We start from the raw sequence: 144,179 nt of genomic DNA, 5'->3' as shown, positions 1-144,179 counted from the left end.
ATTTCGGAGCCCTCCACTAGGGCATCTTTTCCTTCTTTTCTTCTCTCACTCCCTCCTTCATCTCTTCCCTTACGGCGCAGTTTAGGTGTCCATCGAGATGTGAGACAGACACTGCGCCATTTTCATTTCAGCCTCGAGTTAAACTGCAGCACACTCGCGATGTGCATTGCAAGTCTTTGTATTCATCAAATTCCATCTGTGCGCAAGTCACGAAAGGAAACGCTATTTCAATCGCTATTTGAGTTACGGGGCGTTGTTTTCCACCTGCAAAAACCTGCTTGCGCACACCATTTCGTGGTAAGCAATGCTAAACCACAAGCAGTTTTTTCGAGCGTGAAGCCCAAAGGCTAGTCCACACCTGCTATTCGCTTAGTAACGGCGAACACGGAGCCCGTTTCGGTCTTTACGTCATGTTCTTGAATTGAATGGCACGAAAATCTTTAAATATATTTCTCGCAGCACCTAATGCGCCTTGTGCAGTAGGACGAACATCAACTCACGGGCAGAAAAAAACTCAATCAACTTTTTACTGACTACAAAAATAGTGTGGTGTTATTCTCAGTGTCAATTTATTATTGCCCCGGCACACTACGCATTAAGACGTGGACGGCCACATGTACTAGATAAGTCTCGTGGTACTCAGCAAGAGCCCTCCTCCTGTCGTCTGCCTCAGCCTTCATTGGCGGGAGTCATTGATGCTAGTCGCTGCGAGAAGACAGCCACGGTTATGGGAGGAAAGCGAATTGCATTCTAATTAGATTGTCTCCATCGACCGAGCTTCCCGGAACGGCCCCGGGGAATCCTGTACCAGCCTCTGGTCAACTAATTCTCGAGAACTTTTCCTTAGGTGTGCAAGGAAAACTAAAGTGGGGTCCGCACTTCACTAGTTCGTTTCCATAAAAGTTCTGTGCAAACTTCACCACTTACTGGGACGTGCTATTCGCGTGTGATCGAAACTACAGTCAATACCGTGGATAAACAGTGAAGTCGTGGACGCTGCCTGCCAAGTCGAAGCCCGTGTCTTGGATCGCGCGCGTGGGCAACCTTCGTCCCCACAAAGGACCAGTTCTGTGCGCCATATTACTTGGAGCAAGTTGGGCGTTAAGCCGGATTTCGTTCCAACTGGACCTACACGCTGCTTGTCCAAACACGCCAAAAAGCTGTCCGCTGTTGTGATTTTCGTGCCATTCGCAAAAGCTTGCATTGGCGATGAACTCCACAGGCAGAAATTTTATAACCACAATTGCATTGCATAACCGCATGCATAACCGCATGCATAACCACAAAAAAACTGATTTGGACAGTCCTTCGCCGCCGTGGCAAGAAAATAAAGTTTGTCGATTTTCTCTTTGCCACCGACACCAAGAAGAATATTCTTTAACCGTGTACTCTGAGCTCTTCATGCAGTAAAATAAGATGTCGCCATAGCGATAACACGCATCAGACGGCAGCGCGCTCTTAAACTGGCTTTCATATCCGAGACTTGTAAAAGTACGACCGCTTTCACCTTGTTGTGACATCATGTGCCTGTTTGAAAGCAGTAACCCTCGTAGTTTGTCTGTATAAAATTATTTCTTCTCAGAAGCGACATTTCCACGCTGTTAGCTGATTTAGCCTCCGCTCTCAAGACCATGCACTCACGGGATGATAGCATAGATAAAGACTCAACGCGGCGGCTCGCGTTTCTACGTTAGCGGCTGCTATCTTCGGTGCATCAGAAACAGTAGATAGTATCAAAAATTGATTAAAAAAGCACAAAGATTTTTGCTCTAATGAGTAGATTTCATTGTCTTTGCCGATGCAATTGTTTGGTTAAGAATACCGCCTACCATCAGAGACTGGCATTCTTAGTGCAAAAGTCATAGCTTCTTTTTAGCCTGCATAGAAAAGCGCTGCTATGAAGAAAACTGCCGAAATTGGCTTGGTAAAATTTTTTCGCGTTTCTCTTCTTGAATTCACATTTCCCTCGGTCATCCTGACTCTCTATCTTTGTGTTTCTATATTTTCCTTTTGACTATTCATATCTCGCCACTGTTCTCGTTGCCGCCGCTTTCCCCACTTTGCAGTTTCCATTTCATACTACAAATCCCACCCGGCTTATTAGCAAAAGACCTCGGACTGCACGTGTGCCCATTTCCTTTGTGCGCCCTCTTTTGCTGATCCCGTATTGCGCCCATCCCCCGGTGATATTAAATCTGGATGTCGACAGAGCAGCGAGAGCCAAGGACGGGGAGGTAAATGAAATTCAGCCGAGCCGCAGATTTCTTAGCGCAGCGGCGAAACTGCCGCCCTGCACAACTTCCAAGGCCCTCTTAGGGTTCCTTCGATATGCGCCAAAGGAAACAAAGATTTTTCGGTGGTGCAAAACGCAAAGAGCATTATCTGCGTATAACTGAGAAGCCCCACGTTTAATTTGCGTTCGAGGCTGGCGTTCTAATTCCAGTATAAAAGACATTTTCACAGGGTAGTGATAACGCCGTGGGCGATCGACGAGCCGACTGAAGCGGTTCCTAAATAAACTCTTTACTGGTCTCACTTGCGGCCACAAACAACTGAACAAATCGGCGGTGATTATAGCAGTGAGCCTGCTTGGCGTTCGTCGAGTAACAGAATACTTGCCGCGCTAAATTTAAATCTTGCAAGGAAACTTCGAGACACGGTACCGAATGCAGCTACAACAATCTGGAGCTATGTGCAAACAGTTGCGCGTGGCAGTGATCAATCGGAATAAATCTGACGCCGTATTCCATACTGTCCATTGTCCATTTGCTCATTTCGTCCTCAGTCATTGGTCACTCAGATATGCACGCTATATACAGCCAATGGTGAGCTCCGGTAGCCAAATGGTCGGGTCGCTTCCCCCAGACGCTTAAAAGCCGCGTGGATATCTCAGTGACCAATGACCAGTGATTCACTGTCGGAGGCTCAGCGAGCTCGTCTAGCCGCGTCGTAATTACGACGCTTATAGAGACATTTACAACGCTTCTTCGGTCTCTTCGGCACGCTGTCTCCTCCTAGTTTCGTTCTGATGCCGAAGTCTGGCTTCTTTCAGCCTAGCCGGCTCATCGATCTCCATAACGGCTCGCCTCCCCCTACGCCGAACCGTATATATATATATATATATATATATATATATATATATATATATATATATATATATATATATATATATATATATATATATATATATATATATATATATATATATATATATATATATATATATAGCGAAGTATACGCTTCGTTAAAGGAAACATATTTATTAAACTCGACGTTTCGATCGGAAGACCGATCTTCTTCAGGAGTGATTTTACATTGTGAATGCATCCCCTTTTATAGGGGCGGGCACAGGACAGGTAAGTGGGAAACACAAAGCTTTGTTTTTCCTTTTTGTTTTGTGTTTCCCACTTACCTGTCCTGTGCCCGCCCCTATAAAAGGGGATGCATTCACAATGTAAAATCACTCCTGAAGAAGATCGGTCTTCCGATCGAAACGTCGAGTTTAATAAATATGTTTCCTTTAACGAAGCGTATACTTCGCTATATATTCTTATAAGCAGTCTAGTACTTCACGCTTTCGCAACCTATATATATATATATATATATATATATATATATATAAATATATATATATATATATATATATATATATATATATATATATATATATATATATATATATATACACACTGCGACACCCCCTCTCCCTCTACTAAGCATGCGCACAACTGGCGAGGCGAGCGGCGTCCGCTCCATGACGAGCGCAACGGCGGAGTGACGTCATGCCAGACGGCGCGCCGAGCGGCGACGCCCGCAACTGCGGTGGTTGCTAGGCAACGGCTCAAGTTCGGTGCGACCACGGCCGAGACGCAACCACGGCGAAAGTGCGACCATGCTGAAGAGACGAAGCGGGTGGCGTAGTGTAGCTCTCGCTACAAATGGATAAAGCCGCGTGCCAGAGGCTTTGAGCGTGGACAAAGAGTACACAGCCTCGCGACTGTATTGTGAAAGCGTTCTTTTTAACAGCGAAAGCCGTAATAACTTTGCAGAAGTCATTTAGTGAAAGCGTTTTATGTGGTACAACGGCAGCAACGTAACGCGTTAAGCGGACACACTAACCCAGGGAGCCAATTATGCGCCGTTCCTTTCCCCAAACGAACGAATGGTTTAAACTGCGAACAAAACACTGGGAACTTGACTGTTTGCTTCGTTCAAGCGGACCTTGGAGTCCGTGAACTGTGCCGAGAACGCGATCGAGCTGAAGACCGCAATCGGCAGAAGGCCGACTGTGAGACGTCCAACCGGGCATTCGCCTGTGAAGCGTCAAAATGGGCCTGCGCTCCAGACCTGTCGGCCTATAATGCAAATCGGCTTTCCCGCTACAATCAACGTACGCAAAACCAGTAAGCTTAGCTGCAATAATTTTTCTCGGATTTCCCTTTTTTTTTAATGAAATGACTGTAAGAAGATGGCAGCTAGGATTTGGTGACACTGCCTTTCTGTGCAGTACAAGGCATAAACAGCTGGCGCGTCTCTGGAAGAGTGGAAAGTTAGGAAACTTGGCTCCAGTGCATAGCTGAAAAAACCGCCTGTCCTTCGTCCGTGTGTTCACTTTTGCGCTTCTTTCAGGTAAGCGTTTCCTAGATCACCGGTGGTCTTCACGACACATTAAAGACAGGCCAGCGCAGTCAGTCTGTTGCAATTTTCAACGGACAATTTTTTTCAAAGTATTCATAAGGCATTTCATTGTGAAAGAACAACATCCAATCGAAAATCTCTGTCAGAATATTGCTTCACTGAAACCGCCTTTATGCGCAGGTTTCATCCTTTTCATACACTTAAGGGAACTCGCTAAAGGTGCTGCCAATACACTTAAACGCTTGAGTAGATGCGCGAAATGTAGAGCTGCGGTCACTGCTTGAGCATCTTCCCTCCCGTTCTTATCATGATTATCGCACTAGTTTGTTTGAACTCCGAGGTGAGTAAGCAATATTTCTAATAGCACTCATGCAGAGCATTTCTCAGCTGCATCACGCAGTCAACCATGTCGCCGTCTTCTTGCTGCAATCCTTTTTTCTGTTTTCTCTCCTTGCGAACGCAGGTCATTCGGTTTACGCGTTCGGCACTCAGGCTAATGCAAGCCCACACCTCCCTCTGCGTGAATGGTTTTGTGCCGCCAATAAAGTTGCTTCTTTTACAGCCTCGGTATGTAATATTAGTGCCCTACTCACGCCTGTCTTTGGTGGGACAGTTTCAGGACTTTGAAAGGGGAAAATTCAATAGCAGAAAGAAATGCAGGGAGTGGAAAACTTTACATCCACCAACAAAACCGTGCTTTGTATCTGTAAGTAAATACCGCGATCAGCAGAAACGTATTCGCGCACTTCCTCGTTTTTTTTTTTTTTTCATTTTCTGTACATACAGCTCTGTCTTCAGCCGAAGCAAATGGAAAGGATTCGGCTGACTACAGAGCAGAAGCCTCCGCCTTTGCTCTTTGGGTGTGTACAGCTATGGCTGTACAATTATGAACTAAGCCGAAATTTACTCATGCACTTCCTTGCCTTTGCCCTTTGCGCGTGTTATGGCCTCAGTCGAATAGTACTCGCGCACTTCCCTGCCTTTGCCCTTTGGGTGTGTAAAGCTATGACTACTATTATGGCCTCAGCCGAATAGTACTCGTGCAATTCCTTGCCTTCGCCCTTTGGGTGTGTACAGCTATGACTACTATTATGGCCCCAGCCGAAATGCACTCACGCACTTCCCTGCCATTGTCCTTTGGGTGTGTACAGCTATGACTACTATTATGGCCTCAGCAGAAATGTACTCGCCCACTTGCTTGCCTGTCTCCTTTTTGTGTGCTGCTATCACTGCAATCTTTTGCTCAGGAGACGTAGTCGCACTCTTCAGTGCCTTTCTTGTTTGGGTGTGTGGTGGTGGTGGCGAAAAACTTTATTTAGAAAGGGTGACTTGTGGCCGGTCCTCGTGGATGGGGTCCTAAGTACAGGGTTTCGATAGTTTCTACTGCCCTGCGGGCCCGCGCGATCAGCGGCTGCTGATCGCGCAGGCTAGAGCTGGATAGCGCAGCTTCGTATGAGGAGGCAGTAGGCTGGGGTATATGTGGATACCGTGAGGGTTTAGGGCACTCCCACGTAGAGTGGTATAGAGTGAGTTGGGCGCTGTTTCATGAAGGGCAGTGAGAGGTGTATTGTGACGGACAAAAGGTGTGTTCGTGGTCGAGGTTGAGAAGTTGAGAAAAGAGTTGTCTGCAGCTGGCGCCACGCCGTGGCGGCCGCTCCCTATAGGGATGATGGAAGTGTTATTCGTTCGAGTCTCGTATTCGAAGGTGTGCGAGTATGTGAGTGACTCTGCCGGTAGGGCGTCGTCGAAGTGTGACCGCCCGTTGCATGGCGCCCGCAAGCGCGTGTGCGCGCTCGTTGCCAGGAAGGGACGCGTGGCTTGGAGCCCAGACGATGCACCCTGGGAAGGGAACTAGGATAAGGGAGATTCTTAAGTATGCGTTGCGTACGGCGAGTGAGCCGTCCGGTGCAGCTACGAATACATTTCCTTGTTCAGCCGAAATGTACTCGCGCGTTTCCTTGCATTTCTCTTTGCTTGCATTTCTCGTTGCTTGCCTGTCTCTACGACCGCAATTCTGCGCTCATTCAAGATGCACTCACGCAATTCCGGTCCTTTGCCTTTCGGATTTCTAGAGCAAATTATTTTGCCTAATGATGTGACTATTTATTACTTTTAATTTCTCTTTAGCAGTGCTTGTAACGGTGCCTTCAGCAGAGATGTCAGCACCGCCCACCTATTGTGTTCAAAATATGCTTCCGTAATGGTCACCACCTTGTTTAACTGCAGGATTACCGACTCAAGAAGAGTGCCTGCCAGTCAACGGGCGAACACACAGTGCTGAAAACCCTGTACAGAAGGGATAACGGCACGGGCGTCCTTTCCCAGCGCTGTGCATTCGACCACGGCGCTGAGTTTTTCTGCATAGTACACCAGGGACATACACTGCACAGAAAGCGCATCCTTGCTACGGCGTACTGGTTCTGGTTCACACATCTGTGGTTTACAGGATTTGCTCGCGTCACTGATTGCGCGTTTAGAACCGGGTGTGGCGCGAGGGTTTGCTTTTACATTTGCATTTCTTTGTGCACGCAGTAAACTGATTATTCTTCCGGTTAACCTCCCTGCCTTTCCTCTTATTCCTCCTCGAGCGATGACCCTGCCCAATACATGAGCCCTGCTTTCTCTGCGCTACTGCTGTCGACGACTTGAAGCACCTTGTTTCAGCTTGATGAGAAAACGACTAGTTTGCGGCATCTAGGGCTGCCAACCTCTCCTTTGAAGAAACATTTAAATTTACAACAAGAAAAGAGAAGCTATGTTAAGGCGCAAGTGTCTATTGGGCGACGCTCCAAAGAACACAATCCTCGTCCCGGCCTTTCGTGTGCCTTAGCTGTGCGAGAGGAAATGGGGAGCCTGAACGGGAGTGTTTTCTTTCGGCCGCCGTCCGGTCGGCTCGCCGCCTGCGTGTCTTGTTATTCTTGAACTCCGGTCCCGACGATTGGTCGGCGCTTGTGTCGCTTTCTTTGCTCCCCTGAACGCTGCGGTGGGCGCACATCACGTTTTTTTATTTTTTTTTTTCGCGGCGCGCTTCCTGTAGCGCTGAGTCACTCGCGCGAACGCCCGTGTGCGACCTTCTGTGCAAAATAGTAAGCTTGTTACTGGAACGAGCGAGACACCGCCACGGGCCTAGCAAAAGCAAATTGCTGCTTGCTGCCTGCTGATAGAAAGCGCACGGGGCCTGAGAAGGTGCAGCTGGGTCTCTCTGCACGCGATTGCTTTCCGTTTAAGGGCACAAAATAAAACTAGAAATAACGGCGCAGTGGGCTGCGCGTGTCAGCTTTTTGCTGAACGCCACTTAACTGTGGGTAACGAGGTAATCATAGGTGCACTGCTGTTTGCCGAGCTTGAGAACGGTTATTAAAGTCACTTGTTTTGATCCGACGGTGTAATGTACTGAATACGCAGCGTTCACGCCTCTATGAGTCGCAAATCGTACCTTTGATCCCGTTTGGACAAATAGGAATTCGCCAGCGCAATTATTTCGGAGTTGTAACTAATGCTAGGGTTCCGTGCAAGCACTCTTAATGCATGTACCAGCAGTCGTCGCTATTTCTGCGGCGCGAAGTATTTTCGCCCGAACCCATGGTTTAATTGCCTGATGTAAGCGTTATCTCTCTATAGTATTTCTCCGAAATTTGACTGAGTGAGTCTTTCGGTTTAGTTAACCGTCATATTTGCTAGGCGGCTGCAATACATGTATATAATTAAGTATTTCTCAAAACACTTGGATGGAGTAGACATCCTAAAGAGCGCGTTAGATAAAAGCTTGACACATCAAGGAACTATCTATGCAGTGATCGTCAAAGACCAGAGTTGTTTGAAGAGGAATGCCAACATTTGTAAGATCGAGGATTGTCAACCATCGTTGAGGCACACGCAATCACGCACGCACGCACGCACGCACGCACACACGCACGCACGCACGCACGCACGCACGCACGCGCGCACACACACACACACACACACACACACACACACACACACACACACACACACACACACACATACACACACGCGCGCGCGCGCGCGCGCGCACGCACGCAAAAAAAAAACACCACCTGATGGTAAATCCTTTGCAACGACGGTAACCCTGTTTGAGCAAAGCAGTTTGCTTTATTTACGACCTCTCAAAATCCACGCCACGGCCAGGGCTTAGCACCAGGTAATGATCAGCAATTTTAAACGCGCGACGGTAGACGCAGCAGACACCCTTCCCCAAAAGTACACTGTCCAATGCTATCAGTGCCATCGCGACCCTCTGTAGCGCGGGTGGTGGGGGAAGCGAGCGGGCGAGAGCGCACTACATATGCAAATTCGAGGGCTTCATTCCGAGGCTCGTAGTAGCGCCGTAGTGTAGTTAGAGGGTGCTAGTCGAGATGAAGAGAGGACGGCGACAAGCTGCCTTATAATTAGCGGCGACTCGTTAGAGTAAGGACAGACTTGACGCTTTGCGAGCGACATTAACGGCTGGTTTTAACATTTCCTCCTAAGGACTTGTGTTGACTTGGAAGATGTCTGGAAAGAATCTTTCGGGTAACAAGCACTTGGGGCCAGCATCACCAGAGTTTCAGTCGTCCAGAGTCGCGCCTTATAGTGGTCTGTCACCAGCCGTTGGATGGAAAAAAAAAATTACCCCTGAATTGCCTTTTGTATAGAAAAGGAACACAGGCCACACACGCAGTCACAGTGCCCGAACTTATCCTTGAGCAACTCTCGAAATTTATTACCGCCCAGCACACGCTCATCAAAAGTGAAGCAAAAACACGTCACCACGGTTGTATACCATCGACACAGCAGATATACTGAGGAAATTATTAGTCCAGCATTGTGTGCTCGAGATTGTTTTCCTTCCAACGGTATCAGCACTCTGCCTGCTTCTCGCTCATTCCAACTTAGGCTGGTGCGCCGCATTCCCAACCTCTTAGCATGCAATGGCCCTCCAGAGGGCGTTAGCTTCGGTTGCAGGCGACTTGTTACTCTGCAGTCAACACTGACTAAAGCGCTGTTTGCATGCCTACTGCAAGTGCCTTCTATTTTCTAAGCGAACAAAATATGGATGTGAGGAAAGGAAAAACGTATTCAGAGTGTTTTCAGAACGGTTTACAAGTGCGCGCAAACTTGCCATTTGTTCAAGAGTCGAAACTTAAATCGCAATCGAAGTTTCGTCAAAGTGCGCTCACACTGCACTGCGCACAGGCGTTTCAAACAAGTATCAAGCGCTGCCACGACAGTGAGTGGACGATTTCCAGTGTGCATTTGGGATCCTACTTTTCATCGACGCCGCGTTGCCTCCTTTTAAAGAAATGTATAACGATTTGCTGGCTTCTTGTGCGTGCCATAAGGAAACGTTTTTCTTTTGCAGTTCTTACTCTTTCATGCGCATGCTTCCTGTAACAGCGAAGGCTGTAGTGACATAGCTCAAGCCAAACACAAGTTAGGGGGCGGTGTTCTTAGCCGCGTTGGGTTTGATGGGAGAGGCTAGTCGCTGCTTCACCTCACCTGGCATGCGCGTTTGTTGCGCATTTAAATGGAGAGAGAGAGAGCTTTATTTCAAAGTTAACAACCTCTCCCGGAGGGCTGCTCAGTCCAAGAGCCTCTGACCTCCCCTCCAGCCTGACATGGTCGATCAGCTTAAAATAACAGCCAGCTCGTGTGGACAGAAGGGCTGTGTCCCAGGAGGCTGCGGCGGGGAGGTGAAACGCAAAAAAGGCCCTGCGCCGTGCGATATCAACGCAAATTAAAGAACGCCAGGTGGTCAAAATTGATCCGGCTTTTTTTCTTCCTTCTTCCTCTCATGACGTGGTTTAAGTGTCCACCGAGACAGGCCAACAACAGATCAAGAGCCTTAAAGTTACAGGAAAGAGATTTTGGTATGAAAAAATGTAAAAGAATTTCTTTCACATGGTTGGACAAAAGTAAACGTCAAACATCAACTGCAACGCCCGCGTGCTATAGACAATGAATGTCATCTACGAAGCCTTATTGTGTCTTTTTCATGGAGCGATGAGACGACCCTTTTACGGCGAGACTGGTTTATAGCCTAAATCACTACAGACTTTTCGGTTGGGTCTGAACACGTACCTACGCCACTTAGGGTACAAAATAGATTGTTTTTTTTTTCGCGCACCTACACTTTTTTGTAGGCAGGGCCGTGAAGGGTCAAGATAGGAGCCACTTGTGTCCGTTTTAGGAGTATAGGAGTCAGAGGTACAGACAATGCGCTCAGCGGAGCCGACTGTATGGAACGCATCGCTATACGTCATGATATGTGCTTAAAAGGGAGAAAAGCGGTGACGTGTTCAAGGCTGTCGCCGTCCCTCGTAAAAGCCGGGACACATGTTACGGGGTATGGGGACACAGGTGAGGGGAGAAACAGGGCGTGAAGTGAGAGGTCACTGTGTCGAATGCATTTCGGACCAGAATCCAGAGCCCTGAGTCTGACGCGCCGTAAAGCGGCACGTTGGGACCACGTGAAAAACCAGCTGGTCGATTGACACACGCTCCCTAGCACTGACCAAAACTATTTTCTATATTCCTAGTTATCTTTTAACACAATAGTAACCCGCCTCGGTGGCTCCGTCGTTCGGCGCTTAGCTGCTCAGCCCACGGATGCGGGTTCAATCCCGGTCACAGCGGCCGCGTTTGGATGGAGGCAAAGTGCAACAAGTCTGTGTACTGTACGATGTGTGTGCACGGTGAGAGCCTCAACTGGTTGAAATTAATTCCCAGCCTTCATTTCTGGCTTTCCCCATAGCCCATGTGTCGCTTTATAATAATAATAATAATAATAATAATAATAATAATAATAATAATAATAATAATAATAATAATAATAATAATAATAATAATAATAATAATAATAATAATGTTTATTTTTACCATGATGTCAATGATGATACCGGGGTACCGAAGCAAAAGCTGTCTCTGGACAGCTTGACAAAGCAACGGGCTCTCCTTTTGGCAACAGCAAGCAAAGTAATGTAAAACGGACAATCCACTCAGAGACTACACGCGATGATTACATTGCACTACAGTGCCTTATAAAGACGTAATATAAAAGCCACACTTAGCACATATCTTTGAACAAAGAGAATAGAGCCATTACACATGGCTGAACATAAAAGTGATTTCGGTCATTTGCACATTCAGAGACATGACAAAGGTACTGTAATCGAAGACATAGAAATAACATTCAGTAATACATCACCATTCCGCAAAGCGATTGGTCTTTGGCTGCATAAGAAATAAGAAAAGCTCAAGAAAGAAGGCAAGCTAGCAGTGTGCTAAATGTGGCATGTCGGAGTCTCAGTAGGTCGTGGCTTACGTGGAAATCACGTAAACATGCAGCATATACCAGTACAATTAACACAACAGTAGCAGACGATGCCCACCTGGGCGCTCTACTCTGGCACCCCTGCCTGTCCACTTTTCAGCGCCCTGACAAGCAGTGTTCACCGTGAGGCCCCACCTGCTGAGCGCTCTTCCAGGTTGTCGCAACTGGCACGCAGCCCTGACGCCCAAGCGGGGTGAACCAAGGGGAGGTCTCGTGAGACTGCGGCGACCCCGTAGTTGACATTGTGCTATTTAGGTTCCGAGAAAATTCATTATTACGAAAAACTTAAACACCGAAACATCAGATTTGTTCCATTTCGATTCCCGGACCTGCGCTCTTCAGATTTCGCCACGGCACGGTAAGCTGGTAGCAGGGACTTTGGTCAAGGCAGCCAAGTTAGCGGTGTAGGACGAATGTGGCGGTGCTGATGGTTACAATGAAAGGGGGTTTCTGCACAAATGGTACAGGGTGTGGTCTTCACGGCGGGCGACGCAAAACGGCGAGCAGAACGGCGGGCCGCGCAAAAGACGGCCAGTCCAACCCAAGCGATCTCGTGCAGCGCGGCGGCACTATCGTCTTTCATCGACGCTTCGTCGTCGTCGGCGCTCTACAGGCGCGGCCGTCGTGGTTCGCTACAATTGCCCCGGGACCGAAGAGGAGCCACCCTGGCGACTTATGGCGAGGGCAAGAGGAGCGGGTCGTAGTAAGTCTTCAGGCGGCTGACGTGGACGGTTTCTCGGCCGCGATGGCGAGGGTCCGAAGAGGGGTTGAGCGGCTCCACGACGTAATTGACCGGCAACGTTTGCTGGACGACGCGATAAGGCCCGTGGTATACCGTGCGAAATTTTGATGACAGTCCTGGTGGTGTGCCAGGAACCCATAGCCAAACTAGGGATCCAACCGGAAGAACGGGTTGCCTGTTAACGTTATCGTGGCAATGCTTTTGGCGGCCTTGGGATTCGGAGGTAAAAGAGCGCGCCAACTGGCGGCAGTCTTCTGCATGCTTTGCGACTTCGGAGAGAGGCGTCCACTCGCAGGCGTCAGGAGTATAAAGGAATATGGTGTCCATCGTGGACGACGGCTTGCGCCCATACAGAAGGAAGAGAGGGTTAAAGCCGGTGGTTGACTGCGTGGCGGTGTTGTACGCGCATGTCACGAAAGGGATAACGGCATCCCAGTTGGTCTGATCTGCTGCGACGTACATCGTGAGCATGTCTCCGAGAGTACGGTTGAAGCGCTCGGTCAGCCTGTTAGTTTGAGGATGGTAGGCAGTGGTGGTCCGATGTACGATGCGACATTCGGCGATCAGGGCTTCAATGACGTGGGAAAGGAGGGCGCGGCCTCTGTCACTTAGCAGCTCGCGCGGCGCGCCGTGGCGAAGGAAAAAATGGTGCAGCAGGAACATAGTAACTTCGCGGCTAGTTGCAGCAGGAAGGGCGGCTGTCTCGGCATACCGGGTGAGGTGGTCGACACCGACGAAAATCCAACGATTCCCAGAGACCGTACAGGAAAGCGGTCCGTAAAGGTCAACGCCAACGCGATCGAAAGGACGTGCTGGGCATGGGAGTGGTTGCAAGGGGCCGGTCACACGGGGAGTGGAAGTCTTCCGCCGCTGAGAGGCGATGCAAGATCGGACGTATTTTCGAACATAGGCGTACATGCCGCGCCAATAGTAACGCTGAGAAATTCGGTTGAATGTTTTCAGCACACCAGCGTGCGCACACTGAGGGTCAGCGTGGTAAGATGCGCAAATTTCGGATCGTAAATGGCAGGGGATCGCGAGGAGCCACCGCCGACCATCAGGCATGTAGTTGCGGCGGTATAGGAGGCCGTCCCGGAGGGCAAAGTGCGGAGCTTGACGCCGTAAAGTTCTAGAAGGCGCAACGTTTTGTGATGAAGACACGGCGTCTATGAGGGACGCAAGCCACGGGTCTTTCCGCTGCTCCGCAGGCATATCAGCGATGGTAAGAGACGAAAGTACGGGATCGGTCGCCGAGGAGCAGGCCGCGTAGCTGGGTAGAGGAGACCGAGACAAAGCATCGGTGTCCATGTGCTTACGGCTGGAACGGTAGATGACGCGGATGTCAAACTTTTGAAGGCGAAGAGCTCGTTTAAATTCGTTTAGACGTTCCTGCCGATGCTGGATAATCTAAGGATTCGAGCTAATATGGCATTCTTGGAAACCCTAGAATGCAACATGTCCTTTCACATTATTTTTCGCCTGATGCTAGAGACTTGTTTCACAAGCTCTAAGAATAATTAGGAATTTTTTTCCTATCCGTTTTCAAAGAGACTGCTATATTCCAAAATTCCATATGCAGGGCAATGATTCCTACACTTCTAACATAGCAGAGAAAGTCGGTGCAATTTTTGTAAAGAAGGCTAGCAGAAGCGCATTTAGCGGCGATGGGCAGAGGCCACTACTGCGCATGCGCCGTTACCATGACAACCAGAACCAATGCAACCGTGGCGCCGCAGCCGTTGCGCCTTACTGCGCACGCGCAGAGTCTCGTGCCGCGCAGCTGGGATATAAGGCGGAAGCGATCCGCTCGCTCCTCAGACGCGCACCACGGAAGAAGGAGAGCGGTCGTGCTCGTCGTGGCAGCAGTACAGGCTGCGTGAAATTGAGTCTTCCGATCCAGAAGTCGCGCTGTAGATATAGAACATCGTTATCAACTCGCCCAGCAACTTTCCTTGTCGAAGGTACAAGGCCGGCCGACAGCGTGCAAACGAGGCGAGAAAGGCCAAGCGGGCAACCGAGACGCCCGAAGAACGAGAGGACCATCTCGCGAAGAGACGCCGCCAAGCTGCTGAACAACAACGACAGCGTGTATGCTACCAAAATGTCAGTAGACCAAACTGCTTTCGCTACTCATGGCCGGGTGCAGCTGAACTAAGCCACTGCCATTTTTTTTAACACCTAGACAGTTATCTACCCTGGAAATTTCAAGTAAATATGCTTTACAATCGCAGAGAAAAAAATTCTTGAAGACCGTCTTTTTTGAGACGCGAGATTTTCGAAATATTTCATAGGAAGCAGTAGATTTCTCACAATGGTATAAATAAGCCTGACAAATTGTCTCTGATTACTACTTTTACCACGCAAAATGTTTATTTCTATCATGGCTTGTTTTCTCGGTTCTTACGTCATTGAAAAGTTGCGCAATAGCAGTGTGCGCGAACGCTGCCTCTGCCGCGACGTGGTTCATAATTTTTTCTCCCGAAATTCACAAAACGAGACTTACGGTTGCCCTAATGAATAATATATGCATAATATAGGACACAATCGAGAAAATTTCAAATTTTAAATATTTAGTTTGATCTCTCGTGGAATCACCCCAATGACTGTAGGTGTGCGGTGAATATTTCAGTGCCTAACTCCTTCTGCCCTTCAGGTAAGTTGAGGCTGGGCTCTACTCGGTCTGCGGGACGAGCTCTAATTTTGCTATCGGTTCGGTGTGCGAGAGGGCAAAAAAATTCAGTCACCCAGGAATTACCAATTACAGTGCAGTAATTCTTCCCTCAAACAAAGCTCATTTCGTGCACCCTGCCGGCGATGCAGTCTGACGCTGGCGCATGATTTAAAAGCGATTCGCATAGTTCCTTCGACATCACTAGAAACATTCTGCGACCACTTTTTCACCAACTACACCATGGCTTTGCTTCAGGCAAGCGGTGCAGTAGTCGTAGCCTGGGCCATGGCCCGACTGGTTATCCGCCTTCCCCTCCCACATCCTGCTACATGGCATCAGCGTGGCGGTTACTGGGAACAGTGCGGCCGATAATTACGAAAAAAACGAATGGCAGGCTTACTTGGTTAATACACCTACGGGTTTATTTCCTATCAGAAGAAGAAGCAAAATGGGGCCATGCTTTTGTTCGAAAAAAAAAAAAAAAAAAGTCCTGTTGGAAGACACGAACTCCGCGAATGTTTCTTGACATTAATGAAGGTCTATATTTACTCTGTAATAATTAGTAAGAAAAATAAACTGGCTAGAAATGCAAGCGTTGTGGAGGAATCCTAAGACACTTGCGGCATACGAATGCCCAGCCAACAAATAATTCGAAGTGAAAAATCAAGCTTGTTTTGGAAACTATACATTTGAAACTGCAAATCCCGAATGAGAAGCACAGCGTCACCTTCGGGTTGACCTTCCCATGGTGTCTATGGTCTACGTACGGAAGGCAAGATGCAGCCCTCGAGATAAGGGACCCGTGATTCTCGTGCACGCAATCGCACGAGTTTGCCTAGACACCCGAAAAAGGCTTAGCTGCAGAAAAAAAAGGAAATGGAACCGTCCCCGATATTTCGTTTCTTACGGACCATGCTACATTTTTTTAGCCTCAGTGTCAACTTGCAGCCCCATAAAGGACTTCCTTGCTTGATCAACGTTGTGCGCGCGGGCGTCGCAGTATACCGAGCGCAGGAATTACAGCGGTGTCGTTGAAAGCATGGCAGCAGTGATGTGCACGACTTCTTCCTACCTACTTCCATTTCCCTGAGCACCACCGAAAACACTAGGCGTTCCCCGCAGCTTGTGGGCTCCTAGGTTTGTTTGGAGGCCGCGCGCGTCCACCGAGAAGTGTCTTTCATGCGCTCCCCATTTCTTCGGTGTGCTTGTCGACACAAAAGAATGAAAAAAAATAGCGATGTCATGAATGTTTCAACCTGCCTCGTTCCCCTGCTTCGGGCCATTTTGGTACGGATGCAACACACCACAAAGACGGTTCCTGATGACCTCACGCCCCTGCGCCGGACTACAACCGTAGATGCGCCACTCAATCAGGGAACTTGCGCATCACGAGCAGTGTAAGCATGAAGACTGCCGCGTCTCCCAAAACTGGGGCTATTGTACCGAGCCATTTTGGTTCTGTTCCTATATTCATTCTGATTCAAATTTGCTTCTCAGGTTGCGCGAAAAATATAGGTTTAGTTCCTGTTTTTCACTAGGTGGTGCGCTCGGGCCAATTTCCGGGCTGTAGAAAAATTTCCTACTCTTCTGTGGAACCGGAGAAACTTTCAGACATAAAGGAATCAAGGAGGCGGTACATGCTGGAACACTAGCAGCGTCAAATAGGAGTGAGAAGGCGTAAGCCCGCCCGCTCACTTCGTGAACGCTATCGCCGTGCGCTGCGGCAAGATGTAACCTGAAGCCACGCAGCTAACAATTCTACCTCTGCATGGCTCTACGTATCCGCCGGCCAGAACGCCGCTGTACCCCTTTTGGTCCGCGTGCTAGCTTTGTGAAGGCAGTCGCCGCCCTACCGCGGCACGCGCCCCCCTATCCCACCAGCGGCCACATCAGGTTGCATTCGGATGCGCCGACTTTCTGCATGAGGTAATTCTCAACTTTATATTCATAGACCCCTGGGACTCCTCGTACCACTCCTGGTGCAGTGGTGCAGCTGTTAAGTGTGGGCTACTGCGAGCAATCATTAATTTAACCGCCACCTGCCTGGTCGTATCTTCTTTTGTGGGTGCCATTGACACGCACACACGCACACTCTCTCACACACACACATCACACACACTCACACACACTCACACACACGCACACTCACACATACACACGCACACTCTCTCACACACACACATCACACACACTCACACACACTCACACACACGCACACTCACACATACACACGCACACACTCGCACACACGCACACACACGCGCGCGCACACACGCACACACGCACACGCACACACACACACACACTCACACGCACACACACACACACACACACACACGCACACGCACACACACACGCGCACACGGGTTTTCGCTCAATGGGGCAAGTAAAGCTTACGGCTTAATAATTAACTGCTCTACCAGGGCTCTTTCTTGTTAGTGATGAATATTATTTTCTAAGCGGTCCCGGGTAAAATATGAGACAAGTTCGCAAATAAGAAAGGTGGCTATTTAGAAACATCGTCTCTACTCTGCGCCAATTCTTGCTGTTTGTTTAAAGTGACACATGCCGTCAGTAGTACTGTCAGAAAGCGTTCTTCTCGAAAAAAAGTGTGGACACAGCAGCAAGAAGTGCGCAGTGCCTAGCTCTACGAGTTCGCATACCAGCCATTCTCAAACCTTTGAGTCCGGGAGGGATCAATTGGATTGATCGTGTCCTTCCAGTACTCCGCGGCTCAGCCACAAGAATCTGACTTCTACGCTGCTCCTTTCTTCGCATCGCATTCCTTCATTTGTGTCACGCGGAATTCATTCGATTCGATTCGCACTTCTAGTTGCGTTCCTTCGTGCAGCGGCAGCTATAAGGGGCTCGCATCATCTGATTTCCTATGAATGGAAACAAATAATGCATCTATGGCCCAAAAACCTCACTGTGAAAGCAAGCTCATAATAGCCATTATAACACGCTCTAATACCCAATGGACGGAGAAAATCAACATCGTGATAATACTGAAGTTTCGATCCATTCCACACACTGATGACATTTCATTCCGTTTGAGAACGTCGAAGTATTTTTGAAAACTTTGGATATCGCTTCATGATGATGCTGTCTTGAAATGAGTCCGGAAGACATTGAAAAAATCGCATTCTTTACCTCAAGCTCACATTATAAACGACTTATCATGCTTTCTGGATTGAAGAATTGAAAGTAATAAGGGAGCAATCACTTATTAGCATCCACTCAAGCGCATTCAAGAGCGTCTTCTGTGAATTGGGGCAGTGGCGGGTGCCATTAGGCTCTTATTTCTTTATTTTACTTTCTTGTTAGAACTTTTCCTTTAGTAGTACTTTTATGGAATTTATCCATGCAAATAAAAATTCCAATAGCGTTTAGCTCTTCCGAACTTGACTCCTGAAGCTCTCTCCGGTCTTTAAGACGCCAGTCTTTAAACCGTATTTTACTGACGTCCACCACGGACGCACTCGATTCAGCTTGCTGGCCTAGAACTCCAGTGCCTAAGAGGTGATAACCTTGCCGGCGTTGACATCTAGGTGAATAGTACGATATTCTCGGAAGCCCTGCATCGAGATTTGCGCGCGTTCGGCGATTTGCGAAGCACAAGAACAGGGCCGCATCCCCTGCGAAACGAGCTCCCTCAAAGGTAACGCTCACCGAGAACCAGCGTTAGTGAGAGAGGAGCAAACACGCCATCTGTTGTCGGCCGTTCACGAACAATCCGGCTGAAAGCAAACGGGCATTATATCGTGCCCACAAATTATCTTCTTACGTTTTTTTTTTTTTTTGGTGGCGTAGTAGCAGCTTTTTTGAACGCTGCAAGGAAGCCGCCGCGGTGGTTCAGTGGTTATGGCGCTCGGCTGCTGACCCGAAAGACGCGGTTTCGATACCGGCCGCGGCGGTCGAATTTCGATGGAGGCGAAATTCTAGAGGCCCGTGTACTGTGCGATGTCAGTGCACGTTAAAAAACTCCAGGTGGTCAAAATTTCTGGAGCGGCGTCTCTCATAGCGCTTTGGGAAGTTAAACCCAATAAACGAAACCAAACCTGAACACCGCAAGGAGTGATCGTCTCCCCGATACTCTTTAAGATCGCTCTGCTGGCGCTGACAAAAAAGCTGCGGAAGATCTTGGGCCTGGGGTAATGCTCTGTATGCCGACGACAACACGCTCTGGGCCACCAAGGGCTCCGTCGAGCAAAAAGAGGCGGCCTTTCAGGATGTCGCGACGGCCGTGGAGAGGTTTGCGGCCGCGATCGCGATGCGTTGTGCGTCCGAGAAGTCCGAGGTGATCCGAGTGCACGGAGGAAGAATCGTCAAGTCTCCCAGTCCCATAGACCTCTATCTATAGGCCCAGCAGATCCCAGAGGGAAAGACCAGGATTATGGGTTTCTGGGTCCAGAGCAACCTGAAAGCCTCTCACGCCATCCAAACCCTGTCCGCCACGAAGCACATCTCGCGGATGTTTGAAAGAATAACAAGAAGACGCAACGGCATTGGAGAAGAGGACACGCACCGCCTCGTCCAGGCTCTGATGATCAGCAGAGTCACGTGCGCCACGCCGTATCACTACCACTCGCTAAACACACGAGACCAAGAAGTCGAGAACGTTATCAGAGACGCATACAAAACGGCGCTGGGTCTCCCCGTCACGAGAAGTAAGTGGCTCTCGGGATCCGAAACACCTTCGCCAAGCTGTAGGACGCAGTTCTTGCTTCGAAAAAGGCCAGGCTGCAGCGCACGGCGGCGGGCAGAGCAATCCTCCATCGGGCCGGAACGGTAACGGAGCTACTCGTTCTCGATTAGCAGCGGTCACTCCCGCCCGAGTTCAGAAGCAGGAGGCTAGCCCCATCCCGAACCACGTGAACCACGAACCCCACGAAGGTCGGCGCAAGGCTCGCGTTGACCGACAGCGGAGACAATTCAAGGGCGACTCGCACGTAACGTACGTGGACGTGGCGGCGAACGGGGTCTCTTTGCGGTTGTCGCCGTAAACGGAAGAAACATCTCTTTCATATTCGTGGCCTCTATCAGGGCAGACAGCCCAGCTGCTGAAACCATAGCCGCAGCGCTAGTGATGAAGCACCACTATAGGGTGGACACATCGTCACTGACTCTCCGCAGGCCTGCCGGAACTTAACCAACTGGTGAACACCGCTGCTGGGGGCTCAGATTCTGGGCCCGAAGCTGGAAGAATACCATCAAATTACATGGACGCTGGGCTACTCGGGACTGGTGGGGAACGAAAGGGTGAAGAATGCCTTAGCTCGAGAGCTATCCAATCAAGCGGGGCAAAACCAATCGTCCGATCAATCCCCACACCTCACCTTCGTGCACGTGCCATTCAATTATGGCGAACGCCTCGTGACACAGCTGCTTAACCGCAGGATTTAACCTCCCCCTCCCAAAAAGCTACGCACTGAGAATGCCGTTTGAGAGCTTATTTAATTTCGTTTATTTTCAACATATCTTTGGGTCCTCAGACAAAACAGCTGTTGAGAAACAGCTTGAAAGTGCCTGGGGCCCGTACAAGCATCAGCGTACAGAGTACCATAGTGTAAATAGAAGGTTACTTGCAAAAAATAGTAACAATTTAGTACAGGTTCCAGGCAATTTACATTGCACACGCAAAAATAGTCCTGAACTGCTGTGTTTTGTGCTTTCGGCGAAGTTTTCTGCTTTTTTTAACATAATGTCAGAATCGAAAGCAAAGTGAACAGAGGATGACAAATAGCACTGGTCGAAAATATAAACGGAGAATAATTTTTCAAAAACATTCCCAAACCTACAGAGTGTTGGAGACAGAGGTGGCCTTAGGTTGTCTGACTCGTTCAGCTCCGTAGGTCCCGGCTCCGAAGGACGGTGTTGAACTCCGTTATAGAGGAAACTGTTTTCAGTGTGTTTATTTGTACATATTTGCACTCGAGATAGGAGTGTCTCGGTAACAAACCAACATCCCGTTCAATACCCTTCGTATTCCCCAGATCCCTGACTGGGGAATAAGGTTCGGAAAACCATGTCCAATCAAGTGAGCAGTTGTAGGCACTGGTGATACCGCCCACGGCAGGGAGTTGTGCGAATGCTCTCTCGCCGCTCGGTCGATGGAAATGGCAAAAGACAGTTCTCTAACATCGTCGTGTCGATTTCCCCACTGCGGTATGTTCGGTGCCTCCGTGGGAAAGGAATGGCACACTGTTTCCCAGCAGGTGAATGAACGGCCTTGTACTCCTCCGCCTGATGTCCGAAAAACGAAACCTCTCTCGAGGACACAGCCGTCTTTCAATTAACAGCATCAGCTTGACCTTTTACAACATCACTCCGTCCGGCAACCCGAGGGCAGACTGAGCCACTTGACGCCGCTGCTGCCACCGTCGCCAGTCCTCGCCACATATTTGCTTCATGATCACTCATGCCTGTTAGGAATTCTTCTCAGGTCCGCGTTCGCCGATCTTAACCCTAGATACAGCAATAGGTACCCACTAACATAACGAGGCGTCTGCCCCTGGTGCACCGACACAAGTCCCACACTCGTCCACATCTCGTGGGGGTGCGGGTGCAATACCCTGGCCTGACAAGAAGCTCACCTCCAGAAAGCTCGTCGAGCAGTCATGGCCAGTAGAGTCATGGAGTGAGGAAGCCACCCAGTCGTCCACTCGATCGAGATCAATAATCTCGCTGGTTCTAATTAATGTTTCTCCTCCTCCCTAAACAGCAGTTGCATGTAGCAGTTCTTTCATGTAGCTAATAAATAAATAAATTTCAGCATTGATATCCCCTTCTGTTGCTTACTCGATCAGTAATTTCTTTCTAACACAGCAGAAACTGTTTTAGGGACATGACGGACCTACTTGACTCTTAATCCGTGCAATGAAAACCACAGGTGTTTCTTTTTTTACCCATAAAACTTACTCTTCCAAACTTCACCCTGCCATTTCCAAGACGCCGTCCTCGGCCAGTCTCTCAGGGTTTCTTTCTTACACATAATAAACATCACCTCTGACACGCGCGCCTGAAGGGTGATCCCTTCGGGAAGAGATCGTTTCTTTCAATCACCTTCTTCATTTCAAGAACATCTGAACTTTCCCATTTGCCGTTTTTCGCTGGGCTATACTACCGAACAACGCAAGGCAGGCGGTCGGAATACGTATGCACGTTGCCTTGGCACTCTATTTAAAACAGTAAGCACGTGAATGTGTCCTTAAAGTGGTGAAGGTAACATTGCGACGTTAATAAGTAAAAAATAATGTTGAGCGGAACCCACGGAAGTGTCAAAAAAATGGTAGGGTTTTAATCTAGTTAAACAGAGTAGACGTTCCAAAGCATGTGTAGGCTGATCAGCTCATGGTTTTTCTTTCCTGGGTCGTCGGAACGTCTGGCGACGATATTAGACTCAGGTTAAGTTCTGATCGAGGTTAAGATGATCTAATCTGTGTGCGCCGCAGGTGGAAGTTTTTGAAAACGACGACGTGCACAGTACACAGCACGAGAGAGTGTTGCAGTTTAAAAAGAGTGTGATCGTCTTCCTCTTTCTCTTTACTCTGATCTTTGAACTCTCCTCTATCTGCACGTGGCAGCGGTGGTGGCTCGGCTGGACCCAGTTGGCAGACCCGTGCAATTTCCTTTTCATCCTTCTCTCAGTAACAACAACAACAACAACGGCAAGACCACAGTGCTCTCGTGCAGTGGCCAGCGAAGATAACCTGTTGGCGCCTCCGCGGGTTCGAATCTCAGTCTCGGCAATAATTATTTATTTATTCAAGATGGAGGTCAAGGCTTCAGCAATTGCCTAGTTTCTGCAGATTTAACCGTAAAGCAGAGCTACGCTGGGCAAGCAAGAATGTGTTCTCACCAATAAAGGTGTGCTCAAGTCGGAATATACGAGCATTCCATCAACATTCCATCCGCCCCTCCCCTCCGCAATGTACGCTTGTACCCTGAGGCTGTAATAAATTAACTCAAATCAATGATTCCTTAAGAAATGATCGTAGGCACATGCCTGGTTTCGTCGTCAATGAATGAATGCATGCGATATGTTTCTAGAGCACGTCTGAAATTTTTATTCTGGGAATGCATTTAAGCAGGAACTTTATAATCCATTTTTCAGATGCAGCTCTTGATCTTTCGTTAATATCGGAGCGGACTCAGTCTTTGAGAAATCGTCTGTAATTTATCAACTGCGCCGAGGAAAGCGTGATGCTTCCCTGGAAATCCTCTTTTGGCTGTTCATCTAAGTGCTGTTTCTGAAAGATTAACGGAATTAATTGAAATTCAAAGTCCTTGAAGAGACAGACTCTCCTTGTACTGCGTGTGTTCACCCACCCCCTGTGCGCACGCTTGCTTTAATACTCCGTTACCAAACCATACGTTCTTCTAAAGAGCCGTGCTCTCGGAATTAACTCTGACGTTACCTCTTTGTATCTTTAATCCTGACATCGCAATCTTTGCTTGTCTGTAGATTCGTAAACATTTCAAATTTACTAAAACTTTCAAAAAAAAAGTATTCAAACACTCAAAATCCTTCTTTTGTAAAAACATTGAAGTGAGTTCCACATATAGCTGTAATTTTCATTTATCCTTTAGAAGCCAGACACTGCTATAAACTGGTTTTCCGAAGATTATATTTAAGGCACACCTTTCAGGCGTTCTCGTCAATGCCTCCGCCTTTCGAAAAGGGGCAGCCTTTCTGTGCGTATATTTCGATACGCAATCTGTTTTCTGTGTTTTCGATAGTTCTTCTCTATCGCGTCGTTTCAAGAGCCATCGTTCGCCCCACGTGCGACGACCCTTCGCAACTGCGTCGCCGTGTTTCCGCGATGATTGCGTTCGTTAAGGACCCTCAGGTTCGATGTCCACCGATCCTAGATTATCCTTGCGTTCCCCAGGGGCCTCTTTTATTTTATAAATGCCACGAGTATCACCGTGGCCCGCCAAATCGATCACCGGTCGGGTACATTTTTATCCTCCGCCCGCAAAAAGCCCGAGTTCTTCTCAAAGAAAACAGGCGCCTCGACAAACGGAGTGGACGAACGTCCATCAGCGAGAAACGAGGTGTACGCCACCTGCCACGACTGTGGTCGTCCATTTCACTCGAGATTCTGTCGTCTCTCCGAATTTTCTTTTCCTTCTTTTTTTTTTTTTGCTCAACCGCTGCTCAGAGTAAGACGCACAGGAAATCCACGCCTCCATGAGCAAAATTTGAACACGCCTTGCTTCGTTTGGTGTCCTTTCTTTTCTGTCAGGAACGTTGCTGCGAGTTTTTCGCGCACGAACGCAGTCGCCTCTTGCTTTCGCCAACCTCTTCTCCGCGTCGCCTTCGTTCTTCTTCGTACACTTCTTGTTCGCTCCATTTTTTCGGGGCGCTTGTGCCCGGCGCGTTTTCTCTCCTCCGACACAACGCTTTCCGAGATGTCGGCTATGTTTCCAGTCCCTCTGCCGCTTTAGCAGCGAAGCTGCTGCAGTTCTGAGAACGAGGAAAGTGCGGCGGCCTGAGTATAACTGCTTGCAGCCGCTTTGGGGATGTACTTGGGACCGCGTTCAACATGAGGCACGTTTACGTGAGCTGCTACTGCCTTGGTAAAAATAGTTCTTGAATGCTATGCTTGTATGTTTGTCTTTCAGCCGTCAGTTTTGCTCAGTTCTTTCGTTCACTGCCATCTTCCCTTTCCCAGCAAAGAGTGACTGAGAAGTCCTCACCCTCAGTGTGATCCTTTTGTCCTTGAGCCGAGGCTCTTCTTACCGTCTAGTGTACACCAACAGATGTGAAATTCTAAACAATTTTGCCGAAGCGTTTTTCCCAGCCAAAGATAGCGCCGTGTGATATTGGCCGAGTCGCGTAAATCGTCTCAAACCAGCCCCGGTGTTTACGGTTTCTTAAGTTATCGCTTTCGACTTAAAACCAGGATTTTAAGCTTATTGTTGTTTCAGGTTTAAGAAATGTAACGTGTGAATATGCAGCTTCTTTTCTTTATAATGAGGAACGATTTGGTGGTGTATGCGAAGGTGTTCGTGGCTGCTTGGATGTTGAGGCGACCAAGAGTTCTTTAAAATCAAGTTGCGTGGATCGCCGGTCAGTCGGCAGATAAAGGAGGTTCCGGAAATAAAAAGCGGTCTTCTTTTCGACCATCTGGCAACTTCATGTATAACGCGCATTGCCTGTCGGCGGAGTTCACCGAAACACTTTTGTCGTGGCTGAGCAATGCACCCGGAAATACCCACTTCAAAAATATTTGGGCAATAAAATTTTAAAAAGAAACGATACAGTAGACGCGACTTTTAATTCAACCAATACTATCCCAAAAAGACAGAAGCTGTTCAGCTAGCGTCCCGCTGCATCTACCATCTAGCGCTTTTAGATGGAGACTATGAGCCTAATTCCATCTCTTGCGCTGTTCTTGCTTTTATTTAGAAGTAATTTACATATTCTCTGAGAACACATCAAGCCTGCACGATTTCTTTTACACGCCCTGGTGCTCTCTCGGCCACCATCCAGATCGACCTACGACAGCGGCTCAGACTCGAGCCGCTTGGGCAAAGTATTTCTCTCGGTCTGTTCCCTAATCCTCATTTGCGCCAGTTCCTCGCGTTCAATGAATCGAGGATTCTGGAATAAGAAACCATTTATACCACGACTACGGCGCCTTTTCGAAGCTAGGCATTCTGCCAAATGTCACTTGCGCTGCGCGGCGTAATATCCCCACCGTGGCCTTCCCCGCAGTGCGCAGCCCGGACGAGTAAACACAGCCGGCAGCTTCAGTTGATCCTGCACTGCCCCGCTATTTAAAAAGCGCCGGATAAAAGTTATGAAGAATAAATGATCAATTTGTGATGAAAAGTGTGCCTACCAGATAATAAAAGTCAGCTGATTTTGACGATTTCGGAATGTCTCGGGACAATAAAAATTATTATCATTGCGCAGGTTCTTAATATATATCGAGAAAAGTTTAAAACGGCGCAACCTTCTGCCAATGCCGCATTTCGCCCACGTATATTCTATTCTGCTCTGCCATTAGAGTTACCTAGGGCATGAATATATCTTTCACCAGCAGTCCTGCCTCTCTGCCAACTGATAGTACGTTGGAGCAGAGTGTTCGTTCAAGTATATTTTAAATTTATGCAGTTCTTCGAGTAGAAATGAAATTTATTTGCATTTACACCGTGTATAACAGGGTTCCACGTGACACTACTGGTAGTACTCCTGGTAGTACTACATCCGGCGCTATAGATGAGGGTGGCGCTGGTGGACACGACACGGGTCCACCTGGGTGAGGGTGGACACGGTCATTATTAGGCTACACGCAGTATGAATACCACCGAAAGCATAAGATTGGGCCGCCGCCGCCGTTGCTCAGTGGGTAGAGCACCGGACGCGAAATTCGGAGGTCGTGACTTTGGCGCGTGGTTATTTTTTCTTCCACTTGGTAATCAGCTGTCTTTCAGCGATAAAATAATTACTGCATTAATTTCCAATTTATCAACACCCCAAATGAAAAAAAAAAGATAAATATTCGCGTATGCTGCTTGGTTTCGGTGACTGCTGGCTTCTAATACGAAGCGATCCTGGACAAAAGCATTTTTAAACGGGAAAGAGTTTATGAATGCAACTTTTTTATATATTGTAAAATGTCACTATAACGTCAATATACCCGCAGAACTCCCGTTGGCAGGTGTGCATTCTTTGCTGTTAAAGTATTTGCTGTCGTCAAAAACGTCGCCTATTGGCTTTCTACGGAAGTCTTAACTGCTCGGTGAGAGCGATGAAAAATCTTTAAAGTAAAGATTTGACATATATCGATGAATGGACCATTACCTTCAAGATTTCCACAGGAGTACCTTACAATATTTCATTATACAAAATTTTTGTCAAAGAGTCCTGGGCTTGTCATATGTGGTTGATTCGAGGAGTATCACTAGGCTATGAACATCTTAGTCACAGACGCGAATTAGGTGCGCATATGAAATTGGTTACCTGCACTAGAGATCAAGCGCAGCTAAGTGACACAAAAGGTATATTGGCAGAACTTTGCTGCTTCGAGTTCTCTGGAGAAGTACGAGTTGCTTTCAGTGAAATTCGAAATCAGTCAACCAGTTGCACAGTGTAAACAATTTGTCACGTGGAAAGCTTGCAAGTTTCTAACGCTTTTGACTTCCATTTTCGGCCATCATGATTGACATCTGCAAATCGCAATACAGTATGGCGCCAAGCGAAGCTCCGTTTTTGATGGCTGACGTTAGCTCATAAATCCGTGAATCTCGTACCACGGATCGCTTGCACGCAGCTACGTTAAGGTCTACTCGCAAATCACTGCCTTATTGTACTGCGTGTCGCCGCAGGGCGACCGGCCGACCGTAATCATCCACTGTACCGGCTTCCACCAATGATGGAGCAGTCTTAACAAGAGCTCTGATAATGGGACCCCCGATTTGAGAGGCCTAGAGGAGTTGTACCAGCAACGAGCGCTTACTCGCTCGCAATAGAGAACTTTAGAATAGCACATGCATACTTAAGTACGTTATACGCAAGTATCTTACGGCACCTTGCTCTGTATGTCACCTCCACACTTTTCGTTAAACGTGCACAACGCTTGACCCAACCACAAGACAGCGGCGTGGTTTTGATTTTGCAATGCAAGCCACTTGTGTCAACAGACTGACTCTATAGCCACCGCATCGACTGTTCTCGTTCCGCCTAGGAGCGGCAAAATCATCAAACAAAATAAAAATGGAGTGAATTCACAGGCTTCTCGATTTTGTTATTAGCGATATGAAACGAAGCGAAACTCCGGTGTTTCGTTTACAGTCAACAAACGTAGTGGAAAGCGTACAAGCTAGTGGCGTACGCAAGTTCCACTCGTGCTAAACTCATAAAATTGCGTGCACAACGCGAGTGTACGCTTGGTTCAGAGTTTTTTCACGCATGCTTCTCCACAGCGTACGCTGCCGTTTTGCTCATGACTGCATACGCTATACCAAAACAGCCCTATGTCACACGTGGAGACTCCTGGAGCAAAGAGCAATAAGTCTTGCTGTTAATGTAACTCGGTGCGTCGGCAGAGTGCGGGAGCGCCTTTACACAACCACGCTAAAGGGTGAGGGAGAAGTTTATGCTATTGGTCAGGTAACTCAGCAGAGCGCGTGCGTTCGCGTGCATACATGCGGGACTTAACGAAGAAACACGAGTTGGGACAGAGAGCACAAGAAAAGTAGCTTTGAGGAACGAAAAAGCGCAGCAACCGGCTCACTCTCAGTGGACACATGAAGCACTCCGTGAGGCAAGGCAGGAAGGAGGGAGTGCGGGGTTCAGCAATAATATGGACCATCTGTAAAGCGCGCTCACATATCACTGCACAAGGGCGCTGCGCCGATACGAGGACGCCGAGGCCGGGATTTCAACCGGCGTCCTCGCGCTCAGCGAACGAACGTTACAGGGGACGCTGGGATAGCGGTAGCGGGTTGGCATTTCACGTGTTTAGCGCTGACCCCTACTGTTTTGAGTGTCTTCAGAAACAGTCAACGGACTCACGGCCACGGTCAATCAGACTGTGCGGCTAATCAGACGGACCTCCAGCAAAAGACGAGGCATGAAAGAGAAAGATCTATGTCGATTTGTGCAGGCTTTCGTGCTGAGCAGGATCGTCTACTCCCTCCCTTACCTGCAACTGCAGCTTGCGGAAAGGAACAAGGTTGAAGCTACAATCGGGCAGGCCCACAAGGCGGCCCTCGGGCTCCCCGCACAGTACGTCCATGGAAAGGTTTCTGGCCCTTGGGGTTCACAACACACTCTCCGAGCTGCGCGAGCTCTGCGAGGCGCACCTTGTTTCCCAGTTAGGACGACTCACTCGTACGAGCGCGGGAAGGGCCATCCTATAGAGACTAAAGATGTGCGAACAGCTCCCAGAGAAGGAAGCGAAAACACAGTTACCCACGCACACCAGGAAAGCTCTTTTGATCAAACCCCTACCCAAGAACATGCAGCCCACGCACCACGAAGGCCGACGCACAGCGAGAGCTCGCGTCCTACACACAAAATACGGCCGGTACGACAACATGGCGCACGTGGACGCAGCGGAATACCTACAAACCCTGAGAAAAGTGTTTGCACTGGTCGCGGTGAACGGGAACGGCACCCCGTTGGCGTCCCCGTCGATAGAAACCAGCTCCTCCGAGACTGCGGAGGAAGCGGTGATAGCCTTAGCTATAGCGAACACGCGTGCTGATATTATATTCAGCGACTCCAAAACAGCCATTCGCAATTTCGCAAGGGACCGTATCACATCTACCTCACTCCGCATCCTTCAAAACAACCCCCTTCTGATTAGAGAAGTTGAATTGATCTGGGTCCCGGCCCACTCGTCTAATCCGGGGAACGAGGCGGCTCACGCGCGAGTCCGAGGTTTCGTCGACCGGACAGTGAGCGCGGCCTCCGACCTGAATTTCACGAAGGACGGGTTGATCTCATTTCATGACATCACCCATCCCTTTAGGCTGGAGAGGCGCGGGTACCCCCTCCCCAAAAATCGTTAACAAAAGCGCAGGAAGTTACCTGGCGCCGACTGCAAACACGCTCCCTTTTGAATCCGGCAGTGCTTGCCCTCATGTACCCCGGCCAATACGACCCAAACTGCCATAAATGTGGCGAAAGGGCCACATACGACCACATTCTCTGGAACTGCGCAAATGATCCGCCTCCGGCAGAGTTGATACAGCTCCCTTCTCCCGAGCGGTGGGAGGCCATGCTGGTCAGCTCGGACCCCAAGGTTCAAGTACGGGCGATCGAGCGGGCCAATGATGTCGCCGCCAGCCATTGGCTAGCTCCTGCAACCTGCTCTCGACACAATAAATGTTTTCCAATCCAATCCAATCCAATCCAATCCAATCCGGTTAACCTACCTACCTTTCCTCTTCTACCTCCTCCTCCTCCTAGCGCTGACCCAAAACCAATCACGATCACTTGCAAAGATTTGGACTTTGTGCTAGGAAAGACCCTTCGTAAGGCTGACTGTCTAAATTTAGCGACACGCCTCAGTTGTCACGAGCCAGTTGTGTGTGTTGTGCAGAAATAAATTTCAAATGGTGTGGAGGATATGTTCTGGCAGTGCGACTTTCTGTAGTCTGCTTGCAACACCTCGCCTGTCCCCGCTGTTCTGCGGCTAAGAACTGAGAATTTTTGGTTGTTTTTGTTCATTTCCTCAGTGCATGAAGGAGATATGGTCGATGGCTCGAAGGTTTCTACTTAAAAAGCGACATTATGCAAAGGTGCCATAAAATATGCATAGGGCGGAGAACAGAGTCCTTCACAATACAGGTGTTCAAATACTAAAGAGGAAAGAGGCACAGAATATCGCCGCTGCTATTCACCGCGTGTTTACAGCGTGCAGTAAGAAGGCCTGGCTGTAAAGAGTCGGGAATAAAATTTGAACGAGAGTGATTTACTGATGGCATTGACTGGCTAAGAAACCTAGGGGAAGAATTACGGTGTATGATTTCGGACGTAAACTGTGAAGTCAAAATGCCGGTAAATTATCATCATCAAAAATTATCATCATGGAAACAAGACTAGTATTTAACAGCCTGGAAAAGTAACAGCAACTTACAATAAGCAGCGATGTATTGGTAGCAATATGCAGAGTACAATGACCACAGATCCGCAACATGACAGAAGGACAAGAATGAGGTGGAGTGAATTTCTCAGGTCACTACGACTTAAAAAGCAGCTTACCAGCATTTTTCGAGAGGAAATCACTATCTCTCTAATGTAGAAGTAGTGAAAATGCTAGAAATTTAACTGCACTCAGTGCAGAAAGGCTTGGAACTGAAAATGACAGGTGTATCGTTAAGAAACCACAAGACAGAAATGCGAATTAGAAAACCAACTAGATTCAATGATACCCGAGCTGACATCAAGAAGAAGAAATGGGCGTGGCAGTTCAGACCGCGAGTGGCATCGCAGCAACTGCCTCCATCCTTTCCTTTCTGTTGTCTCCTCTGTCATCGCCACTTGAGAGTAAATCTTTGCTACGGTCACAAAGAAAAGGCCAGCATAGAAGACAGCAGGTTAGGTAATGTAACCGGCATAACAAGCTGCTCAGTCCGAGAGTGCACCCTGTCTGTGGTCGGACAGCGGGTGGCCGATATTGACTTTACGCACGTCAAGGCCCACCGGGGGAAGAAACGCCCCTCGGAACTTGGGTCAGAGCTCCGAGAGCGGTGGGTCGAACCCACTTGAGTGCTCCGTAGGACGAACGCGCCACGAGTGAGTTTGTGTGGAGGCCTCCTTTGTTGTTATAGCCAGGTCGGAGTCATCGCGGCTGAGAAGAATGAGATGGAAAAGGCGGCCACGCAGACGATTAAATATGCGTGCCGCGCGCACTGGGAATCTCTAGCTGGAGCCACGGAAGTTGGTGTGCGTGAGAAATTTAAGCTGGCACACGATGAATGTACGGCCATTCTACGCGGTTGTTTTTTTCTGAGTGACCCACTGAAGCAGGTCGGTTACTTGAAGGGCGCCGGTGCGAAGCACAGGACGAGCTAGAACGAGTAGAGAGTTTATACTGGTATGTATATACGCCTATTGCCCCAATAACAGCAATAGCCTTGATTATGGTACAAACACAGAAACCAAATATATAAGAAAAGCTTAAATGCATCAGGAAACGAAAACAAAAGCTCCACAATATGAACGCCTCTAAACTATCAATCGACTACTGCGTGATTATCACATCACTGGCACGGCGCAGTGTTTTCACCGAGAAAACCATTTCTGGTTCCGGAGACGTTTAGTCGATGCGTTAAACCATATTTACTCTATAATGTCAATGACAGTAAGGCAGTGGCTGCAGAATATTACACCCCCAGTACTTTGACGACTTACACACAGAACAATGGAAAAAGTTTCATGAACTTGAAGTGCGAGCTCTGCGAAAGTTGAGGCTTGCGTTGTTTAATTCCTCGATAAACTGACAAACTGTGTCGCATGCAAGACAACCTGTCTGGCCTAAGAGAGGAAGCGCTCCATTTTTCAAGCTGTAAAAATTTAGGAAAAACCGAGCTCCTGGCCAGGAAACGGTTGTCCCCACTGGAAAAACCTGTCGATTCCCGGCGGCACTGTGGAGTACAACTCGATGCCTCCTGCTTACGTGGCAGACGCTCTGCTAATCTTATTTGTGGATTGTGCTCGCGTTTTCCTGATTCTTAAAAGAGCGATAATAAAACGCAGAAGCAGATAAGAGGCGTACACACGGGCACTGTGTGTGCAGTCGTCCACTCACTCTGTCTAGAGCACTCTGTTGTGCATTTATGACAGTCGCCACAGCCTCGTGTGCCCGATACAGTTTTTAAACAAAAGCGGAATTAAACACGATCCATGCCAATGTGCATGCTGGATAAGGTCTTGTTTAGAGCGGTAAGTAACTTCTAAATGACGCCAGTCTAGTCCCCGGTGAGTGACTCGTTCGAGCGCTCTATACAGGTCTGTGAACGACTGTACGTACAGCGCCTGTGTCTACGTCTCTTATCCGCGTACTTGTGCTGCTCACGATGTTTTGAGAATGGTCTGGCACCAACTCGCCAAAGCATCTACATTGGTATGTTTTTTTTTTTTTTAATTCTCAAGTGTGCCCTACAGGCCAAAGGCTGTTAAGATTAACTTTGTTAGACAAGGTTAGCTGACGCAAGTTGCAACACTGACCAGGCTGTCCGCTTAGGCAAAACGCCGGCATGTTGCTTCATCGCCCCATCGCCACCATTTCGCGCTTTCAGCAGCGTTGTGCTGAACTTGCATCACACCTCGTTGAGCGACCCCATTGTGGGCACGTCGAGAGTGGCATTGTGAGCAGGCTGTGTTGAGCTCGGCTCCACACTTCAACAGCGCGGCCGTGGTGCAGCCACTTTCTATTCATCTGCACCTCCGGAGGCACTCGCGTTGAAGGGACGTTGCACACAACTTAGTCCAACATTTGTTCCAGGCACAAATCGATTCTACGACTCTTTCTTTCTCTGATGGTGTTTGCCCGCAAGCAAAAATCGCATTTATAACTGAGCAAGTTGGATTTTAAAATTATCCCGCCGCTTTATTGAAGCTCGTGACGTCAAAGCCAGAAAGGATTCCGTGATCTCCGTCTGCAAGTAAATGGCACCGCAGCCTAGCCGCAGAGGTCCACGCGACAATGCTCTCTGCGAGAAAGGGTGGTGGTGGCGATAGCTGCATTTCACTTTTCGGCCTCTTTTAACTTACAAAAGCTCCATTTTCAATGAAATTTTATTCTACGTTGCCAGAGCGTGGTAATAAGCCGGCAACGGACATCCTCAATTTGCCCTCAATATCCGCTTAAACAGGTACAGACACAAGGTTTTTGGATGTCTGTTTCTTTTTTTTTTGTGCCTTTAAAGTGGCCTGCAGGCTTAGTAATCATGGAAATGAAAAGAAATCATGAAAATACAAATTTCTACTAAGAGTTTCGATCTTGGTCGGCGCCAGCGCTGTAGTGCACTTTGGATTCACGGTCGAGCGACCAACCTTGACTACCACATTCCTTATGACGTCGGATTCGGCGAGAAGCACTGGTTGTTGCTATGAAGAACCACTGGGTTTGGTGACGTCAAAATAATTGGGGCAAGTGCACCTTGACGTCACTCGATTCAAGATCATTAATAATGGTTCCACTAAATTGCTAAAAGGCAATGTCCCTGTCCATGAAACAAATCAAAACGTTTCTTTGCGTTAGAAATGTTGTGTTCTGTGCCCCTTTGAAAGCACAACCGCCAGCAAAATCATCGTTTACACCGTAGGAGGTGAAACAACAATGGCGGCAATGCACAACTGGATAAGGTGCCACTTTTTTCTCGACTGCATTTTGTGTTCGTTGGGACAGATAGAAAGGTATCGTCCAGTCTGGCCGACAGAACTTGCAACGCTTAGAATTCGCTCACAATGCTTAGCAGGGGGGAGGGAGATCGTGGAAGCGCAAAATATTGCCAGTGACGTTGGCTGCTCTGTAAGCCAGCCGAGAATAGTTCATTCTCATAGGCAGTTTTCTTTGTCTGCAGCCACAGGAGGCCTAAAAAGGCAAGTGCTGCGCCGTCGATTCAGTGAACCGCACTTACCAGCCCACGCAGGCGTCCCACGTTTCCTGCTTGGTGGGTCGATCCTTTACGCTTCTAGGGGCATGCGGAGGTGGTTCTTGTGGGCATAACAGGTTTGCTATATTTGCAGCAAACCGAGTTATGAATGAGTATGCTCCGAGTTCCAAGAGAAGGAAAGCGCAGCAGGAGATAGATAGATGGGCGGATGAGATTAAGAAGTTTGCGCAGAAAGGTGGGCGCAGCTGGCAGAGGACAAGGTTAATTGGGGAGACATGGGAGAGGCCTTTGTCCTAAAGTGGGCGTGTTCTGAATGATGCTGATGATGATGAGTTCTGGTGAGCTCAAGGCAGTGTAGTAGACAGTCCGCTGCGAAGCTCACGGATTGCATGCGAATGGACATTGCATGCGAATTGACGTTCGCTCAAATATGTCAGGTGTGTATAGCAAAAGAAGCGCAGATGCATAGGCAGCAGCATTGTTAATTTAAAACAGCGATAAGAAACCTACGAAATACCTCGAGACAAACACCAAGAAGGCTGTTGGGAAAGAATAAAATGAAGCATTAAAGGTACTAGTAATTTTAATTTTCAATCAAAAAGCTGTCAGCAATCATCAACAGCCTATGGTGGACATCTTATGCCTATGCTGTCAAAGTATTATCGTGAGAGTCTCAAATCTTCAGTTCCTTCATTTGTCAAGAAGCTACTGAATCTCATAACGGGCTACTGTCTAACCACTGATTCCTTCACCGTTTTATGAGTGTTGAAAAACAGAGCTCAGTGCACTGCTTGAGAAAAAGTGTACTTCTGATTTGTAGACAGACTATTGTGAACGTGTAGGCCTCGCCGAATAAGGCTAATATAATTTCTGGGATCTAGCTTTCTTACGCGATAGGCGAAAATGTTAATTCGGCAGGAATTGGCGACAACACGTGCTCCAATTCTGGGATTCGTAGCTTAAATTCAAGTACCTTTACTTGGCAGCCACTCACAGGCCGTGGCGCAAAGATAATTTCAGCAGCGCCTTGGGTGTTCGTCAGAATACGAAGATTTGTGATTCCAGCTTACCGCCGGGTACAAGTGTAGGAAAGGGGAGCGGTTAATGTATCATTTCGTATCCTCAATGCGGGACTCAATCCCGTGGATTTGACATCCCTAAGCGGCATCGCTCAGGAAACGATATGCTAGACGGCTTCTTTCGCCTCTGTGGCTCACACATACTTCTGATGGCGGAAGTAAATCTATATGACCCTGCACAACAACACGCAGATGGGAAGGAAAATTCAATGACCATCTCTGCCATATGTTTCGGACCCGGCACGTCAAGTGCATTGTGTCAAATGCGCGTCGCTTCCGACGACGGTCTGAATTTTCACGTAATAATACCAGCAAGGAAAAACGGTTATACGAAAGTATAAAACGAAAGAGAAAATAGAAGGCGCTTCAAAGAACATAATTTAATCTGGGTGTCCGAGCGCGCCACTTAATATTTAAGTTGAACAACCTGACATTACCACTTCCACAAGAATTTATTGAGACACTCTCCAATTTATGCCGAGATTGAAGCTTACGATAAAGACAGTCCTTTGAAACTTTGATGCATAAGTAGTTAGCGTAAGATGACGCTTACACAACGGCGGTAGGGCAGAGGGAGGCAGTACAGTCATTTCCCCGCGGCGGGGATCACCTTGGTCGTTTGGTAATTTGGTCCAAATATATGTCGATCAATTCTTGTAAAAACTGTTCAAGTTAAGTTTCTGCGAAGCTTGCATAGCGCACAAGTAATTTGGAAGCAGCGGCGGAAGCTCTTCTTTTGCAAGGAGTTCGTATCGGCTTCAATGGTTTAATTTTGCATCAGATACTCACAAATGTAAAGCAGCATTTGGGTTGGTTACATGGGAAGGTTGGTTACATTGCTAAAAGACAACATATTCGAGGCTGATGCCCACACTCGCAGTAAAAACAGGAGCTCGTACCACACGTTTAAGTAGGTGGACCCAGGACGTGTAAGGAGCAGTATGTCGCACCTTGATCCCTCCAGAACACATATTTTGAGCAAAAAGCAGGGAGAACTAGGGACCACATACCCCAGTTTTCGAACCGTAAATTGCCCTAAACTCTACTAGGGCCAGTTTTCAATAGCGTAACACTAGTTTAATATCCGTGATGGCAGCACACGTCAGATAATTGCCCATTGTGAAAATTAAAAAGGCAAAAATAGGAGTTTTGGGCACACTACGCCCATGCCTTTCAACCCGGAAGATGTGCCGCATGTCAAAGAATGGTTTCCCCTAGAGAAAACAATTTTTAACTATTGAGAATACGATCCTTAAAAACGATAACTATGTCTTGTGCTGAGTGGTTAGGCCTGTTTTATTTTTATTTAACTTTTAAATCTAGTTATATATAGAAAGACACAAACCTTAACCTATTTTAACGCAACTCGATATGTTGTAAGCGTCTCCAGCACTCACTACTACATCACACCAACAGCCGCATACATGTATAAAAAAATTTTTTACACTGTCAGAAAGGTCCGAAAGCTGCACGGTTTTTTTCCTCCTATTTGTAGTTTATTAAAAATTACGCAGTGAGTACAACAATATTCTTATTAAGGTGACAAAAAAACTTTCACCCATAGTACCAAACACATGAACATTTAGTCACATCCAGCAGTTTTTACAGCACTACAGAACAAATCTCTATGATGCTTCAAAAAGCTACACGTTTTCGACACGCGACATTTTACACCACCACAAGAAGTTGTTTTTGCGGCATGCAGTATCTGCTTGCGGCGCTGCACGCTTTACAGGGGCGTAGTGAAGCTAAGATGCCGTGTTCGTACAAGCTTGACATAATAGCCTTGCCTTGGCTTTTTGATTGCGTTAAATTGAAAGGGCCATTTCGACAAAAGAAAATGTTCTGCGCGCCCGCTGTAATTGTCGAATGCCAGTGAAACGTAGCAAATGCTGTGGTTTCTTCAACAGCTAAGCACTTACTTTTCTTGTTCGTGAAATTTTCGCCCTTTTTTCCGCCGCACTTCGTTTTCTGACTTGCAAGCATTCGCCAAGCAAACAGATTGGTGCACACAAAATAACTTCCAAAACCGAAGGAATAAAACTCGGCCGCCTCAAAGATAGCGCGTTTCCAACTTCGCGGCACCTCCAGCGCCGCCGGCCGGGAACTCCGCGCCCACCCGCCGCGCGGAAAGGCGTACGGCGTACAAACGGAACCAACCTGTACACACCGAAACGTTGTCCCTGCCTCGCGAAACAAAAGCTTGTCACGACGCGCCCTTGTAGGCGCTTTGAAAAGAGACACGGAGGTTTCAGTGTACTTACAAATCTTTTTTGGGGAAATCCAAGTCTGCCAGAGTCGACGTGCTCCAGAAAATCGCCCAGAGAACAAACCGTCGTCCAGAGAGACTCGCCATCTCGCCATACCAGACGGCCGTTTTTACTCTCGCAACCCGACGCGCTCGCACTCTCGACGCCGGGCGCGCTCCGCGCCAGAACGTCGTGGCTTCAGCTGCAGCAGCGCCGCGGCGCTGGAGGTGCTCTGACCGTTGCTCCATGGGCGTAGTTTGCGTGAGGGCCGCCAGATGCCGGCACAAGCCGGAACCCCCGAGTGGCCTGACCGGCCTGACCCAGTGCGGGCGGAGGAAGCTCTATTATTGACAGATGTGGCACGCGCACACGTGTCAGCTTGAGGAGCAGTTTCTAGCATTTTACAAGAACGTACAACATCCCCGCAGTTGAATAGCACGTACGCGAACGTCAGCAAAGCAAAATTTTTGTGTCCGGCTGCGCAGTCACAGGCGTCAGGGTTTGTGGCGATAACTTTTAGTTTATAGCAACGGCTTGACGTTGCTTATTTGGCGATGCGGTAGAAGCGGGAGGCGAAGTAGTTAGGGTAATGAACTGAAATAGCCCAAGCCTTCCATTTTGGAAAATAAAGCACGGGCTGCTGTTCATAAGAATAACATTTTCAAAGTGGTTCAGCACGCAAAAACGACTACGGTGCTTCAAGTGTCGTCTTAACAAGGTGGTTTGGTTTGGTTGGTTTGGTTTATTGGGGTTTAACGTCCCAAAGCGACTGAGTCTATGAGAGACGCCGTAGTTAAGGCTCCGGAAATTTCGACCACCTGGGGTTCTTTAACGTGCACTGACATCGCACAGCACACGGGCCTCTAAAATTTCGCCTTCATCGAAATTCAGCCGCCGCAGCCGGGCTCGAACCCGCGTCTTTCAGGTCAGCAGCCGTACGCCGTTACCACTGAGCCACCGCGGCGGGGCTTAACAAGGTGGGATTTCGGGCTTCTTGTTATTGAATTTTACAAAAGACAGCCAGGAAGGACGGAACTAAGAAAGACAAGAAACTGCACCGAAAATAAACATGTGTCTATGTCTGTCTATCTCAGTCCTTGTCCTTTTTGCGCTACGTTTTTCCCCTGAATCAAGAATCAACATACCCAAGCATCTACCCTTCTGAATAAACACGAACCAACGCCGATAGTGTCCCTAAAGCAGAGCAGAATAAGAAATTTGAAATGTTACCCTACGGTAACAGCCCCTCCCACAATTTTAAAAGACTAGCAGGAAAGTTCGGGGTAGATAAGGTCTTTACTGCTCCCCGCAAGCTTTGAAATCTTTGGCGCTCTCATTTTGCAGGAGTTCAGCCAAAAAAACTAGTTTGATATCAAACATGGAACTAAGTTTGTTGAGTGCACAGTGGACATTGTTTACGAAATCCCTCTAAGCTGCAGGGGCGTTTACATAGGGCAAACTAACCATGCCTAAACCACAGTTTAAGAGAACATGCTAATTCACTCCAGGATTTCAATGGTAGTCATCTGCCAATTAATTGCAAGGACTTCGGTTGCCATCCTCTGTTGTGTAATCCCAAGGTGGTTGGTCGATCAAAAGACAAGTTCGCAAGAGAAGTTCTTCGGGCGTCACTTAATCGCAAGTTTGGAAAGGATACTTCCGTTAGTGATACGTCACCTGCTCCCCTGCAAGAGAAGCTTCAGTTGCTTAATTCAACACAAAATTTGTGCGTCTTTCTTGGCGCTAGGCGATACGACAGTTAGGGGTGTTATCTTTACTTCCGTTTGAGTGCTTGAATTTTTTTGTTTCTCGTGCTTTTCCATGATCAGCCTTTTGTAATCATTCTCTCCGTGTACCTGTCTTGCTGTGTGGCTGGGTGTGCGCACTGTTGCGCATTGTTTTTCTTCGAGTGTCATCTTGGAACAAAACCATCTGTTGTTTTTTACGAGTGTCGTCTAGTTGGCTTTATTGCTTCGAATAAGCGTAGATACATCCAGCAACAGTTTTGAGTTTCTAGAACATTTGTTTCTTTTCATTGTCTGAGGGAGGATACAAACCCTCCTGAACTGCTTTGGCGGATGAGAGACAGAGAAGGCAATTTAAGTAAAGAAAAGGTGGAAAGGTCCACCGGCGGTAAGGTGAACCTGTCCTGCTAGTCCACACTGAGGAACGGGGATAAAGAAAGTAAAGGAGAGTTAGGGTGCGAATGGAGAGTGATAATTCATAATAAAATGAATTATGAATTGTTTGGGGTGGTCTGGGTTACAGAGGAGACCACGCACACAATGGGTGGCACTCACCTCGCGTAGACGACGTGTAGCATAAGCAGCGCATGTCTTCCGCATATAGCGTACGCCTTGCATACACAGCAGTTCTCACTGCACGCACTCCGCGCGCAGTTGCAGAGAAGAGCTCTGCCCACTCTCATATCCCGGCACAAACGCATATGCGCTCACTGCAGCACTAACGCGTATGCACATGTGTAGTCCACACTGTATACCATGTAGGCGCGCCCAGCAAAGCACACGAAAGTGTCACACACCGGAATCTAGGCCTATTTCACAGTAAAACCTGAAAACAGCCTGCATTGCACATCAGCCGTTAGTCTGTTTCGCCCTGGAACATTGGGTAGTTTCCTCAGAGAGAGGGCGGCCGTCCAACTGTCTGAAAGTATTTTCCAAAGCCTTCCTCGCATCAGTGTAGTGAGGGCAGTTGCAAATAATATGATGAATTGACTCTGGGTGGCTGCAGTTGAAACAATTCGGGCTTGCTTCAACTCCAACCTTGTGCAGGTAGCTTTCAGTGTACGATGCACCAAGAAGCAATCGATGGAGCAGAGTTCCTTCACGTCTCATGACATTTGATGGTAGGTGAAGCCGCGAACCAGCATCAAGTCGAGAGATGCGCTCCTGTTGGTGGTTCACATCGTTCCAGTGTAGATGCATGGTAGCCTGCATTGAATGAGCCAGTAAGGCTGCTGAGTCACTTCTTGAGAATGAAACTTGGATGGAAGAACGATCGGCATGAGCCAGCTTAGCTTCCGCATCAGCACCCTCATTTACAGCTATACCACAATGACTGGGTATTCACTTAAACCTTCTGGTGTGGCCGCGCTGAAATACCTCAGCTAGCAAAAGTACAATTTGTGGTTTGCATGTGCGTGGTTTCATTTATGCATTTATGATCTGCAATGCGGGTCTTCATTCGCAGAACATAGTCCAGCGGTTTGTGGTCTGCTGACCAATATAGCGCATGGCCTCTCGTATGCCTGCCAATTCGGCTGCCGTAGATGATGATGCATGAGCCTGGAGCGGTGGCTGAAGACGCTGCCAGGCACAATAACCGCTGCTGCTGAAGAGGTGTTCGTCACTGATCCGTCCAAAAAATATTCTGAATCACCGTATGTGGACGAGATATATGATAACTCCAATTGCTTCAGTCCCACTGTCGCTATGGGCGACTTTTGTGGGTATTCCTGGGACAGTGACGCACGTTGCCATTTGTAATTATCCATAATGGCACCTCAGCAGTCTGGTGGCAAATCTAGTTTTCCGGCATAAAACTGCGCTGCGTCCTGATACTTTCGAATAGGCTGCGTCTGGAGGCGCACAACTAATATTTGCCAGGGTGTGGTAGTGATGCCTGGCCACGTGTTCCAACTGCACCCGTAGGGGCTCCTGTTGGAAATAAAGACGGGCTGGGATGGCGTGGGCCTCATAAAATGCGCCCCATGTCGAAGCCTTGAGGGTAATCGCAAGCACACCCTTAAAGAACGAGCCTGAGCGCTTTCCAGTGTTCGCAGGGCAGTCAGACTTATCCCTAAAAGAACGGGCGTACTGTATCTTAGATTACCGACCACCAGCGCCTCGTACAGGTGAAGTAAGGATCGCTCAGCCGGACCCCAGAATTTTCCAGTTACAAACCCTATATAATGCTTGTAAAACTGTCCCCTTTCTTTCTGAGCAAAGAAAGGTGCTTCGTCTAGGACAGGTCGCTGTGTACAGTGACACCTAAGAATTTAGTGTGTCACCTATGGAATTACTTGGCTGTCAGTTGCGACACGGTATCCTGGCACTTTCATAAAAGCTAACATGACGCTTTTTGCACAGGTGCTTTTCGGAGCCCTACTGATTACGTGGCCCGGCGACGGTCTCTTCGATGTGGCTGGGAACCTGCCACCGCCTTCAGTTTCTACGTGGAAAACGGACACGTGCATCGCCTTTCCCAAATATCAACGAACAGTCGCCCACTTCGGATGGGTTCATTAATCTGGCCTGGCAACCGCCTATCTCAGCTGATACAAGGAGGGCGGAGGCACTACTTAAGCCCTGCTTCCACGGTCTGCTGCCGGGGCGCGACATCGCTGCCGACATGAGCCTCGTCTTTTTCACAGGTTAGTTACCGAACCCCTGCGTCTTGCTACCGGTGTTCTGACCGATGTGTGATTGCGTTGTCGTGCTCCGACAGTCTATTAAAGTAAGTGAGAAAAGAGAGAGTTTTAGTATAGCGTTAGCGTGATAGCGGACCTAAGGGAAATTACGTTAGCGTGCCGCAAGCAACTTATCCCCAAAGACAGTTTTAGTATAGCGTTTTGAAAACGTTAAACGCCATCTGCTTGACATGGATGCGAACGGCTCTTCTAAAATGGTCGACACTGCCGCTAACTTGCTAAAATATAATATTTCCGAGTTTTTTATACGAATTATTAGTGCAGCGATCATTTTCGTCTGCAAAATGACCCCGAAATTGAAATAAAATAAAATAAAAACGTAAAACAGTGGCGCCATCTAGTAAAGGCAATGTTAACTACAAGCCGTTGCAGCAAGAATATTTGCCATCACATGACGTATAATGTTCAAAAAACTTTTGTAAATTTAATATCAACTCTCTTTGCATAATTTAAGTCCATAAAACACATCGAAAAACCTACAAGTCTATTTTCGGCTCGTTCCAGACGTTTTTGCTAGGTGTCTGCTGCGTTTCGGGCCGTTGCAGACGGTAGCAGTGCAGCTTGAGGTCCCATTAGGCTTGCGCGCTCCAGAATCAGAATCGAGAGCGTATCTAAAAACTGGGCTGAATTGCAGCTTACACTTTATCTTCGAAACAAGGTAAGTCATAGCGAAAAGCAAAAACACCAGTAGTTGCCGGTAAACATGCCGACCGGAATCGCAAGAGCTGCTAAACCGGCTGAAGCGGGCGGCTGTCGCTTGAAAGGACGCCGCCATGTTTCCACGCTAAGGGCGCAAAAGCCGCAACTGCCGCAACGCTAAATTCTGAAAATTGCGTGCGAGCGCTAACGCTATTTCCCCGTTAGCGTTCTGCGCATGCGCACCCTGGACCCGCTATTCCGCTATGCACGCAATTACGCAAAGCCTGCAATACTAAAACTCTCTAATATATCGGTTTACATTCGTTTGCCTACCGTGCTTTCTCTGGATTACATTTACTTCTCTCCGGGAATGTCGAATTAAACCCTGGCCCTAATCCAGATGCTGGTCTGAAGAAAGTGCTAGTATTGAAGGCATTTATGTGATTGTCTGCAGGCTTCAGCAAGGGCAGACTCGTTTTAACGCCATAGCGTTAAGGGCCCGGTGTCGCAGAAAAGCCGGTGTCGTCGTCGGCGGCGTTGGCGCCGGGCCTGCCGCGGGGGCTCAGTGGTTACGGTACTTGGCTGCTGGACCGAAGGACGCGGGTTCGATCCAGGCCGCGGCGGCCGAATTTCGATGGAGGTGAAATTCTAGAGGGCCGTGTACTGTGCGATGTCGGTGCACGTTAAGGAACCGCAGGTCGTCGAAATTTTCGGAACCCTTCACTACGGCGTCCCTCACAGCCTGTGTCGCTCCGTGACGTTAAACCCCAATAAACCAAGCGCTTCGTGAGGGAAAGAATCGGCCAGTCATTGTCAATTTATTTAGATTCAAAGTTAAGGAACAAATTTTGTCGTGCGGATCCAAGCTGAAAGATAAGGAACACGCAATTCTAGAGGATTTCAGCCCTGCTATCAGATTTGCACGATCAAAACTGCTTGAATTTGCTCTAGCCAAAAACCTCTCATTTAAGCTATACGTTTCGATAAACTGCACATCGGCCACAAAATTTCATTTCATTTCATTTTATTACCTTAAAGCACGGGGTATTACATAAGGGGTGGGTACATATATTTTGGTGAGCAAGCACAGCGAAACATGACTGGTAACATTATTGGCGAAGTTGGATGGGCACATGATGGCTGCGAAATATTCGGCTATGATAGCGAGAAAAACGTGGCAACTGAAATAAAGATTGCTAAAGGTCAGTCGTTGTCCACAACCTAAAACCTTGCGTTCTGGCGCGAAATATGACACTTCTTGTTACCTTCCACTTAATGTAATAAGGAAGTAATTACTCATTGGCATCCACCACAGCGCAGCCATACGGCTGCGCTGTGGTGCGCTTCCACTTAAGGCTTCGTTAGTTAGCTGCCGAAGCTTGAAAAATGAGGTCGACGAGTTTGCTGCTTTCCTTTGCGCGGTCCAACCGCACACAGTGATCGGAACTGAATCCTGGCTTCATGAATCCTTCGCCAATACCGAAGTATTTCCGTCTGGTTATGATGTTTCGCGGCGTAACAGAAACACACATGGTGGCGGCGTCTTTCTTTTCATTGATGAATGCCTTCAGAGTAGTGGGCTACCTACTTTTTAAAATTATTCTGAATCCATATGGTGGAGGATTAAAATGAGCAATGACAATTACCTCGCTGTTTGGTCTTTTTACCGGCCTCCTAGTTCTTGTAATCCGGAATCATTTACCGAACTATCAAACTTTTTAACTACCGTATATACTGAGTATATAATTGGGGGTGACTTTAAAATGCCTGCTGTTGACTGGGAAAGTGGAAAACCTGTGTTCACAGATTCGACTGCCCTATCTCAAGCCTTTTCAGAGTTCATTACAACTAATGACCTAACCCAGTTCGTGTCCGAATGCACGCTATGAGACCATTCTTCTGCCAGCATTTCGCATTTGTATTTCTCTAGCTCTCAGTCGTTAATCCAAAATGCAGCTGTCATCCTTGGCATAAGTGATCTCGATTGCCACGTGTAGTGCCGCTTCAGTTAGATCAGTTCATAAATATCCTAGAAAGGTTTTTCCTACGACCGAGGGGATTACATGTCTTTATCACGAGAACTTTCTAATTTCTTTCCTATATTTTATGAGGTCAGCCAGTCAGTGGACGTAGATGAAGCTTGGATTATTTTTAGAGATAAAGTAAAGGCTTTAATTGAAAAATACATTTTGATAAGTAGGTAGATAAACTTTGGGTGGATAAGAAAATTCGCTCGCTAAATAACGAGAACGCCGTCTGTATGCTTCGTATTTAAAGACTCGCAATCAACCTGTTTTTCAGGAAATGCGTCATGTGAACTATAGAATTAAGCAAGAAATAAAAGTAAATAAACAAACGTATATTTCATTGCTTGGCGCAAAGTTGAGGGTTAATCCTCAAGAGTATTGGAAATTTGTTAAAATAAATAGTAAAGAGGCCACCAATTTTCCTAGTTTATCAGCTGGCGAGAAAACAGTGCTTGATGATTATGAGAACGCTTTCTGTTTGAATTCCCATTTTAAAAGTGTTTTTTTCTGAGACATACACTGGCGAACTGCCTTAAATAAAGAAACAGTCTACGAGAATATGTATGCCTATGGTTACTGTCACATATAACGGTGTTCTGAAGCTTATTTCCAATCTGACCAACAAATCGGCTGACGGTCCTGATGGTATTCCGTCGCAGGTATTAAAATCCTGCTCACAAGAAATTGTGCATTTTTTAGTAGCATTACTGTCCATGTGTGCATTGTAATAAAACTTGTTGTTGGATTAGTTGGTGTATAACTGCAAAGGTGGGAAACTGCGCAAACAATTATGGACTGGAAGAAGGCGTGTCCGTGTCACCTTCTTCCAGTCCACGCTTTTTGCGCTGTTTCCCACCGCTTAACATTGGTGCATTGTTTGCGCGTAATATTTCTACATGCATTAAGTTCTTTGCTACGAGTTTGTATTTGTGTATGACACCACCCGGTTGGATCAACGATTGCATTACATTTTTGATACGAAAACCTGTGAAGGCGTATACAGTTGAAGGTGCAAATGTGGTTGGCTCTAATCCCTGTCGCAAGCTAGCCTCCAGATTTAATAGCACGTGTATGCTATATGTCATTTGAAATCATCTGACACCACCCGAAAGGCTGCACGACACGCTCTTGCGGCACAATTTGGTACGACTGTCGTCAAAACCGGCGCCACATAGAAGTCGGCCAGTGGTGCATGTATATAGATGAACGACATGTATGTATGTGTATGAAGTGGCGGCTGAAGATGCTGGGCTTGCTGTGTGCGCAATACGATCGCTTGGTGACGTCAGCCTATATTCTTGCCATCGCTAGGATTTTGTGTGCCATCTGCGATACACACACACACGCGCCGGTGGTTTTTTTCTAGTAGTGGGACTAGCTTGCTTTTCTTTCAGCTGAATTGATAGACGAGTAATTAACTGAAATTAGCTACACAATTTTTATTCTTTTATTTTAAGGAGTCAGATTGTATCCCGACATAAGGCTGTGAACATCGAGGCATGGCCTGTCTGAAATTTCCAGAAGCGTCAATGTGTTCAAAATATCGAATGCCAAAGACACATTTTCGAAATCTGGCTGAGAAATCTGCCATTGTACATTCATAAAATGACTTCGAGCGCGTGGTATCGTCGACGAAGTTAACTTGGTTTACATCCCTGAATACACACCGTGTATTTGTATTTGCTTTCCCCCGTTATGCATAAATAAAATGGCGTAGATGCGTGTCCTATCGTCGCTGAAATCAATTAACTTGTTCTGCATAACTAAAAGCGCCGCCTGTGTTTGTATTTGCTGCATTAGAAATGCGTTAGACCCCATTTTGTAAATGTACAACGCGGAAAAGGCAACTAAAGGACCTTCCAAATGCGTATTTTGGACATTCGATATTTTGAGCCATAATGCCGATTCTGCAACTTTGAGAACTGATCTCAGCTTCGATGCTAACAGCCTTAGATCTCACGATATAATTTTCCGCCTCAAAATGATGAAGTAAAAGTTAATTTATTTATTTTGGTTAATTCATCTGTTAATTGAGCTCTATCACGTACATATTATCCGTATTGCTTTACAATCCACTTGAGCAGACAGCACTAGTGTGCACCGGTGCTGTCTGTCTGTCTGTCCGGTGTTGTCTGCGCCGCTGTTTGACTGGTGCGCCAATCCAAAAAAATCAGCCGGTGTAGTCAACTCGTTCCCAACGCGTGGGTTTCCTTATTTCATCTCAAAATATTGAGCTTTCAATGGAGATCAGTAACTGAGCTAGTGGGAATTGATTCCTGCCTTAATAAATGAAACAACATATGCGACAGTCAGACCCAATCACTGACACCTGCAAGCATGGTTCAGCGCGCACTATGAGCACGCATATCGATGTTTTCTGTCAAGACGCCTGGTGACAGATCCGCGACCCAATCAGGGGGAGGTAAACGCGATCAACTTCTGTCCCTGCTAATTGGAGGAACCTCCGCTGAAGGCTTAACTCGTCCGCCATCCGCTATGAATCTAACTGAAGGAGAAATTGGCGCTAGCTTCTGTAATAAAGAGCAAGGCCTAACCGCAAGGAGTTCATGAAAGGAGAAAAGATATATATATATATATATATATATATATATATATATATATATATATATATATATATATATATATATATATATATATATATATATATATATATATATATATATATATATATATATATATATATATATATATATCGATCCCTCGTGAATTTCTGAGCCGCGGGGCCGTTGTAACCGCTGCGAATCCTTTTCGCAAACTACATTAGTCGCGTTGCCTCGGGCGCTGTGGCCTGCTTTGCAGTGCCGGCCACAGAAGTCGTGTTCCTTAGTGCGTTAGTGATGTCGGTGCTGCGACAGCTACGGTGGCGGTGCTTGGTTTTTGCTCGTGAGCTTCGATATTTCGCAGAGTGCTGCGAGACCCGCACGGATATACGACGGGAACCTACACCTGCTCTCGCTTTCTCGGGCTCCACCGCTCATTTCGGTGCCATGGATTATGAACTATGATTTAGTCACTGCTGCTGACGAAGCAGTCATCCTGTTTGGTCCTGTTTGGTCCTGTTTGGTGATCCTGTTGGGTCTGCAGAAGAATCGGCACATCGTGGGAACCGATTATGCAACTGTGTGTTTACTGAATTGTATTGGCTTCGCATATGGACAGTGAAGGCCATTGCTTGATAGTGGTTTGCTTTCACGTGTTTACAATAGCACAAAACAATTTTTCTTAGTTATTTACGATTTTAAGGTACAGCGTGCAGCATGCATTAAATTGCTTGCACTCACTGTGCACAGGATGATCCCTCTGGACTGCGTGTACAGTAGGCACGCAATGTATTGCGTGAATGATACACAAAATGATGCACTGAAAATATCAGCTGCGCCGCTTGAGAGAAACTTAACAACCTCCTAGGACGTCGACACACATCTGTATTGTACGGAATGATGTAACATATACATATAGTGTATTTTTAGCATATGTTATTTAGAATGGAAGGAACGGGATGGATATATGTGTCAGTAAAACCATAGAAAATATGCTCTCTGTTTCCCTTTGCTCAGCGCTGCGGCTACCACCGTTGCCCATCAGCGCAACCAATTTTAGCATGCCACAGCAGCAAAGAAAGGATGTACGAAAACCCAAGTAAAGTTCGCCGCGCTGAGCAGGAAGGCAACAATACATCCGCCCACCTCCCCTAGCGGGCCCGATTTTGGACCAGTCCGCGAGTGAAGCAGGTTCGATGCGTACACCCCCGCGCCCGCGTCTTTCGGTCGTTCGTTGTCATGGAGATTAATACGCCGTTACTCGTCCGCCAGCCGCTATGAACGTAACTAAAGGAGGAATTGACGCTAGCGTTTATAATTCGTGGCCGCTGGGAGATATACGAAGTTTTACCCCCCTGACCCGATTGCGAGCGTGGTTCCGTCAAGATAGCCTAGCTAAAGCCACCATATCGAAGCCACGTCCTCTGTGGTCGACCCGAGTTTATACAGGCAATGCTTTTAGCTGCTTTGTGGAGATGGCGCTAGGCTGCCGTTTGCAGCAACGGCAGCACAGATCGATTTTTTTGTCGTTCCTTGTCAGGTCGCCTCAAGGTGGCGCAGCCAGTCTGTAGACTCTAAAGCCCCTAAATAAACTAAACGTAGCGACATCTCCTCCCTCCTCCTCGTATGCCGGCGCTCCTTCTCTCGGCTTCTCTCGGGCGCCGATGGTGGCGGCACCTAGGCCGGGAGCAGCTAGCAGACGCTCCCAACCGTCGCCTTTTGGCGCCCGGCAGACCGCGCGCCCGAATGAACTTTGTGTTGCGTTTTGTGACTTGGCTTCGGTCAAAATGACATCATGAAATGAGAGATTGAAAAATCAGTTACTGTAATAACTGCCCAGACCAACGTTGGATTACTTTATAGAAACTTTTTGTTCTTCGATCGCTTTGACAGCGGAGCACACGTTGGAAGTGGCGCGCGCGAGCGAGTTCGCGGCACTTGAGTCACTACCATCGCTCGACGAGTGGCTTTCTCGTCGCTCGCGCTTTGGCGCGCAGCGGACCGCGCGCCCGCGTGATTTTTGTTGCATTTTCTGCCTCCGATTCGGCCGCATTGAGATTGTGGCGTGGGAGATACAAGGCACGAAAAAGAATATAGAGCGTGACCTTTCATAACTAAAAAAAGAATACACAAGTGATAACACGTCACCACTCCGCATTAAAAGCCATGAGGAGCTTTTCCAATGTCGAATTTTGGAAATGGTCTGGATCATTGCGCGCGCCTTTGCGTTAGTGATTCATTTGACACCACCTATCCACGCTACATAGCTCCACGCAGCGTGATTTTCGCAGGAATTCGCGGCAGCGACGACGGCCTCAACCCAAAATGTCTGAAACTATGTTTTACAGAGGTCCTTGCTTGCATTCTCAAGTACTATCCACGCAGATATCGAGTATTCAAGCGACAGGTGCGTTAATATGTGTCTAGGCACAGTAACGCCCGATTTCGGTTTAGAACCCTGCTTGAAAAATACGTTCAGCAATGCGCGCAACATGAAAGCTAGATCTTAATCGCAAGCAGCATGAGCAGCAGGAGCTTCAACAGCAAGTACCACACCTTTGGTGTTGAGTTCGTGAGCGAAGGAGTGCAGCTGTAACAAACAAATACGTGTAGCGATGCGTTCAACATGAAAGCTAGACCTGCACCGCGAGCAGCATATGAGCAGAGTAGGCTCAAACAGCGAGTACCGCCCCTTTAGTATCGAGTTCGTGAGCCCAGGAGTCCAGCTGCAGCAACACAAATACGGCACGCAATGCGCGCAACATCCAGCCTGGACCTGCATAGCGAGCAACGTAAACGGCGGGGCTCAAACACCATGCGAACGAGCCCGACTGAAACCAAGCCGACACACCGCGCAATGCGAGTCACATTAAACCTGCACTTCAGCACGGCTTTCGTACCCGCTAGCGAACCAGTCTATTTAAAATCATGCCAAACGGCATTTAGTGCGAAAAAAGACTGCAGCCGCTGGCGCTTCACACCAAATCATCCGAAAAAACACGACTGACAACTGAAAAACGACCACTTATCTCACAAAGACGCGGATCCACAACATTATCGAAGTTTGCCCGGCCGATCCTGTGCTGCCAAACCTTTCGCCGAGCCGCGTTGCTTTTTCTGGAAGGAATTACAAAAAATCTTTGCCACTGCCACCTAGGTTGTTGCATCTATACGCGCAACAGAAGCTCGGCATCGCCGCAACACGTAGACGGCGTCAAAGATGAAAAAAAAAAAAAACGCTTCCCGCCAAAACTGTTGCACAGAAAGAAAATGAAGCGCCACTCCCAGCCCCGGCAATGGCGTCTGCTGCGGAGCCAGAAAGCGCGCGCTAACACGTGACTACGGCGCCTCGGCCAATGGGAGGCTCGATCCTCCGGCGACGCGCCAGGAGAAGAGGAGTGTCGGAAAGTTCAAAGCTTTTCGCTACTTTTGCTTCATTGAGGGGCTTTAGTAGACGCTAGCAGACGCTAGTAGACGCAGTAGCATTGAATGTTCTCTACGATCAAAAGATTGAATGTGGCGCGACTAAAGTAATGTAATTTAGGAACTTTCGCGGCCACAGCGAGTCTTGCGGATTGTTAGTGGATCAGTATTTAGCTCCTGTAACTCCTACATATACAGTAAATTTGATTTGCACAAAAACTTTGGAAAAAGCACTCGAAATGGCGTTGATAGAAACTGATGCCATCACGGAGGCTCCCTATTTATTTGGAGGCGTTGTTTGCTGTTGCTGTTCATGATCATTTTCGCTGCATTTCACAATACAGATTTTCCCGATCGCTGATTCCTGATGATTGAAAGAACGGGTAAAAGCTTTGAAATAAGTTTACGGATCTTTACCGACTGTGTGTTTTTGCGTAAACAGAAAGATACCTGCCCAAGAAAACGAGTACCGGTCAGTTGCGCTGAGAAATATACCATTGTAATTCAAATACTAATATTTTTTCACTATGGTAGTGTTGTTTTCATGTGGTAGACTAGCCCATGGACTAGACTAGCTCTTCGAACCCTGACGTCGGAACTCTACCGGCACGATGACCGTAAACTCCGACTCGGCGGCGTGCAGTGGCAGCGTGACATTAACCAAGATTCATACATTTTTGTTATAATTACCGTGGTAAGCAGTAAGTTGATTTTAAATATACAATCAACAAAATAAATCAGGTGATGTCTATCCCAGATACCAGCAACCGCTTTTGCCGGCATGATCGCTGCCGACAGCCCCGCTAGTGGCAGTGCAGCGGCAGCCCGCCTTTATGAAAAGATTAAAAGAGACGACGAGAAAGCGTAGTTAAACCATGGAAAGTACAGTAAAAACTTGGAGGAGAAAAAATCAAGGTGCCTGAAGCTTCTTGCGGTAAAAATAGCAAAAAAAAAAACGCTGTGTTTTGTGCTCTCTCCAATTCGTAAAGTGTAGTCTATCAACTCCAGGCGAGCTAGCCGGAATACTTGGACAGCCGCGAAGTTTCAATAGCGCGTTGCAGCCCCTCCCAAACTCATGCACCCCATACACCATGATGTTTGAAGATAAGCACGAGCCAAAGCCTTACATAATAAATACGGAAAGTGCGCTGGAACACTTTATGTAGATGCGGCAGAATACAAATAAATATACGAATGCCTTTGCAATTGTGGCTGTGAACGAGAATGGCGCCACATCGTCTCGGCTACAATCAAAACGAAATACTCTGAAACGGCAAAAGCGGCACCTATAGCCTTCGCTCTAGAGCATACCCAAGAGAGCATCATTCTCAGCGACTGCAAAATGGTTGTCAATAATTTCGCAAGAGGGCGAATTACAAACACTTCTCTCAGACTCCGTAACGCCACCAAATTATCACCAAATTATTTCGAACTGATATGGGTCCCAGCCCATTCGGGGAATCCGGGGAACGAGGCAGCCCACAATAAAGCCCGAGGTTTCGTCGACCGGGCAGTGGATGAGTCGGGCTCCCTGAATTCCAGGCACTCCATTATCACATATCATTATCTAACCAATGATTTTAATCTAGAAAGAAGAACTACCACCCTCCACACAAAAGCCAGACTAAAGAACAAGAGGTTACGTGGCGTCGTCTTCAGACTAGATCGATACGGGCCGCATCACTACGCACATTTATTCTGATCTATACAATCCGAACTGTAAACACTGCTGTCAACGAGCCAACTGCTACATATCCTACGGGGTTGCTAAATACAGCCACCTCCGCGTGCTATAGTTACCGATCCTTCTCTCGAGTGGTGGGAGACCATGCTGGCTAGCTCTGACCCCAGAACGCAAGTTCTGGGGGTGGAGTGGGCTGACAAAGTCGTCGAGGGCTATGTACTCTCGACCACTTAACACGGCATCTTAGCACCAGGCTCTTTCAGACGAATAAAATGTTTTACAGTCAATCAATCAGGCCTGATTTTCGTTGCCAGTTTAAAATATTTATTTCTACCAAAACGTCGTGTTCTGATCTCACTGTTGTTATTAAAGGGAAAGGTCTTGAAGGATGTGCTAATTTTTTTTTTTTTGCACTCGCCAGCTGCAGTAGCCAGTCCTTTTAGAAGTTTTGCGGCCACACTTGAAGCTAAATAAATTTGGCTCGGCTCTTGTTATGTGCGACTGACGAAAAGCAGACACAGGTCGCGGCGGAGCTGACTGTGAGAGTTGTTGCGATATCACGTTTGGGCCTGGTATTCATTCCCGTCGTCCTCTTCGTGCGGCAGCTTTCCTGCAAGCGATTGCGCGGCGATGAAGGGCCTGACCGCCCTACTTAAGACCTGCTCACATGCACTCCCAGGCACTGCGTCTGAGGCACGTGAATGCTGATGCAAGTACTGTACACGCGGTGCGTCGGGAGCAGCGGTTGAAGCGGTATACGGGCTCTACTTCGGGGCCTGTAGCGTCGTTATCACTCTGGAGATGGTAGAAGGAGGGGGGGGCAGGTCTGACCGGAGGCGATTTGGGAGGGTTACAGCGGCTTCTCCGTGGCGTGAAAAAAGTGTTGCGACCAACTCCTTGCTGTGCAGCGCGTTTCCGGTCAGCATCCCGAGAGCGTTTGTCGCCTGCTCGGCCGGCCGCTTGTTTCTCCAGCGTAAGGGGAGCAGCATGTTTTTCCGCTCCCGCATATCCATGGTGGCTCAGTGGTTAGGGCACTCGGCTACTGAGCCACATCCGTAGCACATAAGTCGCGTTGCGGAAGGACCATGGATAGAGCCGAGGCGGAACATCGGGCTCCGAACTCTGCCATTGGGCTAGAGGCAAGAGCCCTGGACGCCGGGCGGCCGCGTCTTCAACGCAAAAGGCGCCCGTGGAAACACATTATCACCGAGTCGCGAGGGGCCTGTCGGAAATATTAGCTGGGATGGGATCACCCCCCCCCCCTCCCCCTTGCCCTGCGCAGTCTAGCTGCCGATACGAAGCTCCAACGCCACGTAACCAGATTTGGTCACCGGGGACTTCAGGGAAACGAACAGTCCGATCAGGCCGCCCGCGCACTCTCTGCCCGGGTTATCTCCCTGTGCTTGGAAGCCTACTCCCAATCAGACAATCAGGCCCTTTCATTCAAACACATCACCGATTACTACAAGGAGGAGCACCGGCACTACCCGGCCCCTTATAAGGGACTGGATCGCGCTGACGAGCGCCTCCTCATCAAAATTCACAAACACTGCACTGCGCCCTTCGGTGTTAAAGCATTTCAACACATCCTTTGATGGCGCGTGCCAGTTCTGTGGGGAGGTGGCTGACTCCTTCCACATGGTTTGGGAGTGTCAATCAAACCCATCTATCCCCCCGCGCCCCCCTTTCTCAGCCCCACCAGGGAGAACTGGGAGGCGGCCCTGCTCGGCTGTCGAGACCTCAAAGACCAAAAGGCCTTGCTTCAACGGACGCGGCGGGGTTCCTTGCCAATGGGACCCCGGAATGGGGGCCCCACATAGTATTGTGAGGGGAAAGGGCCAATAGGGTTCTACCCCAATCATCTATCCGTAATTATTTAATGGTTGATAAACGTTTTTCACCACCACTACCCGTGGGCTTTGCGATGTCAGTGCACATTGATGATTCCCAGGGGGTCGTAATTTATTCCGGAACCCTCCACTGCGGCACCTATTTTTCTCCTCTTTCACTCTCACCGTCCACCCAACCCTCACTGCTTGGAAGGTGTCCAGCGAGAAATCAGACAGATACTGCACCATTTCTCTTTCCTCAAAAACCACAAACTTCACGCCGCTGATACCTTCGCCATAACTTGGTCGGCTGCTCCTGCCCATGCATGCGCACAAGATAAGAATTGTTTTTGAGGAAATGAAAGGTGGAGTAACTCTCTCACTTCCGGTGGAAACTTCAACCGCACCGTGAAAGAACACAGGAAAGACTGAGTGAAATAACTATGAAAGAAATAAAGAGGCGCCGTTGTGGAGGGGTAGGTGTGTTTTCAACCAAAAATGCAACCAAAAGCCCGAAATATCAGTTACATAAGGAAAGCGTATATCACCTACGCTTTAACTCAAATTCTATCAAGTTCGCAAATTCTATCAGCCTCATTTTCATGACGGAAACAAGGTTACTGCAGGGGTAAGAGGCACACAAAAACACCTTGCTATGCAGCGAAAAACCAAACAAGGAAAGCGCATTCGAAATTAACTGGCTGCCAAGCGCGCACACCTGCTCCCCGGACGGAGACCATGAAAGAAACCCCCCGAGATTAATTCTCCCCAGCCCATCTCGTCGGCCGGACGTGCCTCGAAGCGCCGCAGCAACGGCGACGAAGTGCTCTCGGCGGGGTTGCGTGAGTGAGGGAAGAGACCATCGGCGCCCGCTGGAGTGACGCCTTTTGTTCCCACCCGAGTGCTCTAACGTTTAGTTTTCAATCTCTTTCGGCACCACGCGGCGACTGAAATGTTAGTTCTGATACCTAACATTATCCCAGTTCCTGCGAACTTTGCGTTTTCCGTCGACTGACATGATATATTTGGTGCCGCATGGAGAGAGGGAGAGCTAAGGCGTCAATAAACGACTCGAAGCCATATCTGCCGGCTGATGCAGTCCCCGTTGGCGTTTCAGTGACGAGCGCGATACCCAATCACCTAACCTCCGCAAACTTCATCCTCCCACTGACTCTCATCCCCTACTACGCTCGCCCACTCTTGGAATCAATTCCGTTACCTTCAGTCATCTTGCCGCTTCATTACATGCCCGTCTCGTCTAGTATATCATTATACTCTCTTTCGGTCTCTTGACATCACCTCTGTCATTTTACTTTCCATAACTCACTGCGCTCTCCTCAATGCAAATTGAACTCTTTCCATTAGCCTCCGTGTCCCTTCCCCGCAGGTAAGATATTGGTAAACTGCTCTTCATAGTATGAGAACGCCTGCAATATACACTCCACCCTATTCATTTTCTCCTAATTATTTCACTCTCGTGGTCAGGATATACCGCACCACCTGCCCTAAGGAAATATATTCCGTTACCACTGCCGATGCTGCCTGACGAAAACTTTTCTTCCCTGACCAAGCTGCTACACACTGTTTTTAGTCCCACTGCTCTAATTTCCGTATCTTCATTTCACAGCCTTGCTCGACAGTTGATCCCTAGTCAGCGCAGACGATGAAGGCAATCTCATTATGTTTTACGACAATCTTTTTCAAATTTAACCTTCTGGATACATCTTTTAAACGCGCGCTGAATGGCCGCGGGGAGAGGCGTTTCCACGGACTGATACGTGTGTTTCTTATGTTTCATATTTCCGTCACTAGCGTCTTTATTTTCGCTTCTTTCTCGTCCTACGTCGGCGGCGCTTTCTACCAGTTTTATGAACAGTCAGTTCGTTTAATTCTTTCACGACAAAAGCTCTTGATGAAAGACTTTTCCTGTTTCTGCGTCGGCGTCAGCGCACTAAATATCGGCTATGCTCAGGTGCCCCAAGCGCCATTGAGAGAAAGCCGATGGAGTAACAAAGTTGGTTCGTTGCTCGAAGCCGTGGAGATGATAGCAAAAAACTGGGAATGGCGCAAGAAACGAGGACACGGAAAGCACACAAAAGACAGGACTGACAGGACAGGACTGACAGGACAGGACTGACTGTGTGCCTTCCGTGTCCTCGTTTCTTGCGCCATTCCCAGTTTTTTCTTTCCACATGAACCAACAGGATGCGTTGTTGGGCAAGCTGGTTCATATTGCATTAGAAAGATGGGATGCGCACATGAAACAATCATAAGAACAAACATAAGAACCGCTATGTGGACTGCCAGGTTGGCGTAATATATCAGATTCCATTAACACGTGGCAAGGTTTACATAGAACAGACAGGCCGCTGTTTCAATATCCGCACTCGTGAGCACGAAAGGTCAATCGAAAACAAGGAGCAGCATCACTTGCCGTTACATTGCCTAGAACACAAATGCATGCCTATCCTGACATAAGTGAAGATTCTACGCAAGTGCCGTAACCATAAAGCACGGGAACTTCTCGAGGCATATTTCATCAAAAAGAAAGGAAAAGATTGCATCAGTGACACGTCAATCAAGCTTTATAATACAGAGACACGTTTCCTCGAAAACATGACCTGAATCCACCTAGTGTTTTTATCTCGTTTTTTTATCCGCCCTAACTGCCTTGATGCCCTTTGTTGCCAGTGCTGACATGCTTATGTTTTAAATGTCGATTCCTTGAATAAACCTCAGTTGCTAGTTTGCGCCCGTCACGTCTTCTTTCTTGTGGTTGTTTCACGTGCGCATCCCATCTTTCTAATGCAACATGAACCAACTCGCCCAAACTAGAGTTTTAGGTGATAGCTGCAGTCAATGCACCTTTTCCCGAAATACCGTCGCGATATATCTCGCCTGATCTAGGACGATGGCTGCGATGGGAAGAGGCGTTTAAAGCCGGCGCATAGCGCTGCTGCGCAGCTCCCGTAATGAAAGCCAACAGCGGGAGACGTGTGCAGCGCATCCGCGGTCTGTACTGCGAAGGTGCCTGCTGACCAGGGTTGCCGTTGGTGGCTACTTTGCGCCAAATTGGCTACTTTTCGACCCCGTGTGGCGGTGAAAATTTCACGTTGGCTCCTTGGCTACTTTCTGGCTACATTTAACTTCTATTTTGGCGCATTTACTACCCATTATTTTTTTGCAATTGCATAAAAACAAGCAATTTTTTTTTGCAATTGCAAGAACAAAGAAGAACAATTATTTCCAAGCTTTGCTGTCCTCATGGCTGTCCTAGTCGCCTTGATGCGCGCGCGCGTCCTCGACGCGTATATTCTCTCCGCCGGCGGTGCGCACATAGAGCTATTATTCCCAACTCGCAGACGCGGGTGCGCAGACGCGCGAACTCTGGGTGATGGGCGCACGTCTAAGCAAAGCCCGCGCGGACGCTGCGGTCCATCTGGAGAAAATAACGCTCATCTAGAGTACTTTCTCCGTTAGGATCATGCATCCGAAACCATGCGTTTAGGTGCAGCCGTGTGAACGGCATGACACCAGGAGAGGAACGAGCAGCACGGTACCGGTGAAATAACACTTGTGTACCACAAGGCGACAAAGCTTCTGTTTTTGTGCCTTCGGCTTGCCGACACCGGCGTCTACCATGGGATAAGACGCAAGAACAAAGCGCACGTTTCGAGAAGAATGGAAAAAGGCCGAGCAAGAGGCCCAAAATTCCGTGTTCTTTATTTACTCTGTGTTTTTGTGTTGATTCAAAATTATATTATTTATTGTTCATTAATAAAAGTGGCTTATAATAATGGTTCTTTTCTACTTGGCTACAAATTTGGCGCCAAGATCAGGTGGCGTGGCTACTTTTGGCTACTTTTAACCTCAGTTCTGGCTCTTTTTGAAAAATTCCCAACGGCAACCCTGCTGCTGACTCGTCGGGCTTCGCCGTGCTCCTATAGGGACTATAAATTGCGGCCTTTCCACTTATAAATTCGACAAAGGCCGACAGAAACGATATGTGTCGGCCGCGTCTGTCCACCCAGTGTTCATTTAAACGCTGGAGAAGCTTTCATTTGTATTTTAATACATTTGCAATAGTACATTCAATTAACATTTGGCATTTAAATATCCTACCTGTGCCCGTCCTATTGTGAACAAGGAATGGGCTACAAAAAGTCGTTTCGATCATCTTTGGCTTGGTAATTGGCTGCACTACTTCCACGCCGCAACCAAATAGTCGCGTGGTACCTCGCACAGTACGCTCCGCATCTGAGCAGCGGAGTGGCGCAGCGGGTGTAATGGAATCGTAGTAGACCTAGCAGGGGCAGCGCAAGCGAAACTAAGAAGCAAACTTGGCATGATCACTTCGAATTTGTGCCCTTACAAGAGCGTAGCTCCATTTTGCGTTGCGTCTCAACGAGACTGGTTAGATTTTTTGTAAACTTATTGAAACAAGGGTGGGGTTCTACGCCATTGAGTGGTCCCTAGGGCGACGCGACTGTGTGTAATCGTGGCGGGGAGCTTAGATGTGTGCGCTTGTGTGCGGACGGCTACATCGGTATCGCTCGGGGGAGGGGGCAAAAACAGAGAAATAAATAAACAATGAAATCACGGATATTTTATAAGCACGAACTGTTGCCATTACAAGATTGATGGCGAACTTTTGTTAATTGGCTCAGCTGATCACCTAAAAACCTTCGCCTACAATGGAGCGCATTTCAGGGCACCTTGAGGGGGAGGTGTGTTCAATCAAAAATAGAAGTTGTCGACAGTGATGACACTGACGCTGATTGCTTATTTAGATGAATTAAATTTCCGACTCGCTTTGACGTTTTTTTTTCCTCCCTCGTTCACTTCTACCGCAAGGGAAGATACATGAAGAGGCCCCTTGCGTTACTACTCTAAGTTTTCCCCTTCTCCTCTCCAGCCCCCTCTGTTTGCGGAATGAATTTAGATGAGTGCCATTATTCTCTTCACGGACGCTTTGTCCTGAAAGTAAAAGAATAAAAAAATGAAAACCGCAAGGCTGCGAATGCGAGCAAAAAGACGGGGGGGGGGGGGGGGTCAATTTGTGCGAGCCATTCCCACCAGCAATTTTTTCTTCCTTAATTCTTGCTTGCGGGGACGCGCGGACCATCCATAAATCGACGAGGGAAGGCAGTCGTCCAAGGCAGCTACCTAACAAGAAAGGAAAGTGGCCCAGTGAGCGCTGAAATATAACGAAACCTGGAGGCAAGAAAAAAGCACAAGCACATCGTGCGTGGTGGAACCTAGGTGACCTCTCTCCGCTGTCTGTGCATGTGTGGACGGAACGCTGTGCTAAAAAAAAAAAAGGCAGCAACCGGCGGCAGCCGTGCTGCTGCAGCGCCCAGGTCAGCGGCGTTTCCAGTTTCAATCGAGGTCTGGTTCGCGTCGCACCGGGCGCGGTTGGTGGGGTGCCGGATGTGGCGAGCGGACGGGTGGGTCCGCCAGGAAGCAACCTGACGACGCCAGCGGTCACGACTGCTACACCGGCCGCCGACGCGAGGAGTGGAGAGGAGACTTCCCAGGAGACCCGATCCAGAGCCGGGTGGAGAGGAGGGAAGCAGCAAAGGCGGAGTTCTCCCGGCGCCCGTCTCCTTCCACCTGCCTCGCCCACGTGGTTGTGCGTCGGTGCCGGGGTCTTGGAAGGCGCGTGCGTGATCCCTAATCGGCCGCCGGACATGAATAAAGGAAGAAGGGGCGGCTGAGGAAAAAAGGCGGAGGAAGGGCGGGGTGACTGACGACGGAGGGGCGTCGGCCGACGGCGGGCGGCCGCGCTGGCGGCGGCGTCGCGTCGCTCGGACGCGCGGGCCACGGCGCCCGCGGCGGCAGAGTTTGCCGCGGCACCGCGCGAGGCCAAAGCGCGCCACTCGGTGTCCGGGCCCGCGGCGGGAGCGGCTCGCAGGAAGCGCCTGGCGGCAGCGGTGCACGCGACCACGCTCGCGCTCGAAGCCAACGTCGCGGCCGGCAAGAAGCGCACGGCCTCGGTGCGGCCCGAGATGCTGGGCAGCGCGGCCACCCTGGTGGGCACGGGGCCCGCACCTGCCACCACCAACGCCGGCGTAATGGTGGTGGACGCCGCGGGTGCCAGGCGCGCCGGAGCCGGAGGCCCTTCGACCACGACGCACGGAGGGGGCGAAAGGGACCCCAACGTCCTCAGCGAGTACCTCCAGGTGGGTGGCAGCTGCCGCTGTGTCCATTCGCTTGACAAGGGCCAGGCAAGCAGCCAAGGGCTGCGCTATGCGCAGCATGTCGATGAGAGGGTGCCTGACGTGCGTGTTTTATTTCACTGTGTCCCGAGCATGTGCAAAAGTGTGGATGGTTTCACAGAAGACATTTAAATTGTGGCTGTCCTCCTCCACCGCTGCGCGAGAGTAACCAATGAACTTTCTAATCTCTTAATGGTAAGGAAGAAATGTTCTCACACTCGACGGTGCCGTTGGGCTCAAAGCCGTAACAAATAAGTGCGCAAACCTTGCCTCATCATGCTGCCGGAGACGAGCGCTGCAGTCTTCGTAACTGCCCTAGCCGTAGCTGTATTTCCTGCATGCACGGCACTAGCAACTTTAGATTAGTAAATTATTTAGATTAGTTGTCCTCTTTAATGAAATACAGAGAATTTAGCCGGTGTTTAAAAATCGCTGGCATGCTACTCTGCGTAGGGAGGGGAATTTGGGAGATAAAAACAGAAGGAGAGAAGTGTGGAATAGGTAAAAAAGAAACGAAGATAAAATGCGGCCATGGAATGGGTACTAAGGATGCAACGGCGAGTATTGATGTAACCTATGGAATGATGGAGTGCATAGTCCGACAAATGGGCTGACGAAGTTCACTGCATGAAGAATGCATGAGGGTAACGTGCAAGTTAATTTAAAGCTTATCGAGATGTTCAATGTCTTTTAAATACGTAAATAGAAAGTTCATTGCAAGTCTCTGTTGCCTAAGGCAGGCTAAGGGACCTAAAACTTTGTCCATTGTTAGGGGCACTGGGCAGAGCCTCTGCATGCAATGTTCATAGTACGCACGCTGGTTAGCATACGCAGGGCACTCAAGCAGGATATGTTCCACAGTTTCTATCGAGGCACAGTTGTCACAATGCGGACTGTTCATTTGTCCAAAGCGGTATCGCAAGCCGTTTGTATATGCAGCATTCAGACGAAGTCGGTGATAAAGTGTTTCCAGATGTCGAGGAATTCTGGGTCAGAGTCTTGATCTAAGATGTGGGTCGATTGAGTGAAGAAATTGTACTGATGTGTCGGCAAACTCCAAAGCCGATACGTTTCTTCGGAAGCAAAACTTTTAGCCATTTGGGACGCATCAGATTTCGTGAAAAAGTTCGAATGTATCTCCGATGTTGATGGCCGTTACGGGCCGCTTCATCTGCTTTTTCATTAGCCAGAATGCCACAGTGAGCAGGTACCCACTGAAATGTTATGCAGTGGCCTGCGGCAATAGCTAAATGATGTAGATACCCGATGTCCAGGGAAACTGGCTGGTGATTCGTTTTCTTCAGCAGGTTGGCCAGGATCTGCAGAGATGCTTTTGAATCGGTGAAGATAACCCAACGGCCGGCGGTTCGGCGTAGGATGTAAGAAACAGCTTCCTTAATGCCGTGAAGCTCAGCTGTCGTAGAGGATGTCCTCCGCTGCAGCCGGTAAGAAAGGGCATGGCCTGTTGAGGGCACATAAAGGCCACAAAAAGAGGTTTCTTTAGTAGTTGAACCATCGGTAAAGATATGGGTGTGCTCCGTATATCCCTCGGTTAAGTAGGCGAGAGTAGCTTGCAGAAGCGCTGCCTGTGGCATGCGGCTCTTTGCATTCACACCTGGAACAAACTTCTCCACCTTTAGAGGAGAGAGTGTCCATGGAGGAAAGGCCAGAGGTAGTAGTTTCTGTGGCTGATTAATAGTAGGGAGGGGCAGGAGCTGCACTGCCCGGCCAAAGCTAGAGTTGCTGTGAGTTAGGTGGACACGGTGTAGGAAGTGCTTATTCCCTTGCAGGACATGGCGGAGATGGGTACGCATAGTTTCCTTGGCGGCGATCACCTCTAGTGGGAGACATCCTGCCTCCGCTACTGTTCCTGATGCAGAGGAACCCTTTGGTAGGCCAAGGCATATTCGCAGGCAGATTAGTAAAGATATAAGCAGAACGCAATATTCTAATATGTGTGGAAAATAGGCAACAAGCCCAACTTACTACACTTGTGTGATTCAGGAATTGATTGAAGGACAAGGTAAAGACAGTTACAAACTAAACTTAACCAGCACGTTTTTCTGTAGCCGCCATACTTTTCTGGCCAATTCGGAGAAGGTAAACTGAAGCCTCTCGAAATTGTAATTTTTCACTGTTGGTTGCTGCGCTGCCCTTCCCATCACAATCAGCAGGACGAAGGCTTCTCCCGGTGTTCTGCACGTATTTTTTTCCCGCACCAGGCACGGCCACCTGATCGCAGAAATCTAATTTCACCCTCTCACAGGACTTTTCGCTGCCCCACTTTCTTCCGTCAATTTCTGCTACGACACCGTCAACTCTAGTCACTTCTCCAATACCCGTTGCTTTCATTCTGTCTCTCATAATTGTCCCTACTAATTTCTAATACATAGTGCGCTGTGCTGCCCTCAATTTATACTCAGGGGTTTTCGTTGGCATCAAAGTTCTTGTCTCAAGGAGGAGCTAACAAGGAGAAAATAGAGGCTGGCTGTTCTTGCACTGCTCCTTACAGCCGTGGTATTGAGCCACGTGCAGTCGTAGTCTCGTTTCATCCTTGTAGCCACTCATCGCATTCAAGACACATCGACCACGCTGGAGTATTGTCAAGAGGCGACTGCTCAGGGCTCCCCTCTCGAGGAATATCGTCCAGCGTTTATAACTTCAGTGTGCCTGTCCGATGCATTCATTCCCCTATCGTGGTCCCGTTCTCTACTTGCACTAGATAGGTGTATAGCATGCGCTACAGTTCATTCCTTGAACAAAATTCTATGAAGCTTCACGTCGAGGATCCACGTTGGGCGGCCGGTACACACCACCAGAAATTCGCTCCTTCCGTTATGGTTAAAAATCCTGGTCGAGAGCTGAACCTTTTTTACTGAATTCCAGCAGCAATGCTACTGCTACTTTCTGCAATACTTTGCAAGAGCACAGTATTTTTCGCAACCCTTTACGTCTGTATGCAGCCATGTTTCTAGCGAGAATGGCAGAACCGTGGGGTTTTTAAGATAAAATCACCTTCTCAAAATGTTTGCCTCTCCAAAAAAAAAAAAAATGCGAGCATTCAGTAACACAATTCCCAACAAGTTGCTCGCAACTGCTCACCGCATTTATTATGCCTGCGGGTTGACATGGGAAAAAAATTCCAAGGACGGTTACGATACTCTCTAATGCGAAATTTGAGCGCAGCTCTGTAGGTGTTCGGATTCTGCGGTATATTGAGGCAAAGAATTTTAGAGATACGTGTATGTGTGTACAGTTACCAAGCACTCTTTATTTTTCACATGCATTCATTTAACGCTCCTCTTCCAGTTTTAATTGTTACGAAAGGGGCTTTGTGGGCGGAGAAATGGATGCAGATATGTTCAACCTGATGCACCAATGCCTTGTTCTCGAAGAAAAAAAAAAGACTACGAGGTCGATTCAAGTGTTTCGCGAGGTGGTCACACTAGTCGGAGGAGTTACGAGGGAGAAGAACGGGATGTGCTCGCGCATAAGAGACACGATGTTACTGCTTGTTTTTATATCTACACTGAATTCCCCCCCTACTGACTGACATTGGTGCGGATACATGTGCAGTTAAAGCGAGGCGCAGGTAGTGCGCGACGTCTTCGGTGAGCGCTGTAGGCGAGGAGTAGACAGCCACTACCAGCGGCGACGCGCAACTCTGGATTCGGGCGTCGGCGGCGCTGAGCCCTGCTCGGGCAGCTCGTTTAGCAGCAGCGGCAGACGAAGCACTTCCATCGGTTGCGTCGCTTATGCTTCCCAAAGAATTGGCTGAGCTTATTTTGTGTTTTATTATATAAGCAGACGGTTTATATTGTCCGGACAATATACAGCGTGCAGCATGCTGTCCGGCGCACATTCCAAGTTACACAATCCATTCACCAACTTTGCACAAAATACCCCTGTCCTGTGCGTATACACTGGATTCGCGGGCATGCCCAGAATCCGCATAATATTCATGTGGATGCAATGACACACCTTGACACATCCGATATCCCGCCACCTTCCCCTCTTCCCTCAGATCCGTTCCTGTCCCATGTTTCCGAGAAACAGTCTTTGCGTCAGCGAACACGCGCTCTAATTCCTCCGTGTTCATACCCTCTCCCCCGGAGTCTCACTCGGGAGGAGGAGGTATCTGTGCGCCGGATTCGGGCAGGAGCGGCTCTGACTCCTTCTGTGCGTCATCGGTGGCGTGACAAACGTTACGAAGTGACTGACAAGTGTCCCCATTGTGGTGCTGCGCCCGACCAGTGTGATGAAAAACACTTGCTGTGGACTTGCCCGGCTACAGCTTCCGTGAGACGACGTTTACTAAGAAAGGTTGGCCTGCGATGGGACGTTGCAGACGACTATACCAAGTGGACTCTAGATAATCGCTATATCGCGAACTTTTGCCGCTTTTTAAACGAGGCTTGTTTGCACTCCTTTTTATAACTCTCTCTCCTTTTCATTATGCCTGATGGCAAAAAGCTCGAATAAAAAAAAATATTTCTCAGCAGCGCCCACCAACGGAGCGGAGCGTGGCGCGACTGCGAGGAAGCAGCGGGTGGGTGCGCGTATTATTGCTACTTGCGACTATGTGTGTGTATGTGGGGGGGGGGGGGGGGGGGGGGGGGGGGAATAAACTCCTCTTCTGCCACCCTTTTGCGGGTGTGCTTGGAGCGCGGGTAGGGAGAATGGGTTGAGAGGGGATTTCTCAAGCGAAGTGCGCAGTGGCCGTCGTTGCCGGTATTGCAGGCCAAGCATAGCTGTTCAGGTCTCGCATGCCGCCGCACGCTGACTTATCCTCCCCTAGCCACCCTACCTCTGCTCATGCAGTGCTGATGGACGACGGCGCGTACCACTCTGGCGCCATCTACGAGCGAGCGGTGGTACTCTAGTTCGCTCGGTTACACCAACGGCAGCGACGGCGACGCGGCTCTAAAACTCTCTAAAACGTAGCAAAGCAGCTTTCTGTCGTCATGTGCTGAGGTATTATGCTTGTTATCTGTGCTATGCCACTTTTATGCAAGTCCCACGTGTATTCCCTAATATATAGTTGTAACCTGTCAAACCCGAGTCTTGCTACAAGCTTTTTGCTGTTTCTTTAGCTGCACATGAGCATTTGCCTGACTCTTTTAGAGCAATATTCCAATGTTACAATTGCTGCTTTTTAGACAATGACCGTTTGAGAGCATATTAGCATTTTCAGCGAGGTTGCGGAGCGTAACGATGGTTGAAGAATGTCGGACATTATACCGGGCACCTGCTCTGTCCGTTAGTTCGAGTGAATTAACTGCAGCTCAAAGTACTCGCCTTAATTTTCCTGTTTGTGAACGCGAGAAATGGTTAACCGGCTCTGAGAGAAGTAGGCTACACTGCGAAGCGAATATTATTTAGGGGTGGTAAATTGGGCTGACGAGGAGGAAATGTGACAATGTTTTTCTTTAGCTCGACAATCTATTTTCTATTCTTACTCATTGTCTTTCCTAAATAACTGTTTTACTCATTTCTGCTGAATAATTCATAGTTATTTTCATTTCTGCGGAGTCATTCTAAGTGAAGCGTCTTCCTCTTCTCGGCTGTAAGTCGAAATCTCCCTAAACACAACGGTTGGCAGGTTGCAGCTTCACACAGACGCTGCCGCCGCCACCGCATCTGGCGTCGGACAGTTTTCGCCTTATGGTATCGCCTAATGGTATCGCATTAATGGTATCGCATTAAAACAGGCGCCAAGAGCTCGAGAAGAAAAGCCTGAAGCAGCGCTCCCGTTTCGTGGTGGAGCCAGCTTGCTTTTCCTCATTGAGAGAGAGTCGAACCATTTCTTGCGTTTCCTCTAATTATATCACACACTGTACATATACACCAGCCAATTACCGCACTATCATCTCCGTAACTTCTTCACAAAAAAGTCGGTAAACTGCACCAGATGCTCTCGCTGCTCTGGGTGGTCCGCACAAGCAGTGCATCCGAACCACTTTGCCTCCCCGAATTTCAGCTTCATCATCCCGTTCCTATCGGTTCTGCGAACGGGAAGTGTTCCCTCTCCCTCTGTCCCTGTCTTAGTTGCTCGTCGCTTATCACTTGAAGAACATGGTCCCCATAGCACTGCGGCAGAGCCCACCTGGGATGTTACAGCGCGCCTGAATGGCATCTGTGTAGATTTGCGTGTGTTCGGTGTTGCTTTTATTCTTTTTGTTTTTGAGGAGCTGTTTCTTTGTACACGTAACTGATGCTTGGCTTCTGGAAGTAAATTTTTAACCTTGTAATCCCTAAATAAATCAAGCTTGGGAGGAAAGCGTTCAACTTCTGGTACGTATTTCGTCGCTAACTATACCTAGATGGCAGAAAGGTAAGAAAAAACTTGCAAAGGTATTAATAAAAACATGGTTACTTCATCGATAAATGAGCGGATCATAGTGATATTTTAGTGCCCAAGAGGCGTGAAACTCCGCACAATTGTTATGGCGCATACAATGAACAAGTATCAGAATTCTAAACAGATCCATCGCCTGGCAACGCACGAGCCGCAAGAAATTCCGTCTCTTTTGCCGTTAGGTTTGTTTTGAACGAAGCTATAATCCAGCCAACCTCGTGCATTTTAGTTACTGGTACTTTGATCATATCTAATAAATAGGCTTGAAAACGCTGTTCCTGAAATAGTGCTTGTAACTAATATAAATCTGTGAGCTAAAGTGAAAGAATTTCTTGTTTTAACAGGTTTATTCACTTTCTCCGGGCATTGAAAAGGTAATCAAACAGTTCGCAAACGCACAACCATAATGAGATTTGCCTGTTTTTAGCTACAAAATTACATTCAAACGCCCGCTCCATCGTCAAGTGTCTCTAGTCAGCCATCCATTCATGTGTTTGGAGCTTCAGTATTAGCTGCTCTTGGTATTAAATGACGCGTGCAATTATTTCTCATCACCCGGCACTCATCTGCTTGGAATGACTGTTTTGCCTACTCGTTTTCTAAGCTGCTTGCTAGCTCAGCTGTTGGCACGTTCTTTTCGCATGCAGCAGGCGCAATCTCTTTTTCACAGGCGAGCTCAAGCTAGCAGTGCTAAGACAGGTGCCAGTGGACTGCGCTCCTTAGTTACTTCCCGAGCGAACCCTTTTTCTTACGTTTGAACGATTATTACACGAATGGTGTCGATTTTTAAAGCAGGATAAAAGTGGAGCAAACAGGTACAATTTATTTTTATTTTATTTGTTTGTTTTCAACATATTGCATACATCATGTGGTTTAAGGAGGATGGGCAAAAGTCTACAAACAAGCAACATTCATTTCGCCACGGATTTTAGTTTCAATAATAATACAGTTCATTAACACACAGGGGAGGTCACATCTCAAAACTACAAGACAAGCGGAATATCATTATTTTATTGTATTATTACTAGGACGAAAATGTGAGCTTTAGAAAATATTGGCAAGGACATTTTCAAATTTTTGCTTTCAAGCACTTGTTCAGGTCACGAATTCCACTCATTGACAGTTCGCGGGAACTTTCGGTACTTCTACTGTTTTCTGCATGAAGTGTAGGGCGAAAAGATGTTACTGTGGCTGCGGCGGCTTCGCTGAATTAACTACCGCATGAAGTAAAGCTTTGGCTGTATCAATGTGGCAAGAAATACCAATCAATATTATTTGGGTCTTATTTTCAGGAGATGTACTTGATTGGCTGTCGTCAGAACTGATGAATAATCAGTATTTCGTTAGTTCAAATAAAAAATACTGCATCCCTCTCTAAAATATATTTATGTGTGGGTCTCAGACTACAACTGCGTATTCGAGCTGCATTGTAATGAGTGGCGTATCGACCAATTTTTTCAAGCTTGTGGGAGTTTCTGTGAGCTTATACCTCAAGAGACCTAAATTTCTTTTTGCAGATAACACTATATAATTGACCTGGTCTGCCCAACTAAGCAGATAATTAATTGGAGCACCTATAGGTACATGCACCTTCGAACCTCAAAAATAGGTCCATTATTACTAGAACAGTTGCACTTGTGCGGCATTTTCTTTTTTGCTATGAGCATAAACACCATTTTTGCTATATTAATCACCTCTGTTCATTTACTGCTCCAAGACACAGCATCGTTAAGCGCAGTGTTCACCAAGGCTTGGTCAGCAGCTTAGTGAACCGGTTTATACAGCATGCTTTCATTAGCACATATACTAATTATAACAATGGTGTCAGTGGCAAACAACCCTATCATTGACATAAACTGAAACCAATGATGGGCCTAGTACGCCCCCTATGGGAAACTCACTCCTCTTTGGTAACTGGAAGGAACATAATATATGGTAGCGCTTCTAGGCTTCAATCGGAAGGTCAATTGTGATTTTAAATGTGCCACTTATTTTAAGAGGAGGCTGCAGCCAACAATGCCATCACGCTGGCACTTTTAGCAGCATTCTGTCGTTTTTCTCGCATAGCCTGTCTTGCTGTCGCGTTGATACTTCAGCACAATAAGAGAAAACCTGTAGCTCTGCACTTACACGGGATCTATTGCGAATGTAATAATAATCATATTTATGAGCACAAGCTGGACACCTAGCCATTAACGGCACCCCTCGAGCGTGTCGTTAAGTGGCGTTGAATTTCGTCTAGGTGCTTACATTAGCTCACCCAGAGCTTATTGAACTTGCATTACTGCTTAACTTGCATTACTGCTTAATTAATCAAAAGATCAAGCTCAGTACATGATTTTGTGGCATCAACGACGAAATATGACCCTAAAAAGACTTCAATGAAGGAACCCGCACTAGAACTAGCCTGCACCTATGCCTTGGCAGATTGCATAGCGACTCATTTCTGCTTTAAATTTATGCTCATGTCACTCGGCCCATTAAAAAAATATCTTATTGTAACGAAACGTCAAGTCGTATGCTACAGATTCACTTATATGTGCATTCCTCGCCTTTCCCTCCATCATAACGACGCTAAGTTTGCAATCAACAGCCGTTGATTTGGTGCAGCTGGTCCAAACGGCGCTCCCTGCTTTGCTCTCGTGGAAGTTTGCGATATAGCTACGCACTAAACAAAACTCCTTTACTGTTCAATAATAGCGCTGCGAATAGGTATAGGCAGAACAGAGTAGGATAACAGAAAATATGCGTTAAACGGAATATTCACGCCAAATGAGGTGGAGGCAAAAAATCTTTATTGGAGGTCAGTACTAGGGCCACCACTACCACCATGGGCCGCTCCTGATCCGCCAATTCGGACAGAAGCCGATTCACTTACCTGAAAAGTGCAAGCGCTTAGCTTTTAATATTTGCCTTCAGAAAGGCGGTTCTGCTAAGTAGCAATTCTCGCTACGCATTCCTTATATCTGAGTGCTTGTAGAGTACAAAAAAAAGCGCACCAACCGTCAACACAGGAACTACCTCGTGCAGAAACGGCGCTGCAGTCGTGCCTCCATATTCTTGTGTCTAGGACAGTGTGTTGCTATCTATTCGCTAAGCCTTACCAACAACGCCAATCCGTACGTAAGGCACCTTTATTAGCCCACTTATTCAATCGCGACGTCTTTTCCAGACCATCGCGCACACGAAAAGTCGTGCCTGCATATATTCCTTACGCATAAGGCTCGTCATGTTTTCGCCTTCCAAATTCACCTGCCCCCAAGGGAAGCATCTGCTTCCACTGTTGGCGCCGAGTCCGACGAAGCGCCCAAGTGCCATAATTATCCCCCGCTGCTGACCTCTTAACGTACAATGTCCTCCACTTATATGACACAGAACGTTGTTTCTATTTTCCCAAAAGGCCTGCTGCGCGAAGGAGCTGCTTTAAGTTTATTTTGTTTTTTACATGAACCCTTATAATACAGCTCTTTCTTATATTTAAGTTGCGTTTAATTACTAAACTCTAGCAAGGATGAATACTACACCAGTTGGTGTAGCATATTCACCAGGCTGACAATCATCCAAAGAAGCTACACAAACCAGAGCATAGCGCAGGACGAAAGCTGTACTCGTCTGAAGAATCGTCACAGGCCCTGCGCTGACTGACTGATCAGGGCGACTAAAAGCACAATTGAATTAGAATACAATTTTTATATTACCCCGGCCTACCTGGCTATCAAGTTTAGCAGCTCTTATTGGTTCTTCATGCATTCTTCATGCAGTGAACTTCGTCAGCCCATTTGTCGGACTATGCACTCCATCATTCCAAAGGTTACATCAATACTCGCCGTTGCATCCTTAGTACCCATTTCATGGCCGCATTTTATCTTCTTTTTTTTTACCTCTTCCACACTGCTCTCCTTCTGTCTTTATCTCCCAAATTTCCCTCCCTGCGCAGAGTAGCATGCCAGCGATTTTTAAACGCCGGCTAAATTCTCTGTATTTCATTAAAGAGTTTCTCTCTCTCTCTCTTTTCTCCTCAGTGATCCACGAATGCTGAAAACAACTGCGAATTTTATGCAAAACACGCTCCTGTCGATAGTTGTGTGCGTTCTGGCATCCTTCTTGTTTACGTAAACTCCTCCCTTTTCGGTTCGACCTGTCGTTCTCGATCTCCTTTTATTTCCTTAACGCAAGGGGCAGTGCTCCTAAACAAACTGTTTTCATTGCCGCGGCACGTGACGCATGCTGTCGAAGCAAGAGAAAAGGCTTTGCCTGTAATGGGATTGGGACTCGCAGTGTCGTGCCCGGGAGGCACGCGCTCCGTCTAGCTGCGTTCGCGCGACGCGCATTGACAAATCGACCAGCGTTTATGCTTCGGCCACGCATGCGCCGTCTTGCCCTTTCTTGTTGCCGGCCTCGCTTTCCCCGGACACACCTTTGTTTTCTTGTTTTTTTTTTGTTTTTTTGTTCTCCCCTAGCTTATTTCTTTCTCTTTGTCAGTAGGGCCCCTGCAGTGGCCTGCATGCGGGTTTACTGCGCTTTTTTGTTATGTTCGTTTGTTTTCTTCACTCCTGTTTACGCTGCACATAATTTACTTTCTTTCTCCGTCATTTCTTACTTCTCTCCCTGTAGAAAGCAGTTTCGACCCGCCGCGGTGGCTCAGTGGTTACGGCACTCGGCTGCTGTCCTGAAAGACGCGGGTTCGATCCTGGCCGCGGCGGCTAAATTTCGATGAAGACGGAATTCTAGAGGCCCGTGTAGTGTGCGATGTCAGTGCACGTTAAAGAACCCCAGGAGGTCGAAATTTTCTAAGCCCTCCACTACGGCGCCTTTCATTGCCTGAGTTGTTTCGGGACGTTAAACCCCAATAAACCAAACCAACCCTAAACCAAAGCAGTTTCGCTTCGTGGAAGCGCCAGCAACAGGCTTCCTTCGCATTCAGCCTCCTCGTCGATGGAGTGGACGTCCGATATCGTGGGTCGGGCATGTGCGAAGGCCCGTAGCCTGGCTAGGCGTTCAGACCTGAGTTCGGCGAGGTTTTGTGCCTAGAGAGCCAGAAGTAGACAGCGCATTTCTATTTCATTTTGAGCGAACCAAAGTGCAGAACTTATAGTCAGAGCGAACGACTCCTAAATTTAAAAGCCAAAAATCAATGCTCTTCAGTCCTGTAAGGTGTTTATTAGAATCACAGACGACGTCAGAACCATACGTATCGCCAAAAGTGGTTTGAAGATGTGTAATATTCAAAATCGTCTCGGTCTTTTCGGATAAACAGCTCGACCTGCTTTAAGGTTTGGTTTTTCTCTATTTGTTGTACATGCACGGAAAGGGTATGCGCTGGCACTGGCCATGAACCTAGATGAGAAAACAAAGAAAGAGAGAGGAAGAACTCTTTAATGAAAAACAGAGATTTCAGCCGGCGTGAATATTCGCTGACATGCTACTCTGCGTAGGGGAGGTAGCGGAGTAGATAGAAGAGGAGCGGAAGAAAAGAGTGCTGTCATTGAGACAAGAAGGTGCGTAGATGGATCATACGACCACTTTCAAACTGCAATCTTTCCTCAGCCGTCATTATGCAGCGTTTTGCCAATCATTATTTTATAGTTTACCGATTTTTAACCGTACTATCTGTAATAATCAAGGGCTGCCAACTTGTAACGACGCTCAAAATGACTTGCACTTCACATAGTGGATCAACGAAAATTAGATAGTCTAATTCTTAACTTTAACTGGCAGGCATTAGCTAGGTCTAACACTCCTGATTTAATTTATTTTTTGTTCTGCCAACAATTACGGATGTTTGAACAAGCTTCAAAACGGGTCGTCCACAAAAAAAAAAAGAAATAGTATTGGTTGGTTGGTTGGTTGGTTTATGGGGTTCAACGTCCCAAAGCGACTAAGGCTATGAGAGACGCCGCAGTGGACGGCTCCGGAAATTTCGACTACCTGGGGTTCTTTAACGTGCACTGACATCGCACAGTACACGGGCCTCGAATTTCTCCTCCAAAGAAATTCAGCCGCCGCGGCCGGGATCGAACCCACGTCTTTCGGGCCAGCAGCCGAGTACCATAGCCACTGAGCCACCGCGGCGGCAAAAATAGTATTCATATGTGGTTTAATGTAGCTATTTTGCATGCAATTCTGCACAGACGCTGCATAAACGCTCCCTTAAAAATCTTGAACTGCGTACCGAATAGTAACAGAGTTGTCGCGCTTATTCGTTCCGCGAAACGGCAGTACTACTGTAAGGAATTTAGGCAAGCTGCCAGGAATCCCGCCAAAACGTGATCACTGTTTAATAATTTGAGAGGCGGAAACGGAAATGAGTCATCTTTTCAATACATTTTTTCGTGTAATCCTCAGCAAACAGCTGAATTGTTCAACAAACACTTTGCGCGTGTATCTCAGTCTTGTTCATCCTCGCCGCAAGCCAGATGTTCCTTAACACGTACAGTATCTGCAATCTCCACCCGCCTTTTTACCGAAACTGTCGGCACGTGACCCGGCGCGCATAATCTTCACCTTTCAACGCAATAAACCCATGGTCTTGATGGTATTGCATTGTCTCTGCTTCAGAGAAATTATGAAAGTCTGGAGAGCACCATTTTGCCTATCCTTAACAGATCCTTAGAGACTACTGCAATATCAAGTATATTAAAGACGGCGGCTGTGAGACGAATATACAAAGGTGGCAAGAGAGAATCTTGGTAATTATTGGCCTATAACCGTTTGACCAATACTTTCCCAAATTTTATAAAAAAAATTTCGCTAGAGGGCATGACATCACTTGTGAAAAAATGTTCTGTTCCGTCTGACCGGCAGTTCGGTTTCATTTAAAGCCATGAAACGCTTTCACTTCCAGAAGAATTCGCAGCTGAAATGTACACAGCTTTTGATCACAGTCTGTTTGCCTGCTGCCTGTTTGTTGATATCGCCAAAGCTTTTGGCACGGTAAATCGTGAAATATTATTGCAAAAATTGTACCTATTTGGATTTAGGGGTCAATTTCATGACCTTTTGAAAAGTCATTTACAAGATCGCTCACAAGTCGTAGCCCTTGATAACACCACAGCCCTTAGCAGCCGTCAGATTTGGAGGGCTGGGGTTCCTCAGGGGTCAATTCAATAAGTTTTAGTTTTCAGTCTATTTATAAATGACTTCGCGTCAGCAATAACAAATTCACTGGTCTTTCGATACGGTTTTACTTGCAAAGCACATTTCCTACAAAACTGCGGTTGCACCACTGCAAGAAAATATCTGTAATGCAATGAACTGGTTTTCTTTCAATTGTCTTTTGGCAAACGAGCTAAAAACAAAATTAGTCTGTTATAGAAACCCATTGAAGGAAGCGGCACTGACTGAACCTGTTTTTTTACACTGTCACAAAGATAAAGATTGCCATTGCACAACAGTTGAAAGTGCACATTGTATAAAGTATCTGGGGATTTACTTTAGCGATCTCTAGTGGCACATATATTTTAGCATAAATATTTAGCGATCTCTAGTGGCATATATTTGTAGCAGATTACGTAGCACTGCATGGTTAATGTTTACAATTAAATATTTCTTCCTGTATCGGTAAAAAAGAGAATCATGCATGTACTTGCATACAGTATTATAAGGTATGGCATCAGAGTTGTTGCTCACTGTTCGCAGAGGTGGCATGATCGTGTAGGTGCTCTTCTAAAAAGCGTGTTGAAAAGTACCGCTTATGAGCATTCCTTTCTTCCCCGAGTAAACTTGCTTAATTTTCTTGCTTCTCCTTCCTTTCAAAGTTCAAACAGCTGTTCTGCGACACTTTTGGAAACCTGCCTTCAAGACTAAGTCAGTTGCTGCCAGAACCCTACGTAAAGGTCAGCGCTACACTGTTCTCAAATACTCAACCAGATAAGGCAAAGCTAGACGAGGTGTATAGGTCTCTACAATAGTGGAAATAACGTACACTCGCCAACAAATTATTCACAGGGAAACACAACGTTTCGAGGCCCGTACGGTCTCTTGATCACCTAGAGCGCTGCGTGGAACGACAGTGGCTTGTATACGGTCAAAATTGCGCAGTGAGTGATTGTAGATTTCTGGCAGATTACCACGTGTTCTGTTAAAAGCATGTTTTGTGCTATGTATATGGAATGATTCCAGATGGAGGCGCGATGATAAGTTCTCCTCTGTGGCAATAATAGATGCTTCGTCCCAATCAATGGAGTGTCCTATTGAGGCGTTGTGTTCCGCCAAAGCATTAGATGCAGAGCGGCCGTTCATGACTCCACTTTGATGCTCTTTGAGCCTTCGTCTGAAGTTTCCAGTTTCGCGAATGTAGGCAATTTCACAGTCTTGACATGGTATCTTGTACGCTACGCCAGGGTGTCTTGAACGATCTACACGGTCTTTAGTTCGGACCAGCTGCTGTTTCAACTTACTGGAAGGCTTATGAGAAATGTGCGCGTCACAGCCTTTGAAAATTCGTGTTAGTGCCTCGCTTACCCCAGCAGCGTGCGCAGCACTTGCACGCTATGTCCCTGCAATACTTATTAGCCTTCCTGAACATGCTCGTATTCTCCGCTACTTCCGAAACGAACTTAAGACAGATGCAGAAATCTTTGATGTTTTCAGGCAAAACAATTTCTACAGTAATTTTTTCTTTTATATTATGTATTTTATTTAGTGTTTGCATTTCAGTGTATGCGCACTTATCATGATCTTTTTATTGATTTTAATTTTCGCTCGCCGATGTTACTTTGACTAGTCCTTCAAGCCGCCTCTGTATGTAACACAAGCTGTTGTGGCAGTAAAATTCTTATTATTACTAGTATTAGTATTTTTATTACAATTAATAATGATATTATTGAAACATTAGACTACTGTCTTTCTAATCCCGAAAATTTCCTTCGCGATTTGATTCCCCACACTTCATTCTTCCCTTTTAAGTTTCTAACTTCCATTGTATGTCTTTTCTGTCTGTAGAGGGGGTGTTGGCGAAAGACCCTTTTCCGAGCATATCGCCGCAAAAGAAGCGAGCGCCACACGGTGTCACTGGGCCGCGAACACGGCACGTGCCGAGTGCGAGGCGGATTAACCGCGAGGCCGTCGATCCGCATCTTCCTTCATCGAAACTTCGCCCACGCGGGATGGAAGCGAAACCGAAAAAGCCATCATGTGCTGTGCGATTTCAACGCACGTAAAAGAACCTCAGTGTGTCCACACAATTCCGGAGGACTCCACTACGACGCCTCCTTCTCTCTTCCCTCTCTCATGGCGCGGTTGCGAACAAGTGCGACAGGCACTGCGTCTTTCCAAGTTTCAAAAGCAATTCTGATTTTCAAGACCCGAATTTGTGCTGCTCCTAACAACACCGAGAAGAGAACGAGCGCTTGAATGAGGAAGGCTGAAATGTATACTCGTGATTCACAGAAGCCACCTGGCATTTGGCGCGAATTTGTTAGGGCGGTGGCCAGACTTTTCCACCCCTGGGATTAACATCGCGCAGGTTCCTTACCGCTTAATGCATAGACTACAAAAGCTTGCATGAAATTTCTTGACACCTAGGATTTAGCCTTTTTAAGGCGAAAGGCCTCATACGGTCATGACCAAGGAATGTTAGCAAATGTGTCCGCGTTTCGGCGTCACTACTTAAAACAAAAAACTGCGTCGAGTCTGGGTATCGAACCAGGATCTTTGGCATTTGAAGTGGAGACGCTACCACTCCGCCACAAAGGCTCAGGGTTTGAGCTTGTATAAAGGCGCAGCTAGTGAATGCATGGGTTTCGTAAATAAAATAAAAGAATTAAACAATAAAAATAGGAAAACAAGAAAAATAAGCAAAGAATAAAATAAGATATAAAATATAAAAATAAAAAGCAGTCCGCCAGGAAACGCTTTCGCCTTGCAGCACTTTAGAGAGCTAATGTGCCCCCTGAATTTTTTGTTCTTTAATTATGGAAGTTTAAATGATGGCTAAATTTATCATAGCGTTTTGCACCTTCGGACTAGAAAATCAAGATCTTTCTGCTCGTCATAAATTACTGAAGGCGCCCGCACATACTCTGATCAACTCAGTATACACTTCAACCACTATGTGCAATATTAGACCGCTTTGCTGATACGGTTACCTTATGGGGTAAGCTACAGGCAGTAATTCGTTCTTCTTCTATTACTCTCACCTCGGAAATATGCTGCCAGCTGAAACTGGGATAGTCCAATGTAAACAAATGATTGTTTCTTGGTATATAAACACAAATGACGTCAGTACAATTTGTAACAAATCTATGTATTTATTTTATGTATATTGCAAGGTTTTGTCAAAATGTACCAGCAACAAAAATTGACATAAGACAATGTACACATGTCTAAATTTCATCAAGTTCTAGTAGGCAGAGCAGAAGATTAAGAGAAAAAAAGCAAATGAGAAAAAACCAGTGGCCAGAACACACAATTCCCTCAAAGTTTGCTGGACTAAACCAACATCCACAACTTTCTGCCGTCAGGCTGCAGTCGTTATCTGCGAATCGAAACTATCCAGCGGCGAGCATATAACCATCATCGGTTAAGCCATTCCATTCGCGGGCAGCTCGGTGGGAATAGAACTTAAATGTATTGTTGTGCGTTCGCTACTCACGAAATGTTTTGAATGCTGTGTTCTAGCATTTCAAAGCGCCCAGAGTGAAATAGAGTTATTATTGCCAATTTTAAGGAATACATAACACATAACAGTTTTAATTGGAAATCAAAGCCTAATATCCCCATTTCAGCATGGCTTCCGTCAAGTACTTTCAACGGGAACGCAGTATTAGAATGAGTCCACAGCTTATCCCAAAGCAGAGAAAGCCAGAACGAAATAGATGTAATACTACAAGATTTTTGTACGGCATTTGATCCAGTTACGCAAATTAAAGTAACCTGTAAGTGAACTACAAGTTATATCACTATAACCTATAAGTAGACCTACGCTAGGTCGTGCCTGTGTATGTAACTGCATTAGACACTACCTATCACATAGAACACAGTTTGTGGAAATTAAGCCTCCCATATAGTATACATGTGGTGTCTGAAAGATAGAATAGAAGAATTTAAGCAAGGGCATAAAAATAACTAGAAAGAAGCACTCCGGAAATTATTAGCTAATCTGACGACATACTGTCAACTCCAATCTTAAATTTTGTCAATGATGAACTATTATTAATGAATGGACTCAGGCTGTTCCATTCTCTAAGTGAAAATGGAAAAAGTGATTTTTTTAAGGCAGTCGGTATACAAATGATACTCATATAACAGATGTGAATGTTTATGTTATGGTTGTCTTGCTTCGGAAAGAGAAATTATTATGGTCCAGTTTTAGATGGAGATTACTTAGTTGATACTTGAATTTCAGCCGCACGAGTTCAGCATGAGTCTGCAATGATTTGAATCCTTCTGTCGCCTGGCAAATCAGTTATTTTGAATTTGTTAAATATAAACATGAAGGCTTGCGCCTGTTATGTCTTGATTAGTAAAAGGACACCAAACCAAGTTAGAATATTCTAGAATAGATCTAACCAAAACATCGTAGGCGAATAGCTTAGTTTGATAATGGGCTAATCTGAGGCGACGTCTAATGAAAAAGAGCCGTTGTAGAGCTGTTGACGGAATTCCATCCACGTCAACATTCCATGGAATGTTGACGTGGAGTGTTGACGTTGAAGATGACCTCAGATGCATCTGAGGTCATGTGTTGTAGTAGCTCAAGATACTTATGTTCAGTTACTGCATACTGAAAGTCGGATTTCTGCTTCATCGAAGAGATTGCCATAATAGCGGATTTAGTAGCGTTAAGTGTCATCTGCCAGTCGCTGCATCATTTAGTTATAGTTTCGAGTCTGTTTTTAAGGGCTTCACGATCATCTATTAGATTAATTTGCCGACAGACTGGGCACTCATCTGCGAAGAGGCGTACAGTCGGGGACAAAAGTCTCCGGACCACGTGTTCCTCAAACGAAGCTTTAGCTCTACTATCAGACAGCGGCTGGGGGACCGCACTTGTGGAGATGGAAGAACAAAAATTTAACTTTTACCTCCACAAGTGTGGTCTCCAGCCGCCGAATAATAGGAGAGCTATCGGCTTCGTTAGAGGAACGCGTGGTCCGGAGACTTTTGTCCCCGACTGTACATTACCGTTAAAACCAGTCTTTTGATCGTTTATGAAAATTAGGAACAGAACAGGCGCCTAGAAGCAACCATAGGGCACATTCAATTGAGTAGCATTGCTTCGGGCTTTTTTTTTTCATAATGCGACTGATAGTAGCTTTATCATGTACTACTTCATCATTTACATCACTGCTTTGTTGTATTTCCGTTTTACCATTTGTTGTTGTTCTTTAACATGAGGGCCAACTGAATGTCCTTGTTAATTTTAGACCGCTATTTTTATCAACACAGCTATGCCCTCCTTCCACATTCAAATAGCAGTATGTGCAAGTAATTAAAATAAAAAATTACCGCATGCCAGCTAGCGCTGATTTTCCACATTTCCAGCTCTGTAATCACCGCTAAGTTGTTCGCTCTTGTTTTCGCTGGCGAAAAGAGCCCCAGTCACGAAAAGAGCTGTTTCTCATCTGTAATGCACGATTTCTCAAAGATAGCCATTTTAACCAAAGGCGACATCTGAAAAAAAATTTCTCCTTATTTTTTTCTATTGACATGAAGAATGAGCTGAAGTAGAATGCTGCTGTAAGCAAAGAACTCCCCCCCCCCCCCCCTCTTCCCCGTTCGAGAATTTTAGACAGACGCACGAGGATTTGGTCCAACTTTATCTCTCGCTTGCGTCTGCAGACGGGGTGACACCGAGGATGTAATTCTTATGGAAGCGGCCCGACAAACCGCGGCCGCACTCCCTTCCATAATCGCTGTTCAGCGTCCAGGCATGCGGCCGTTTAATTGAACGTCCGCAAACCAGGTCAGCCAGGGTGAGGGAAGAAGTGAGGCGGAGGAGGATGGAGTTAATTGGCTTCATTGTATTCCGCTAAAAGCCCTGCCGTGCATAGAAAGTGCCGTCGGTCGACTCGGCTCTGCACCTGGAATTTATTGTGGGTCAAAGCAGCGCACACCTAGGCGCGTGCCCAGGAGATGCCGATTGGCACCGGGCCAGTTTTTTAGGTACAGCTGGCTTCGCTCGATGTGAGGAGCTCACTTAATTTTATCAATTATTGCTTGGGGTTTTGCCTGTTCGCACACGTGCGATTCGTAAAAGCAGTTGCAGCAAGAAAGCTACCACGCTGCTTTTGCTCTTGGTACTTTTCTAAATTGAGGATTGCCTCAAAAGGGTACAAAAACTGGTGTTGAAATTTTGTGGAATTTTTGTGAAGTTGCCTCAATAAGCACTGTTTAAAAGCTGTGGAAATTCTGTGACATTTTTGTTGCTGAACGTTTGGCATGTATTGAAAATTGGCCTATGTGTTTAAGTTGAAATTTCATTGTGGATTTTCTGTTGATTATAGACTAATACAAACTTAAAAGCAACTGTGGTTCATGTGTTGACTTTCAGTTGTGCACGTGGCATTCCATTTTGTGTTGATTTTCTGTTTATTATAGACTGAAAACAAACTTAAAAGCAGCAAGTGGTTCATGTGTTGACTTCCAGTTGTACACGTTAGCAATCGATAAAATACGCTCTATACTTCCTGCATACATAAATACATACTCTCGTCTATACAACCGTCAGATAAAGAACATGGAAGAGTATTGCACACGAGGCTACAACATGACCTCACTAAGTGTTCATAACTTTTCCATCTTAAGCGAAATCTTACGTACACGTACACGTGGGTGTCCGAACTTGCGCAGGTAGTGGCCTGCCGATCAGCAAAGTTATGTCAGTCATATCTATTACTATTTATTTATTTTATGGGTAGTGGAAGTAATCAAGTTCACATGGACCGTTCTGTTCGTTGAAGAGCTTCATTCATTCATAAACAACAGAAATAAAGCACTAATTAAGCGCCCTTTCTTAAGAGCGCAGATACGATTCCTCCGGATTAGGTATCCCTGAAAGAGCATTTTTTTTTTATGCAAGAATATGACTTTGAACGGTTTACGAGTGTCTTAACAGGTGCTGCATGCGTTCTTAATATCTATAATGTCATAAGGTTCTGTTTACACAACGCATGTCGAACTGATTTCATTTAGTTATGCTTAGAAACGGCTGCCATGAGACTCGTTTCAACGTATATTCAACAGAAACTACTGAACATAATATTATTGTGTTGACTGCGTTCAACAAATATTTTGTTTAGCAGCTGTTGAGTAGGCTCAACATGCATTGGGGTCATGTTGATTTCCAGTTGATTCAACAAGAGCTCAACAAGGTGTCAACTGAAGCTCAAAAGTCATTTTTGTAAGGGCCCATACAGCACGGGGCAGCTCAAGCCAGTGGAGCCCTTGAGTAAGGGCCCCACCCAAGAGCTCGAACAACTCCCCTTCTTTTTAATAGTTTTTCCTCCTCAATGAAGTCATTTAATGGAAACGATGAAATTACGAAGCATGCATGCTGTTCGTTCGTGCCATTTTGATTGCTTTATTTTTATTTGCAGTTACGAATAGATAACGCAATGCTTTCAGTAACTGCCTCTCTTGGATTGGGTTTCGCTGTAATTTTTCTGCACGGAAGTGCAATCATAGAGATCAGGAACGTGCTCCGCACTTCCCTCTTCAGGATTGGTCGCGCAGAGAGAAAAACAAAAGCGTTAGCATGGTTTCTACGCATTCCTATAAAAAGCCCCGCCGCGGTGGTTCAGTGGTTACGGCACTCGGCTGCTGGCCTGAGAGAAGCGGGTTCGATCCCAGCCGCGGCGGCCGAATTTCGATGGAGGTGAAATTCTAGGGTCCCGTGTACTGTGCGATATCAGTGCACGTTAAAGAGCCCCAGGTGGTTGAAATTTCCGGAGCCCTTCACTACGGCGTCCCTCATAGCCTGAGTCGCTTCGGGACGTTAAACCCCAATAAACCAAGCCAAACCAAACCAAACCAGCATTCCTATAAAACGCGTCGACTTGGCGAAAGCAATACCACATGTTGAAGACCTCTGTTGTAATACGCACGTAGTACCTGGCACAACGACAATGAAGTTAACAAAAATAAAAGCTAGAGAGCTCGAACTGAGGTCTGCACCTAGAAATTGAGAGTTACAGATCGCGCTTTGTTTTCAAAAGAATAAAGACCCCGGGGAATAAAGGGGTGAAGCAACACGGCAGAAGGGGACACAGTCAGGCGAGAAACAAACAGAGCATGAACAAGCAACAGCAAAGCGCATGTTTGCCTGCTTACGAATTTATGCATGGGCATGTATTTGTGAACCCTTCATGTCTGTGAACAAAACGACCCAATTCAGCGCCCATTTGACCAAGAAGCGCAGCCCAGCACTCCACAGTCAGGCATGGCCGCCCTGGAATAAACAAACATTTTTATATCTTGCGTAAATAAGTGTCGACGAAGAAAGAGGACCCCAGGAAATGCGTGACCAGTAACCTCCACCACTTTCGCCAATGCAAACGCTGTTCAATACTCAGCGCCACAATTTGACCGTTTTTGCCTTGGTCTGCCTTCCACGAACAACTACACGGCGCAGCGTATCCGTGGCCGATTACACGCCAGGCACAGCAGGCGAGGCCCGGAGTTGGTTTGGGCCCTTCTTGGCGCTATAACAGGGCCGACAGTCGCAGCTCTGCGGGCATAACACAGGGGCACGTGGGCGCGGGACGCATGGATGCAGCCCCGCGCTGCCGCCTTGAATGGAAGCTTCCGCGGGGTTACCGCTCTCCGGGCCACTGAGCCTGGTGAGACACGCCCCCATAGCCGTGATTAGTATCGAGCGGCTGCGCTAGCCATTTCAAACACGTGCCTCAACTTTGTTACACTCGAACGATCCGTCTCCTATGGGATGGAACATTATTTGCCTTCATCTCTGCTCTTTGTTTCCTTTTTTTTTGTTTTCTTTAGGCGCTTCGTGTATTCGTGCCTTTAATCCTAAAAGGAAAAATGTTTTTGTCCTGACAATGTGATAGTGCCAAAATTTAGTTTCATGGCCTGAAAGAAGTTTGATTTGTACACAGGAACAGATTTCATAGAATTAGGCTGAAGCAAAAAGGCTGATTTTCTGGCCTACGATTCATTCCCGCTTAGAGACAGATTCAGTCTTCCCATGCACAAGAGGTTTGAGGGATTTGCTTGTGCCTAGTTTACCGCCGAGTTGTGTGTTGTAGTTGCTCGGCTCAAGGACATTCCATAGCCACGTTTGCTAATGATAACATTGCCCGCATGGGCATAGGTGAGAAGGGCTTTGTGAACACTGTGTTGACACTGACGGACAGGCAGAAGAGGAATCAGAACAGCGTTCGTAAAAAGAACGTAGATGAAGCTCGCGATTTATTAAAGGGACAAATTGAAGTTGGCCTCTATCGACAGACACAGCGTCGTAACGACAAAGACTATTTTCACTGCAAATAGAGTTTTTCTAGTCTGGAAAAATCCAAGAACCAAAATACAGGTGTTGCTAGCGCCATACCGATTTCCTAAAGAAACTGCTTTGACTGGAAGATGGTTTCGAATCCCCAACGCCAAGGCTGTACCGTCACTTTCTTCCAGTCGATGATCACACGGCCTCTTTATGCGTGGAGTTTTATTTTGCTCCATTTCGAAATCGAGTCTTCTCAGCCACGAATGTAATTTTGCTGCCGGGCGAGCGTCAACAGAGCCCCAAAGAGAAATAGAATCGACTTTCAGTGGACTTAGCAGTGTTCAGTGTAGCTTTAACAAATAGCGTGGAAAAAATTAGGAGGGCGCTTAAGCTTCGCCTGAAGAGCATACGCGATAGCGCCTTCTTCTCCTTTCCCTCTTCTCATTCTTTTTCTTTCTCACTTCTCACCTAAACTCAAGTTGCATTCATAGTCCGTCGGCACACCGTTCTCGACAAACCCGATGCCACGTACGCCAGCATAGCTTCCGCGTCGAACAAACGGACAGCAAGCCGCAAACTTCGTGGTGAACGCGCCTTGGATGTGCGCTGCGTTGTTCGCCGCTCACTGCGTGATTCCTGCGTCCCCGCACGGCCCCACTGCGCCTGAACGAGACGAGTGGGAGGCTCAAGGAGGCGCTAGTGTTCCTGTATATGCTCGGATATACAGGAACACTAGGAGGCGCTGCCGTCGCGCGCTATCTGTTGGGGCAGTGGCGTACATGGCGAGGAGGAGGTTTTAGTGGGCACCGCCTGATGGCGCTACGTGCGCGGAAAAGTAGCGGAAACGTTCTTTGCTACTCGCTTAACTGCAACTTCTGTAATTTCTATGCTCATAATTACTAATATACACCACAGTACACGTCTTTAGAGCACCCTTCTAATACAGCACCGTATTCACTAGACTCGCCTTTGTTCACTGAAAACCATCGAGCTGTGAAGTTTTTTCTGTGTGTACACACAGACACAGACACACACACACACACACACACACACACACACACACACACACACACACACACACACACACACATATATATATATATATATATATATATATATATATATATTGCTCAAGCTGAAGACGCTCGCCAAATCGCCCGAACTCGGCTCCAAGCGTCCCAACAAGCGCAGAAGTCATTGTACGATAATCGCCATCGTCATGTCACCTACGAACCGGGGTCGCTCGTTCTTCTGTGGTCCCCTTCCCGTCGCGTCAGTCTCTCTGAAAAACTTTTGCCTCCCTACCATGGTCCTTATCGTGTTGTGCGTCAGGTCACCGATGTCAGGTATGAAGTTGCTCCTCATACACCTGCATCCTCTTCATGTACACCACCCACCGACATTGTTCACGTTATGCGCCTCAAGCCCTACCACGCCGCTCCTCTATCACCGGCCTAACGCCGGGACGGCGCTCATGCCGCCGGGGGTCATGCTACGACGAAGAGGAAGTGGAAGTCGAAGTGGCCTCCGGCGTGAAAGGGTCGCACGAAGAAGAAGAGGTTGATGGTGCTTCCTGCTGGCGTTGGTGCTTCCTGCTGCTCGCCGCTAGGAACTATTCGCCTACCGCTTGTAAATAAATGTAAATAGTATTTCCCCGTAACAATATATATATATATATATATATATATATATATATAATCTTTTTGTACATAACCATGTAGAATAAATACAATGAAAGAAAAAAAGCTGGCATGGCGGAGTGGTTAGCGTGCTCGTCTTGCACTCCGGAGGCTATTATAGTTCGGTTACCCAACTCGAATAATTTCCTACTCGGTTTTATTTATTAATGCTTCTGGAATTTGTCGCTCACGGCCAACGCCGGCTTTTCTGCGACACGATACCCTTAACACTATCGCGTTAAAATTAGGTGCAACTCGGGAGTAAAGCTGCATCGAATGACGCAAAGAGGCAGCCTCTGTTCTCACTTCTTTTTCCCCTACTTCCATTTCTCGTTTCGGTGCCAAGCGGCGCAAGCTCTCCACCGCGAGCAGTTTCCATAAAGCAACAACTCTCCGAATAATGAAACGGCCCTTGTTTCTTCGCCGCGCGTACGTGTACCGGCTTATCGATCTACGCGCTGCGGTTTTTATTTTTTCGCGTCCGCTTCAGCTGGCGCCGCTGCTTCGCGTTGTTTGAACGCAGCTCCCGCAGTTTTCTGACCCGTAACCAGGTGCTCCCTCCAAAGGCTGTGCACTCGACAAGGCCGGAGAGAGTAGAATGGGAAGAGTGGCTATTAGTGCCCCCCCGTGAGACGTGAAAGGCCAGTCTTTTCGCTCTTCTTTAATAAAGCGCGAGCCGCAGCATGACTTTGCAAGCCTATGTGACCCACTTTTTACCACTATCTAGGCTTTTCGCGTTTTCTTTTTCATTCCTTATTTTTCTTCATTTTTTTTCTCTTACGCACGAGCGATTCAGAGCTAGAGACCGTGTGGCAGAGGTGTGGAGCTGCAACGCCCGCGCCGAAACTCACGTAGTCGGTGTGGCACGCATTAGTGGCAGCTCGAAACGAAAAGATATCGAGAAATAGCATAAAATGATTTTGCGCAGCCTCGCACTGTGGCTTAAGCTGCTGTAGGTGGAGTTGCTTTGCTTCTCCCAGGTCCCACCAGTGCGAAGTGCGGCACGGTCTCATGCTTGGTGGTGCTTTGCAAAGGGCAGATTGCAAGCTAGATGTTAAAAGGAATGGCGCTGTTTACGTCACGCTAATGAAATACAAAACATAAATGGCAAGGCAAAACATGAGTAGCTCGGAGCGAAGAGAACGGCCTATCGTCGGCGTTGCTTGTGAGCCTGAGCGGGCGTTTTCGTCGCCTGTGTGTACGTTTTCTGGCCGCTCGCATTCCTCTTCGCTAGCGCGTCTGTCTACGTGTGTTTTGCGCGTGGCTCATGTTGACTTGCCGCTGGTGCCTGCGTGTTTCGTCTTAAATGTCAGTGTGTGGTCTACGTGTTGTGGCCCTGTGCGGCCTTCTGTGCTCTTAAGCAGACGACCCTGCGTGCTTGATCTTCCCATCGTACACATGAAGGATACGCACTTGGTGGTGTAGCACATTTATTAAAACAGCCTTTATGTTAGCCGCTTAACATGCCCTGGGCCAAGGTGACGAGGGAGCGTTGCAGGCTGAGATCCAGTGAGGCCCGCCAGATAGCTACGGGGGGGGGAGAAAAGGCGGGGAACTGGAAGGCCGAGTGGCACTGTGTAAGGCTGTGTTCTATTCTGCATATGTAGTAGACAGTTTGGGCTCTGAGGTGTGGAAGTGTGCCGGTATGGATAAAGTTTGGCTGGTGTATGTAAAAGTTTAAATTGTATTCGCCGAAGAATACGAGCTTCACGGATCGATAAGGATGGGTGTGGTGGTGGTAAATCAGCTAAGTAAAATTTTTGCTTCGTCGACAGTGTGTCTGTAAGCCCTGACCGCCTGCTCCGTCGGTGGGCTCGTCCATGGGATTTCCGGCGCCCGGTGTATAGTTTCGCAGGCAAGCTGGTGAGCCAGCTCACTGTCGGGAATGCCCATGTGACCAGGGATCCACCGAAGGGTCACCGGCCGTGGGCTCAATGCTATGAGTGCGGCATCTAAGGCCGACCGGGTAGGGATGGGGAGGGCTCTTTCGTGGAAGGCACGCTGAGCTGCCTGTCGTAGACAGAGGATAGGGCGGCGAAGTGTGTGATGGCATCGGCGATCCTGTGTATTTTTAGGGCGAGGGTGAAGGGTGGGGAGGAAGTGTATGGGCCGGTTGTGTGAGTGCTGGTTGTAGAGAGGGAAGGGTGGAGGAAGATGGCTGCTGTAGAGCTGCGGTTTCCGTGAGGCACGCGTCTGTGTAGGCCACCGCCGCAGCGTCCAAGGGTGGCTTGTGGTTGCATGCGTATGCTTGGCGGTGGCCGGTGTGTGTGTGTGCGGACATGTTGCGTGGAACGGGAGCAAGGCGGAGGGGAAGTGCACTTAAGAATGTAAAATTCAGTTTTTTATGTTAACTGGCTGGGCTATCTTGGAAAGTGTCAGGAACCGCAATACATCAACGTCCTACTAGTTTTCGCTTTCATTCTATCTCACTTGCTTGGTAGCAACAGGGCAACGCTGAGAGTATATAGGTGTTAGAAAAAAAAAACTATGATGAATGCCCTTTGCGTGAGTGGGTACGTTCAGAGGGTTAAATCGGCACAATCCACCAAATATTAATTCCGATGCTGGTACGGAAGTGATAGTTCATCAGTTTTTTTTTTTTTTTGCGGCGTTTTACGCTATGGCGCGCATTGTTCATTTTTTTGCTCCCTCTCTAGTGCAGCAAGACTGACTATTTACTGGAACCATAGCTTCCTCTACTTTTTATCTGGGCCTGGTAAAGTAGGGCGCCTCGATGCGGACCTGCATCGAGGCTCGAAGGCTGCTGAAGCGCTGTGTGATGGCCTTTTGCCGGGTTTCTCCGCGGTGCGGCGCTGCCAGCCCTGGGTGGCGCTACGTAGTTGGCTGCTGTTGCTGCGGAATCAACCTGCGCCTTGACTGTTTTGGCAAGAACGAACTCGTCCCAAGCCATGCAATGCCATTTGTTGGCATCAACAAAGAGGAACGATCTTTCCTACCGTATCTCAACTCTCTAGAATGTTCGACACAATGTCTATGAAACGTCTAAAAACGCCTATTAATGATGGTTAATGATAGTTAAGCATGACTTGCACATTTCGTGATACTAGTTAATGTATGGTTAGTGACAGTTAACGTGACCTTTACTAGCACGCTGATTAATTAGTGTTAGTTAAGGTATAGGCGCAGTGCACAGTCCCACATGCTACTTCTTAACTACTACTAATTACCAATTAGTCATTTAGTCATTATGTACAATGATATAATCCTAAAATCCCTTTATATCATGTTCCGATGCCTTTCGATTGCACCCGATTAAGTATCGATTGGCTATTGATTGGCATGTGCCCATATAAGGCACGCATCCGAAACGCGCACATATTTGCTAACAAGTCTTGATCACGACAGTATTAAGCATTAAAGGCTTTCGCCTTAAAAGTACACCATGGACACAGCACGCGTCATCTTCGTCGTCCTGTGTCCGCGTTCTTTTTTTTTTTTCATTTAAAACCAACTAGCGTAATTAGTAATTATCTGTTAATGTTCTTTGTACAATGTAGTGCAAACCAATTAATGGAACTCCGTATTTCTCCGCAAGTGCTCAATGCAACATAATTTCGAGTTCAAGTTCCCATGCTACCGCCTGTCGGGTGCTTACATATATCTACCTATTTATGCCACTGCATGCGTGATATATAACTTCGATTGAAGGCAACTTAGCGACCTATGGAAAGGAAAATGATAGGTGCAAGGTTAAGAGACAGAAAGATAGTCGAGTTGGTCAGGGAACAAGCGCGGGTTAGTGACATCCAAGTCGAAATCAAGAAGAAATGGGCTGGGGTAGAGCATGTAATGCGAAGGCAAAATAAGCGATGGTCGATAAGTGCAACGGACTGGATTCTAGGGTTTTAACGTAGCTAAACCGAGCAGACGTGCGAATGCAGTTGCTTAGCCTGGTGGGCTAGCCTGGTGGGTTTTGCTTCTTTTCTTCTTCATTTGGCAATTACGTTTCCAAACCTATCCTGACTGCGGCTGCGTAGGCGGGCTGTTCACCAAAAGCGTTCTGAACAAACCTAGTCACGATTAGTACTTGTTCTGTTCAGTTCTGGCGTCCCTTCTCTTCACCTGCGCTTTCTAACGTCGACAAAAATTGCAGCAGCTGATATTAAGCCTTGAACAGGGTTATCGTGTAATAGAATAGCATGAACAAAGATAACAGGTCTTTTTGAAGACATCTTACATGTGTAGCCAAGGTTTCAGAAAATGTCACACCTACAGCATAAACTGCAACAGAAAAAGTGTTGCAGAAAAGGAGAATGCTAACAACAGTGAGGTCTGAGCTGCCTAAAACGCAAAATTTAATGTGATGGATTATGTAGAATCGTAAAATTTTTCTGGGCCGAACTGCATCAGTCACACAGTGCCATTAGGAACAGGCACTCGCCCTCCCATACACGCACAACATGGTGCCCTCTTAGGCCTGTTTCAAAGCGGTCGCACTGTGTCCCGCCATGGTGAAGTGCAACTGAGAATATGTACTTTCATGCTCTTTCTTTTTAGCTCTTCCTCATGCGGTCACTAACTGAGGTTTACTTGGGTGGCTTCTGCATTCTCGAGGCTTCGAGAAAGTACGGATTCCAGCGAAACCCGGGCGCGAAGTTTAAGCGAACACGGATGAGGAATTGTGTTGCTTCCTCGTGTGCGGGCCGAAGGCCTGTCTCCCGCTTATTTTTCCACTTGCATGTCCTGCAGAGCGAAAATCCTTAGAGGGCCTCTTGAACGGACAAGCCGTACCGGTGTGTTCGACTTGCACGGGGGGCTCTCGTGTAGCTGCTGTGACCGCGCTGCATTTTTCTGATGAAGTATTTATTTATTTATTTATTTATTTATTTATTTATTTATTTATTTATTTATTTATTTATTTATTTATTTATTTATTTATTTATTTATTTATTTATTTATTTATTTATTTATTTATTTATTTATTTATTTATTTATTTATTTATTTATTAGTACCTCAAAGGCCCACTAGGGGCATTACATGAGGGGTGGGCATACATATCATTGAAATAAATCAGTGATGAATGATTTGAAGTATTCCAGGCCAGGATGGATCAAAGCTTCAGCGGGGAGGTCGTTCCAATCTCTTGCCGTCTGGGCGAAGAATGATTTTACGTGTGCAGAAGTGGATGCTCGAGGTGTATGAACAGCTTTCGGATGACTGATGCGAAGTGAAAGGCGGTGTGCAGGGGTGATAACGGAATGACCCAAATGCGAATAATAAAACCTGTGGAAAAAGCAGAGTCTAGCTATTTCTCGAAGGGATTCAAGGCTGGGGAGGTTAGCTTTTGTTTTCAATGCTGTTACGCTCGTATTCAACCTACAGTGGCACTGCGGTCAACTCTATGCCATTTTGGCTTCAAGGAAATATCGATTCTGTGACTTTCTCTTGGTACGTCGTTTTTATTGTTTAAAATTTCTTCGCCACTCAGTTAAAACTTTTAACATCGACACGGAATATGACTCCGTGATCAGCGTTCTGACTGATAGGCCTTGTAGCGTAGCCTCCGGAATCCACACCAAAGAAGGCTGTGTCGACGTACTGCAGTTTACTTACGAAATCAGCCGCTGGCGGTTGCATTTGTATTTATTTCCTTGCACCTTTTGTCGCTTTTAGAGGCTTCATTTTTAGTGAAAATAGCGGCGTTGTCTTTGGAATGCGGCAATCGATATATTGAACGCGACTTCAATTTGCCCACTGTCCCTTTCAGCAAGAACGTTGAACCTGTTGCTGAGGCGCTGAGCGCACCAGTGGGATTAGGAGAGTTACTCAGCGAACCTTTCTTGTGCCTTGTATACTACTACAGCTGCGGCTGAGGGCTCGTTAATTATTTTCTGCGTCAATTGACCATGGCAACGTTTGTTAAACTTAATTGTTCTGAAAGAAAACCTCAGCTCACGCTTCAAAACTATTATCTAGCCTCGAAAACGCACCTTTGAACGCTTCAGTACTTACTGCCCATTTCAGGATTTCTGGAGAGACAAACGTGCAGTTCTTTGGAGGTTGCTGTTTTATTCCCTACTTTGGTGTCGTAACTGGAGGAGCTGTATTATTTCTCATTTTTGTTTTTTTCGATGACGCCGGGCGGCAACGCCCCGTCGCGGATTAAGTCAGCATCGCCCCTTCGCCTTACCCATGTCTCCATGCGACGTGATTTCACAAACGCCATTTCACTGGGTTATTACCGGAATGAGTAATAAGATTGGAACTAAATCGCTCGGTGTTCGGTTATGCAAAGCACGTCATTCGCAGAACGCCCACTACCCTTCACACCTTTCTCCGTATTTTCCTGAAGGGCAGCAGCTATCGCAGAAACCGAAAAGAAGGTAGGCTGTATGAGAAACGCTGTTCTGGATATTCTCCAGCCGAGTGCGTCTGAAGATTTCGTTCGGGAAATGAATGCGCAATACGTCTCGCCGTGGCTCCTCATTCGCGTCACGCCGCGTCCGCCTGGCAGCCGAGTCTGAGCTCAGTGCATGAGGGCGCAATAAAGCACTTGCTATCAGATTGTGGCGAGTCTTTAGCAATAGTGCAAAATGGCCTTCGGAATTTTCATGCGGGGAAAAAGCACCCCGCTAGTCCCGACCGGCACATTCATCGCTTCACACTCTGGATTTGCACATTCCAGAAATATGCAATACTTTTAAATGTCACAATTTTTAATTGGTCGCTATCTTCGCGATTCCTTTACTGTATACAATTTTTGAACCTTTTATAGCATCCTCAAGAAGCTAATGAGTTGCCGCTTGGATTATCGGAAGCTTTCATAACCATGCAATTCTTCCGCCAAAGGCAGGCCACCCTGATAATTCTGCTGCTCTTGCCGCTTCGCACTTCAATTTTCAGCAGACCCACTTTATCTTATAGCATGAGGGGTTTTTCATAGTCACTTTCATCTAGTCACTAACTCGTTTAAAGCGGTGCTCGGTTTGCTGTGTGCGTCATCGGCCGCTTGATGACATCATCATTTACTTATTGCCATCCCTGGGGTTCTCTGTTCCATCTGCAGGAACACACACTCACACACACATGCAGCCGGCTTTTCTAGTAATGCCACTAGCAATGCTTTCGCGTTACGCAATGAATTTTTTAATTTAATTAAATTACGATTCTTTTTTTCACTGGATTGTCTGCACTTTACTTTGGAGATTTCATGCTATTCTGGGTGATATTGAAAACGAAAGCTCTGTATAGTTCCAACCTGTATATACTCTGCAAAACCCAAACTTTCAATTTTAAGTCATGTAAGCTCATTGGCTGTATACCTTTATTTATGATTCTTTACATGGCTACCCCTATTTGATGTGGGCTAATTAGTTTTTCACACCTGTTGCTCCTGGAAGCGATCCTCTCATAACTATTCGAGCAGATCTTTCGCGCAGCGCATTGCACGTCGGCGTCTTCTATACTAGTACTGCTATCGAACTAATATGCACATTATCGCGCGCTGTGCATTTCACATCATCGTCTATTTCAACTAATACTACTATCGAACTAATATCGTAGTCATACGTGCCGACGACTCAGCAAAGCAAAACAATGAGCCTACAAAGCCTGAAACACCGACACAGCTGCGCTCAAATTTCGTATTAGGGAGAATCGTATCACCCTTAGAATTTTTTTAGAGCGAAGCTCTTAGGAGCCCGTTTCTGCGTTTCACGGGGTCGCCGTCGCCGTTGTCCGTTGTAACCACCAGTGGACACCTTTTAAGCTGCGAAAGCAATGGAGCGGGAGCTTGGAAAGGAGAAAGTAAAAGAACAACCTCCTTAGCAACCGTCGCACCAGCGGGGGGGGGGGGGGGGGGGGGCGCAGCTGTGCATAGCAACCGTGACGTCACACAGTAGCGGCAGAACGAGCGCGCGCGCGTCGGCGGGGGCAGCTACACCGCCGCTCCTTCGCCAGACGTCTCCTTGCAGTCGAGTGAGTGAGACGCATGGCTTGAAGCGGCCCAGTGATTCAGCGCCAAGCGCTTCGGGGAAGCGGCAGTGGGTTGACCACAAGGCTTTCGCCAAGCACGCTTTAGAATTTCCAAAGTGTCCGGCATTTTTTTTAGGAAAGAAAATGCGCAGTATCTGTCTCCCACAGCTGCGAAACCAATAGAGCGAAAGCACAGGGTAAAATTTGTAAATTAGTTTTTGTGGAAAAGAAGTGCGCAGTATCTGTCTCACACATCTCGGTGGGCACCTGAACCAGAGGGAAGGCGCATAAATGCCCTCTTGGAACAGTGGACACCCTAATCGTGCTTTAAGCTAGTGGCGGTAGGGACAGATGTGCGCAGCATGCTTTGTCGTTGACAACGTTGTGCCAGAAACGCTGCCACCTGCCAGAGTGGCAAGGTGGGTGGGCACTTTAATGTAGATATAAAGACAAGCGGGAATTTCTTACCACTTATGCGGGAGAACATCCCGTTCCTCTCGCTCATAACGGCTCCCTACACCTCCGAAAGCTACAGACAAACACAACAACCCACGCAGACTACACGCTATAGACCCGGAGTCATTTGACTCACACTGCAAACTCTGCGGGGAGAACGCGCACCTGTGCCATATGGTATGGGCCTGCCAACGAAATCAGGCGGTCACTGTTAATAACCAGCCAAGGCAGGAAGGGTGGGAGGCAGCTCATACCAGCTCGGACGAAACTAGTCAAAAAGAACTCGTCGAAAGAGCGCGGACAGCAGCCTACGCCAATGGGGTTCCGGACTGAGAGCTCCACCCGCCGCTACAACCTCCTAAACAGTTTCATTAAAATATTTTCACCACCACCCACAGCTGTGACAACCTCGCGAAATACTTGCGCAGACCTCGTCTTTGAGAACCAGGCATCGGTGCAGCAAGTCGAGCATATATCCATCTATTTCTCCGTCCACAAAGCTTCCATCATGACAATCAAGAACTGTTAGTGGAGTGTTTCTTGAAGAAGGAATATATGTGAAAAATAACAAGTTGTCTGTAATTGTACATACATGCCTTGCTCGAATTCTTTGCCTCAATCTATCGAAAAGCTGGAACAGCTGATGAGCTGCGCTCAAATTTCGCATTAGGAAGTAACGTAATCGTCGCCAATTTTCTTCGCTAAGACAGCAGCAGAGAAAAGGACCATTTCTCGAAATATCCACCACTGGTTCTTTTTTTCGCTCTGTCATCGCACTTAACTTATTGCTCAGCCATCAAGCTTCCCACATAATGCTTGTAATTGAGAAATCACTCACGCTTGGCTAGCACCCGCCCATTTCAAACACCACATCAGCGTCAATACAGTGCCACCAACCAAGCAGTTTTGCTGCTGTTTCTGCAAGATTGGTTGAAGCGAAGCACCCTTGCCTGCGATAGCGAGTACATTAAACGCGCTTCTTCACTCCACCCCAGGAGTTGACCGGATCTCTAATGCCATGCTCCGCAATTTGGACGATCAATCGATCGCCCAGCTCACGGAGTACTTCAACAAATGCTGGCAGGAGGGCACTCTTCCCCAATCATGGCGTCATGCCAAAATCATATTCATACCAAAGCCCCACAAACCACTTACACCCTCAAATCTCCGTCCCATTTCACTAACCTCATGCCTAGGCAAGCTTTTCGAACACGTCGCACTCGCTCGACTCACCCAACACATGGCGGAGCAAGACCTCTACCCGCACAGCATGGTGGGCTTCCGTCCCCATCTGTCAGCACAGGACGCCATGCTCCAACTCACGCAGGACATTTTCGACCCCCTCATTCCGGGTCACACAAAAGCTGTCTTAGCCTTGGATCTCTCCAAGGCCTTTGATCGCCTGGACCATCAAGCGATCATGGCGGCTCTCTCCCCCCTTGAACATAGGTGAACGTATGTACACCTATATTCAAACATTCCTTACTAACCGCACGGCCGAAATTCACTTCGGTCCCCACATCTCCCCCCCATACACCCTTAGTGGGGTCGGAACCCCCCAGGGGTCCGTCCTCTCCCCTTTCCTCTTCAATGTCACTCTCATTCCCCTTGCCCACAAGCTACAAACCATCCCTCACCTTCGGCATACACTCTATGCCGATGATATCACGCTATGGACCACCCATGGCAGTGATGGAGACATAGAGAACACCCTACAGTCCGCGGCTATCCTCACCCAAACGCATGCGCAGAGTATCGGACTCTCCTGCTCACCGGAGAAGTCGGAGCTCCTCATAATCCGCCCCACAACACGAAACTGTCCCACAGCCCCCATCACCGTGACACTGGAAAACCGGCCCATCCCGGAGGTAAACACTCTCCGGGTACTTGGCCTCCACATCCAGAACAACGGGAAAAACACACTCACCATACAGAAACTCAAGCAGACAACTGTGTCGATATCACACCTAATCCGCCGCGTTTCTGCACACCACCGGGGCATGAAGGAGCATGACCTATGTCGTCTCATTCATGCCTTCGTCCTCAGCCGCTTTATCTTCACGCTCCCCTACCTGAAACTCCAGGCTAGGGAAATCTCCACCCTGGATGCCATAATTCGAACAGCATTTAAGACAGCATTACACCTACCCCAAAATACCTCAACCGAAAAACTCTTTCAACTAGGCCTGCACAATACGATAGGGGAGCTTATTGAGGCCCACCGACAGACACAATACATACGTCTCGCGAGAACCACCACCGGGAGACACATCCTACACACCCTCGGTATACGCCTACCAGTTACCGATCCCACACAGCTCCAGGTACCCCGCCTCATTCACCGCGATTTATTTATTAAACCTCCCCCCAAAAACATGCATCCCACCTACCACGAACCCCGCCGCAGAGCTCGCGCACGGGCACTCCACAAATACTATGGCACGGAACCGTATGCCGTTTGGGTGGATGCCGCATGCACGGGCGAGGACGCGGTTGTCGCCATCACGAACCCCTCCCTCCAACCCATTGCCACACTTCACATAACCCCTACTGCCACTTCGGAGGAGGCCGAAGAGGCCGCCATTGCCCTGGCCATCACCCGCACGGAGGCGCGATATATACTGTCAGATTCCAAAACTACCATACTAAATTTTGCTCGCGGGAGAGTTCACGTCCCTGCATTTCGCATACTGGACTCCCTCGCCGCGCACCCGCCCCGCCATGTGGAGCTGATATGGGTGCCTGCCCACTCCGGGAATCCCGGAAACGAGGCCGCCAACGCTTTAGCCCGAGCTTCTCTCAACCGGGCACCGGCGGCCTCCGACCTGGGGTTCTCGCGGGAGCGCATGCACTCATTCAGTGAAATGACGCAGGCCTACAAAGCCGAGCGTCGGCTCTACCCCCCACCTCATCCTTCCCTCGACAATTACCATCAGACACTTTGGAGGCGGCTCCAAACACGCACTTTGCCCTCCCCTTATATACGCTCGCGATATCACCCAGTCCACACGAACCCTTCCTGTACCCTCTGCCACCACCCCAAAGCCACCCTCGACCATATTCTTTTCCTCTGCCCGGCGGATCCTCCCCCGCGGGGCCTGGAGCACCTTACCTCATGGGAGGCTTGGGAGACCCTACTGCGCTCCGAGGACCCGGCCAAGCAAGCCATCGCCACCGGCCGGGCTGCCAGCGTCATGAGCCTCCGGGACATGAACGTTTGAGTGCAGTGGGGCCGTTCGGGGGCCCAAGGACCGACGTGTCCAAAACTCCCTTGTTATAAATAAAGTTTTCATCATCATCATCATCTTCCCTTCCCCCTCCATTTCTTGGACGCTCGCAACTCGCAGTATACGATGGTGGGCCTCTTCTGTCATTTCTGAACGCACCGCCTTGGCAGAGCTCGTGTGATGTGCATCGCAGCCGTTCAGCTCAAATTTATATATTTCCTACACCCGCAATCCGCGATGTTGTAGACAGTGCACAGAAATCCTCAAAATTTTACCTTACAGCGTCCACTAACGATCTGCATGACAAAGCGCAATATAGCGATGAAAGTAAAATGCATTATGTACAAAGACATCGCCTAGGAAAAAAATTCGCTGTGGCTTAGCTTGGTTAAGCCCGGTAATTGCGAAAGCAATATCCGTACCTACGCCATGGCTCAGCTGGTAGTGTAGCCGGTGGTAGTGCTTGTGGTTAGACTTGTGGTGATGCATCGTTATACAATCCAATCCAATCCAGTGTAATGTAATGTAATCTAATCTAATCTAATCTAATTTCATCTAATGCAATCGAATATAATCTAATGTAATCTAATCTAATCTAGTCTAATGTAATCTATTGTAATATAATATAATCTAATCCAATCCATTGTAATCCAATCTAATCCAATATATTCCAATTCAATCTAATCTAATCCAATCTAATCTAAGGCCGCCGGTGGTGGCACCGCCACTACTCGCAGACGGCGCGAGATGGTCGCCCAGCTCTTCGGCGTGACGTCACACAGAGGTCATGCGAAAGGTCATTTCATGTGCACCGCCGTCGCACGACAAAGGCTCGAAAGTGCAAGTAGTAAAGCTTTCGCTTTAAAAAGCACTGACCCGCTCATTTTGCCCCTAAAGTTTATTCCTGCTACTAAACACCACTTTGTGAAACGTTTTGTGCCCGCCTGCTTTGTTTTATGTTCCCATTCCCTGTATATAGTGATCTTCGGGCCATAAAGGAATAATAAAGGATCTGATGATGATGGTGACGAGTAATTAAAAAAATTGGCGGGGGCTTAGCTTTGGTTCAGCCTGGTAGGTTGCGAAAGCAAAAGCGCTGCGCCTCCAACTGAAGGAATGCAGTGCGCCGCGTCTGCAGGTCACGCGTGGCTACCGGCCGCCGCTGCGCGACGACTTAAAGCATTTTCTGTAATTTTTTATATTTTTTATGTTGCTGTGACTGAGAGAAAGAAAACATAATCTACAGTTGGTATGACGTCACAGCGACAGGTGTGCAGCGCGGCAAACACACACCGTAACTGCAGCCGGGCTCTCTGAAGGAGCGAGTTGGTCGCCCATAATCTAGAGCTGGTATGACGTCACAGCGGCAGTAGCGCCACAGGTGCGCGGCGCGGCGTAACTGCAGCCGGGCTCTCTGAAGGAGCGAGTTGGTCGCCCATATTCACTCCGCTAAAGGTCAAACGTATCTGCGGCGGGGTGCCGCCGCGGTGGCTCAGTGGCTATGGTGCTCGGCTGCTGGCCCGAAAGACGCGGGTTCGATCCCGGCCGCGGCGGCTGAATTTCTTTGGAGGAGAAATTCGAGGCCCGTGTACTGTGCGATGTCAGTGCACGTTAAAGAACCCCAGGTGGTCGAAATTTCCGGAGCCCTCCACTACGGCGTCTCTCATAGCCTTAGTCGCTTTGGGACGTTAAACCCCATAAACTAAACTAAACTATCTGCGGCGGGGTCACGCGAAGGCTTGAAAGTGCGAGTAGTATTGCTTTCGCAATAAAAGAGATGGCAAAAATATGCCTTTCAGCTGCTTGAAAGCAAAGCCCCGACGAACAGCGCCTAAATGTGCGGCTCTTGCAGGTGGAGTTCGACGACGTGTTCGCCGAGCCCGAGGGCACGTACTCGCTGGACGGAGTCTGGAAGGCAGCCACGGTGACCTTCACGCACACCAAGAACGTGTGCTACCGGGCACTCAGCCTGCTGTGCGCCGTGCCCCTGGCGCTGGTGGTGGGCATCAGCTTCGCCTGCCTCTCCTTCCAGCACATCTGGTGCATCGGCCCCGCCATCCGCCACTGCCGGGTCAACTGTCACGTGGTGCGCGCCTACATGCGCATCATCCTCGAGTCCTGCTGCGCGCCCTGCTTCTCCGAGATGGGGCTCGTGCTCAGCAGGATCCGCGTGCAGCACCTGCACAACAACGGGGCCGACAGACACCGCTCCATGGAGCCCATCTAGGGCGCCCCCTGTGCTGCCATACTGGTGCGCCATCGACCACGAGTCTTACGGGTGCTGATCTGCGCTTAAGAGCAGGGCTCGTAAACGGGGCCCACTTTTCAGCGATCAAGCACCCGGCCGTCCGCGAAATTCACAGAGCGCAAGACTCGCACGACGCCTGTCTTAAAAGGGCTTTCTTTTGAGGAAAAGTGCGTTTACACTTCTTGGTGAGCAGACGTGTGGTGAGCAGCAAAGGCTCCTAAATGTAATCAGTGTTAGCATTTCGCAGGTTAGAGATGCTGAGCCTCAGGAGTCTTGTAGTGGAGTACTCCTCCCAGCACCTGAAGTGTGCCTTCAGTCTCAGTCACTAGCTGCACAAGATGACTGCCTTCGCTGCTGTACGACGGGTAGGGCACCAGAAAGCAGACAAGCAGCAAGAATGACTGCTAACGAACTAGCCCGACATTGTTCCCTTGAGAAAAACGACTTCATCCTCTCCAGCCACAAACAATTTGTCTTCACGTCACCTGCGAGGGAAATAATCGAGCAGAATCCTGACTTTAATTTTCATGTAAGAAAGATGAGCGAGAGGCAGGTTGTCGCCATGCTCTTTTACCCAGGCTGAGTAATGGCTGAGGCTGAACAAGCCCACAGTTATAAAGCAACTTTCCTTCCGACAGACTCGAATGACCTCAGCTTGATTTTTAATCCATCTATGTTTGTTGAGATTAGCTAATCTTCTCGTACATGCGACATCGCCGGAGCTGCAAGGCGCTGCAGGTTCGGGAAAAAAATTGGGGCGCCCAGCAATGTGCTTTACGTCGTCTGCATCATGTGCGCACGAACCGAGTATTTTCACAGAATCGCCAGATTGTTGATTCTCGTCACTCAGCTCGATGTTTTGTGTCTCTTTGTATACCCAGTGCCTGAACGCGCGCACTTAACTGTCAATCATCTATCCTTGCACGTACCCATCACTGCGTAGCCACCTTCTCCTGCATTTTTATACGCTAGTCAAGACGAAGAAATCAAGGAAGAGACCAGAAATACTCGCTTGTGTTAAGTCATGCGAAATGCGTCGTAGTTGCATCGTTGTGCTGATTTGTAATTAAAGAAAGAATGTTCCCCCTTAAAACTTCGTCTTTTTCTAGTGGAAATCCTATTAAAGCAAGAAGAGTTCTTCCTGAGCCGAATAAACCTAATTTTTCGACATTGGCTCCTATGAGTTGGAAACCCTCCGGGTTGCCATGCTAAAATGGTATGTCTGAACGACGCGACTGCAGCGCTTCCGTGGGAGCGCCCGGAAATGTCACATGACCCTGTTGAACGATGGGTATTTCCAGGTGGTTCTCGGGAACGTACCCTGCGTGATCGCAGGGCCAGGGTGGTCCCAACCAGTGCCACCCAGATAACATGCATGGACATGCGGGTGTCGAGACGCTCGACGCACGAGGCGGTCCTTTCTTCGACCACTACGCTACAGCGATACAGCTGTCGCTGTCATTCCCCTCATTCGATAGCGCCCACCAGAGTAGTGCCTCGAGTCGACATCTATGCCCATGTTCTGTTCTTTTTTCCTCCTTTGACCACGCTGTTGCAGGGCCATTGTCTTTGCGCTGATGTCAGCGTGCTTCAGAAAAAATGCAGACGACATAATGAGTATTGTTCATTTAGCAGCTGAGGGGCATCTTGCGCTTACTTTTACGCCTTGATGCAAACAAAGTTTCCTTCCTTCAGAGCAGTCTCATCTAGAACTTTCCCTCCTGAGTTCAGCGTCTCCCGCCTGGTTGGAGAAACTGCTGTTGTTAGCCTCGCCAAACCAAGTTGCTAAAGCGCTGCGCTTCATTGTATTGTGTCCTGAAGATGCGCTTTTTCGAAGACTCTTGCTAAAGTCAGTACCATTACCTCAGATAGCACTGCTATTTTTGTTTTGAGTTCATGCTTAGGTAGATGCGCACACAACAGCAGAATAAACTAGAATAAGTGAGCAAATATGTGCGTTCATAACAAACTAGGGATGTATTGGCTTTTCTTTTAATATCATCAGTATTTTTTTCATCGTAATTTACGTTAGTTTCATGTTTGTATGTTAGTCCCAATCTCACTGATGTCAAAGCGTTGCCAACGTTATGTGGTGTTGGCAGTGTTTTGCCCATTAACACGTATAATTACCGTGCGTCGTTTCATTATTTGCATTGGTGTAAGTGCTCCTGCCTACTGCTGTGAATTCGGCAAAAATCATGGATTACTGCTTTACAGGTAAGCCAGCCAACCTGCTTTGCAGTTTACATTTAGTGATGGGCGTACCCTCGTCACATAGAGTAGCGCATGGCTCCAAGACGGTGGAAAGGCGTCATAAATCGGTGTGTTGCTTTTGTTCAGTGTCAGACTAAAGGTTTGATATCGCGCTGGAATAAATATTATGCTGTATGTGGCAGAATGCAGATACGTTAGCAAAAAGTGAGAAAGGGCAAACGTGTGCCTGAAACTTTCCCTTTTTTTCTACTTTTTAACGCTAAAACTACTTGTCTGCACTGATTTGCATGCGTACGAGAGATTGAGGACCTGGGTTTCACCATTCTTGATTTATTGTGTCACTAATTATGCGGCAATAAAGTGAAAAGAAAAAGTTCAGTCAACCATTGTTAAGCGTCCTGACAAGTGTAAAAGTTCCAATGTCGGCCTTGAAGTCACCTCACGTTTTCGGCAGAAACATCTGTGTGGTAAGGAAAACTTGCACAAATCTCTCATGTATTTGTCGTGTCTCATACTGCTTCAAGAATTGTCATGTATTGTCGCGATTTGTACTGCAATAAAAACTACTGTCATACCTGCACGAACATTGTCTCTTCCGTATTCTTATTTGGCGTCACTGGTCATCTCCCTGCAAAGCAGTGCAGTTCCGAAGAAGAAAAATAGTCACAGTTCTGTACGTTTCAAGGTAAAAATAAAGATACGCTGAACGGCGGGCCTAGCGGGGTAAACACTCTGGGTTTTAACCTTATAGAGATAAAGGCCCCGTTACGCAGAAAATCCGGCGTCGGTGTTGTCGGCGCTGTGAGCGAAAAATCACAAGCATGACTGCCAGGTGGTGCCCAGAGAGCAACCTAGGAGGCAGGAGGCCGCCTAGGTCACGTGACCTTGCGGTGACGTCACAACCTGCTCACCGTGGCAGGTGGCACTTAATTTAATGATTGGTTGCTCGGGAAGAGCAACCTGGGCCACACAAGGCCCACCGCTGGGAGCACCTGCCATCGCAGGGCAGTTGCGCATCGCTTAACCGTTGCATCACTGCACCAGGAGTGGTTTGTGAACTCCCAGGGATCTTTGAATGTAAAGTAGACAATGGCATTCTGCATACATGGGAAGTAACCCACTACGCTACCACGTCATACCCTTAAGGTGGAGCTTAAGTGTCCCGTTCATTTTTTTTTAAGTCAAGGACCTTAACTTCACTGCAGAAGGGATCAACAGAGTCGCGATTTACTGAGGTCAACCTGACGCTTCAACGCAGGGAACATGTGAAACATGTGTGCACTACGCTGTAACGGGGCAGCCTTTCATTTGGGATAATAGAACTATGGATAATAGAATTGCGTTTTCTTGTTTGCTGAGTCGGGGGTAGTTTTGAAGAACGAATTGTCAGATTACGTAGAGAAGCTTATCCGGATTCCATCCTTGCCGCAGCCTGGGCCATGCTAGAAGATAGAGAAGACAGCAGTAATCCCACACCTTCGTCGACTTTCCAATGTTAGATGAACGCTGTGTGGTGGAAAGGAAAGTTCTTCCGCTCATCACAAACTTTGCAGCAAAATATAGCGAGGCCCTTTCAGGAGATGAAATGAACAGAGAGTAGTAGATGAGTTTGACACATACGGGAAAACCAATGCTGGTGAAAACTAAAAAAGTTGTTGCACAGGCAGAAAAAGTTGAAAGGCGGGCTGTGCGCTTCACCTCTAAAAAAAATACAGAAATTATGATTCTACATCTCTCCTTATGAAAACTAGCAAAATGAAACTCCTCTATACCCCACGAATGACAGCAAAGTATTTCAACCTTTAGCTTCGCAAGCATTAACTATCTTGAACTATCTTTATCCGGCTCGTCACACTGCCTCTTGGACGCTCACTGCGGTCTACCTGGTTATAAACCACATTTCGCTGGAAACGTTGCTTTGGCAAGAGAGATATAAGCTTAAAAGTGGTATATAATAAGTATTCTGCATTAGGAAACTAGGCGGCGTACTCGTTAGCGAATCGTCCATAGTGCTCATACAAAAGTAGATAGCACGCATATGCATAGTGTGCCACAATGAATGCTTCTAGTTTGACACCATTCGCGCTGATATTGATTAAGACTGCTCTATATTTGTGTCATTATTTTTGTGTCGTCCAACTTGTAGTCGCCACAATTTTATGAACATAATTTTAACAAAGTCACCAACAATGAGATTCTAACCGTCCTTCGAGGAAACACAGTTAAATGAAAAAGGGCTTAGTAGCATAAAGCACAGCAGTGGCGGCTTGCAAACGAACCTACGTGTTCGTGAAAGCGACAGACTGAATTGGAGAAAGTAAGTATGCAGGTCCAAAGGTTGGGGTCGTCGACTTCTGCCGCGCTGGTAGCCACGAGTGACCCACTCCATCCCGTGAACAAAAGTATAGCCGTGCTGCAAAAAAAAAAAAAAGCGATATGCACCAAAAAAATAAATGCCGGCGTGGTTTAACGCCCACTCATGCTTTCTTTATTTTTTTTTCCTCGAGCAGACCACTGTACTGTGTTGGCCGTCAGAGCATTATCTCTGCAGTTTCATCTGCTGCACATGAGCCCCGTACGTGCTCCAAGCTCTTTATCGATTTGTTACTCTTACTCTCCTGCTCTCTCTCTCTCTCCTAAGCCCATACCTTTCAACTTCGGAAAAGGCGGCAAACTGCTACGTAATGCGCGATCCAGCTGGTCAGAAACTAAGGGGGTGGTATGGGGAGTTCAACAGTTCCGCAAGGGAACAGCAGCTCACAGTTGTTAGCGAGGTGCTGGAAATGGTAAGGAACAGTTCTACTTAGGGCAGGTAGTCACCCCAGATCCCGGTCACAAGAGTGAAATTGCTAGAAGAATAGTAATGGGCGTCTCTCATAGACTGAGTTGGTTTGGGACGTTAAAAGCCATAAACCAAACCAAGAATAATAATGGGGTGGAGCGCATATGGCAGGGCTTCGCAGATCACGAATGGCAGTTTACCAATATCCCTCAAGAGAAAAGTATACAATGGCTATATCTTGCCGGTACTCACCGAAGGGGCACACACGTAAAGCCTAACGAAAAGGGTTCATCTTAAGTTAAGGACAACGCAGCGAGCTATGGAAAGGAAAATGATGGGTGTAACGTTGAGATAATGGAAGCGAGTAGAGTGGGCGAGGGAACCAACGCAGGTTAACGACATCCTGGTCGAAATAAAGACCAAGAAATGGGTTTGGGCAGGGCGTGTGATGCGAAGGCAAGATAACCGCTAGTCTTCAAAGGTAACGGAGTGGATTCCAAGAGAAGGCATGCATAGCAGGGGGCGGCAGAAAGTTAGGTGGGCAGGTGGGCGGATGAGATTAAAAGGTTTGAGGAATACGGTGGCCGCAACTGGCAAAGAACAGGGTTGACTGGAGAGACATGGGAGAGGTCTTTGCCCTGCAGTGGGTGTAGTCAGGCTGATGATGATGATCAGCGGGAGTGGATATCCTATAACAACCCTGCAGCCGGCTCAGTGTCGTGTTTTAGGTGCAGGTAATTGCGCCTCGCTCCAATCGGTGTGGCGGTACTGACCGCTGTTAAATATAGTGCGGTAGTGCAGCTATCTTCATGTGCCCTAGCAGTGCAGTGTGCACCTCTTGGCAGTGGTTTCTCTCGATTCTGAAGAGGGGCACACATAACGAGTGTCATCTCACCCGAGTCACCAGTGGTTTCTCCATAGACCAACGGCCAAGGAGTGTAGGTATAACACCCTATGGAAAATATGCCGCTTGGACTAGAGCCATTCGATGGAGAAATTCCTCGCCATACTTAACCGAGTGCGCCGTAGTGCTTGGAATGGGGGCCGCAGTGCACTACGAGAGGGGATAACAAAAGGGTGACAAGGAATGTACAGCAAATTGTGTGGTAAAAAAAGTGTCGAAACAGACCATTTCATAACACACTTTGGTTACAAGTTTTACAGCGATATGTGCACACGACCTTCGCCACACAGATGGTGCTATCATCGGAGTTAGAAGAAGCATCTCGTCCGGTGCCCACCTGCCGGCCGAAGAGAACGCTGTTCGACTGGCTGCGCAGAGGGCGCTCTGGAAACCACCGGGAACTGAGCCATGTGCGCTATGGAGTGCGCGCTCTCGTGCCCATTTCGTGTTTCTTATGCCAGAAGCTGCTGAAGGAAAAACATTGCTCAGCCCTTAATCTGCCGCGGTGGTAAACAAGCCCGAAGCCAGATAGACGTGACGCTCGGTAAGTTTTTTTGGTCTCATCGAATATCCGAGTCAAGATGAATTTACATTGACAGATCGATGCATGAACGTGTCGCAGCACGAGACGAGCTTTCAAAGATAAGCTTTAATTTAGGCGACTTTCACTCAGCGAAACGAGACATTCGGCACCAGGAAAGAAAAAGGGAGCAGCATTACCGCATTTTGTTTAGAGGATGTTGAAGAAAATCAAACTAGACAAAAGACGCACACAGGAAAACTGAGAAGAAGAAGGGGGTGATAGGGAAGAGAGAAGAAGAAGAAGAGGAAAAAGCCTGGTTCCAGCCTCTTTCCTACCATCCTCTTCTTCTCAGTTTTCTTTTGTGCTCCTCTTTGGCGGCTTTAATTCTCTGAATGCAATGCACCAAATAGCCCAACAACGTGTTTCAAGGGCGTTGAACTTGAGTCTGGAGTGGCGGAAAGCCTAAGTGGCTTGTTTAGGTTGATGAGATCAGAAACGAGAGCTCGATGACAAGGTTTGCAGTCAAGAGTTTGACGGAAACCCGTCTGGTCGGAATGGAACATGACGGAAAAATGGCTGTGGTTTAGCTCTGGTTAAACCTGGAGTGACGCGATAGCTACAGCTGGCCGAGTGGAACTCGCTCAGTCGAATTTTAAAGTGAGCTAGAGCTCTGGGCGTTCCTTCTTCATCATCGTCCCTAGACGTGGAATCACTCTCTCCACTCCTCCCCCCCTCGGTTTCGCCGGCGAGCCACTCCACCGGCAGCTGCTCCGCACCACGTGACCAACCACGTACATCAGCTGCGGGCTATGAGGTCAATCTGCGCATGCACACAGCTGGCGAAGCTGTGGTGCCACGGCTGAGCGCGCAGCGGCTGGCGCGCGAAGCTGACCGCGCGAAGCGGCTGGCGTAGTGTAGCTATCGCTACAAAAATAAAAGACCAAATAATATCTGCGCAAAAGGACGGGACAAGAGAAAGAGAACCACACAGGACAAACGCAGACTGACAACTGATTTATTCCACCAACTCCTCTTTCCTTCAGCAGCAAAGCGCATGCGCACCAACCACAAAAACAAACACAAAAGCCACGCTCATCTCGTGGAATCAAGGAATTCAAACTCCTTGCGGTACAGGTGTACTGAAGCATCGCTAACACACTTGTCAGGCCCTAATCTCGCGATTTCCAAGGCCTCGATAATTTCCCGTTCTTTCTTATCCCTCGAGCGTCCGATAATCTTAGTCCTATCGAAAAGTGGATTACAATTTTTGTCATCATGCTTGCAAGTGTGACAATGCTTAGGCAGATCATCATCATCATCTAAGGAATTTGCATGCTCTAATACTTAATTCTTTGCAGTTATTGTTTGTTCTCATAATGTCATACCAACTAGCCCCTCACCGCACTCTTCTAAAAATAAAAGGCATGGACTAAAATAACGATGAAATGACGTTTCGGCTCCCACACGGGAGCCTTGTTCACAATAAAGGCGAAGCAGAAAATCGTTGCCTTAAATATGGCCCAAGTCAGATAGATCCCAGACATCTAGCGCATACTTGGGGTAGATTGCCTTCGCAACGGTTCAGCGTATCTGTTGTCGTTTGGATAATCAGCGACTCGAGATAGAGCCGCGGTGTTCGGTTCTTTTCTTTTGGAAGGACACGTGTCTGGTCCCAGTCAGTGTTGTGGCCGGTAGATACCGAGTGTTCGGCAAGTGTGTTTGAAGCCGCCCGTAGATTCTTCACGTCATTCTGATGGTCTCGAAATCTTCTTGCGAAATCCCTGGACTCACCCACGTACTACATGGCTGCGCAGTCGGCACATGGAATTGCGCATACCACGCCAGGAAACTTTTCTTTCTTTTCTTCAGTCGATCCTTCACTGTTGTTTTTCCATCACGCTTCATGCTGTTTTTTCCCTGCGCTGTTTTGACGCATGCTTTTTGTCGTATGCTGTTGTTTCATGGCTCCCGGTCACATAAGACCGACGCAGTAAGGAAATGGGCTACATTCTATGCAGGTGACTTTTACATGGCGTGATGAACAGCGCTGATGAGTGGAATGCTCGGACTACGAGGAAGTTGCAAGGTAAGCCATTTGGCTCCGAATTCCGACCACTTCTGCAGGTGTGACCAGCTGTCTAGCAGCTGAATGAAATCGAGCCGTCCATTTAAGCGCAGATATGGTCCCTGTATTATGTGTGCAGAGACAGCGGTGCCACCTTTTTCAGGACGAGTGATGAGATTTCGGTCTTCTTTCCTGTCTCACGAGTGAAATTTAGTGAACAGTGCTCATGTTCATATTCAACATTTTTTTAGGAAGTACTTCAGGTTGCTTACATGTGGTTAGGTTGAATACCACCAACTTAATTGGCATCTTGCACACAAATGGGTTCATTTCTTTTGCGCCTACAGTCCAATGTCATGAGAGAATGACTGTTAAATATAAATGTACTAAATATCTGATATGCAAGTTGAACATTAATGTGTTTATATTTGTCTAGTTCCTGGCGGGGAAAAAAAATTGCACGCTTTCTTCAATGCTAGAGGACGAAGTTCCCAGTCGAAGCTTTCAAGAAAAGAACGCCTCATTCCGGCTGCCAGCTAACCGGTCGAAATGGCGTCTGCGTGATCGGAACCGCGTCGTCTGGAGCATCAGCCCGAGCGGCTGGGGGCCACTGTCGGGTGCAAGAAGAAATCTCAGATGCGATGCTGAGCGGATGCATTTTTGAGCGGTAATGTTTCTTGGCAACAGAATCCGCACAGCGCGAAACGCTGGGAGGGTTTTCATATAGGCGAGATGAAACAGGATGATATGCCGATGATAATGACCTGGACGTTGCCCGAAGCCTTACTTTTCTCCGACAAAATAAACATCGCGATGTACCTCAAATTCGCCCGGTCCACTGCGTACGCTCATTTTTTTTTTTCGGTGGTCCGCGAAACTCACCAGGCGAACCTGTGCACGTATGCCGACGCGGAACGTCGTGAATCAGGCCAACGTCCTTTGCAATCCATGCATCGCCACTGAAAGTCCAGGCTCATCTGCATAATAAGGCGGACACTTGGGCTAGTTGCAAAGCGCTTGAAATCATTTTTGCTAGCGCTTAGTGAACACACGAGACAAAGAACACAAATACACAGGACAGAAGCTAGTCTTCAACTGACGTTCATTTGAAAAACAATCAGTATAAGACATCTAAAAAATGCTGTTACTCACACACGCCCAGTAGCAACGCCACGCTTCAGGAACAACATTTTTTTTTTTTTTTGATAGATTGACAGACGAGGTGCCGACGCATTTCGAACCTTCTTTATCACTGCACAGAGCTTCAAAAATTTCACGTTCAGATTGCGTTTTTATTGTACCTAGAATGCTTGTTTCTTGAAAGATTGGTGTGCAAGGTACAGGGGCAGGTTCGCCAGGGTACCGTTCGATAAGACAGCGTTTGACAACGAGCTTCCCCCCGCTGATTAGGATTCCGTTGCCAAGCGGTGCTCTCTCAGCCGTTCATTTATCGTCGTCCTGATTGCCCAATATAAGTTTTGCCACAAGTGAGCGGGATTTTATAGACAGCACCAATTTTGTGTGGTACGAACTTCTTTTGGTGGTTCGTAGTGCACATTGGCTTCCTTATCTCGCCGTTCACGAGCGGGCACAAGCGCACAAGCGCACAAGCGCACAAGCGCAGTCAATGCAAGATCGACGCCACACTTCTTCGCCACCTTTTTTAGACTGTGCGACATATTGTGCACATACGGCACAGCCACATGTTGAGTCCGTCGATCCAGGGGAAACTGTGACATCTGTTGCGGAAAAGCTGCTGAAAGAAGTGAGGACTGGGAGGCAACAAAACCTTCAAGATCCCCGACGACGGACTCAACTTGCTGCATCTAAGGCTGGTAATCGTTTGTTAGGGCAGCGGTCCGTCTGGCTGAGATACACCTTGCCACAGCTGAGCGGGATCTCGTAGATGGCGTTCCTTCTGCAACGACCAAACTTGCCTTTGTGATTGGTGCCACATCCAAGTTTCCTTTTTTTATATTCCTCGGTTAACGAGCAGAAACGGGACAACTTGCAGGGCTCAGAAATAAGAATTTTGACATAGTATTTTCCCGCAACCTTTTCTGGGCAATTGCGAGACATTGTCAACATAAGGTATCATCTCTAACTAAAACTTCAGTTGTGAGTCGCTCTCGTCCTTGTGTCTGTCTCTGCTGAGTCCTCGTGGTTCTGCGCAATTTTTTTCAGTATGCATAGCACGGAAACCTGCAAAATTTTTTGCGTTTCCCGCTGTGCAAACGCCTTTGAGCTCAAAGGAGCCGATTTTAATTTGAATTCTCTGCAAGACTACCTCTGACCGCCTACGGCTTCTCTTGATCATGATGTCCTCGAGCTTAATATCGCATGTCCACGGCGGGGAATTGGCCAGGGTGCATAGCTGATACAAACGCACACATGTACAAGTTGTTTAACATAAAGTTCATGTTAAACAACGAGAAAAAGACGAAGACGGAACCAAACACAACAACATTAGCGCTGTGTGGAGTGTTTTGATCATTTTGTGTCTTAAACTAGAATTTGTACAAAGATAGGAAAAAAAACGGGAAAGAAAAAGCACTGAATTCACATTCTAGCAGAGGAATCTACCTGACGTAATTATATAGCCGTGAATATAATCACACACTGGTTTCAGGGCATATCCCTTGGCGCTTGCCCCGAAGGATAGGAGAGTCAGAATAGATAGAGGAAGCCCTAGTCGAACGAGGGGGATCTCGAAGTAAATTCAACGGAGAGCAGCGAACCACCGGCAAAAGAGGCTGGGCGTTTATGGACACAAGCCCCGTTTTTTTTTTTTTTTTTGCTCGACTGTCCGCGCTCCACGTGCGAAGGTTTGGTTGGTTTGGTTTATGGGGTTTAACGTCCCAAAGCGACTAAGGCTATGAGAGACGCCGTAGTGGAGGGCTCCGGAAATTTCGACCACCTGGGGTTCTTTAACGTGCACTGACATCGCACAGTACACGGGCCTCTAGAATTTCTCCTCCAAAGAAATTCCAGCCGCCGCGGCCGGGATCGAAGGGTAGCGCTGGTCGGCAGTCGCTGCCCAGGAAACGGCGTGAGTGAAATGCGCAATGCGATCAAGAAAAGGCGCTGTGTGACTAACTGTGTCTTGACTGTGCGACTGTGACTGTATCCTTGACTGTGTGACTGTGACTTCGGTTTCGTCTTGTTTTGTTTTGCTTATGTTGTTATTTTTCTGATTTTTATTTTGTGGCCGGCACTCAGGGCTTTCTTAGACTGTTACTGACACCATGATTTTGCAGTGACTTCGGTTTTCTTTTTCTTATGATTATTATTTATTCCGCAGACTGCACGTTGTGCTTTGGCTGTCTGCATGCGACTAACGTTTACTGTGATGAGTCTTTTGTTTTCTCTTCTTTCGAGTTTTTTTTTTACTGCTCTCTTTTTCGCTTAAATTTTTTGTTCTTTTTTAGAAATTTCGTTCTTTTTCATTTATTTTGAATTGGCGTTAAGCCTGACAAAGCTTTGCTGGTCCAGGCATCCTCTCTCTTTCTTTTATGTTTTTTTTACCTTTTTTTGGGTGGGAGGACTAATAAAAGGGTAAAAGGTGCTATTCCCCATTGAGTCTACAAAGGAGCAGTCCTCCTTACAGCCGCCATATGCGTTCGTTTGTGGCATCGACTACAGAAAATATTTGTCGATATTTAAATTTATGAACGCAAAGAGGCCTTCCCGCCGTGGTGGCTCAGTGGTTATGGCGCTTGGCTGCTGGCCCGAAAGACGCGGGTTCGATCCCTGCCGCGGCGGTCGAATTTCGATGGAGGCGAAATTCTAGAGGCCCGTGTGCCCCAGGTTGTCTAAATTTCCGGAGCCCCTCACTACGGCGTCCCTCCTAGCCTGAGTCACTTTGGGATGTTTAACCCAAATATGTTTAAGATGTTTTGTTTGAAGATGTTTAACCCTCATAAACCATAAACCAAACCAGCAAAGAGGCCTTCCTCTGTCAAACGCACCTTTAATCCATGTTTTCACAGAGGAAACCCGGAAAAAAAATATCCGTAGTCGATCTCGTAGTGGAGGCAGGAATAAGCATGAAATGCATACTACGTGGCGCCGCGTTCAGCCCCTTCTGCTTTTCACAATGCGCAGAGAAAAAACGGATCAAGTTGAGGAAGACGACAACAACCCAAGTCTTGATGTGCTATTGTTGGTCAGAATGCGTGACGAAAAGAATCAGCGCGAATAGACAACGAACAACAGAAGACAACAGTCCTGTTGTCTTCTGTTCTTTCTTGTCTATTCGCGCTGCTGCCTCTTTTTATCCTACGACAATAACGCCCGCCAGTTAAAAGACACAGCGTGAGGCGCTGTGGCAACGGACGAGTGGTCTAGGGAAACAAAACTGCTCTTTCGACGTCAGCTCAGGTTTGAGCCCCGCTGTCGGCTATAAATTCTTTCTGCTCGCTAGCAACCCCTCTGACGGAAGAATTCGGAAGTTTTTGGCAAGTTCGGCTTTTTTTTCGGCTTCCTGCGCGCCTGGATTTGCCGAGAATAGGAGCTAGAAGCATTTCATGCTTAAAAGTTTATTTAGTGCGTTTCATAAATAGAGTAGAGACGTCCTGCACGGAGTGTTTCCGCAGAGTAAAAATGGACGCAAAGAGGAGGGAAGTTCAATCATGGTACCGGTGGTAGTGATGGCAGTTGCGACAAAGGGGCCCCTGGAAGTTATTAAATTCGGCAATAAACTTTCAAAACAGTCGCATAAGGTCGCTTTCTCGAACTAAACTTGATGCTCTCTCCGGACCTTGCCGAAGTTATTTTCGTGATGAATAATTGCGGACGCATTAGGTTTTATTAATGACCCAGCCACGCGCGCAGGTGAACAGGCGGCACATTCAATCCCAAATAATGGGGACACTGGCAGGGCGAACAGAAAAACGGAACGCGACGATATGCGCAGCAGACATTTGCTGACTAATGCCGTCCCTCTCAATCATCCCCAGTGCGCCTCAAAGCCCTTTCGGGCGACGCACCGACATCGCGAATCCAAGCTGGGTGGGGCGGCCGAGCCTTGTCGCCTCGAGAGATATTAATGCGTCGCTGTCTGCATTCCGCGAACGAGAAATCGGTTTCCGCCGCAGAGCTGACCACAAATCTGATGCAGCCACTCTGTGCACACTGAAAGGAACAAAAATAGAGCCCCAGAAAGAGAGATTTCATTCTTTTTTATTTCACCGCGTCTTCTTCGATTATAACTAGTTTCTGATACCCTATTAAAAATTGTTATTAATTCATATGTATCCTATGAAGTCATGTGTCATATACAAGATAATTGTGTCCAGAACGTGTCCCGAATGAAACCATATGTGCCACATGCGAGTCATGTGTCACACCTCTGTCTCATGTGAATTCATGCCTGCTGCACACGAGTGCATACGTGCCACAGTGTGTTTCTTATTAACTTGTGTGGCACACAATAACTGATACAATGCGCATACGACCACATAAAAGTGTAGATGCGCCTAACTCGCATCTGTGACGCGTGTTGCGTTGTATGAAACAAAAGAGATTTCGGCTTATTTATTAGAGCTGCGCATAAACTCGAGCGTGTTTCGCAAAACGCACTGAACAGCAGCGGCTAACAAGCCAGAGACCAATATGTAAGAAAAAAAAAGAAAAAGCACTTGCTTCGCACACATCTCTTGTTTCTCCACTTCTGACCTCTTTCTCGCTCGAAAGTGTAAGCCAGCGCTATCAGCCATTCAGCGCTGATATACCATATAGCGTTCTCTGCTCCGTTGGCGAGCTTTGGAGCTAAGTGATGCATAATGCCAGGTATTTTTTGAGACATAGCTTAGCGTGTTGCAAAACATACGCGCACTATGACAGTGCGTCTGTGCTGGGGAAATTTTTATGCCAATACATTTCGAAACTTATCACCGTCCGCCTCAAGATTCAGAATGTCGGGGGCACATCCCGAGAGCCTGCACGTACTGGTACACGTTCCGGGAACATCGCCTAGTTGCAGCCGCAATTTCTGCTCCGGAGAACCAAGCAGGCATCAAAACACAGTAGGATATGTCACAAAAAATGTACGCCTAAAATCTCCGTGTCAGTTCCAAAAAAGAAAAAAAAGTCGTGGTGTAACAGGTATTGGGACTGCTGATTGGTAGAGAGAGGTAACGTGGCTTCATGACAACCTGCCCACCTGGTTGTGCGCAAACTTGTCAATAAGAGTCATAAAAAAATGGCAGCGAACACTTAAGCTAAGCCTTAAAGATATGACGCAGTAGCGTAACGGGTTAATTCCCACATACGCAGAAGGTGGTTCTCTATACTTTACTTTACATGCATAGCTCCCTGGGAGTCCTCACACCCATCTTGGCGCAGTGGTGCAGCGGTTAATCTATGCACAGCAGTGGCAGGTGCTCCCAGCGGTGGTCCTTGTGCGACCCAGGTTGCTCTTCCCGAGTGACCGACCATTAACTGCCACCTGCCATGTTGGCAGTCTGCTCCTTATCCAGTGGGCGGGATGACGCCGGAAGGTCACGTGACCTATACGTGGCCCACCTGCCCCCTAGGTTGCTCTCTGGGGGCCACCTGCCAGAGCCATGCCCGCAATTTTTCGCTCACAATGCCAACGCCGAAAAAGCCGACGCTATATTTTCTGAGAACGGGGCGTACATGCAAATGTCGGCACCATCACAGCATTGCGGACAACTGCTACGGCGACTACCAGTCCAAATATGGCGGTTTATGGGCTGAGAATAGGGGTGTGCGAATATCAAATTTTTCGAATACGAATCGAATACGAATACTTGATTCCGAATATCGAATCGAATATCGAATAATCCAGGACAGACGCATTTAACAGCTACAAAACATTTATTTGAGCACCCAAGAACATCACAGTTCAACTATGGATGATTAAATGAACACAAAAGGTGTGTGTGGCTGCACAAAAAGTATCAAAGTCTCGAACATTATTCTTAGAAGAGTGGAAATATTAGAGAGGATGGCTAGTACACAGCATTTATTAAGGCTAGCTTGCCATCAGCACCAAAGCACGTTGCTGGGATGAACATTAAAGGTTGCCGTGAAAGAAAACCAGCTGCTCCACATGGTCAGGCAGAAGTAGTTCCCTTCTAGCTGAAACGACCCCTCCAGCCACAGAAAATTCCCTCTCACTTGGCACTGACCTGACACGTATTGCGAGGTTCTTCGTGCACAGCTCTGACTATAGCAGCTTCGCAGGTATATCCACAAAAAAGCTCACCAGCGCAGTAAGCTACGACATGGCCCTTACAGGAAGGAACAATTTTCCTCCCTCGAAGGAAAAATACGAAGGAAAAATTTTCCTTCATCCATGCGCATTGCTCTGGGCGCCGCCATGTTGTTATGTCTCTGTCGATAGGGCTTGCGGACCGAAATGAACGCCGGTGCTCACAATGAATATTCGGCTGGATACGAATATTCGCGTCGGGTAGAATATTCGAAAGAATACGAATACTTGGATTTCGAATCTAATACGAATACTAAAAATATAATATTCGAAATATATTCGAAAATTTCGAATATTCGCACACCCCTAGCTGAGAACAGACGCTAGGTGAAACTGCTTGGCGGTCTGGCAACCCGGCGCCCGCAGGTTCCGGTTTCCATCTTTGTTCCCGAGAGCTCGTATGTAGCTCGTGCATCGTCGTTAGGTACGCATGCTTTCCTGATACCGGTGAACTGTCATGAATCTCACGAGTGGAACTTCGAAAGTCAAGCCTCAATTGATGTGCTGCTTACAATGCTCATCTTTTACCAAATGTAGGTCCTTTTAATCAACGCCCGCATGCTCCTAGCGCGCCCTCAGTTTCGCTTGATGTTTGGCGCAGATGATAGCAGGAATCAGCACTGGGAAGTGTGCTTTGCCGTTGTCGCTTTAATTCGCGCATTTAAGCAACGTTTCAATCGTCGCGCATTAGTTATCATCGCTATTTTGTTGTCAACACTAGGAAAATCTATCTGGTGCGGTATAGAGAGTGGATTTTTGCGCCGAGTGCGTTGGCCTTGACCAACCTCTGTGGCCGGGCAGACTATCGTGCGCACCGACGCTAGCAGCTGCATCAATCTCACCACCATGGGCCAGCTGCGTAGTGTTATTCGTATGCGACAGCGTAAGGAGATCATCGTGCTGGAAGCCAGGCGTCGTCGTCCTGCTCATTCAGAAAATATACCGGGAGTTTCCAATGAAGCTATGAATTGGTGGAGGGTCCGAATGAAGCCAAAATATGCGAGGAAGTTCCCCTAATGGGGGTATTACAGATATAAAGTTATTCATTAAAATAAACTATCCCGCCTTGGGGTTCAAACCCAGGTGTTCTGCGTGCGAGGCGGGCCCGCAACGCATAGGCCACGAATGTTTTTTTTCTCCTTATTTTAACATAATATTTATTAGAGTGAACCAATATTTATGTACATGAACTATGTTCAAACCATGAAGAAAACAGTCGCAAATGAACAGAATCATAATGGTCGTTGGATCAAACGTGTTAGAGGTGCACCTAGTGAACGCGTTGCGGTGTATTTGACTTAGTAACGTGTTTGCGATGTGTGCTGGCATTATTGCAATTAAAAATACATATACACATATGCTACAAAACGGAAAAATAGAAGAGAAAAAGGTGAAGAAGGTGCTATCGCGTCTGGTCTGAAGGCTAAGCTTAAGCGTCCTCCTAATTTTTTTTAATAGCATTGAGCAATGCACATCCTCGCTTTTCATCGTTACCGTTACAGTGCCCTGCGCTGTTGACAGTGTTGATTTTCGCTGTCTTAGCTTATAGTTATTTTTTTTTTCGTAAAAGGACTTGGCGCCAAAACAGACAACACAGAGTAAGACAGACGGGACAAGCGCAACTTCATCACCATCATCATCGTCATTATCACATTTACTACGCCCACTGCAGGGCAAAGGCCTCTCCCATATCTCCCCAATTAACACTGTCCTTCGCCAGTTGCGGCCACTGTATTGCCGCAAATTTCTTGATCTCATCCGCCCGTCTAACTTTCTGCCGCCCCCTGCTATGCTTGCCTTCTCTTGGAATCCACTCCGTTACCCTTAAGGACCAGCAGTTATTTTGCCTTCACATTACATGCCCTGACCAAGCCCACTTCTTCCTCTTGATTTCAACTAGGATATCATTAACGCGCGTTTGTTCTCTCAACCACTCCGCCCGCGTCCGATCTCTTAACGTTACACCTATCATTTTTTTTTTCCATAGCTCGCTGCGTTGTCCTTAACTTAAGCTGAACCCTCTTTGTTAGCCTCCACGTTTCTGCCCCATAGGTGAGTACCGGTAAGATACAGCGGTTGTATACTTTTCTCTTGAGGGATATTGGCAAACTACCATTCATGATCTGAGAGAACCTGCCATATGCGCTCCACCCCATTCTTATTCTTCTAGTTATTTCCCTCATGATCCGGATCAGCTGTCACTACCTGCCCTAAATAGACATATTATCTTACTACTTCCAGCACCTGGCTACGAATTGCGAACTGCTGTTCTCTTGCTAGGCTGTTGAACATTACTTTGGTTTTCTGCATGTTAATTTTTAGCCCCACCGTTCTGCTCTGCCTATCTAATTCATTGATCACGCTTTGCAGTTCATATCCTGAGTGACTAAGCAAGGCAATGTCATCAGCGAATCGCAAATTACTTAGGTATTCTCCATTAACTCTTATCCCTAACTGTTTCCTATCCAGGCCTTGGAACATCTCCTGCGAACAGGCGGTGAATAGCATTGCCAAGATCGTCTCTCTGTGACTCACATCTTTCCTTATTTGGACTTTATTTGCTGACTTTATAGAGTTAATTGACTTGTTCCCAAAGCTGGATAAGTGGCCTTGTAGCTGGACAAGCTGTTGGAGCTTGCCAAAATGATGATAAAATCAGACGGCGTGAAGCGATTTCAGCACACAGTCGCACTTTGTAACTTTGAAATCCATCCCTCCTTCGCAATAAAATAGCTGCATTATCCCCTTTTTCAACAGGCTTTTGTCGCGGCGTATGTCGTTTGTGGGAATCTTGAAAAAAAAAAAGATTTGTACCTCAGTTTTTATGCATAGTGTGTATTCCATCCCAAAGACGCATTAACGGGCATAACACGCGGACGCCATCGCGCGATATTAGAGGAAAACAGCGTGCGACACTTTGCGACTACTCCGCGTTCAGAAGAGCTTTCTACCCCATCTAAAATGATAGAACAGAAAAAAACTCAATTTAGCATGTGGAAAACTAAGCAGTAATCGGCGTATGGTTCTTTGAGCGCACTTAGTTCGCCACGACACGATGTTTAGAGATGGCGCGCACTTAGTGCCCATGGCCGCTATTCGCCGACAGATTAAGTAAAGCACTTCTTCGCGACCGAACTATATGCTTGAGCTACACAGGCGTAGACCCAGCTGAAAATATTTGCCTCCTCTATTTCGACGTTCAGGTAAGCGTCGATGTGCATTCACCTCTGACTGACCATGGGCTATCGAAGAATTAATAAATGCACAAATCGGCTCTAGATTTTTTTCCCAGACAACAAATACTCTGATCCGTATCTCAATTTAAACTCAAATCACCTATAAAGATTTCTGAAAAATCAGCGCAGGAAGCGAAAGCTGTGCACTGGTTGGCGTGCTGACTCGTAATACCTCGGGTGACGTTTGGTGTTGAAACCTTAGCGCAGAGTAAAAGAAAAGCGAAAAGAGGGAAGCTGAAACGTACCGTCTTTAGCGAAAGTAACCGGGCAATCGTAGTTAGTTTCTTAGCCGCGCAGCGAAGCACTTATAGTAGCCCTTAAGCTCTGAATCTCTGTAAAGTAAGGTGAACCCCTGTCCTCACGTTTTGGCACCTTTAGGTCTTTAGGGTTGCCTTAAAGGCTCCGTTATACGATCGACAAGCAAAATCCTCCTGCTCGGTTACTTATGGCAAAGGCGGTACTTTGCTCCCGCACGCACCGTAGTGTCCTCGCAGAGTGCACAGCATAGCGTAAGGCTGCATCGGCATTTCACGTTTCAAATGAAGTCCAGCCGTTTCAACTTAACTCTGGGCAGCGGTTTCGTATTCTCGGCCAAATCAACATGGAGGGCCTAGTTCTGGAAGTGCCAAGAGATGGCGCTGAACATTTCGCATATCGTCTATTGCGAAGAAACTGAGGCAGACATGCGCAGAACTTGCAACAGAAGGCACGGCAATTGCAAATTCTTTAGTCTTAAGCGCCACACATTTTTTTTCCCCTTCGTTACTTCATTAAAATGTGTCCTAGCTACTTTTGGTGCTATTTTTTTACCAGCCCTGTTTTTCTCTGCTAGCACGTTTTTACACATCCCCGTATCACACACAAGACGCACATTCCATGATCTCGTGTGGACGAGCTTCGTACTCACATACACCAGATGTGTCGATAGAATGCCATACTACCCAGCTGCTGAACTCTGCTGTGCAGCAACAAATGGGTAGCAGTTTTCGAGAGTCAAAACAACATGCAATTTACGGGAAAGGCATAATACTAAACAGGTAACACTGTGGTACAGATTGTGTACGAGAAGTGATGATTTTGTCGGTTCGAAGGACAGTGGAGACGCTGCTTTTTATGCGTAGCATATTGCAATCACTCAATTCAGCCCTTGGGCGCGGCCGGCAGCCACCAAACCACGTGACGTGACGTCACCAAACCACGTGGAAAAAAAAACAGAAAACAAAAAAGGTTTAAAAAAACAAAAAAAAACGGCTAAGCATGGTGGCGGTTGCCACCGCCCCGTTTCAAAGGGGGCGCTCCTATCCATCCATCCATCCATCCATCCGAGTGCCGCCAAGCAATACCTCGCGCAAAATGACCGCGCAATATGCAACGCATTCTTGGCTTAACCAAGCTAAGCCTGGGCATCTTTTTCCCGTGAAGCCGAAGTCTCACTGGATTTCTTTTGTGCGCGCGTAGCCTCCACAACTCTGTGATAAATATTAAGGCAATAAATGTTTATCTACCAGACAAATCGAGCAGGAGAGCTTCTCATCGATCTTGAGATTTGCATGAAGTGCGCCAGCCGAGAACGGCTGGCACCACCGACGAGTTCAGCGGGTCGTAAGTTGGGCGTTCACACTGTTGTGCTGTTATGAAAAAAAAAAATTCTGCGCGCCTGTTGCTAGCTACGCCCTCTCTTCAGGCACGTCAATGGCAAGCAAAGTCACGTGGCATTATGAGCGGCGCATCAAAAGCGTTGAATTAAACATATTTATTGATGTAATGTTATTCCGTGCGTCCGTTTTTGCTGCGACACTCACACGCGTTGCCGACGCACCAACTACTGCACTGCTCTCCGCTGTGCATGTTTCAAATAAATGTTCGCTATAAATGGTGCTCCTCCAGAGTGTACAGCATAGCCACCCGATCCATAGCATTCAAATAGAGAAGCGAATGGGGACGCAACTTGCCAACTTTGGCTTCAACTGCCGGAACGTCGCCGGCCTCTGAAATAAAAAAAGGTCTCTCTCGTCTTTCATTTTCCGAAACTAGGCGGCGCTAAGCGTAATCTTGCTGCGTCGCTTCCTCCTCTTTGCATCCTGCGCAACCTCGGAAGCCTCGCTCGAGTCCGACTCGGCCGTAAGCTTCTCCGCTCCGGTGCCAGTGGGCTCAACCAGAGCCGATTCCAGGGCCGGCGTCCGCGCTTTCTGGACGGGGAGGCCCTTGGACCCTCTTCCCCCACTCTCTGGGCGGACGTAAACTAAGGGGAAGTCGACTTCCAGGACCCGGCGCCTTTCGGCCGCTGTCTGCGATAAGGAAGGGAACACGATAACGCGATTTCGCACACAACACGCAGTACGCATTTCTGTCTTCGTATAGCAAAAGAAAAGCGAGGTTTTTCGTTAATGTACAAGTACGCACGCACTCTCGGTTGAGACACGGCTTTGTATCGGCAAATGCAGTTGCAGGTGCGTGGCTAGTGGCAGCGGGCTTAGTCACGGAAATCTGCCGAATGCAGAGCGAACAGCAGCAGATCGGTTGTCTTTCAGCGAGTAGGCGTCCGAGACGTGGCAACAACGGCAGCGGATATGAGGCCAAATCTCATAGATCACAGTCCGCGCAGCACGCCGACTCTAATGTCGAGATGCGCACACAGACCCCACACTGGCTCCCAGTGAGCACTGTGAAAAACTTGTGAGAGACGTCAGGACCCGCAGTGACATTGCACATCAGAATAATTCGTGACTACACCAGCGCTTATACGACCACACGTTGGCTGCGTCCATCTCCCCACCGCTAACCGGTAAGAAACGAAACTTACGTCCATAAATGGGGTTAAAGATATAAATGGTGTCGAGTCTAAGGACATAAAATTCGTACTGATTGGCTCTGTTTCGTTGTTCACTTTTTCGGCTATGACACCATGTTCATATGTTGCTCAAAGCAGTTAGGGAAAGACTCGCTGTATCAAAAGTAAGACCAAAAATTTCCCACTACTTTCACAAAATTTTCCTGCACAACAAGATTATACACGCCGCTAAAAATGGCCATACTTACCATTTCTTCTGTCCTTGAGTTCGCATAGTATAGCAGGTTAATAGCAAAAGGTGTCTGCAAGGCAAGAAAAGAAGTTTCAGTTGCACTGCCAAGCAAATTCTGCCCTGTTTTCACTGATAGAAAACTCAAGCCACAAGAAAACGGATTCTATTTGTGGACTGCATCTAACGGACGAATATGGTCTGCCCCGACAAAATGCAGCATATATTTCAGCGACTGGCAGTCTCTCCTGGGCGTCGTTTGCCGAAACGCAAGCTCTGGCGTTCAGCCACTGGAGAGGGCGTCGAAAAATGTGGCAGTCTTTGTGCCTCTGTTTCATGTGTGAAAGTCTAATGCCATCTCATTTCGTCTCGCCTTCAGCAGAGACGTCGAAACTAACGAATGATAGAATCTTACCGAGATCAGGAGCTTGGACACCCATATCACTCTCGGAAACTTTATCTGTAAAAAAAAAAAAGTTTCAAACAGAAAAAAAATCAAAATTTATTCACTCACCGAGGTAGCAAACTAGGTCTCTCTTCATTAAATGGCAGATAGTTTATCGCAGCTTCATTGCATACTGCACGGTGGAAAACCATTTGCTCACAACCTTAATATTTTGTGATTACCCTTACTCTACGAGATTACTGGATTCCATTCCAAACCACCACTTTGTTGCGAACCTGCATGACCACGCAGAGCTGCTGACTAGGCACAGCTATTTCTCTCTTCACAGTAAATGCACCTGCTCTTGCTGCTTCCTTGACGTAAAACGCGTCTTTGTTGCAGTTTCCTCTCATTCCGCGTGAGAACCGCACACAAGCAAAATGTCAATCACTCCACTCCGATTCACCTTTCTGTTCTCTCCGGCAGTTGGCAACAGTGTCCCCTGCACACGTTTTCCTGGAATATCGTTCGAAAACGATGGTCGAGCTGATGAGGTAACAGAGAACACAGCAGGAAGACCGCATCTTTTAGCTTTTGTGCCACGGTGACATTGACTTTTAAAATTCCTATACTCGGCTGTGGTCGTTAATTCCTTTGCTAGAAAGTGGCTCTGTCGAGCGTCAGTTCGCGACGCTTGCATGTCTGCAGCCTGATACTACGTCAGGATGTCGCATGCCATTACTGTCGCTCAAAAAGAATACTTCTGAACGACAGTACCTGCGCATACCAAATTACTTGGACGTATTTCCAGCCTGCGTACCAAGACTTTCTGCTCTGCAGTCGAATAACTTAACTTTAACCCTTTAACAGTTAAAGTGCATGTGTTACGAATTGGAAAAACAGCGCAATCAAAGACGAGACACAAGAGAAGGACAAAACACCAGCGCTGACTAACAACCAAATGGTTTATTGCTACAGGCAAGGCAGCATATATATGAAATGGCACGAGTAAAAACACAAAATAAGCATGAGAGAAAGATACCGCACAACCACACAACTTGACTAAAAAAAAAAAAAAAAGGCACGTCACTGATTAAGATACGCAAGTTCCTTTGAGAGTAGATTTATGGATGGGCTGCTGATACAGGTGTTACCGAGCTTTCTGATATGGCAAGCCTCCGAAATGAGCCTTGTGGTCTCATCTTTATAACGGGCGATGATAGTGGTCCGATTGAGGTGCGCTTCGCAATCTTCACACTCAGCACAGTGCACAGCAAGGTGGTTTCTGCGAGACTTGTTCTCTATATCTTTTGCATGTTCACGCAGTCTATCGTTGATGCATCGTCCCGTCTCTACATCGGTGAGACGGGACGATGCATCAACGATAGACTTTTTTTTTTTTAGTCAAGTTGTGTGGTTGTGCGGTATCTTTCTCTCATGCTTATTTTGTGTTTTTACTCGTGCCATTTCATATATATGCTGCCTTGCCTGTAGCAATAAACCATTTGGTTGTTAGTCAGCGCTGGTGTTTTGTCCTTCTCTTGTGTCTCGTCTTTGATTGCGCTGTTTTTCCAATTCGTAAAACATGTACCAACCAGCCCGTATTTACCCTCTTCTAAAGTGCATGTGGTGTACAAAGTTGAAATTGCAGCATTTAAATCACCAGATAGGTCATCATTCGAGGAATCATACTATCGCTTCATTTTACTACGTCTTGAAGATGGGATGATTCCAGTAGCCTCGAATAAAATTATAGTATTGCAAATATGTCCGCATCACGATGCCGGAAGAAGTGCTGCCAGGTGCTGACAATTTTGAGAAATGTTAGGCATTGCGTTCGCTAGCTAGAGTTGAAAAACAACCCAGTTGAGAACGGAATACGCACAATAGGGAAAATAGCGTCTGAAGGGCACAAAACTGGTATCTTTCACCGTCCTAACCTCTGTTCACTATCTTTCACGTGCATCTGGATTTTCTTAACAGTCCCTCTGATTTCTTTCGGTCCTGGAGTGCAGGAGTGGAGTAGTCAAGCCGCTTACCGATTTGGGCAGGAAGGGTGGCACAAAGAGGAAGGCCAGCCCAAAGATGGCTTCCATGGCGTTGGATGTGGCCAGGAGGACAGCGCCGCTGCTCATACTTCTTGCGGAATTCTGGGTCACGAGAAAGACACGGCCATGAAAAAAAAAATGCTAGTGAATCGAAGCAAAACAAGCCTTCAGGAATTTACGTCCGTCCCCAGGGAAAAAGTCGACAGGGACACATGCAACGCCCTTTCATTTCTGGCCAGCAGTTCAAAGCTGTGGTTTTATGTGACAGTGATGCCGTCTGTTCCAGGAGAAATTCCGCGTACAGCTGACGTTCTAAATGGGCTGTTCTCCTTTCCATGGAGTGAAAAGGGGACAGCTGTGCGCAGACCTCTTGCGCCCGCTTGTTTGTGGATGACTAGCCGGAGAACACATTGGTTAGCACTCAATAACTGGCGCCCCTGGCCACAGGAAATCGTCGGCGATATGCCTCTTATCCCGATCCCCTAACGGCGGCCCAAGGAAACGCGACGTTAAAGACGCTCGGCGCGCGCACACCCGAGCGATATTAAAGCGCCAACTCCAAGGGCGCTTCCTAGGCGTCGTCCATGCGTCGGCGCTCTTGGCATAGGTCGGAACCGGCCTGCGCATGCGCGTAGCAGGAGACGCCAGCGAATTCAGGCGAGGCGCATTCACTCACGTGGTGCACAGCCCGGAACACTCGCAGTGTGGCGGCCACGTTGATCGCTTGTACGGAGAGGCCGAGAGTCGCTGCGCCCCACAGGACTGCGGAAAGGAGCGGAATAATAACGGCCTGAGGGGAGAGTTGGTGCTTGATGAAATGGTTTGGTTTGGTTTCTTTGGGTTTAACGTCCAAAAGCAACTGAGGCTATGTGGGACGCCGTAGTGAAGCGCTCCGGAAATTTCGACCACCTACCTAGGGTTCTTTAACGTGCACTGACATCGCACAGTACACGGGCCTCTATAATTTCGCCTCTATTGAAATTCTGTCGCCGCGACCGGGATCGAACCCGCGTCTTTCGGGTCAGCAGCCGAGCGCCGTAGCCACTGAGCCACCGCGGCGGGGTGCATGGTGAAATGAACGGCGGCGAAACAAGGACACTAACAAGAAAGGGACACCACATGCGCAGTTGGTAGTGTGCGCATGTGGTGTCCGTTTCTTGTTAGTGTCCTTGTTTCGCCGCCGTTCATTTCAGGAGCGGAAGGTTCGTGGGTTTTCTTGCAAGCAGAGAGGAATGTGAAAGGAAAATCTTACAGCCGGTGTAATGCTCTGCGCCGCCGAGGTCACCTGGGAGAGAAAAAAATAGATAATCTCCCACGGAAACTGAACAAATAATAGGGGATCTTTCTGATTTTTAACTGACGACAAACTAATGGAATAATCTTTTTATGACCGAAGGATAATTAATTAGAACGTAAAAAAATCAATGGACAACTTGCAAAATTGCGGGAAAGCTGACTTACAGGAAGATGTTTTCCAACCAAAAACCCTCGTTCACAGACACATTTTCGCTTCCTTCAATGCTGCATGAAGGGTTTAGCGCGAGGGGAGATGAGTAAGCAGCCCTGCACTGTGTCCTTCTTCGAAAAGGTGTGCGGGGCTGCCCCCAAATGTGCGTGAAGCTGAAGCCCCACCGGACATTGCCAGCTTTCGAGGTAGAGTGTAAAGGAAAGTTGTGCAAAGGTTACAATGATGCATTCCCTTGACGAGTACCTGTCTCGACCCGCTCCTGTCGTTCGCGCCTCGGCTCTATTGTGTCCTTTCAACAATTTCCCTTCCATACAGATAAAGGGACGTCTCTCCTCTCCCTTTTCGAAGAAGAATGCGAGATTGCCGTCTGGGTACGAGGGTATTTGGTTGGAAAATTGTAGAGGGCGCTCGTTATTCTGCAAGTTGTCCATTACATACCACCTGTGGGATCCGAACCTAAGACTTCCGAATTTCGCAGCCGGTGATCTTCCAACTGAGCTTCGGTGGAGCCTGTCCAATCTACTTTCGGGTATATTTATGATGCGTGTAACCTAACCTTGAGCGTGTTCACCAGCGCCACCCTCGTCCGTAGCGGGGGACGTAATACGTCCTGTTTTACGGCGAGTATCACATGGAGCATTATCGAAAAATGAGGGCGGTAGCTGTGCGAGAACCCTCTTATGCTATGGCATCAAGACTGCAGGTCCAAACCCCTCATTTACCTTCCATTGTCAGCTGAACAGCTAACGCACTTAACATGGCGAATTTCGCGTCAGGTTCAAATACAGCCAGATCGCGCCCAAGTCAGCAACCGGGTAAGCTTAAATGTTCGATAAGTTCTTGCGGGCACACAAACCAATTGAGAGCGTTTTGCGGCAAAGGAAGGCGGGCTAAAAACACGTGGTCATTACGTACCATAGACCAAGATGAAGTAGCTTTCTTTTTCTGCAAAACGTTAAAGAGGAGGAATATTTTTTTAGGCACGCCGCGGTACATATTTGCTGCCACCATCCTCTACGACATTCGTTAGAGTGGGCAAGAAAAATAAACAAAAATAAAAGGAATGCAATGACAAGGCGACTTTCTCGTAGATCTAAACTAACTTAAAACCGCAGCAGTGACCATGCACCACTTAGCGCAACAATCAACCTTATTAACGATCTAAACTCCATACAAATTTAAGACATCAGTATATGAAATACTGATGCAGTACCGCTCCACTGCTGCGCTGCTCACCTTAACAAGTTTTAATGATAACTAGTTTTCTAGCACAGCTGAAGGCAATGAAAAAACGTTTTCACGACGAGCACAACACTCAGTTTATAAAACAAGTGCACTCACACAATACCGGATCGTAATTTTCGGCAGCTCGGACACTGCTGACACTGCAAAGTAATGGCCTTGCAAAGGCTAAACCCACAAATGCAGTTTATCCGAGTGCCTAACCCATGATACTCACCAATCTTTTCAGGCTCCAAAGCGAGGGTGAATACGAACCCCATTATGACACCGACAACCATCCAGTGATAGAACTGTAACAGCAAGAAAGAAAAAAAATGTGTGGTGCTTTTACGCATCTTTTAGTACGCCACCCACACACCATACAACCTCGCTGAAAGATATGCTCCAAGTGCCAAATGATATTCTAAGTATGGATTGAAATACAATGAGCTCTAGTGTAAGGGAAGACAATCTAGATGCCAGAGAAGTTCGTCTTTCGTTACTCTGCGAGGTTACAAAACGCTAGTTACAAAACTCAGACGCCATTGTGGTAGGCTTGAACACGAGTAGACTTTTCTGGCATACCGTTGTTTCCTAATTAATGCGCCCTACAGCAAGGAGGGAATCATCACGAACACGACCGCAGCGGTGCGTTGAGGTAAATTCTTACAATGACCAGGCAACAGTGCAACACAAACACGAAAATGCTTGCATAAAAGCGTATGTAATGAACGGCCCTGAAAACTGCCCTGATCAAGAAAGTCTATCTCTCTGATCAGAAAGTCAAAGTGACGCCGCTCAACACAGAACCGCTAAAACAGAAGGCACACTCTTACCAGACACAACGTCACGGCGGTCAGCAGAGAGCTGCTGGTAGTCCGCTCCATGAAATCATGCCCGACAGTATTAGCGAAGAGTAAATTGTTGAAGGTACCCTCCTTAATGACGACGCTCAATAGAGCAGCTAGATTCCATTAACCTCAACAACGCTCTTTGTCCTCTTCTATTACTCGCATCCGGCGGAGCACAGCAAGTGGGCATCACAGCATAGCGATTGGCTTCGGTGTTGTTGGTGTCTGAGTATAGTTTTGTTACTCACACGCAATGTGCCAGACAAAAACTGTGAGGAAAAATACTGCCAACAAAGGAAAAACGAGCGTAGTGAATGAGCCACCCAACAGCTTTCGGTATTACCACTGGGCATATTCGTTTTTTCAGTCCCGGACACTTGCTGACCGGTCTCGGCTTCCGCTCTGACAGGAAACAGCGTCATGGTGACATGACCTACTTAATTGCCAGGAGCTGCTTGCGGACTCGCCGCCAGAGCCGGGCCCCCCCTCGGTTACCGTACCAGGGCGCTGTTATCTGCTAGCAGACGACGCAAACCATGGCCACCACGACGCCGAAGCAACGCCGTGAGCTCGATCATGATACCGAGTCGATTTGCAGACCATACTGTCAGCTTAGCGTAGGTGCATTACATAAATGAGCTTCAGGGGTATGCTCGCCGCTATTGCTTGCGGCAAAGTTCGCACATAGTAGCCCAACTCGTTGCGGATAGGCAAATAGACGAAAGCCTTCGCAAAAACGTTGACAACAAGTGCTATAGCTGCTCTAGTATACGAGTGGTTCACCTGCGATGCTTTCAGGTAAGAACGCAGACAGCATGTCGCAAAACAAGTGAACAAGAACGACTTGACGACAAGAGCAAACAATACGCGCTCGCAGCTCCGAACGCGCGTCCTTTTGTGGTGGATTTCACGAGAATAGAACGAAGATGCAAGAACAAAAAGTCTTACGATGGCTCAGAGAGCAGCTACGGAGCTCATGTGAAGGTTTAACGCACGATATCGTCCTCCAGGAACACGAAACGTACGCAAAATGCACACAGAGTCTAACTCAATATGGCTGGCAGCGCGGCGCGCAGCTGTCGTCTGCTTCCTTCTCCGCAGCCCAACGCGTTGCTATGGCGATGCGGGCAGCTTTCTGACTGGTGGGCGGAGCTTTCGGGCTGGCCGAGAAAAACGAATACCGGACTCGAGTCCGCAAGTAGTCCCAGACAGGCCGGGACTGAAAAAGAAATGCGCCCACTGGCACTGCGAAAGAACAAGAGGGAGGGGAAGCACTTGCTTTCTTTCTCAAACTTTGCAGGCGCTGCCAAATCACTGCAATCATTTTCTTTGGTGCGCGTCACAATACGCTGGTCAGTCGCCCCTAGTGGGTGTGTGTCATGTCGCAGGAGGCCGGCAACGTCATGTTGCGCAGTTCGTGGGAGACGTGAAAAGCACAACATTCCACTCTCGTCCTCCCGCCTTTCTATTTCTCCAATTTTGTTTCGCTTTTTAACTTCCGAGGAGAGCTAAACATCAGGTGGCTCGCAGCAGTCTCCTTTTATTGCGAAAGCAATACTACGCCACGTCTGACCGCTCGTCGCCTGGTCCGTGGACCCCCTTGCTCCTCGAGGAGCCGCCGCCGCGCCTAATAGATGGTGAGACATCAGCCTCTCCGTTGCTATGGCGACGCGTGACGTCAGCTTGCTCTTTACACCACAGCCAGAAGGAGCCGGTCGTGCCGCGCTCCTCGAGGAGTCTCGCCATGGAAGTCACTGAAGAAGAGTCTATCTCTGAATCTAGTTGCTCTACTGCTTCTATTGCTTTCGCAACCAACCAGGTTTACCAGAGCTAGACCACACCAATTTTTTTATGTGATGGCTATTTCCGACAGCCCGTGACTGCGGTTTCCCTTCTCGGGGTATAAAGTCCTTTCTCTCTTCGGAGTAAAGTGTCTATTTGCCCTCCCACTGCCCTGATGGAGAACTTCTGTGGCCAGAAAAAAAGGAAGCTTAAGGGAACCTGCACCCAACAGATATGTTATGCCACCGATGACATGCACCAGCCCAGATGAGCCTTTTGTTGCGGAAGCAACACTACGCTAGGTGTCAGCGATTTGGCGGAGCCTCGGCGAGCCCCAACTGCGCGTGCGCGAGGAACGAGTGACGTCTGAGATCCGCGGAGCCGCCTCTGGCTCCTCCGCTGCGCGGGTGACTGAGAGGTGCCGTCGCCGCTGCGCCAGCAATGCATTCTCAAGGACGAGTGACGTCATATGGCGCACAGCTGCGGCGCTGCTGCCACCGCCGAGTCCTCCGCTACGCGGGTAACTCAGAGGTGTCGCCGCCGCTGCGATTACGGCACGGTTGCTTCCGCAATTCTACTCCGGATGGCCATTGGTCAAACCACAGTCAATTTTTTGTCTGAAAGTTGTCTAGCCGGCTGAGGCGTCTTATCACTTGCCCTTTGTTGATTTTGTGTTGTCAAGTATCCTATATACTCGACATGTTTCTCAGTCATATGTGAGCTGGTTTCGGAAGCTGAGCAGGCCGACCAGAAGTGTAGTGTTCTGTCTACTCGCACGTCTGCGTTGTCCTACGAAGTTGTTTGCAATGGCGTACGGTGCGGCTCTCGCGGTCTCTTGGCTCGACAGGAAGAGTCAGCGCTTTTTTAAAGCATGAGATTCATTATGCGGTGACATTTTGACCTTTCCGTCTTCGGCCTTCCGTGTCAGCTCCCATTTCTGAAAGTCCGCCGTCTCTCCACTTACGAGTAGGTGTTCGGGTCCGGGCGTTACTTACACAGCCTGAGGTGCAATACATGGCCTCCAGGGGGAGCCCACCTCACCAGGGGCCGCATTACAGGGCCGCTCTACAGATGGGATCCCTCTAAAATCCCCCTCCTTTTGCTCGCCACCGAATCTTTTCTCCTCCTATTAGTCGCCGTCTGCCGGCGGCCAATAGGCAGGAGGGTGGCGCCGGCGGCGACAAATAGGAGCTGGGCTTTTGGAGAGATCTCATCTGTAGAGCGGTCTCGCAACACAGACCCAGAACTGTTCAAGCTCTTTTGGGTAACGCAGGAGCATCCACGTATTTACAAGCGCAAATGACAGTCTCGAGGAGCAATAGACGATCTTTTATTGGGGCTCAATTAAGAGCAGCGCGACGAGGTGGCACCGACTGCTTAAAAGAATACCCTGCTGTATTTCACGCAGTAAAGTAACAAGGTACCCATGTGGGCTATTTGGTGTAAATTAGACATAATTTCAGCAGCGAAAGAATGAGACACGAGGAGAAGAAGAAGACAGGACAACGCTGGATTGTCCAGCGTTGTCCTGTGTTCTTCTTCTCCCCGTGTGGATTAGGTTGGAAGTTTTCTGCACTGTAACGTCGACCCGCCGTTCAATGGCTGTCGCTCTCCATCTGAATCTCGGCGCGAAACCAACAAAACAGCCATGGGTCACATGACATGTGCGTATTGATGGAAGATGGCCTTCCTGCGTCGTCCCGTCAAAGCCCTACCCAGCAACCACCAGACATGCTACCATATACTATGCTACCACATACCTGTGCGCTTAACCTTGCCTCGCTCTAATGTCACTGATAATAGAGGTGGTCACGCGTGTGGTTGTCACTGAAGTTCGCACCATCTTTGACAATATATCGCAGAAGAACGTGCAGAAATTATTGCGGGTTGACGTTGAATTCACTGTCAAACTCCCGGGTCGCATCGTCGTGGTTCGCCTGTTTCTTTCGGATGCAGGCTCCAGCTCCGCGGGAGCACTTCTTCCGATCTCGGTGCGGTTATCTTCTCTGCAACGCGGAGTCGAACTTCAGAATACCCTGAAGAAATGGTGGATCATTTGGCGCTAAAATCCACTTCAATCAATCAATTAATCAATCGACAAATTTTATTTTCACCACAAAAGGAATACATGGCAATAAAAGAGAACAGAAGAGAAGTCTGATTGCCAAAAAAAAAAACTGCGCGAAGACAGCGGGACAAGAAGGGTAACAAAGACGCACACACAAAGCGCAGATTGTGCCTCTTCCTCTACCGTCGTCTTCGCGCAGTTTTTTTTCTTTCTTTGGCAATCACTATCGACTAGCCTAACATCATGTCTTACTTCAAGAGAAATCTGAACAGCAGCAGCTTGACAAGGCTCCAGTCACTCAGGCAACATTGACAGGGTTTTGGTTTAACTTTTCTTATTTTATATTTGTAATTCAGAACACACAGAAGCGCTAGTAAACTTTAGTTTTCACCGAAAACATAAAAATTGTAATAGAAACAGTTATCTGTAACGTGTTGATACTACAATAGCAATAAAAATAATCGGTTTCCTATACAGAGGCTGAGTTTATTTTTCCGAGCGTGGCTTTGAAAATGTGCACTTCCAAAAGCACAGGAGAAAGCGGGTGGTTTTGACGAAAGCAGGAATGACGAATGGTGACCAAAGCAGGAATCTAGTGCCTACCACCGATTCAGCCCCAAAAGATGCTTCCGTCGTCAGCTTTCAGTCGCTCGAAAGATGTAGACTCTAGGAGTCTAGTAGTAACAAGTATTAACTCTCAAGCCTAATATTATTAGGCTAATATATATGTGTGATCGAAAATATATCAGCATATAAAGTGGCAGGAATAGTTTAGCTATCTGTCCGCGCCTGTCTTTAGAGGTGCTGAAGTAGAGTATCTAAGGTATGCCGAAAGCTTATCTCCTGTAGCAACAATAAATGGATTTTTCAAGTGACGGCTTCAGTTTATACTGACATCATAAAAATCTTGCGCGCCTATCCTACCTTTGTTGTGTTGCCAAATGCGTTAGTATGTTTTGGGCAGCTTAGTTTTTCCTATTCTTATGCTGTATTAGTTCTTAATTGTCTTCCTATACTTAGGCATTGTCTTCCAGTATCTTGTAAGAAGTAAATTAATGAATGATGTGCACAAAAGAAATAAAAAGGACAGTAGCAGATAGTAGGGGCGGACAACTTACCGTCCACCCAACAAGATTTACAGCATTTGCGCGACCAATCTCTTCCTTCTTTTCTTTTTTCAGGAGGCTTCGCCGAATTAATTCGCACAATAATTAAGTCCCCGCACATGCCTCGATGAGGCGACGTCCTGCATAGTAAACACGCCTCTGCAGTAGACATGCTCAGGCTGCGACACTTTTGCGGCCCTTTCGAGTTCCTTTCCAGACGTGCGGGTTCGCGTGGAGAGCGTGTGTTTGTTTTTTAGCAGCTGCTTCTTTTGACACACATCCGCGATGCGGCGTGTCCTTCCCTCGCTTTCTGTCAGCGAGTGTGACCGGCATTGGTTGGCAAAAGCTGTACGCGTTCTGAATGCATCACAGCGCGTGCGACTTGGAGGCGCCGCATCTCACACTCGCCTTTCTTCGTCCCTCGCGTTCGCTCGCATAGCGCAGTCTGCGATGCGACCTTCGGAAAGATCTCAATTTACGTGTAACCACTCCTCGGTGATCTGCCACTTATATATTTGTTTGTTTTGTTCAGTGTGTCTGATACGCATGCGTCTTCTGGTGACCTTCGTTGGCCGTTCCTCGATTCAACTTCAGTTGTTAGTCCAGCGTTGTCCTGTGTTCTTCTTCTCCTGGTGTCTCGTTCTCTCGCTGGTGAAGTTATGTCTGATCTCAATTTACCTTTCCTGTTGCTTAAACGACCCTTTATTCACTAGCGCATTAAGGCGACAAAAATGAATCCCGGACATTAGCAGCACTTTGCGGCGTTCTCACAGAACGCATTACACCTAAAAAATGGCACTCTTATATAGAACGAAGAATAAAGCACTTCACAGAAAATTCATCTGTGTTTTCAGAATAAGTCATGCTGTACTTCCACGAGAAAAAAGACTATAGCCAGCGCACACTTCGAATAAGATAATCGGTTGGTTGTTCGTGCAACCGGTTTTCTCTTGGTCATTCTGTGCATTTCTTTTTTTTCTTCTTAGAAAAATTATCCCTCGATGGGCCGTGTCGCCTCTTCCACATGGTTAGCACGTGACCTCAGTTTGTCAAGCGTTTTTACTGTCCTTGCTGTGCAACTGATACAGCTAGGCGCACTTTTTTGCTATTTCGCTTCCCGTTTTATTTTTCTCTTTCTGTGGAATAAAAAAAAGCATGCACTGTGAAATATGCCTGTCGCTCTCCCATCATTATAACACGAATTCAAGCTCACTGCGATTTCGACGGCAATTACGTGGAGAGGAACTGCACATTTGCGATTTCCTCACGTCAGTCTTGAAGCGCACTTGTCAAGATGCTGCCAATAAAAAATTATCCGCCAACACTGCCTTACTGTTCGACTTAAGAGCGTTAGCTACGGGAGCTTCAAGTGTTTCCATCGGAGCAAAAGTGGAGAAGACCAAATCCAAACATCCGCGGATGTTTCCTTTTCTTAAACATTTCCCTTCTAAGACACAAACAGCGCCAACTCATCATCATCGTCATCATCATCAGTCTGACTACGCCCACTGCAGGGCAAAGGCCTCTCCCATGTTTCTCCAATTAACCCTGTCCTTCGCCAGTTGCGGCCACCGTATTCCCGCAAATTTCTTGATCTCATCCATCCGTCTAACTTTCTGCTGCCCCCTGCTACGTTTGCCTTCTCTTAGAATCCACTCCGTTACCCTTAAGGACCAGCGGTTATCTTGTCTTCGCATTACGTGCCCTGCCCAAGCCCACTTCTTCCTCTTGATTTCAATTAGGATATCATTAACACGCGTTTGTTCCCCCACCCACTCCGCCCACTTCCGATCTCTTAACGTTACACCTATCATTTTTCTTTCCATAGCTCGCTGCGTTGTCCTCAACTTAAGCTGAACCCTCTTTGTTAGCCTCCACGTTTCTGCCCCATATGTGAGTACCGGTAAGATACAGCTGTTGTATACTTTTCTCTTGGGGGATATTGGTAAACTGCCATTCATGATCTGAGAAAACCTGCCAAATGCTCTCCACCCCACTCTTATTCTTCTAGTTATTTCCCTCTCATGATCCGGATCAGCTGTCACTACCTGCCCTAAGTAGACATATTCTCTTACTACTTCCAGCACCGCGCCATCAATTGCGAACTGCTGTTCTCTTGCTAGACTGTTGAATATTACTTTGGTTGTCTGCATGTTGATTTTTAGCCCCACCGACTACATCATGTATTTCGCATCGCTATTGCGATTTACAGCCACCTTCGCTATATCCGCTATATTTCCTCATTGTATCAGTTAATAAATTTATTAACGTGTGCATCGAAGCACGGCCAATCGTTTGACGGAATCCGGAACCCCCCCGCGACAAACCGTTCGGCCGTAATTGCCGTCTGAACGTCCTCGGAATGCACGGTTTCGGGTGGAAAGGTCATCGTTGTGAATCCCACACATATTTTGGGCTTCATCTCGATTAATAATTTTATCCTCAGGAACATGCAAGTCATTTGACGCCACTTCGAACACTTTGCGTCAAACGAGTGGCCCCAAATTTTATACCAATGGTGGTCCCGGGGGGTACCATTTCTTTGGCCGCTGCGCTGGCACACATATAACGGATCGAAAGTAGAGATATGGGGTCGGCGGGGTATCTGTTACAACCGGCGCCCGCGGTTGTTGCGACACGCACCTGATCTCTCTTCTCACGTCTTTCAAATCTCCTCTGTCTGCACGTGCCAGCGAGTGTGGCTGCGCAGGCCCGTGCACTTTCCTTTTCATCCTTCCTTCATTCGCAAGAGCAACAAAGTAGAGGTATTAGTTTAGACGCTACGCGTCCACTGTTGTTATGTAATACATTGCGGTTACGTTAGTGAAGGTCAATTTGATTTTCACTGCTGACAGACGTGTCTTTTGCAAACGTAAGTAGTCAGAGCTTAAGCTCTTAAAGTAACTTTCGCCCACCACGCATAGATTTCTTTTATCATGTTTCTGGGTGGTTATATGAGGGCGTGGTATATCGTGCAATGTCAATGATTAAATCACTGTGATACAGCTCTGGCAGTCGTGTCATGATAATGGTGCAGCTACATGAACGCCTGACCACCGTTGCTGGAACTTCTTCGTTATCCTTTATCGAACACTGAAGCATGTGAAGCTCCACTTGATTCTGATGCGGGTTCGTTACGTGGCGTGACGCGGAAATAATCTTACCTCGTTCATTTAAATTAGGTTTCCCGCAGTTCGCAGCGCCCTTCGCATAGTTCACATCAACGTTCACATAAGAGCTCTTCTCCCGAACCTAAAGGTACCACAAAGGAAGCGACACTCCCGTATTTTGCAGCTTAAACAACAAAAAATAGTTAGAGGAAGAAATTGCGCTTTAATGGCACCAAATCTGACAGCCGATGATACGAACAGAATGATTTACAGGACTGTTTTGTCCTCATGTAACTAGATCGCAGTTTTACCTTGACTCGTAATAAAAATGGCAAAGGAAGCAGCCATCTTTAAATTATATGATGAAATAAATACTAAACACAAATATGCAAAGCAGATATTTTTCACTCATTTCTTGCCATGCATTCTTAACCATGCGTCGATGAAGCCAGTAAAACCAACGAGTTGCTAGGTGTTACTGTTCCCCTTCGGTATACAACATACGAAACCATGAAATTCAGTATTTGAAAATTAAATTAGCCTCCAAATATCTCTGGCTTCACTATCGAACTATAGCACTGTTCCCTTGCTTTCTTTTTTCAAGAAGAAGGTACGGTCTAAGAGCAAGACAAGGCCTACCACTTAAAACTGAAGCAGTGAATTCATATTCATTTTCGGGCTTGACCAATGCGTTTGGCTCATTGTATTGCCTTCAGCTTTGTTCTGCGATTCTTTTACCGCCGAAGGTAAATAAAGAACGCCCGGCCTATCTTTTTTGTACAAGACTGTCCCTAGTCATCGTAGCATAATTCAATCACGCGCACTCAACATCGGGTGTTCCACCTCGTTTTCCGCATGCCGTGTGCCACGCCATCTCACTTGTGTCAGATCTTTGCGCTGCTTTGCAGCGTTGCCTGTTACAAGCTCTACCTGTCTTTTACGGCATCGTTGTCGGCGTTAACATCCGCGCAACAAGTAGCCACGCTGAGTAACCAACATGCAGTGACGTCACGTGTGACGTAACTGCAACGAAGAAGGAGAAGAAATTGTTGCTTTCTTCCACGCTACTGAACGGTGGAAAACATTCGCATGACTCACTCGTAACCGTCCTGTTAATATTTCTTAGCTGTATATATACGTTGCTCAAACTCTGCCAGTCGCCTGCTCTTATAGAGTCCTGATAAGTGGCGCCTCACTGCTTGCACTGCCCGCAATTCCAGCACGGAACCGGACATTCTGACATGTAGCAAAGGGGCGCCAACTGCTTTGCCACCGTACTTGTCTCAAGGACTTCATTATTATGTTCTGTGCATCGCCGCAGCTATTCCACTGTGCTGTGCCCCTTTGGAGACCTTCTGTTCGGTTCCGTTTGCGAACGTGCTTGGCCTGGTCTACAATAAGCCTCGCTGCGACGTGCGTTTCGTTTGCTCTTTGGCGAACCTCGCTGGTTTGCCCGCAGCGCTCTGCTGCGAAGAGAGCGCTACTAAGATTTTTCTTAAGAGAGCGCCATCGTCAGAAAGGGTTGCCTTTCAGTGCGTGTAAAAATTGCCAGCTATCTCATCTTTTTCGATTTCTTCGTGCGTACATCCCCGAGGCGCAATTACTGTGACGCTTTACGCTCTTGGGATATATTTGACTGAATTCCTCTAACACCAGCCTTCTCCGCTTCCTCAGTACTTACTACCAAAATGAAGAAGCCACCTTGAATAAAATCTTTCTTTAACAGCGTCAGCTCAAGCATCATTTTCCCTCTCGCATCCAGAAGCCAGATTCACAATATCATTTTCACGTTCATGGACCAAGTTTAACGGCACGAGGTTACGCGAAGAAAAAGTTTTGGTCGCTGCCTCGCTACAAAATTGTCTGTCATCAATTGCAGCAGATGGAACATGCGTGTTTAGTCGAGCTTCCAAAATTTTAAGTGAACTGGTCGGCTTATCGGGTCTGAGATATTTCTTTAGCGCGCTAGTACTGAAACCTCCCTCACCGATTTCGCCTCTGTCTGTATGACGACATGAATTTCTCGGGAAGATCCACATGGGTTGCACAAGCACCACCAGTGGCAGCACCTGTCATTGCAGGTCAGTGGCGCATCGCTTAACCGCTGTACCCCTGCGCCAGGAGTGGTACGATGACTCACAGCGACCTATGAATGCAATGCAGAGAATGACAAATTCCGCATATATGGCCACTAACCCATAAACCTCCCCATGCCCTTTGAGCGGAGGAGCTTAAGTGCTCCCTCCAGTTTTAGTGCGTTAATGCTAAGGCCCCCACACACCGATTTCGCCGATCTTTGCCGGAAGCTTGCTCGACCCTGAAAACCATGCCTCGAACCGAAACCGAAGTGCCAGCGCACCTGACTTGCCTTCAGCCTAACCAGGCTAAATCGCCCGTCATTTATTTTTCTACATTGTCTGTATTGCTTTCTATATTATCTTCTATATTGCCCCCAGAAACTTTTCGCGCGGAAAAGTTTCTCTGCCGTTTTCACGAGCATCTTCTTGAGCACTGAGAGGTGTTTGGGCTTGAAGAATCGGGCTCTAGATAAACACGAGGTGCTCTTAAAGAGGCTTCGCTTAAGACGTCCTCTCTCACTCTCTCCACGGCCCGCCCGGTGAAGTTGGCGCTGCAGGCCGCTTTACTCGACGACAAGAAGGTTCGCATCGAAAAGACGACTTCCACATGGGCACCGTTGCAAGGCTGAGCTGATTCCTCTCGACTACAGCTCACGAAGAAGTCCATATCCACCTCACTTGCGTATATGCACATTTCCTCAATATAACCTCAGTATTTGCAGCCTCGTTGAGAATCCAATAGCAATATTACCCTTGGTTTCTACGTTTATACAGATTCAGCCGCGCTTTGTCTGGGTACCTTGTTAACGAACAATAGTTGTGACAAGTGCAGGCTGAGATATGCTTTCTACTGCCCCTATTGCTACCAGCACAGTTTTTCTGTTATGGCCCACCTGTTTATTCGCTACACCAGAAGGGATCTTGAGCGGCGTCATGTATACGTAGTGCAGCCGATACTGCAGTTGCTTACACTTCCTGGGGCGTCATCATTAAGGCCAGGTACTTAATAAGTACACTTTAGAAAAGATTTTCAAGAAATATAGAAAGAGCCTGTGACATCAGACGCAGGAGAGTAGCAGTAATGCCGTAATATACACAACAAACAGGACTGCGAAAAAAAAAATCACACAGGATGACACGTCCGGCGACTCTTTATTATCAACCGAGTGTAGCACGTGTAGTTTTGAGGGCGAGTTTGGGTTCGCAAGTGGCAGTAACTGAGTGTGTGAAGATGTGTGGCTTCGAAAGTGAAATGTATGTGAACTGAATGAGTTGCGATGGATGATGCCTTTTTGGTTCCTGGAAATAAACAAAAGAACCGAAGTCATTACACCCTGTTGATATTGTCCCGCTATGCTTGGTTAGGCACTGCGCAATTCATTCAACGACAGCCGGTCTTCTTCCATTTATGACAGATTCGTTCTTAGAAGGACCGACAACTGACAAAGGTTGTCATAACGTTACGTTTAATGAAAAGGTCTTGCTTTACGCTGATACAGTTACACACGTTATCTATGGTATCAAGAAAAATTTTGCGTTCAGAACATAAAACTTTGCGAAATGTAAACCGAGAGTTTCAGAGAAACTGTCTACACGAGACAAGAAGCTTAAACTCTGCGATTCTGCGGTGCGGGTGCGTTCTGCGCCCGTGTTCTGTTCAATGTCAACTCATTACACAGATACGGCTTAGCAAGATTATCTACTGGGCTAGTTGGTATAGCATACCGTGTTTTGAAAGCGCATGCGAATACGAAGGACAATACAAGCGCTACTCGCGACTCGGTCTATTCAGAAACTTGTTGCTGTTTGTGTGCAAGTAAGGTTTGTGGCTCTGGCGCGTACTGTATTATCCTATCAAGCGATGTACACATGTGGCATCACTCCTTTGATCGCATATTGGCAGTGCACTTGGTCTGCCTTTGGCGATTACGTTGGGCCAGGCGATGCAGACTGCGACTGCGCAGGCGGGCAGTTCACCGAATGAGTTTCTGAAAAAACCCAGTTGCGAGTAGCGCTTGTCCCGTCCCGTTCTATTGTCGTTCATTTTTACCTGCGCTTTCACAAACACGATACGGAACTGTGGTGACCGAAAGTTTTCCTGAATTCTCCCCTACAGCATCTCTCATAACCCATTTGATGAGTCTCAACGGTGATGTTTTCCAGCACTCAGGGACATAAATCTATTGCAGCCACTGAGCGACAGTTTGCTTTTAAGATAGTTTAGAGAGCTTATAATGCAGCCATTGCAGAATTAGGCGCTTCACTTCAAGCTCTCTGCAGGGGCAAAAAAAATTGTATCGCTAAAAGGTAAGCCCCCTGCCACCTTTGCTCAGCTCAGCTCTTCTCTCTTCTTAATCTCAATTTGTCCGATGTCAAATCAGTCACAATTCTGAAAAATCTTGATTGCTATGACCAGTCTCCTTGAGTGTTGGCTTATTTAATGATGAAATGTTCTGTCCTCATTACTCAGCGCAGTAATTCTCCTCCATTAAAATTTATGAATTCAGCAAACGAAACAATGCCCCCGTACAAAACATTCAACTTACATTTCTTCTTGCGGCGAAGGTATAGTGCATTGTAGTCGATGGGGCCGAGGCCGTAGGCGTAATTGAGCCCATAGTGCGGGAACCCGTGATCGACGCCCACGCCGAACTCGGCTACGCCATAGCCGAGGTCGGGCACACCGTAGGCTGGCACGTAGTCGAAAGCCGGTCCGTAAGCCCCGAAGGCTGGGAGACCATGTTCGCCAGGCACAGCCGGAACAGCTCCGTACGTGGTGGCCAGACCAGGGGTGGCATGAACCGCGCTGGAACCGCCCGGTGCAGAAGCGGAGTGCACTGCGGCCAGGGCAGGGGCGGCGTGGTACGTTTCCACGTTCGACACTTTGGCGGTGGCCGCCTCGTGCGAAGAGGCCACGAGCTGACCTGGGTGCACACCGGCCACGGCAGGACCAGACTCATGAACAGCTGCAGTGGTGACAGCTGGTACAGCCGAATGGACTCCGGTGGGCGCGGCGTCATGAACAGTGGAGGTGGTCACAGCTGGTAGAGCTGTGTGGACCACCGACACACCGGGTGCAGCACCTTCGTGCACAGCTGCAGAGGTGCCAGCCGTGGCAGCCACATGAGCTGCGGCCACGTCATTTGCGGTTTCGTGAACAGTGGTGGTCGTCACTGCTGGCGATACGGAGTGCAAAGCCGCCGCAGCAGGGCCAGCGTCGTGAACAGTGGCCGCGGCTGGAGATGTCTGATACGCGTCTACTTTGGCAACCTGAGCTACTGCCGGCGCCGTCTTGTAGGTGGCGACAGCTGGATAGTCGTGCACGGTATTGACGGCTGGGTCAGGCCCTTGATAAGTGGTGGAGGCAACTGGGAGAGCCGTGTGGATGGCGGCAGCTTCGGGGCCGGTCTGGTAAGCAGTGGAAGTAGTGGCCACAGCTGGGGTAGCATGAATTGGGCCGACGCCTGGAGAAGCCTGGTAAGTGCCGGCTGCTGCGGCGACAGCGGGTGCAGTGTGAACGGCTGTGGTGGCTGGGTATGTGGTAGAAAAAGCCGGAGAGCCATGGTCGCTCTCAGCCTTCGTGTCGTTTACAACAGGCGCAGATGTTTGAATGGACGTCCCAACAGCACCATTCTGGTATGCGTTCGCAGCCGGAGAAGTGGGGTAGGCGGGAAACAGTGGTGCCGTTGAGTAAGGGGATGGCCTACCGAAGCCAGGTACGAAGCCAGCGTAGGGGCCGGGTTGGTAATAGCCGTCAATACCAGGAGCAGGCTCATACACGTTTTGGGCTGACAGCGTTTGGTAAGGATCATACTTGGTCGCCTTTGAGGCCGATCCTACACCACCACTGACCACCGAATCCGGTTGGTAGTACGGGCCATAAGGCAGTGTGGGCTGATAGAATGAGGGATATCCGGGCGTGGCCTGGTACGGGGTGACGGCGGGCGCAGATTGATAGGACGTAGATGTCCCCACCCCCAGAGCCTGCTGGTATGCGGAATCAGTCACCTTGGGAACGGCAGCTGCCGCATTCTCAACCGTCGACACTCCTGGTGTGTTGTGCAGCGTTGTTACAGCAGCTGGTGAAGCCTGGACGGTGTTCACAGCCGACACACCGTTGGCAGAAGGGTGAACCGCAGTAACCGCTGGATCGGCGTGAATAGCAGTACCGGTGGCTGATGATTGAACACTGCTCACTGCGGAAAGAGCGTCTACGGAAGTGTGAGCGGCACCTACAGCAGGAGCACCATAAACAGCGGACAGTGCAGGTGGACCATGCACTGCAGTCGTAACAGGGTCAGTGTGAACGGTTGTCACGGACGATGTCCCTTGAACGGCAGCGGCTGCTGGTGCTGCCTGGACCGTGTTCAGAACAGCTGCACCTGTGGACACGGCGTGCACATCGTTGTGCACACTCGTCAGTGAAGCCGCGTGGTCGGTGGTTACAGCCGAAGGAGCGTCGACATGGACCGCAGTTTCGGTGGCTGTGTTGTGGTAGTCAGCCCCGCGGGCGGCGCATGCCAGCGACAGTAAGAGCAAGGCCGAAAGCTGCAGAAAAGAGAGGTACAACATTTTAGCACGTCGAACATCGCACTATTTTTTCCTCTCAAAGCTGTGTGGCCACATCTATCATAAGCGGACATACTGCGGCACATCGCACCCATCCTAAGATATTTTTTTAATGTCGACTGGTACTACTCCTGCAGCGAACACTTCAAACAGGTTGTTATAACGGCTCAAGCTGTGGCTGCATAGCATAAGAACATTGCTTATGACGTGAGTCTTCGGCCTGCAATTTAGGTCAATATAAATGCCAAAGATGAGAGCGGCAGTTATCGCAGCTTCATATGCAAAAACTGAACGTGGCGCCATCTGTTTAATTTTACCGCTCTCTTGAGCTTTTCGTTGTTAGACCTTTTTGCATCAAATAAGTGCTATTCACACCATGGGTTGAGAGCAAATACTTTCGTAACAAATACTTTGGCGGCACCGTAACGTTAATATTTCGCCTTCCGTACTTACTCTCAGCATTTCGGATGGCGCTGAACCAGTCCACCAGGCTTACAGACTGGCTACGTGGCGACGCTGGGTTAAACCTTTATATAGTCGCTAAGCCACAGGGCGAGGAGGTTTAAGAGTCTGGGCGGTCTCCAGAGCGATCGCTTCTCATCACTGCGCCGGACTCATCTAGAGATCTACTTTGATTTCGTTACCCCGTTTTTCTTTCTGCGACGCGTGGAGGATTTTTGCAAAAAAAAAAAAGGAGGGGGGGGGGGGGGGGGGGACATGAAAAGCGCAGAGCACTTGCCCCACCCTCTCCTTGCCATCGAAGGCCGAGGGCACAGAGCTCCTGCAAAGAAAAGAAAAGCGGGCAGAGCGTCGCCGTCGCAGTCCTCCTGGCCAGTGGGAATAAAAAATTCAGCGCCTCACACGAGTTGAATTTTTTTTTTTTTGACGCAGTTTCTTTTTTCCGCCTTCTAATTTTCGTTTCGACGTCTTTCCGCATCTTATTCTGCTGCTTTTCTCTCATTCCGCGCTGTTGCGCCCCTTCCTCCACGTTCCCTTGTCGTTGGCGATGCATCGCACGCCCGCCCTGTCTTCTGGCATCGACTACAGTTCGGGTCAGAGAGAGGGAAGCGGCCGCGATAGCGTCTCTTCGTCGACTGCCTTTCGCTCTCAGTCGGCGCCGCAGACTTGACTGGCGGGAAACTGTGGTGACGCGTCATCCTGGCGCGACTGCCTTTGCAGTCTGTAGAGCCTCGCGTTACGTCATCGAAATCAAAACACCAACTCATTGGAAACTGCAATCGTGGCACGCGGCTCGTTAATGAAAGCCGTAGAAAAAAAAAGTGATCAGCGGAGCAGCATCGAGGTGTTCCAGGTTGTATTACAAGGTTGGGAAGATATTTGTTTGCCTCCACATTCTTGCAATAGCTGGAATGTTGTACTTTGCTGTCTCGTCGAGGCCAGTTCGCAGCTGGTTCTTTCCAAGGCACCCATCTCAATAGTACCAGGCTTCCGTTTAATTACACTCTGATGATTGCGTGGCGTCGTGCGTCATCCATCAGAAGCCTCGTATTTTCTCCATCCTGCGAACCTCGAAGACACAGCGGCCTAATTATCTTCGGCCTACTGTAAACAGTCACACACCGGTGGCGTGAGACTGCGGGGGATATCGGCAAAGACCGGAGAGTCTAGAACACGCACGTGGATGAGGCCCACGAAATGACCAAGAGGGCCCATTCCTTGCAACGGGTGAGGACGGTCATCGTAAGCACCGGGTTACGAGTGTGTCTGAGGATTCTGTGACACTTAAGGTCGTGTACCAAGGATAGTCGAAATTCGTGGCGCCATTAATTAGGTAAGATATGAAGAAATAATAACATTTTATCGCATATGGTAGGGCTGTCGCAATTGGTCAAGATATTTTGGTTATTTAATGAATGAAATGAGAACTCATTGATCAAAAGCTTGTATTGGAGATATGCGATAAATAAATCAGCAATTAAGAGCGTTACAAACATTTTGGACTATGTTGCTGTCATGTGGGATGGTACCTTTTGCACAATGTGGGGTTAGTAAGTTTCTGTGCAGAACATCTGACGCAGCAATACATAGTTTATCACGTGAGCCACAATTATTGCTAAGCTTAAAAGATGAAAGCATTGCAGATATCTGGCAACTTCTGGTTGTATAGCTGCAAAATATCCTCAGTATGATACAGTTAACCTGATACAACGAGCATTCGAGCTATAGACACTTTATATAACTATACCTTTTTTATTTGTGTGCCAAGACCTAGTAAAAGTTTTAAGTGGCAATCATCACAGACGAGAAGAAAAAAAAGGCACGCCACGAGGTTGATCTTCACGCACGTGGGTTTCTGTTGGTGAGGTCGTGGTTAAATTCGATGTCGGGAAGCGGCGTCTGCGTTCACGCGGCGACAACGTGGCCTGAGAACCGGCTTCCGTCATAGCTCAGTCGAACGCTTTGCGGGGCTCACTGAACACAGATGTTGAGGTTAGCACAGCAGCGCCAAGCAAAGACGAAGACGGACAACAGAAATACCCTTCTTTCGGTTGTCCGTGCTTCTCTTTGTTTGGCGCTGTTTTATAAGCCTCAATTCCGCCATGGTCTCTGGGGATA

General features: G+C 47.7%; 4 protein-coding genes and 1 pseudogene across 5 annotated transcripts in view; 2 read left to right on the top strand and 3 right to left on the bottom strand.

Moving 5' to 3' along the window:
• The window catches only part of LOC149359227 (voltage-dependent calcium channel subunit alpha-2/delta-1-like), a 229,277-nt gene extending 191,346 nt beyond the window's left edge, over positions 1-37,931 (bottom strand). Inside the window, exon 1 of one of the 2 annotated variants that reach the window (XM_089571499.1) lies at positions 37,814-37,931. In XM_089571499.1, the coding sequence (XP_089427625.1) occupies positions 37,814-37,905 (92 nt within the window). In that variant the 5' untranslated portion in view covers positions 37,906-37,931. The remainder of the gene's footprint in view (positions 1-37,813) is intronic. The other variant, XM_089571500.1, reaches the window with a different exon arrangement.
• LOC149359228 (uncharacterized) lies at positions 10,987-25,078 on the top strand (annotated as a pseudogene).
• Positions 37,932-59,845: 21,914 nt separating the features above from the next.
• On the top strand, positions 59,846-101,733 carry LOC149359226 (caveolin-3-like). Its single transcript, XM_089571498.1, has 2 exons — positions 59,846-60,593; positions 98,540-101,733. The coding sequence occupies exons 1-2, from the start codon at positions 60,420-60,422 to the stop codon at positions 98,912-98,914; spliced, it is 549 nt and encodes a 182-aa protein (XP_089427624.1). The 5' UTR covers positions 59,846-60,419; the 3' UTR covers positions 98,915-101,733.
• An 18,193-nt stretch (positions 101,734-119,926) lies between these two features.
• LOC149359225 (uncharacterized) lies at positions 119,927-126,925 on the bottom strand. The gene is made up of 9 exons (XM_089568993.1): positions 126,875-126,925; positions 126,277-126,349; positions 125,733-125,762; positions 124,597-124,634; positions 124,026-124,169; positions 123,341-123,451; positions 121,332-121,376; positions 120,936-120,989; positions 119,927-120,184 (listed from the first exon to the last, which is right to left on the bottom strand). The coding sequence occupies exons 1-9, from the start codon at positions 126,923-126,925 to the stop codon at positions 119,927-119,929; spliced, it is 804 nt and encodes a 267-aa protein (XP_089425119.1).
• An 11,166-nt stretch (positions 126,926-138,091) lies between these two features.
• LOC149359224 (uncharacterized) lies at positions 138,092-143,302 on the bottom strand. The gene is made up of 4 exons (XM_089567619.1): positions 143,256-143,302; positions 142,347-142,383; positions 139,580-141,581; positions 138,092-138,141 (listed from the first exon to the last, which is right to left on the bottom strand). The coding sequence occupies exons 1-4, from the start codon at positions 143,300-143,302 to the stop codon at positions 138,092-138,094; spliced, it is 2,136 nt and encodes a 711-aa protein (XP_089423745.1).
• Positions 143,303-144,179: the final 877 nt, after the last annotated feature.

The sequence above is a fragment of the Amblyomma mixtum genome, chromosome 2, assembly GCF_055824585.1.
Source record: "Amblyomma mixtum isolate Tamu chromosome 2, ASM5582458v1, whole genome shotgun sequence".
Classification (NCBI taxonomy): Eukaryota; Metazoa; Arthropoda; class Arachnida; order Ixodida; family Ixodidae; genus Amblyomma; species Amblyomma mixtum.
This window is presented reverse-complemented; position numbering and strand designations above follow the sequence as displayed.

Excerpts from the sequence above, each read along its gene's own strand:
- LOC149359226 (XM_089571498.1), top strand. The coding sequence starts at position 60,420 with ATGCTGGGCAGCGCGGCCACCCTGGTGGGCACGGGGCCCGCACCTGCC. Across the intron at positions 60,594-98,539 it reads TCCTCAGCGAGTACCTCCAG|GTGGAGTTCGACGACGTGTT; the intron begins GTGGGTGGCAGC and ends CGGCTCTTGCAG.
- LOC149359225 (XM_089568993.1), bottom strand. The coding sequence starts at position 126,925 with ATGGAGCGGACTACCAGCAGCTCTCTGCTGACCGCCGTGACGTTGTGT. Across the intron at positions 124,635-125,732 it reads CTACTTCATCTTGGTCTATG|GTGACCTCGGCGGCGCAGAG; the intron begins GTACGTAATGAC and ends TTTCTCTCCCAG. Across the intron at positions 120,990-121,331 it reads TGTCCAAGCTCCTGATCTCG|ACACCTTTTGCTATTAACCT; the intron begins GTAAGATTCTAT and ends CTTGCCTTGCAG.
- LOC149359224 (XM_089567619.1), bottom strand. The coding sequence starts at position 143,302 with ATGACCGTCCTCACCCGTTGCAAGGAATGGGCCCTCTTGGTCATTTC. Across the intron at positions 142,384-143,255 it reads TGGGCCCTCTTGGTCATTTC|GAGCTCTGTGCCCTCGGCCT; the intron begins GTGGGCCTCATC and ends TTTTCTTTGCAG. Across the intron at positions 138,142-139,579 it reads CCTTCGCCGCAAGAAGAAAT|TCCTGTTTGTTGTGTATATT; the intron begins GTAAGTTGAATG and ends TTTTTTTCGCAG.